Source organism: Photinus pyralis, unplaced genomic scaffold, assembly GCF_008802855.1.
Source record: "Photinus pyralis isolate 1611_PpyrPB1 unplaced genomic scaffold, Ppyr1.3 Ppyr1.4_LG6, whole genome shotgun sequence".
NCBI lineage: Eukaryota > Metazoa > Arthropoda > Insecta > Coleoptera > Lampyridae > Photinus > Photinus pyralis.
In genome coordinates, this window is record NW_022170663.1 from 14,353,784 (window position 1) to 14,484,888 (window position 131,105).

Below are 131,105 nucleotides of genomic sequence, written 5' to 3' on the forward strand. Positions count from 1 at the left end.
CCTGTAGAATCCATAATTTCAAACAGTTCCAAGATTGGCCTACTAGTTCAAAAGTTACAGCCCTTTGAATTTTCTTTCGAAATTGGTTTCTAGTCCATAACTTTTGATTGAGAAGTCTGATCCAAAAAGTACGAATTGTTTTGGATTCTACGCACCAAAATTAATAAGAAAAAGTGTTTTTCGGAGAGAAATTTTGGTGCAGTCGATTTTTGGTAAAAAAAGAAGGTTATACACTGCCTTTTTTTCGTTTTTCAGTCCATGTGCAGTTTACCATTGGGTGGTCGCCATCACCACATTTAGGTTGCCTATAGCAGTAGTTGTTTGTATGTCCAAAGGTTCGGCATTTTGTACACTGGAGCATATTTCTCTTTTTATATGATTGTTCGAATCGAAGGCTTGTATATATTGCAAGTAGGTACTGGATTTTATAAATGTCTTTTGTCGTTCATTTTGTTCAATTAAAGAAGGATGATGTTAGTATTTTTATTTTGGTTATTGCGTTCTTTTCGTGCTGTGTTCTTAGTATATTATTAATTCCAATTTCTTCTGTAATTTCGTATATATCTGTAGTTGAATGTGGTCCCTTTAGCTTTGATTATTATTATATATTCAAAGCCCTTTAATACTACTTTGAAGCTTCTCTTTTCGTTCAACTGATAGTAGGTCTGTTGTGCCTTTTTCTTTAGCTCCATGACTACTACATATTTTTTGTCACTGTTATTTGTATCATTGTATATAACGGGCGATCAAAAATGAGTTGCTGTCGAGTCGCCTTTGGAAGTTCAAGTTAAATATGATTTTCCATGTAAACAAAAATTTCAAAGACGACTCGACAGCAACTCATTTTTGATCGCATTGTACAATGGTTGTATGTTTACTTGGTTATTGCTTAGTACTTTTAGGTGGTAAGTATTGCTGCTTTTGTATCCAGTAGGTTTTTTAGTGGAATTATACTTTTCCCTCCGCTTACAAAAATTGGGGGGAGCTTTGGGTGTTTGAACTTGAACTTGCACAGCAGCAGCATCGAACCATAGTCTTTATGCTTTGAAAATCACGTGCCAATTCCAAAACAAAGATTTAAAAAGCTTCAAATTTGTATATAAGAAATAAATAACAAGTACATAGATACATATACATACATAATTTAAAATAGTCATAATTAAGTAGGTGTACAGTAAAATTCGTGCCACGATAAAAGATAATTAATTAGGCCAATATTCGCATCAAAAAATAATGGCGTGGATAAATATAAATGTAGAAAAATATTGATCGACAGCAAATATAATACAAATTAGTATACTCTCAAAAAATATGGTAACAAACATTATGACTAGCAAAAGTACAAAGTACACAATTACGTCGTAACCAAAAAGTGTAAATAGAAAGTCACGTCGGATGTGAGACCCTTGCAGCTGTCAGCAACATCTCCAAATGATGGTGGCAGCTACAGAGGCCAACGATCAAAGAGGCTTTCTATGTACAAATTTTTAGAGCACAAAACGGTTAGGAGTAACGCGTACTGGGCACAACATTTTGAATAAAAATCGTGAAACGACTTAAGTAGATGGAAATACTGAACAATACTGTTGCATAGCAAACATTTAACGATCTTAAAACTTCTTTAATGTTCAACAATGATTTGGTTTGTGGATTTCACGTTGTCCTGCAGATACTGCCACACCTTCAGCTCCTTCTTCTCCTTCTCTATGTTGCGCTGTTCGAATTTTAGTCGATTTGTAATTATTCTCTCGACAATTTTTTCCGTCGTCATATCATTGCCGGAGTCGAGAATCATAAATTTGCCCAACTGTTTTGGTACCGCAAACGGATCTGCGTCGTTTTCATCGTTGAGTATGGGGGTCTTACCGTGTACGACGAGGTCGACCTTGAAATGATCCATCAGATCGTTGGTAACGTTATAAGGTGCCCCAATAACGACCTCGGACACGTATTTACAGGCAAGGACGCTTAAAACGCGTTCGTGCAAGTTCATGATGGGATAGTTAGAGCCTTGGTAGCGGTTGACTACGGGATCCGTGTGTAAGCCGATGATGAGATAGTCACCTTGTGCTCGGGCCTTTTCGAGGAAATCCAAGTGGCCCACGTGGAATAAGTCGAAGGAACCGGCGGCATAAATAATTCTATCACCCGGTTTGGGTGGTTTGCCGTCGGAAAATTGTATAATCTTCTGGGTTGTCGGTAGGAATTGCGAGCAGCCGGTCCACGGCGATTTCGCCGACGAATCCTGACCCATGGTGGATGAGTGCTCTTTCGCAACATCATATTCGAATTCTCCCCTTCGAAAATGCTGCCGGGTAAGAAGCAGCATCCGTCCCACTAAATCGGTTGTCGACACACCCGCAGTTCTTTGCACTTCCCTATAAATAGAGCAGTCTAAACATCGAAAGGTTATCAGCTGATAACACTTACTTGTAACGTCCCGCCGCTTTTACAATTGAGTAAGTGTCGACACCGTCAGCAGTCATGGTAATATCGTCACCGTGAACACAGAAATCGCAATCGTACTTGTCGAGAATCTCTAAGGTTGTAACGTAAGGCACCGCCTTGACGACTTCGTCCACCCATTTGATACCCGCGACCATTTTGTACCGTTCCTCCTCCGTAAACACGGGGGGCCCCTTGTGTTTTGTGATTTCTTCGTCATTGTGAACCCCGACCACCAACTTATCGCCCAACGCCTTGGCCTGTCGTAACGAATTGGCATGTCCAAAGTGCACCATATCGTAACTGTAACATTCTTTAATGAAGACAACTAAAGACTAAAAAACCAAAAATATTCACCATCCATCGCACCAAACCCGAACTTCTCTTTTATCGCCGTTTTCCATTTTTACGCTGTTGTAATTGTGAAAAAGTTGTTTACAAATTGTGCATTTGTTTAAACCTACTTGATCCGACTGTAGCGAGACGTGCTCAAAACCAAAATTTAAACAAAATCGTCACACATGATAATAGAGTTCTGAGATTGCAACATTGCCACACGTCCCTCCTGCACAACCTTCAACCGGGCGCCCCACTTACAAGTTTTGATAATGGAAATTATCGCCAACTGTTCCCATTTCCACACGTTTTTACGGCCTAAAAAATAGATACGCCACGGCAACTACTGATATTTTCACTATTGACGTTTCGAAAATGGCAACGTTGTAATAAATACGCCCCCATTGAACTGATCACACCACCTCAAGATTTTCCACGTTTTTACTCTTCCCCGCCACTTTCACACGAATTTCATAATAATTTATTGATTACTCACGTCTTTATGTAATAGAGCGCAATTGGTAGGATTCCGGTTTTGCTCGTCAGTGAGCAAATTCCAATGAAATTATCTCACTTACTTAGGTATCAGTTTTTGAGGAAGCGATAACTGCCGCGTCCTGCTACCAAGAATAAACAATCACTTTCATCATTGAATAAAAATTATTCAATGCTTTCATGCAATGATTCTACTTTAAATTCTGAAAGGTGAAGGTGTAGAATCAAACAATAGGGTGATCAGATCATTAGGGCAGAGGGCGAATAAATGGGGGTCTAAGTACCGTCTCTGACCAAAGAGTTTATACTCTGCTCTGCCTCAACAAATGCGATTACATTTAAATAACAAATACCAATAGTAGAATTCTTCAAGCTCAAGGTACCCAGATACTTAGACTACATGTACCATGGCATGGACTAATTTTAGTCTATGTATGTACCTACCTATATATAGGTACCCATATTATTTACATCGTCTCTAGAACAGCGCATTTACGAAGAGATTAGGTACCTAACTCTAAAACAAGTCTTAAGTAAAGTACAGTAAACCTTGGAGGAGTACTCTTGGATTTGTACAACCTTTAACGTACAAAAAATCGTTTTTTTCAAAATAGCTGCAGCAGTTTCATATAGGTAAATAACTTCTGGATATTATTGGAACCAACCAAAGAGTATAGCGATCGCTTCATTTTGCAGCATCTTCAATTGTATTCGATGCTATATACAATGATATTCATGTAGAAGTAGACATAGTTGTCCAGTAAAAGTATTGACCCAGAAATTTGAAAAAACAAGCTGAAAATTGGTATACTTGGTGAGGATGGTGCTAGAACTAAATCTTTAAAAGTCCCAAAAAATCCCGGTTGGGGAACGGACGCCATCTTGAAAAAACTACCCCTAAATTTGATTTTCCGATTTTTGAGCATAGAAATGAACGGATGGTCCAAATTTCGTCGTCAAGGTGTCAAAATGGTTGTTTTGATGTTTGTTTTGAGTGAAATAATTATTTCGTATAATACACGATGCCTTTGCAAATGCGACCTTTAAAAAAAACACCCCCATCATGGGTTTCTCTCTTTTCCGGCTATTAATTGTTAAGTAAAGCTTCGGATAATTAGTAAGTATTGATGTTTCTAATCGTTCTTCTTGACGTTTTCTATCTGAATGTCAAAATTTAAAAAAAAACCTTCAGAGTTCAAAACAAGATTGAGAGTACTAACTAAATGAACACTATTTTATTCATTATATTTTTCATTATTATTTGCAGTCAGGTTAAGTTGCACGTAAAAAATATTTAAATGCATTTTACAATTAATGTAAATAAGCGGAATCCTTTCAACTATTCGCACATATAATTGGGCAATTGGGGTTATTGGGCAATAAAGGCATTTATTATTATTGTTGTCGGTGTTTCTTGTGAGAACTCAGGTCTAAGCCTGGTTAACTAATCGCACGGATTAAAATCAAGTAACGATTAGTGTCTGTATTATTATTATTATTATTATAACTAAAAAAACGGCGTGAAAATAATCAATCCATACACAGGTTTTAAACTTGAAACATTCTGAGACCGAACGACAAATACAATGGCGAAAATCTATACTATGAGTAAAAATCAGACACCGATCTACTCTTACAAAAGTAACCGTTACACCTGAACGCACGGTATCGAAACGTGATATAAATTTGGGTGTTTCGTTACTAAGAAACCGTAGCTTCCAGATTTATTTATTTCTTTTAGGAATTGGAAACATAAGGTGATTTAATTTCTAGCGCCCCTTTAGCTGCCGATGAGGAAACCAGTTTCCGTATTACATAAATGAACACTTTCTAAGATAACCGTTCCTTTTGCTATTTAGGTAGTAAGGTTACACAAGATAATCGTTGCAAGGAAGATATAAAATCCAGGATAGCGCAGGGTAAAAAAGCATTGGAATAAAAGTGGGACCTGCTAAGATCCGAGATAAATATAGGAATTAGGAAAAGATTGCTAAAAACGTACAAATGGAGTGTAGGTCATACAGGTGCGAAACCTGGACGATAGGCAGGCAAAAGTAGGATAGATGAATGAGGATTAGCTGGATGGACAATGTAACAAACGAAGCAGTCTTGGAGCTAGTACAGGAAGTAGGGAAATGTTGAAAACCGTACAGAGAAGACGAGATACAATGATAGCGAACGTGCTAAGACACGGAGGAATAGCACTACTAGCTATAGAAGGTAGGGCAGAGGGCAAGAGAGGGGTAGGACCACAGAGACTTATGGCCGTGTGCACCGACAAATTCAAGCGAAACTTAGCTTAAGCGTAGCTTAAAATCCATGGCAACCATTGTCTCAATAATCGTTGCCATTGATTTTAAGCTACGTTTAAGCTAAGCGTCGCTTAAATTTGTCGGTGCAAACGGGCATTAAACACATAGACCAAATAGTTATTGACGTAGGCAAGAGGGTAGTTATGTAGAACTGAAAAGATTAGCGCAGGATAGGAAAAGGTGGAGGACTTCGTCCAACCAATCCTAGGATTGCGCAAACAAAACAACAAATGCCGAAAACGTGAAAAATCCAGGTTGGGGGTGATTTTCCTAAAAAGTTCGAATTTCCAAGGGCTTCTTTATGTGCCGAATTATGTATTTACTCCAAATACACATTAAAACAAACATTTTGACACCTTAGCAACGAGAATCAGACCATTGGTTCATTAGTTTTGCTCAAAACTCGAGAAATCGAGTTTAGGGGTAGCTTTTTTCAAGATGGCGTCCGTTCCCCAACCGGGATCTTTTGGGACTTTTCGGAAATTGATTCTGGCACTATCCGCCTGTACATGTCCACCAATTTGCAGCTTGTTTTTTCAAATTTCCGGGTTTGGCCCTTATTTTGTCTAATTTGACTGGACTAATAGGGATTTCTTATAGGTATTTCCTATGTCTACTTTTACGTGATAAAGTCTTTTAAAGGACGCCTAGCTTTATGCAGCCAAAATAACTATACAGTTTACAGTTTACTTTCGTATTCTAATTTTCGTTTGTGTGCGATGCATCAACTAAAGAAAAAGTTAATATTTCCAATTGGTATAGTGCCGGTAACAGTTAATTTTTCTGAAGCCAAAGCAACAATATTTAAATCATTATTTGCTTCAAGAAGTTATTTTGGTTGCATAAAATTAGGCGTCTTTCAGAATTCCTATGTCTACTTCAGTCTACTTCTACATGAATATCACTGTATGCAAATGCTATAGTTGTAGTTGCTCTTCTTTAATAAATTACCCGCGCGGTGAATACTTCGGTTGCCATTATTTTTAGCGCATTTTCCAACTCATGTTGGAAGGCGATCTGGCGATATTATGACTACTTTCTCCGTCCGTCTGTCTGTCCGAGGCCTTACCTATTCCGACAGTTTACAGATATACTAAAGGGTTCGAGGACCAAACCTATGAGATATATAGACATATGGTATACCAATATTGTAACGAGAAGACAGACAGGACAATCTTTGATCGTGTATACCTACGCGGAGGAAGCGAACTAGAAATCGCGGAAGGTATAACGTCGAAGAGTGCGCGGCGGTTTTAAATCAGGCGGTCGAAAAACCGCTAGGCGCTGGAACGGCTGTAACGGGACGCCCGAAAAAGGGCTATCCGCAGGGATGCTGTTCATATTCTGTAATGTGGAAATTGCTCTACGAGGGCACCGTCAGAACTAGGCCGCCCGAGGGTGTTGAAATAATATGGATATGCAGACGACACGCTTCTGGGAGTAGGTACGTGCGCGGCAGTACAAGACGCTACAGGCGAGGGCGAACGAGGTTTACGAGGCACTAGACGGACTCCGAGTTTGGGCGCAAGAAGCGAAGGTCCAGTTCTCCACAAAAAAATCTGAGGCGTCCAGTCTTTTTCGGGAAGAAGCTACAGCCGAAAGGACCTACCTTTCGATTCGAAAACGGCTACACCAAATGCAAAGAATACAAGAATTCGGAAACGCTCGAAATCTTTGCGTTTCAGGTCAGTTCTAATTTCAACACCGAAGTCATAAATAGTTCGCGCTGTTATAAATTGTGTAAATGTGAGTGCTAAATAATATATAGCTTCAAATTCGTTGCAAAACTGTTATTAATTTATTGTTAAATAGTTGTACTAAGTAGAGCACGTAATTAAATTTACGTGAAAATACTGTTAATTTAAATCTTTTGAAAAACATATTCTAATTTCTTTTGTTTTTTAGACACTCTTGACTGCTTCGGGTACTAGAGTCTCCACTACAGCGGCGATAGTCTTTGCTTTTTAATTTATTTGTGTTCCTATTGATGGTCTTTCTCTTTCTTGAATCCCTAGCTCTACTAATTTCCTCAGTGTCTTGTCTAACAAGTCTACATTTATATAGTCACCTTAGCCTCTCCTACCAACTAAAAGTTGGGAAAACCAACCAATAATCTCAGTTGAGTTTGAGATCAGCAGAAAAAATACCGTTTCCTATATTAGTTAAATTTTAATTCTCTCCTAGCAGTTTTATGACCGTTTGCTTGGGCAAATTTAAGTGGAGCTTTATAGGTGCAAACGGCCATATTATTCTTACATCCTCAACACAAAAAAAATCAGAGATATTGCAATGTTACAATCCAAAAATTGAACAAATTATATATTCTGTAACTTATAAATCTATTTAACGCACATATAATTTAGGAAATAATTTAAACTTAAAACTACACCGTAAGAAAAAATTTTTTCAGTCAACATCATCAATGCCTCCATTCGTTATAGTAAATAAGACTTCGTTTGAAGCCAAGTACGGACTGTCGTACACTTTAGCCATTCGTCTCTCGTTGACATCTTTATGAAGCGAAATGCGACAGGTGGAGGCATGTGCCAAAATGTTCCCGCCGACAGGTCGTTGAGCGTCGCCTTGCTCTAAATTGGTAAGATCGGACGTTATTTGATTGGTAATAAAAACGGCGATGTTGTACTCCTCGCTGATTTTTTGCAAGCAGGCCATCAGTTGGCCGAGTTTGTGCTGACGGTGGGCCATTTCCTTTCGTCCGTAGTAATCTACGCGGAAATGTGCTATTATGGAATCGACGATTAATAGCTTAAAAACTCCGGCTTCTTTGTGCAACATGCCCGTAACGCTCTTGAGTAAGTCGTACTGGTGATCGCTAGTATAGGCACGTGCGCATAAAATATTTTCTAAAACTGTATTTCCGTCCAAATGAAAACGTTCGGCTATTGAACGTAATCGATCGGTACGACTAAAGTAGTTAAGGATAATAACACTCTAACTAATGTAAACGAAATATGAAAAGGATACAAGGTACGTTCAGTATCGATAAATATCACTTTGCCGCCCATGTACCCGTTGGGCCCGGACATTTGTGCGGTCACACACAGCGTGTGCGACAGCTGAGTCTTCCCACAGCCGGCCTCTCCGAATACCTCGGTTATTGCCATGGACTCGATTCCACCATAGAGTAACTTGCTAAAAATATACGTTAGCAACTTAACAACGAAATTTGCACGTACTCAAACTTCTTGCTTCCCGTGCTTAACTTAAAAATTTGATTGCGTTGGTCCACGTCTAAGGCGGTCGTAAAACCGTTAACGAACGAAAGCTTCGTGCAGGCCTCTTTAATCTTTTCGATCTTCTTAACGTCGAGTCCCTCAATTTCGAGCATCTTCTTCGGAATTACCATTTGTACACCTTTTATGGTGTTAATTCCGGCGTCTTGTAGCCGTCTTACATCTTCGATGCTAACGCCGTGTTCCAGAAGCAGAGCGATATCTTGGAAGAAGCACTCCTCATCTTCTAGATCGCCTAAGTTTCCCTCCGAGCTGGGGGTACTTTTTGCTTGCTCAATTAAGTCGAGAGCTACAGTTTCCATTGTGAAAAACTTAAATAAAACTTTTCTTGGAAAATTTCAAACTATTTTCTTAAACGATAGTGGCGCGCCCTAGTGGTGAAGTGTCAAGAACTTAACAGTGGCGTACTCATAAAATGTAATGGAAGGAGTATATACTTAGATATTATTCACGTATAAATGAAACTATGATTTATCTAATTTTATCATATAAACTAGCACCGACAAATTGAGCTTAGCTTAAATCCAAGACAACCATTGTTACAATAATTGTTGTCGTAGATTTTAAGCTATGTTTAATCTCAGTTGCGTATTTACGGGGGGGGGGGGAGGAAGGGGATATATCCCCCCCCCCCCAGAAGAATTGAGTTATCATCATAGCTATTAGGTATTTAGGTAATACTCCGCTATCCGCTCCGCCCACTTTAAAATAAAGGCAATAATATATAGGTATATATAGAGAGCAATTTTGGTTTTGGTTAAAGTCTAAAGTCACTAAAATCTAAATATTCTGAGTATTCAGTATTCACTATTCAGTGAGTGATCAGTGTTGGCAGTCAACGATTTGGCTATTCGGCATCGATCGGCAATTCGCTACATTGATGCCCAAAATAACAAATAAGTATCAGGTACTTAGTACTGCTACTGAGGTAGGTACCTGCGTCCTGCCTTTCAGGAAATGACGAAAATAAGAATATTAAATTTTAAAAACTGGAATTTTTTTGCCCATAACTTTTGATTGAGACGTCTAATCGAAAAAGTACGAATCGTTTTGGATTCTACGCACCAAAATTAATAAGAAAGAGTTTTTTCCCGAGAAATTTTGGTGCAGTCGATTTTTGGGAAAAAAGGAAGGTTATAACCTGCCTTTTTTTGAAGCCCGAAGAAAAAATTGTCTCAGATCGACCCGGAAAAAATATTTTCTTATAGAATGTGGCCTGTAGAATCCATAATTTCAAACAGTTCCAAGATATCGGGCTACTAGATCAAAAGTTACAGCCCTTTGAATTTTTTGTCGAAATTGGTTTTTTGCCCATAAATATACCTATTATTCAAAGTTTTCGTTGACTAATTAAAGCAAAAGCCTGTCAGCAGTAAGAAATAAAATACCGTTCTAATCTAATCTTTTTCGCCTGTACAATAATAAATAGATAAATGACTACCAGCATCAGCAACCTGCAACCCAATTTCTATTTCTTACCCCCCCCCCCTTCTAGTACGCACTGGGTGACTGTATGTGCCACGAACTTGTTTAATCCCCCCCAGAACACATTTCTACGTACGCCACTACTTAATCGGAGCTCAGCTTAAATTTGTCGGTGCAAATGGCCATTAGAGACCCTTAAACACATTTGGATACTCTTAAATAGCACGTAAAGGGTTTTAACGATTCTGAAAAATTCTTAAAAACCCTACTTTTCTAGACTGTATATTAGAGACTCTAACTGAAAGACTATGGACATCCTTTTTGTGACTCACGAAGATTTAAATATTCGGTTCTCCTAAAAGCATTTAAATTAGCTTAGCCAAATTTGGAAGTGCATGGAAGATGCAACAAAATTGTGTGCAACAAATATAGGCACAATTACTTTAGGGCCGAGATATATACAGGGTTGGATGCTGTCAGATTTTCGCAATCTAAACTTGTGCCGCTAGCTATATGAAGTGTACAATTCGTTGCTAACTTCACAATTTACTTTTTCCTAACCTCACTCTTTTTTAAACGTCATTTTTGATTCACTATCAATCAAAACGGTTGGTTTTGCATGAAAAAATCACTGGGTGACTGTATGTGCCACGAACTTGTTTAATCCCCCCCAGAACACATTTCTACGTACGCCACTACTTAATCGGAGCTCAGCTTAAATTTGTCGGTGCAAATGGCCATTAGAGACCCTTAAACACATTTGGATACTCTTAAATAGCACGTAAAGGGTTTTAACGATTCTGAAAAATTCTTAAAAACCCTACTTTTCGGTGGAGGATCGAAGTGAATTGCAGCCGCACTTGTACGGCATCTCGCATTACGGTGACAACATCGAGGACGAATGGTTCATAGTGTACTTACTCTTTCAGATTACTAAGGAAATTAATGGTATTGTCGCGAGGGTCGTCGACGCGGACGGTGAATTTTTACTAATTGAGGCAGCTAATTATTTACCCAAGTGGGCTAATCCGGATACTTGCGAAAATCGTGTCTATATCTATCAAGGGAACTTGCATATTATTCCACCAGTGAAAAGTGGCAGCGGTGTTTCGGTAAGTGAAGCATTGTCACAACTTTCCCGGTCGCCGCAAACTAGTTACGCCTCTACTAACATTCAGAATTCAATTTTGAATAGAATTAAAGGGTACCCTAACCGTATCGTCGAGAATTTACATTCGACGACATTGTATGTACCACTTGGAGTTGCGGCAATTCTTAAACACAAACCCGGGCTTGTGGCACCTGCTGTGCAGGCATTTTGTAATCGGGATTTGGTGGACAGCAAAGCCTGTCGTGCCATGAAATATTTTCCCCCGGAAAATCGTGTGTATTGCCGAACTACGTTTACAAAGTGTTTGTATGCTATGTTAAACCATAGCAAGTATGTTCCGGATAAACGTACCGGCTGGAATTTGCCAGTGCTTAACAGTCCTCAACACAAATCGCATACTTTAGGCGTGAAACTCGCATGTGGCTTTGAAATTTTAGTCTCCCAAGCGAAACCCAGTGCCGATGTTGAAAACGACAAAGGGTGGCATGCGTACTTAAAAACCTTGAAAGAGAAGGGCTTCTTCAGAGATCTCCTGGAGCACTCACGCGATTATAACGACCTTTTAAATAAAGCCAAAGAATACTACATCAATTATCGTGACTCCATGCAGTCGACACCTGTAATTGGTCAAGAAATCCTCGACCTGACCAAAAACTTAGACTACAATGCAGACGAGTTTCGCAAGGACACCGCTCAACCCGAGGACGACGACGACTCCTGGCTAGACATCGCACCGAAAGACCTAGACGAACTGCTCCAGGCGAACTACGGTCGAAAAGATTTCACACAACTCAACGGAAACGCGGACGCCACCAATTTCACGGAGAAACTCACGACGTTCCTCGACCACATGTCCGACGTTCAAGGCGTCGAGTTCCCCGAGGAGTCGCCCCCCTCGCGTCCTCCGCGCGGTCTCAAAAGGGGTAGCAAAACTAAGGTCTCGTTCTCCAGCGATACGAAGCTCGACGAAAAACCGAACTCGAACAAGGTGAGTTTCGATCCGGCCGCCTTCACGTGTGCCCTGCAGAACATTCTGGATTTCATGATCCCGGACGACGACAATTGGGACTTGGATTCCGATTCGGATATGAGCGCGTACGGCGAAGATCGGGAAGTGAACTTCGAGGGGGACGACGACGGTAAGAATAAGATGAAGGAGTACATGGCGCAAATGGATCTCGAGTTGCAAAAGACGACCATTGGGGAGAGCTTCCACAAGGTGGAGAAAACCGAGGGGTTCGACGATGTTGAAAGTTTTCGGCCGGTCGATATTGATATGAACGCTTTAAAGAATGTGTTGGAAAGCTACCAGTCGCAGATGGGCGAAGCCGGGCCGGCCAGTACCATGTTGGGACCTATGGGTATTCATTTGGAACCTGGTACAAGTCGGGACGGGCTTAAAAAGCCTGCAGTGTAAGTTCATCTGACTTTTTTAAGGTCTTCCACTACAGTGTGTATTTAATTAAATTTGCCACCCAGAGAGGTCGCTGTTATGTATCCAATTGGAAGTTGTCTAGCAGGGTAAAGTTACTAACACCAAGGCGTTAGTTACCGTTTGAGATTACAGTAATTTTAATAGCTATTTATGTAGATGTTCCAATATTCGAGTCCTAAAGAAAGTAGATAGCAGCCTCGCACGCTTTATACTTTTATAAACAACGTTATTAAGTACTGCCAGTTCGTAAAATAGAAGAGTTTAATTATTGTAAGCGAATTTCCTAAGTTTAATTTTCCGGTTTAGTATCGATTAACTGTGATTTGTTCCATAGTTTTGAATTAATTTTTTGTATCGAACATTTTATACATTAAATAAACCTTATATCTATGATACCGAATTTATTAACAACGATTCTCGAGATCGTTTATAATGTTGCACTTCTGTCTGTGTCCGTGTGCATGATAACTTAGTTTAGAACCGTCCGGTCGCTTTGAAAATTGGTACACATGTACTTAAGGATATAAGAAAGTTTGCAATTGTTTTTCAGTTATGTAGACTAACGGGCCAGAAATTACAGCCCAAAAACTGCCCGATTCTTGTTACAAAGAACATATGAATGCCCAGTTTTTTGTGTCGGTAAATATTCCTTAAAACTCAGGTAACTATGCAGATGTAAAAAAAAACTATTGCGCATGCCCATTCCGACTTGTGTCTGCGCAATCAATTTTTTTAAGATATTTAAAAAAAATTTTGTATCTAGGTACCTCGAGCAAAAGTAGGGCGCGTTTAGACATATCAAGTAGCTGGCGCCAGTCTCACTGACCTGGCATCGTGTGATTTGTGAAAATTTTTTCGTGCCAGTCCAGCGCTGGAGCGAATAGAGCGCGTTTTTCAGAGAAGGTGTTTTGCCCACGCTGAACTAATAAAAAAACAACAATATTACTATAGGTAATAAAAAGAGATATCAATAGGTAAGTCATGCTTTGGCGCGGTTCGGGAAACGCCCATTTAAGTGTCACTGCATTGCGCTTTTAAATAGACGTATCACAAGCAGCGCCAAAGCATGACTTACCTATTGATATCTCTTTTTGGTGCATGCATTTCCATTTACAGGGTTCGCAAATGGTCTCTTTCTTAGACATTGGTCTCTTTTTTCAATGCTGGTCTCTAAAAGTCTCTATTTTTCATATTTGGTCTCTAAAGTCTCTAAATTTTGCATGTTAAAAAAGTATAATTCATAATTGATAAACCGCAGAAATTTTACATTTTTAGCGTATTTTTTAAGAATTAAAAAAAATGCGTTTTGTCCGTCCGGACCCACTTCTGCCATTTCGAACTACTTCTAGGAGAATGGTAGGTAATCCTGGAATTCTTTGCCGTAGGTAGCCTATACTTTGAAGGTGTGCCAGACGGCCACCAAATTTCGCTGTCTAAAAGGCCCCCCCCCCTCCACGAATTATTTCCTGAGATGCTGTTTTTGAAAGTAAAACGTGCATAACTTTTACATACGACAACCAATTGATCTCAACGAAAGGAACCGTTTTCTACCAACTACTGCTCTTTTTTCTGTCCTCTTATCAAAGTACGGTGAGGAGGGGAAGGGGGGGGGTGGAACTAGTTTTATCCTTCATGGTACTCTAATGAAAGGTCTCGACGAAAGGAATTAATTTCTACCAACCATAGCCCTCCTCCTCGACCTCTTATCGCGATCGGGTATATTCCCTTATACCTCGAGAACGGATTGTCGGAAGAGGGTACTCACAAAGGGCCATTGGGACGTCTGCAAGGAATATATCCATTGGTGATGTCAAAAAAAAGCTATTTGGGTTAAAAAAATGCGTTTTACCCTCACAAGAGTTGTGCACAATTTATACTTGTTTAGATATATTGCCGTTTATGTATCTCATTTATTACAAAATAAATATTTTTTGCTTAATTTTGTATGGAAATTGGTTCTCGAAGGTCTCTAAATGGTCTCTATTTTTAAATATGTAATTAGAGACATTAGAGTAATTCAGCTTTACTCATTTTACAGACTATATCAGAATTTCCATAACACACTAGATGTAGATCGTACAGGCGCTACTACTCTCTACTCTCTTATTTCTTATGGGCGCCGTATTTGATTTTTACGGAATGAGTACAAAGAAAAGAAAAATGATGACGTGCCACACTTTATATTTTGGCGAGGGACACGGTTGACTCATCGGTAGACCACTTGCCACTGATTGACTCACCAACGCGATAACTCGCCAATGTGCAAATCGCCAACGGACGACTCGCCACTGTTGGCAAAATATTTCTTAAGAGTACTTTTTATGTAGAATCCATTGCGATACACAGCTTGTATACAGGGTGTTTGGTTTTTCTTATACAACCCAAACTGTATATTTTCATATGGACCACCGTATACGGGACGGCAATTTTTTATTTCCGACTTCCCTAATTTTGTTAGAAATAGTCTATTTAGGTTTTTTGTAGGGACAAAAATTACGAATCTCTACATACTATTGTTTCCTATTTTATAAATTCAGAAACAACAAAAAATTAAAAACTGTCGCGTTTGTAAAGTCGCAGTAATGCTATGGAATTACGAAATCAAACAAAAGCGCCTGCATTTGCCATTAGTTTGATCTCAAACTGCCATGGCACCACTGATTTTCTTAAAAACGCCAGTTTTAGTCATCCAATTTCTTGGTTTCAAAGTTCCAAAAATTAAAAGCTATAGTGTGCATGGATTCACAATTTTTTTCTCTACAAAAAACCTTATCTTTATCTCTAAAATTATTAGGGAGGCCAATAATCAGAAATGAAAAAATTACTATTGACATTCCTATGGTGCGTTGTTCAAGTCACCACCCGGTATATTTTGGAGTTCTTGAAAAGAGCGTGAAATTTCCTGAATGTTTATGTATCATTTATTATACTTCATGTTAAATATTATTTGCAATATTGCATTTTATGTTTTTAATGTAGGCATCTAGGTTTCCATGGCGAACAAAAGATGGCAGGATTGTGTAAAAAGACAATTTCTTGATTATTTGGGAATGTTTATTAGTTTCCAAATATTTCTAATTTCAAATAACACTCAAAAAACAAATTCTACCATCTTTTGTTCGCCATGGAAACCTAGATGCCTACCCTCTAGGGCAGGGGTTCCCAAACTTTCTTGATCCTGACCCTGATTTAAAGTTGTAAAAGCCTTCGCGACCCTAAAACATTTTTCGCACAATGTATAAACAAATAACCTGTTTCTATTATTATACAGGGTGGCCCACTGAAACACTCAATTGCCAATTTTGGCCGCTTAACGACAGTTTTCCCAAAAACGCTCGAATAAGTCAATTTTAGTTGTGAGGGAATGAATTTCACCCCAAAAATGTTAAATGCAAGGGCGGGTAAACGTTAGATAATTCGAGTGTTTCTGGCAAAACTGTCGTGAATCGGCCATTTAGCAATTCTCGGGCGAAAGTTTTTAGTCAAGGCACATCGTAAATCATGCTGCGGATCTAATCGATGCCTTGGTTTCGACCACAACTAAGATTGCGAAACCTTGTTCACATAAATATGTTCTTTCACTAAAATGGAATGGTCCATGAAAGCAAAGGAATCACGAATCTCCTCCCGCATCATCCTCCAAATTGCACTTGTCTGTATTATTGCTTATCCGTTCCTATTTATTTAGGTTTTTTTTCTATAATTCAATTTCTATAACCATTAAAAACGCGATCCTAAAAAATCAGCCCACGACCCCGACTTTGGGAACCCCTGCCCTAGGGGGTCAAGCGATTAGAGATAGCTGAATTCTGTTTGTGCCAGTGATTTTCTCTTTAAAATTGGACCTAGGTCCATATTTTCTACCTCTTAGAGTAAAGGGTGTTTCCATATGAAAATGTCCAATTTGGACCACCCTGTACAGTAGGCCTCATTTAATTTTTAAATGGTCATACTATTTCTCACTTAAAAATTAGGCATAAGGGATGTAAGACTGTCAAAAACTTTTTTTTTCATATCTGCTTTAAGATGGGAGGCCGTTCTGTCAAGAATTCGACACCTTGGTTTTTTCATGCTTCATAATTGTTTCCATTGCCTACTACTTTGAACGGCACGAAAATAAAACCAAAGCACTTGTTTCTTTCGTTTCCATTAGAAACACACAATGAAATCTTGATAGGCACTTGGGCACTAGAAAAGGCACATATTATTTACAGTGGGTACTACGTGCCTGGGCCGTTTACTAGCACATTTGCTACTCACTGCTTTGTTTGTAAACAAAAAGAAAATAAAAACCCTAGCTTGGTCTACATAGACCAATACTTACCTTCGCCCCGATGTTACTATAAGTCCTCAGGGCAACTCTTTAGAATTCTGAGAGAGCTGTGTCAATTACCACATCTGGAAATTAATAAATAAACCGTACTACTGGCAAATTGCTTGTGAGTTGGTGTATCCCCCCAAAATTCACTTCAATTCATCTTTAAAATTGCATTTAATAAAAAAAAATGTACAACTTTCACAATTATTTTGGTGGTTTAAACCACTTGGGAAACTTAGCATCCGTGGGACGGCTAACCTTTGGTGGATGACTTTCATACCCGTATTGCCCAGTACTCGTACTAGCTCCGACGTTAACATCATCCGCAGGAAAATCACTCAACGACATCTCGTCATCATTGAAGGTATGCGCAGGTGGCCTCGTCGATTCCTGCCTATAACTACAGTTAAAAATGCACAATCTCACAATAGAAACATTAACCTCGTTCGCGCCGCCGACAAACTCGCGAGCGATGCAGTCGTGCATTTAGTGAGAAACTCCGTCTTCAGGTATCTTCCGGTAGCACACGCGCCTTTGACGCCGAAGTGTAAAACAGCGTTGGGTACGCAATCGATTTCGATCAACTTACTATTTCGATCCAGGATGTTTATCGGCGGAGTTGTGTCTGAAAAATTAAGTCGGGTAATTGGCGTTTTAATTTGCGAGTACGCTTACAAAGATAAAAGTCCAGGTCTCGATTTTCCAAATAATCGCGTACAAAATCGAAAACCATCTGAAGAGTATCCAGGGGCTTAAAGACGCCTTGCAGAATCATCTGGTCGGGGAAGTGGATGCGAATTATCGACTTCTTGTAGCGGTTCATGCGGGTCAACTCGTCCGTGGACTTGAGAAGACTGCGCCAGGTTGACGTTTGCAGTGGAAGATTATCCAATTCCACTCTGCGTTTTTTAAGATCTTTTAGGAGCTTCTTCGCGTCGGTTATTGTCAGTTCAAAGAAGTCGTCGGGTAGATCTTCCGAAGGTACCGCCTCGGCGGTGTCTTGAGAGAAGATCATCGCGTTTCTCGGACCGACCTTTAAACACAAACTGATGGATTGCAATATTGAGGGTTGTCACTTACAAAAATGAAGTCTTCTTCTGCTACAGTTTTCTCCTTGAGTACTGGCACCGTTTGATGAGGAGGATCATCAGCGAGGGTCTTTGGTAATTGTCTCGGTGGTGAAGCTGCTTTAGGTTTATCGACTGCAGGAGGTGGTTGTTGTGGTGGTGGCAACTCCACTTTTTGATACTTGGGCACAGATGGTTTTTCCCTAGGTCTTTCTGGCAATTTTTCTTCGACAGCTCGTGGTGGTAGAGGTGCCGATATGTTAGCTTGCTCACCCAGTTCCTCGGGAGACCTGCAGATGTTGATAATATAACACACCTACACAGTAAAACACAAAATTCTTTTGAGCTTGTAGAAAATGAAGAAAGTGTCGTGCTACTTACTTATGTATAAGTCGCAACATAGCTCTTCCATGCGTAAGACCCAAACTCCTTAACGTGGTCTCTTTAAATGAGGTTTCACCGTAAATCATTCGTCTCATATAAACAACTACTGGGTTTGTTTCTGGATCGACTTGTTCAGGGCACATTTTACACAAAACATCATGGAGATTACAACCGGGGTCGAAATCGCCAGTCAATCTGTCTCCGTTCTCGCATTGTATCCCTAATGTAACAATTCCGTCCGCTCTTTCGGTGACGGCCTCCGACAGCTCAAGTTGTGCGTTATTCGGTAGGCCGGAAAATCGAATGATCGTGCTCGTGTCGAGACATTTATTGTGATGTTTTATGTCGTACTTCTCCGGTTGTAGACCTTGCTTCTTGCATACCTCTTCCAGAATCTATTTTGGAGTTACTTTTAACCGTTCTACTCATGAGTGCCTCACCTGTAACACTGTGGCATTTACATTCACTTTAACCGTTTGTCTTCTACCGTTTGGTGCTAAAACAGTCACTGCCTTTTCCATTTTATTGCAAAAAGTAGAAAAAGTGATATGTCATTATAACCACACTTTTTTCTAACAGCTCAAATGTAAAATCGCGATACAATTCTAAAAATAGTTATGTCTAAATATGTTGTAAACTATTATTTTTAAAATTTTGGAATGAATTTGTAAAACGATACACTTTTTATTTAATTTTTAATTTCCCGCCATAGGGTAGCATTTTCTATACATTCTTAAAAATTGTAAAAAGTAAATTATTTTTATTTCTCAATATAAATAAAACCTGATATAATTTAGTGAAAATCAGTAACATAACTCGATGGGAGAGATAACAACAATTAATAATATAACAAATAGATACAATTGTTAACAGCCCAGAATAACAAATCTGTGTAACAAATGCCATTGGAGTATGTCAAATGCCTTCTCACTATAAGCAAATAGTTCAGTGGCGTGGCCCTATATTTTTCCTATAATCCTAATCTATGCAATAATATTGTACAAGCTCTTCCAATCAGTGCCTTTAGATGATGCTCCTTTCCGCTTGACTGTTGTACTGGTCCCCTTCGTGATTGCCTGGTGTGGAATGTATACCCTGTTTTCCCTTGGATTGGTGACTATATAGTTTCATGGGTGCCAGCTGTAGATAGTTGTCCATACACTTCATATAACTCTAACGACCGCCGTTGCTAGTAGAACTTCTTTTTTCTTTAGAAAATGATACAGATCAATCCGTTTCCCTCCATTATCGACGCGTACAACTTTTGCCATTTAAGCATTTGCTGGTCTTCAACCCTGTATAAATCAGGCTTGAGGAAGTAGAGCTGCTACTGGCAGATGGTGTACAAAACAAATATAGGAATTATTCATTTATAAACAATGATATAAAGTTACAACTTTTGTTATAGATTTTATGTACGTAGGGGGTAAAAACAGTTTATTCATAATCCAAAATTAAAAAAAAATTGTTTGCCAAACTTCAAATGCGAATGTTGGCAACAGTGCAATATCGCATTTGTTTTGTTGGTGCAGTGTTGCAGTTTTTTGAGAATGAAATGCCAAAATAACATTGACAATTGCAATTCTTTAAAAAATGTATAATTGTAGTTTATTATTACACAAATCAATAATAAAGGCTTCGGCCTGTAAATGGCAAGGCCACTGTAAGAGTATCTAATAATAGGAGCTCATTACCGAATCAAAAATGTTTGCTTACAACAATAAAGTTCCAAATTTGCGATGGTTGTGACAAAAACTTCGGAGAACCGATGGCTAAGAAGATACAGAATCTGTTTTTTTATAGGCGTACTAATTCTATCCTTCCAAATATATCTGGCCGTACGTTTCTTTCGGATTAATGTCGACAACGCGGACACCTCCGGCGATTACAACTCGTTCCGTCTATCAAATTTTGAAATAAACGACGTCGAAAACAGCGTAAATTCCGCGAGACGAAGTAAGGATAGCTTTTCAATAGACGACGAGGACATCAGTAATAGCTTTCAAGCGAAACCGAAGCGCGATACCGTAATAAACAAGACGCAGAACAAGAATCAGTTACATCTCCGTCTGGAGGAGTTAGATTTCGTTCCGGCATGCAAGATAACTACGAAAGAAGCAATCTCGGCAATACACAGAGCAAAAACGCAAAAATGCAAGCAGACTATATCAAATATTACGTGCCTTATTTCCGCCGACCTGCTATACCCCAAGGAGTTGCCGAATTACTGTCCGAATGACGGTTTCGTCGCCGGCAAGTCTTTGGGCTGCTTTAAGGACGAGAAGAGTTTTCGATTGCTCAACGGACACTACGGAAATTACAAGAATGCGAATTCGCCCGAATTTTGTATGCACCTGTGCCTTCAGTCCGGATTTCTCTACGCGGGAGTGCAGTACTCGTAAGTCAATGTGCAAAATAACTTTAGTTTCTAAAGATCAGGCTGTTGTAAGTACCACAAAAATGTACTGAAGTAGTAAGTACCACTATTTACAAAAAATAGAAACCAGTATAAAGCAGTTTAAATGTTTCATATTTACAGTATTTGATTAAATAATATCAAAACAATTGTACAGTAAAGGCACCTTTAAGGTACATCCAAGAAATGGCTTATAACACACTAGAAGGCTCTGCAAATCACTTCACTGACAAGTGACAATAGATGGCCTTGAAATAACAACACTTAAGAAGCAACGAAAACCGGAATAGGTCTTTTGGTGCTTTTTGAACACTTAAGTGCTTTCTTACCCTTGCAAAAATTTCTAGGCACTTTGTGTTATTTCGAGAAACTGCAATGTCCACAGGTATCAGACATATTAACACCTCCAAAAAGTGCCACCAAAGAGCCTTTCCAGATTTCCTTAGGAACCCAACCAAACCAGAGAGTTCCATACAGATTTCATAGCTGTTAGGTTCTATTTATAGCCACTCATCAGGGAGTGACTGTTTTTATCTACGAAATTCATTCAAGTGATATGGTATATTAAATAAAAAGTAATTGTTTCATGTTTTTTTGAGTTTTATTTATTGTTGCTGTGTAGTTATTCCAAAATTTAATTTTTGTACGATACAAATGATACGATATTCCCGAATTTCCCAATATAATCAGTGTTGGTGCTTACACCAATTTTTTTAAAGGCTTGTCTTATCTAAACAGTACCCTAAGTGGATACAAGTATATGATACAGAGTACAACCAAATAATGGGTGGTAGAGACGACAAAGTCAACAAATAAACCAAGCCCCAATATTTGTGTTTATCAATTTTTTTTCCAGAAACCATAAAAGATTGAAGGTAACACCCTTGACCCTTTCAAATATTGTAAAACAATCCGAAATTTCTACCGCAAGATTTTGATTTAAGCAAAGTGAAAATAATCCAAACTTAATATTTGAAAATGCTAAAAACAATTACAATAAAAAACAGCTTTTGTCTAGATTTTCTAAAAAAGTGAACGTTTTTTGGTCAGAATCGCCTAAGTAAATAGAATGTAGGATTTGCACCAAAATTAATAAGAAAAAGTGTTTTCCCGAGAAATTTTGGTGTAGTCGATTTTTGGTAAAAAAAAAGGAAGGTTACTGCCTTTTTTTGAACCCCGAAAAAAAATTGTCTCAGATCGACCGGGAAAAAACATTTTCTTATAGACTGTGCCCTGTAGAATCCATAATTTCAAACAGTTTGAAGATTGAGCTACTAGTTCAAAAGTTACAGCCCTTTGAATTTTCTTTCGAAATTGGTTTCTAGTCCATAACTTTTGATTGAGAAGTCTAATCGAAAAAGAAAGTACGAATTGTTTTGGATTCTACGCACCAAAATTAATAAGAAAAAGTGTTTTCCCGAGAAATTTTGGTGTAGTCGATTTTTGGTAAAACAAGGAAGGTTATACACTGCCTTTTTCTGAGGCGCGAAAAAAAAATTGTCTCAGATGGACCCGGAAAAAAATTTTCTTATAGAATGTGCCCTGTAGAATTCATAATTTCAAACAGTTTGAAGATTGGGCTACTAGTTCAAAAGTTACAGCCCTTTGAATTAGTACTGTTTAAAATTCGCTAACTCAAACAATACTAAATCCATATATTTCATGTAGAACAACAAAACTTATGTGACTTAGTACAAAAAAGCAATTTTTGGGGAAAAATGGACAGTTTACCTCTGAGGTACAGAAATATATCACAGACTTCAGAATAAAATTCTCTACCAAATAAGGAAAGAAATTAAATATCAAAGTTGGTACTCACAGTTTGTGAAACACTGGTTGAAAAGAATTTTTTCGTGTCTTGTTTAGAAATTGTTTGCGAATTTAACCGAACTTGTAGCTTTTATAAACGCAGATAGCAATAGTCGACCAAATAAAATGAACACTCTGTATACAAGGCAGAGGTAAAATTTTGAAAGTGTCTACAAGTTTGCCAATAATGCATACAAATATTCTATTAACTTCTATAATACGTATGGTGTCAAATGATTCATTTTAGTTCGGCATTTCAGTACTTTTGGCAATCGGTAACAACAGCACTGATTACAAGTATTCATTTCTACTTGCGCAAAACAACTATTCATAACAATCAAGGCCAGATGTTACTAATCTAAACATCTACTCCTAGGTCTGAGTGTTTCTGTGGGAACGAGGAACCGTCGCCTACCTCCAGATTGCCGGACTCCTCGTGCAACATGAAGTGTCCGGCGGATCCGCATCTGGCGTGCGGAGGTTATTACACCGTAAACGTCTACCAGACGGGAATTGCGAGTGCGTGCGTTCGTGTTATTAATAGAAAACCCGATGTCATTGTAAAATTGCAGAGTTCTCCCCGCAAGTGGCCGAGACGACGGTGTCGCCCAGCGTGAGGCCGGCGCGTATTGTTTTTCTTTTGACACTGAACGGGAGGGCGTTACGGCAAGTGAGGCGACTAATACGTATTTTGTACCATCGGGATCATTACTTTTACATTCACGTTGACGTTGTAAGTATTTAAACTGAACACGCCTTTTGGTCAAGAAATAGGATTTTTTTAATGAAATTTTTTAGGTAATTTACAAAAAATTTAGTAGGTTTCTAAGAAAGCCTTTATAGTACAGTTAATGACACGTGTAGTCCATTTACATTTATTATGTCTTCAACTAATCAAATCGGGCGGGCCGCACGAGTAAAAATAGCATAAAAAAAGCGTACACGCTTTTCAACCGTCGCGAACCAGCGATCCTCATTTTTTTCTTCATTACAATATTTAAAGGAAACACCACTTCTTTCAGAAACATCGTCAACCATAATTAGACGTGATATCGCCAACTTCGAAGGAACACGTCCCCACTGACGCCGAACTAACACGCACATAGTAATATCTGCATCTCCATTATCTCTTCTAACAGCGATAAGAACATGTGCATTAATTAAATCTTAAATTTTAACAAGAAATTTCTCAATTAAATAAACAATTTACAAAAGCGATAAACTTTAAAAAAGAAAATAATACGCAATTACAAACAATTCTAAAAGGAAAATAGACGATGATAACAAACTCGAAATAACTGTGTTTATGCATAACTAGTCCACCAGAGTTACACTTAATAAATTGAAATATTGTCACATACAGGGTGTCTCGTCATTATTTTTGGGGTTTAGATCGCAATAACGTCTACAAGACGTTTACGCAACAATTTCTCCACTTCTCGAAGGATATTGGAAAACTTCTTAAACTTAATACACGCTTTCGCGTAAGTGACATAAAATACACTTTTCTCCATGTAACGTTGCTTAACTCTGCTAGATTTTCTTCTACAAAACTGTATAATAGGCGAACTGTCTTAGAAAAAGCTGCGATATCGGCAAAACCGACTGTTTTGCAACAAATAACGTCCGCCAAACAAAAAGCCTCGATTAAGATCCGATTCGCTTATTTAAAACCTTTCCCTTTCCATTTATATCCTTCCTCCTCCATTTACAAAATAAAGCGCCGTTTTGGAATAAATAATCTGCACCTATGTTTTCTTAAAAACGTCCGCATGGCGTAGTTTACACAACAATATTTTCCTGAAGTTGTTATTTTTGCATATTTCTGTTCTTTTATCTTATTATTTTTCTTTCATGTTATATCTCTCTTCGGTTTGCAGTCCTATATCTATCTAACCTAACTCTTTGTTCTAGTTTTATTCTTCTTTAAGATTTCTTCTTACTCATTTTGTTGGCATTCTGATTGTCCTTAACACTTTTTGATTTCTTTTCCCATCCCGCTCATTAATCTTTTCTTCTCCTTCTATTACCCTCTCTTTTTTTAGTATTGTTTTTCGATTAGCTCTTTTTTGTTACTTTTCTGTCATTGTTATTGTAAATGTTTGATGAACACTTTATTAACGGTCCTTTATTTAACATAAAACGCACTTAAATAAATATAACTCAATTCAAAGATTAAACGTAAAATCGTCTCTCTAATTTTTACATCATCACGTACACCCACGCGCGATTTTCACTCTTCTTTTTTTTTTTCAGCACACTATTCACCTTATATATACAGGGTGTTTTTTTGGGAGCTTTAGTTAAACGTTTCTGGGAAAGTAAAATAGGTAGGTTTTTGAAAGTTTGTAGTTAGGAGTTATTCTGAAGACCGAATCGATGTAAAATATTTCAAAATGGCCACACTTCCGGAAACACCGGAAGTAGATAGTAACTTCGTTATATTAAATGGCAACCCCTATTTTTTATTGCATTTTTGGATGCTACATAAAATTTCAGTTCTTTTGATACCCACATATCCATATCTGCCATTTATGGTTTTTAAGTTATTTTGACTTTATGAAAAAAAATGGCGGATGCAGATGGTACCTTGATAATTGATTACTTGAAAACGGTTATAATCATGGCAACCCATTTTTATCAGTGCATAGAGAATGAATAGGGCTTTCTTTTAGTGTACTTAAAAAATAATTAAGTTACGTACAACCGCACCTATGGAAATCCAAATTTAAGAAAGTCCAAAAACTCAGTTTTTTTAAATGGAATGACCATGTTCTTCCTATTGCATGAGATAGAGAATCGAAATTGGAATATTTTGATATTACATGTTCCTATAGCTATCTTTAACATTTTCTGATTTATTCCCATTTCATTGAATTGATGCCATTTTTTTGCATTTTCATTTTAGTAGTTGGCCGTGATTTTATAACAATCGAATTTTAAACAAATCAAGAAAAGGATTCTTTAATATCATTGATTCTAGTCTAAATAATTCATTAATAAATAAGTCATTTATTAAGGATATAGGACGGAAAATTTTTGAGAAATCTAGTTCAACTGAATTTCTTAAACAACGTACAAGTTTGGAAATTCAGAGAGGTAATGCGATATCTGTTCTAGCAACAATTCCATACAAAAAATGTTTCAACGAAGTTTTTTATATTTTACATTGATTTTATTTTGTTAATCTTGCATTTGCAATTCAATTCATTTTCTTAAATATTCTCTTGTAGAGCTTTGTATCACTTGTGCTTCAACGATTTTAGGGATACAACATTTCCAAAATTCATACAATTTCGTTCCAGTGTTCGAATGAATGTACGGCAAGCATGTGCCGCTATTCTGTCCATTTCACCATAAATAACAATTAAAGTCAAACATAGGTGAAACCCGAGGTGAAACCACTGCTAGTCATTTTTCGATTTTTGAAAAACTTATGTTAACCTATAACAGTGGGTGATGGATTAGTGTCACTAGATTTGTTTAAAATTCAATTGTTATAGAATCATGGCCGACTACTAAAAAGAAAATCCTAAAAAAATAGTGTCAATTCAATAAAATGGGAATAAGTCAGAAACTGTTAAAGATAGCTTTAGGAACATGTATTGTCAAAATATGCCCATTTCGATTCTCTATCTCATGGAATAGTAAGAACATGGTCATTCCATTTAAAAAAACTGAGTTTTTAGTCTTTGAAGTTTCATAAATTTGGATATCCATAGGGGCGGTCGTACGCAACTTAACTTTTTTTTAAGTGCACTAAAAGAAAGCCCTATTCATTCTCTATGCACTGTTAAAAATAGGTTGCCATGACTACAACCGTTTGCAAGTAATCAATTATCAAGGTACCATCTGCATCCGCCATTTTTTTTCTTAAAGTCAAAATAACTTAAAAACCATAAATGGTAGATATCGACATATGGGTATCAAAAGAAGTGAAATTTCACGTAGAATCCAAAAATGCAATAAAAAATAGGGGTTGCCATTTAAAATAACGAAGTTACTATCTATTTCCGGTGTTTCCGGAAGTGCGGCCATTTTGAAAATATTTTACATCGATTCGGCCTTCAGAGTAACTCCTAAGTACAAATTTTCAAAAACCTACCTATTTCACTTTCCCAGAAACTTTTAACTAAAGCTCCCAAAAAAACATCCTGTATATTTTAACAGTCATGTCATCAAGTTCTCCCTTTGTTCTATTTTAGTAGATAAGATCTGCGCATGCGCCAAGTTCAAGGTCATTCGATTGAGTTCTGTTTGTGAAAAGGTTGGTTATTAAACGGACGCAATTCTGTTAACCGTTAATTGCTCTGAACTGGGCCCATGCGCAGATATCAAGGTCAAAGTAGCTTACAGTCTGTATTGCTTATCTACTTATTATGTTCATCCTCTTCTTCATATTGTCATCCAACTTATGGCCGTTTGCACCGACAAATTTAAGCGGAATCCATAGAAACGATTATTGAGACATTGGTTGCCATGGATTTTAAGCTAAGCTCAGGAGATTTGTCGGTGCAAACGGAGAAAGGTCTGACTTGCAAAAGTATCTGTCCTTAGCGTTGGTCTCTCGTCTCTGACAATTGAAATTCATGGAAACATTTGAACTAATTTTGTTCTGCGACTTTACTTTTCAGCACAATTAGAATAATGGCGTCGGGATGTGACGACCCCATCGCCCATTACTTTTTAGTGATGCAATCAGTCAATCATGGCGACGTTTGGTGTACAGTTTAAACTGTAACAAATTCTTGTGGCGGTTCCGTAATAATTAAAAGGGCGCTTCGTCTGAATATTACAACTTCTTTTGTTTTTCAGCGCCAAGACTATCTCTTTCGCGAACTTCTCAGCTTGGAAACACAATTTCCCAACATACGTCTGACGCGCAAGCGTTTCTGCACAATTTGGGGAGGCGCCTCGCTTCTACAAATGTTATTGTCATCGATGCACGAGCTGTTATTATCACGTTGGGAGTGGGACTTCGTCATTAATCTCAGCGAATCGGATTACCCGGTCAAAACTGGGGACAAACTGGTGGAGTTCCTCACGGCGAATAAGGGAAAGAATTTCGTCAAATCGCACGGTCGCGAGGTTCAAAGGTTCATACAGAAGCAAGGGCTTGATAAGACCTTCGTCGAGTGCGACACGCACATGTGGCGGATCGGCGATAGAAAATTGCCGTGGGGCATACAAATTGACGGCGGTAGCGACTGGATCGCGTTATCGCGCGAATTCGTGACGTACGCCGCCAGTGATGAACCGGACGAATTGGTTAAGGGTTTACGGATTGTCTTCAACTACACACTGCTGCCGGCCGAATCGTTTTTCCACACCGTTTTGAAGAACTCCAAATTCTGCAATAGCTACATTGATAATAATTTGCACGTGACGAATTGGAAGCGACGACTGGGCTGCAAGTGTCAATACAAGCACATAGTCGACTGGTGCGGATGCAGCCCGAATGACTTTCTACCAGAGGATTGGCTGCGCATACAGAACACTGAAACGCGCCAGATATTTTTTGCGCGAAAATTTGAACCGGTGATCAATCAGGCGGTCGTCTTGCAACTGGAGCAGTGGCTGTACAACGTCAATTTTAACAAAGACATCCCTAACATAAACTCATACTGGCAGAGCGTCTACCATCACCTAGATCTAACTCCATCACCCGATGATAGTCTGTTGACAGTGGCTCAAAGTATCATTCGCATTAACTCTAAATTAATTTCCGATAAATGTAGGCTAATTCCAGAGAAAATTCTCGAAATGACGTCGTTCCACGCCGACGACATCTACCAGAAGACTCTCATACTATATGTAGCTAATGACACTGGTGCGGCTCAAAAAGTGACCGTCGAAACGAATTTTAAATATAAGACCACGTTCGTACTATTAAAATCCTCGCCGTTTCTTCACAGACTCAAATCGCTAACCGTGAGTACCGAGTACGATCCCAAGGAGCAAACGTTCCGCAATTTCGCGCACATCATGGGACCGTACTCCGAGCCGACGCTCGTCTTCGAATTCAACTCCAGTCCCGAACTCGCCGCCAAATCCACCAATATCACGTTCTTGTGGATCGATCCGGTCGGACGACTGGCAGACGTGCACGACGTTTCGATCGACGACAACTACGCCCTCGGGCACATCAAGCCGGCGCTCAAACAGCCGCTCCTCCCCGGCGCGTGGACGGTCAAGCTAATTCACAAGCAGGTACTGGCCGAAATGAAGTTTCTAATTGCGCCGCTCGAATTCTTTTCGGGAAACGTCGTGACGCAGAAACAGGTCGGCTTCGTTCACTCCGGCTCCGAGATTATAAAGGAATTCGACGTCCAGTGGGGTCGGTTTCTGCCTAACGGTTTCGATCGCGAGACTCTCCTCAGCAAGTCGATCGCCGATTCGAAACGGTTCGGCGCCGACTTGCGCGACTGGATCGACTCGTTAGTTAATAAATTTTTTAGTATAGGGAGTAGTTGCGCGAGTGATCGGAGTACGGTGTGTACGAGGAGTTTCGACGAATGCGGTAAGACTAACTGGAGCAGTTTTGCTCCCGATCCTAAGAGCTCTCTAAACAATCTTTAAAGGTTGGCGATTTTTATTTATTTTTTTTATACACAGTGGCGGCGCCTAGTGACCGAAATCGAAATGAGCCTGATACTAAAACTAGTTTGTAAATCGACCACACGAAGGTGCGTTTGGAATTTTTTCAAAATTGGCAGCTGATTTCGAGTGAACAGGCAGATTGCGACACTTTGTATACCTAGGGACTTTAGTTGACTGATCCACCTGTATAAATTTAAAGTCCATGTTTTTACGGTAGCAGTAATTATTTTATATGGTAAAACTATACTGCATTCATTACACAACAAGATAGTAGATGGCGCTGTCTTTGAAGATAAGCGCACACAGGAAAAATATAAAATGGCATTAACAGCTAATGGCAGTTTGACCGTTTAGTTGGCAACAGAAACAACCAACCACCCTACAAAATTTTTATTTTTCAGCTTAATACTGACTTGTGTTTTAACCAATCTTCACAGTATAGGTCAAAACTTCCCTATGCTTTCTTCCGCTACCTTCTTAAAATGAATAAAGTGTAGTGCGATTTCCCTAATTGCTTACCCCATACCATACATCAAAGGTAGTCTTAGAGTGGAGTTATTTTGTTATCAGCTGGGCGTCTTCGTTTTAATTCCCGACACTTTAGTCGACTGCTCATAACAGAATAATTAAATTCTAAATACTTGTACTTAATGTCGCAGTTTGTGGAGCCGCCTCTGTTTCGTCTTTCACCCAAAGCCAGATATCATACGAATTCCGTTAATCTAATTAACGTATTTTAAGCAATATTCCCCTTCAGTTCGGAACTAAATAACTACTTCTAAGTAAAGAAATAAATGTTTTATCAATAATGTTATTTGTGATAATATCGGTGCTCGTCTTAGATATATCATTTACGTGTCATAAATAAATAATTTTAAGCGTAATGTATTGGAAATAATTAGATAGGTAGGTAATTGTATTTCGCTCTCGTTTAAATAATTACTATTTTTATTAAGAAAATAATGTACTAATATTGTTGAAATTCTACATGTTGTATGTAAATAATTGACAAAAAAAAACCGTTTTGTGTCCTTATGAAGCATTCTATGTACTTTTTGATGTAGTTTTTATATAAGTGTCATCTTACTCTGTATAATTTTACATTTTGTACCTATTACTATGATGTAAACATTCGCAATTTCATTAAATGTTACGAAAGTTTTATTTAATTATATTTGCCCATTATAAAAAGGGCCAACCTTTTTGCGGTGTTCACATCAATTGACTTAAGTAGAAAATCAGGATAACACTTCAATAGCAAATCTAATAATTTTCTATTTATGTAAAGCAGGTGTGCCAATTCAAAAATTACACTAAATTGTTTTGTTTTACAGCAGATGGTCAAATGGGACGCGGACCACGATATAAAATGAAGTTCAGAGCATATGACAATGCTGTTCCTATGGAAACGATCGCGATCGCAGAACCTAAGCTTGCTATTTTTGACGTCTAAATTAAAATTCAGAACTGTCGGAAGGTTTGCAATGATTTCTGCTATTAAATACAGTTTTGGTATGACTATAAAAGGAAACTAACCATCTCACTTAATGGTTAAAATATCCTTATATTTTCTTGTATAATAAATAACTATTACAAAAATCGTTATTGATCCACCGGGTGTTGGAAGCCTACTTTTTATGGCAGCACATTTTTAATATATGGCACCTAACATGCATTTAACAAACGGAGTTCTCTTTGTTTCTTCTATAATTTTTTACATGTGGGGTGATACATCCAGCAGTGTTGAATTCAAATTGCAATTTCCTTCTTTCGGCATTGGCACTATAGACTTGTAACACTAGCATGTGTGTAGTTTTCAACTATTGTTTTCCTCATACACTTTTCAACCCTCTTACTATTTTTGATTCATTTTCAAGTAAAAGTTACAAATTCTACAACTTTGAACGTAATTTAGAAGGCAAGATTTTATTCTTGGCCCTTTAGGCGATAAGAGATGAAAGCAAATATGACGTTTCTCTAGATGCTTTTCGTTTACTACCTAGGTATATTGGCAAATTCATAAAACAACGAAAGTCATGACTATTGCTACTAATAACAGAAATGTTGAAATTTATTTTTAAATTTGCGGGTATACCAAAAGCTTAATAAAACATGTAAAAACAGTTTTGTATGCACCTTTTAGTTCTGAACAACTTTAAACTCTACAGTTTTTTCTGTAAAATGTACAGGAGGGCAGAATATTGCATAAAACTAATTTCCCATGTTAAATCCCTATGTTCCTACTTATCGTGCACCACCCGGTATAGAGATTTACATGTGTTGTTTTTAAATTGAAATATATATTGAAAATATAAGTACATAAATATTTACATATGAGTGAAATACATCATGCCCAAGATGCGTAAGCAAACGCTTGTCTGCACATTGAAATTAAGAAATTAAAGTTGCTGTGGTCTCCGTTATATTAACAAAACTTTAAAGAAAAAATGAATTGCATCTATACAAACAAAAACTATATGTATTATATTAGCAATGACAAAATTTTTCTGAAGGGCGCCTAATTTTATACAACCAAAATAGCTTCTTAAAACAAATGAACGTTTTGCTGTCATATTAATTAATTGGAATATACACGGTGTCCATTTTTCGAGGCCACTATGGGGATCTCGCTTATCTTAAGAGATAGAAATTTAGTTAAATTAGGGCAAAGTTGCACATTTTCGGAATAGTTCTGAAAATATCAAATTTACTGATTTTCGTTTTGAATTTTTCCATAGTAAACTAATGGTACTAGACATTTCTAAATAACACATTATTCAGAGACTTTTTTATGGAACGCCGTTTTACTTTTTATTACGAAAGTTTACAATGTAACATTATAAACAACTTTTAATTTTATTTCCCGATTTATTATGTTTGTTGTTTTTATGTGAAACATTAAATATGTTTGTTTAAAAAACTTCACTTAATTGAAATGATGTATGAATTATATAGCAATATGTATAACGAAAGTTTAACAATACAAATCAACAAACGAATACATAAACGAACAGTAATATAACTAACTAGAACTAATTCAATAAACATAAAAATTTATTCATATTAAATGTGGGATTAAAATTATGAACAAACATTTTAATTCAACAATCATATTAATTCAATTATTGAAGTGTTGTACAAATATTCCCAACAATCATTTTAATTCAACAATCATATTAATTCGTGCTGTTAAAATCGGAAAGCATTATTTAAAATGATTGTTGAATTAAAATGTTTCATGAATTAAAATGTTTGTTGATAATTTTAATTCGTATCTGTGATTGTGCGGAAGTTTCAGGAACTATCCTTTAGTGTATTTGGGTACGTGTATACTAGCGCCTAATTAAAATTATCAACAAACATTTTAATTCATGTAACATTTTAATTCAACAATCATATTAATTCAACAATCATTTTAAAAGATTCTTTTACTACGTCTAACAATAAAAATTTATTTGTTTGTTGAATTAAAGTCATTGTTGAAAATATTCGGCTTCAATTTTCAAATCGTCGAATTTATATGACTGATGAATTAAAATGTTTGTTCAAAATTTTAATTCCACATTTAAAATGAATGAATTTTTATGTTTGTTGGACAAAATCGTTTTATTAATCGAAGTATTTCTTGCAATTCAATTTAATTGTTTGTTATTAATTGTTTGTTGAAATACAGTTTATATACACTCATTCAATATAACAATATAATTCATTTCACATTTTATTAAGTAACATTTTTTAAACAATCATATTTAATAGGTAAGACAATAACAACAAACGTAAAAAGTAGAGGCATACGATTGACTGTTATTTAAAATGGCACATTGTAAAATTTTGGAATAAAATTGTACAAATATTTTCAGAGAACATTTTAATTCAACAATCATATGAATTCATGCTGTTAAAATCGGCAAGAATTATTTAAAGTGATTGTTGAATTAAAATGTTACATTAATTAAAATGATTGTTGATAATTTTAATTCGCATCTCTGATTGTGCGGAAGTTTCAGGAACTACAGTTTAGTCTATTTGACTACGTGTATACTAGCGCCTAATTAAAATTATCAACATTTTAATTCATGTATCATCTTTATTAATCAACATTTTTTTAATCAATCTCTTAATACGTAAGATAAAAACAACAAACGAAAAATTTAGAGACATAAGATTGACTGTTATTTAAAATGATACATGATAAAATGTTGGTATATAAATACTAAAACGGCGTTCCATACTTTTTAATGGAGATTTCGAATCCCGTTTTTAATAACTTTTTAGATGACAGAGAAGCACACGTGGCAACTTTAATTTTTTAATGGGCACCGTTTTGGATTTTGACATTTTGAGATTAGGTCTTTTTTTCTCTTTACAACGATATATCACACATGGTGGTTGAGTATCACATTTTTTCTAAAAATACAATTTTCATTTTCTGCGAAGAGTGCTATGCAAAATCGAAACGTTCTTTTTGTTGTGAACAAAATGTTGACTTATTTCAAGCAGTGTCATTTACGTTTGTGCTAGTTTTATTGCTAAAATATTATTTATTCTTATGTATTTTGTTCTAATTTTAATTAGAATTGTCTTGCAAAACGATGGTTCAATTCTGTTCAGATGAAAGTCGAATTTTCTCAACACAACTAGTTCCCGTCAGCACTGCAACCAGACAAATGGATCAAAATGTCAAACCTTTGTTCACAATAAATGAACGTTTTGTTTTTCCAAAGCACTCTTCCCAAAAAACTAAAAATTGTATTTTTAGCAATAATGTGAACCTCCATTGTGTGATATATCGTTGTAAAGAGAAAAAAACACGTAATCTCAAAATGGCACCCATAAGAAAAACTAAAATTGCCACGTTTTCTCCATCACCTTAAAGGGATGTCATATTCGAAATCTCCATTAAAAAATGTGTTAATTAGAAATGTGTAGTAGGATTAGTTTACCATGAAATTAAAAAGGAAAATCAGAAATAATAAACGGCTTGTACTTGAGTTTCGCATTTTTTTCAAAATAATTCTTTTTTTTATAATATAAAACTTTATTTAAACGAAATGTTTAAGATTGTGTAACAAAGCAAACAATAATTAACTATAACAAATAAATTTCGTCGAACTGTTTTTCAGTTGGGAGAGTGTCCAAGATACATCATGCGCTATTTCCACGTTGGATACCATTAGTCATTGATTTGTTGAATACAGTGATTCAACCTGCAAGGCTGATAAGAAAGTAATTTCTTTTCATATTTAAATTTATTTTGATATTAGTTGGTTGTGCGATTCTAAACGGGATGGAAGTGCGGCCGGGTTGGCATGGAATTCCACCCCTAGGAGGGAATTTGTTCAAAAGCGGTGTCGGGGTAAGCCCAAATAACGTACCTATAGTACTATCGCAAAATCTAGATTGAGTTGTGTACCCTTATTACCTATTTTCGACTTTTACGTTTATGGTTACACGCCAAAAACACAATTGGTTTACAGAGATTCGTATATGTATATTATGAATTAAAACATCCCCATTAGTAATTACGTGCTAATAAAATACAGGGGGTGTTACATAGAAGTATGCAATAAGTGACCAAAAACCAAATTGGGGATAAAAACAAGCATTTTTTCCAAATAAACCGAGGGTCCAACGTGTTTTGTTTGGGAGCTACCCCCAAAAAGTGGTGAAATTTACGTTTCTTTTTTTTCTCAGCAACCATATGAGTTTGAAATACTGCTGATTTTCGGATGCCCTTTACGATTTTGCAAAATTTTACATACTTAATATGTAACACTCTGTATAAATTTACATTCAACGCTCTTAATTTTTTTAAGTGACGTCATTAAAATTATTGACAGTTATCGTACCTTGTTTTCATGACTACCCTGATTTTTTAAACCAAGTACACAAATAATAATTAAACGTGCAACTAGACGTTAATAATTTGCATATCATAAAACGCGGAAAAAAATCTTCTTTCCAATGGTGGAATTATGAACGCTCCAAGTTAATTTGGGGAGCAACAATCTGCGAAAAACTGTTTTCCCATGTTAATTCCCTATGTTGGGTTTGAAAGTATTCACCCGGTATAAATCCCTATGTCTACTTTCCTACTAAATATGTATGTATAACTGTATATGGTCCTGTCCGTTTCATACACTGCTCATGCGCAAGAAAGCGCCATATTTGACTCTTTAGCGAACTCACAATTTAATGTGTCACAATGGCCTAGTGGCTTGGGTACGAAAAAATTTTTTTTTACAAATTCAGTGGAGCCAACTGTCATCATTAGGCTATTTGTAGGTTTGATTTTCTTCCAACATTTTTTTGAAAAGCAAACATACAAAAATGCTTCGGACAAGCTCAGTGTATGCAATAGATAGGACCTTTAGACGATCGTCATTTGTTCGCGCGACTTTATTTCGTTGGCGCACTTTGATGGGCGCTCAATTGTGCTTTATTGGTTATTGAGAAAAAGTCACACAAGTGACCCAGTTTTGAGACCCATCATCATCTTTAAAGTTTTCAGAGCTTTTCGAATTTTTCTCTTCCAGGCTAGTTCAGATCTTGAGTCGTGTAACAAGGAGAAGGCAAAATAGACAAACTTTATTATTTATAATACAGAAATAAAAAAATATTTACTATTTCACAAGTGAAAAATGGAGAAAGTTTCGTAATTGCAGCACTCGCGCGCCGCCATTATGAATACTTTTCCACATATTCACAACAGTCTCTTTCGCTCTGGCATATTTCTCAAAATCCCCCGAGAGCTTTAGTTCTCTTAGACGAACACCATTCCAAAATTCTTCCGTGCAGCATTCCAAATTTTTAACTATATTATCACATCCTGTCAAATTCAAGTGTGTCACTGTCGGACAGCTTTCCAACACGCGCCTCAGGGATGGAGTAGTTAAACTCGCGTTGTAACTCAAATTAATCGAGAAGAGTTGACTCGCGATAGTCAAGTACCTGAAAGAATAAGTCGGTGAATTTTCAAAAAAAAGGTTCTTAACCTTAACAGCTCAAAAATTTCGTTGTCGGTTGCACAAGTCCTCGACAGATTTAACACCTTCAACGGTAGCCCGGTGTTACCGCGCGTTTGCATCCATTCGACGACCGACTTGACCAAACCCTCACCGATTTCGGAACAATCCCCTAAGTTTAACGATTCGATGTTTTGCGGTTTGAGCCAGGAGAGAAACGTCGCGATTTCGTCATTTCCCAATCGGTTGTAGCCGACATCGAAATTGGACACCGAGTCCAAGTTTAAATCGGCTTGCTGCTCGCTCGCGAATAACCCGCCGGTAAAGTCGACGTCCGCCAGGTTTAACGTTTTAAGCTTCAAGTGTCGAGTGATTACGCTCAGAAAGTTGAGGCTTTCGTTTCCGAGCGGATTGTGGCTCAGGTCGAGCTTGGTGAGATTCGCCAAAACTGGGGTGGGCGTTTGCGTGAACACCTCGGTGAGATATCGCAGGCTGACGCACGTCAGCTGGTTCAGGCTTAAATTCAGGTCGCATAAGTTTTCAAGGGTGGGCAACGACGTGCACAGCACTTGAAAGCAGTCGTCGTGTATGAAGTTGCCCGATAAATTTAGCGAGTGCAAGTTTAGCTGTCGATTAATCACCCTGCACAAGGGACTGATCTTTCGGTCGCCCAAGTTTAAGTTGGCCAAACTCAGTGATATCGACACGGTTTCCAAGATCTTCATCAGCTCGTCCGAGGGGGCTAAAATTAAACTGCGTGACCGGTGTGCGAATAATACGACGCATACCGATGGTCTCGACGGCGCAGGCTTCGGCGTATCTCTCCGAAAGGGGCAGTAAGTTCCACTTGGTAATGCGTGCTTCGACTTCTTCGGCGTGTGACAAGCCGGCGGAGAATAAGACGCTTATAAAGTCATCGTCGGCGAGCACTGCTCCATTTTTTGTTTCTAATTCTAGGTCGGGTTTCATGCATTCTTTCCTGCAATGTTTAGAAGGTTGTATTTAGAACAGTCTGTAGCTCCCTCATGTTAACAATTTATACAGTAATGTGAACATCTGAGCCTGTAGGCAAATAACTTTCAGGAACCTAAGCTTATTTTTTAGTGTCATTATTACAAGACGAGGGTCCAAGCTCTACTACAATACTCTAATAAAGTAGGATTTTATGTTATCTTTGTTTTACTTCGTGTATTTGTGACGGCTATGTCAGGGTTTTTGTCCAAAAGAAGGTTTCCCTGACATCGCCTGGTTGTAATATATTTCTCGTCCTTCTTAAACACAAAATTATGAGCTTATTCAATTTCCTTTCTCATTTGTGTATCAAAAGAACCGCCAGTTTTAAAACAGTGACTGCTACCCAGACTCCAAAGTGCCGCGAAACGTCATAATATATGGAGACGTGCGCGCAAACCACGAACTTATAAATTAAGATGGACTGCTGATCAAACAGTTGCATAGAGGTAGAAATGGCCCTAGCATGGGCGCCGGCATGATGTGCACATTCTAGTTATTTTCTATAGGGGAATTTTCCTAGTGCTCAAGTTTTGAAACTATTGCAGCCTTGGAAAATGACATGTGTCACAGTAATTTATTTAGAAAACGTGAGGTTAATGTTGGGTTATTAGTTGATTGTGAACATCTGAGCCTGTAGGCAAATAACTTTCAGGAACCTAAGCTTATTTTTTAGTGTCATTATTACAAGACGAGGGTCCAAGCTCTACTACAATACTCTAATAAAGTAGGATTTTATGTTATCTTTGTTTTGTAAAACGCATAAACGCAACGTGAGTGAAACACCTACCTGTACCCATATCTCTCGTCACAGCGCTCACGGTACTCACCTGCTAAATCTTAAAGAGGCCTCATCCGCCAACCATTTGATTGTTCGTGTGTGAATTTCGGATGCGGGTACCGGTAGCCTTGGAAAATGACATGTGTCACAGTAATTTATTTAGAAAACGTGAGGTTAATGTTGGGTTATTAGTTGATTTGAATTTCGCGCCAAGTGAGTGCACATCATGGCTGCCCCCATGTAGGTGTCATTTGTCAATTCAGCAATAGCAGTCCATCTTAATTTATAAGTTCGTGGCGCTGGCGCTGCTGTGTCGACGAAAGGTGGCGCTCGTAGTTTTACGCTTTTTACTCGTGGATGCCACATCATTTTCCAACCAATTATCATCATCGCCCTCCACGTACACCGACTGTTTGATATTCTCAGTCGACTTTCGTTTCCTATCCCCAGACTTCTCTCTGGTAGGATGCCTCATTTGTTCCATAACCTTTCTATACTCATCCTTGGCGGATGTCGAGCTCTCCGTCGAGTGCCGCTTTTTTCTCGCTCGATCCAAATCCTCGTCACAGCCCACGTTTCTGCGCAAATTGCCAACCTGTGAACAACGCCGATCTCTCAGCTTTCGTTGCGCGGGAACGACCCCTTCCTCTTCGTCGCTACAGTTCGCGACAAACGCGGAGCTTTCGCTCAAATCGACAGACTCCTCCGGCAGCCCCAGCTTTCCGGCCTCGCCCGAAAGCCGTCTCACCAGACCGTTGTATAAGGCCTCTTGGGTATCGTCCAATTGGCGACCGGCTCGCCACGCTTTCAGGACCTGTAAAGGAATTTGTCCGCTGTCGTTCTTCGCAATGGACGACGCGCCACTGTCCAGTAGCAACTGGACCACTTCGAGATGTCCGTTGAGTGCGGCGTCGTGAAGCGGCGATGTTCCTGAACAATTGCCTCATTAGCTCCCCTCAATAGCTCGGGGAATCGTGCTCACCTTCACAGAGAGTACCTCCCCGATCGTTGATCGAGGCGCCGTTGTCAATTAACAACCGCACAATTTCCAGCTGGCCGCAAATGCAGGCCTCGTGAATGGGTAGCCAGCCGCAGTTGTCTCGGATATTCACGGGATGGCGTTGGGTTATCAGTCTCTTTACCAGCTCAAAATTGCCGTGGATGCAAGCGGTGTGCAGTTGAGTTTCGCCCTTATTGTTACGTTTAACCACATAACCTTTTGTTCGCCTTCGGGTGGTGCGGTTTTCTGTGTCGCTATCATCAGATATGTCTGAAAAGTGAATTTATGCTGAACCAAATTTGCTACACATATTCTTAGAAACAACTGAAAAGCGTTTGGGCAGAATCGCGCATGCGCTGGTGATATCTGTGCTAGCCACGGTAAATTTACTTGGTTTAACCGCAATGCAGAATCACATATGAGATACCGTTATGCTATTGTTTGTAATTGTTTACGTTTTTGGTGTAATGCTTGCTTAATTTATGTTTATTGATGTTGATTACTTGTCCCTGAAGTAACATTCATATAAGTTTTGATCATTTTATTTTAATATGTGGAAATCACCGATTCGTTTGATGCCCCATTAATAATGGTCACAGGCTATATCTATGGAACCGTTAATTGCACAGCTTCGGGAAAAAAAATTTGTTAACAAAAGAGGCCAAGAGAAATCGCTGGAAATTATTTTCAAGTTTGTAACTTCGCCGCTAGAGGGCGTACGATTCATGGTTAAGTAGACAAATGACTTTTTTCCTAAAATATACCCATAAAAAATACATGCATAGTAATCTTGTATCAATTTTGCATCATTTTGATGGAGCACAAATTGCTCTAGCAAATAAAATATGAGGAGTGGGGGAAGGGGAACATCTCTTTAACGAATTGATTGTAACTTCGGATTAGGTTAACAGATTTTCACAAAATAGGTCTTGTTGGAAGGAGCTCTCTTCGCGGAATCAGATTTTATTAAATAGAGTCTTTTTAGTAAATGTGATGAGTGGTAGAGGGCGCGATGTGACATTAACATAAACTTTGCAGGTTTTTTTGGTAATTTCAAATGGAATGATATTATCAAATACGGTGAAATAGTGAGAATATCAGTGAAAACCGGATTTTGATATCTGTTTTCTAACCATAGATCTGGCGAAAGTACGAATACATTCACAAATTTTAATTGCAATATTGATGCTCATTCAAGTTGGCTTTGAAACAAAAGAAAACAGAACAAAAGAAAGTTTATCAGTCCTTTCATTAAACGTATTCGTGCGAACTATCACCACGATGGGTGCCCGGCACATTTCTTGGTAAGCGAGAGTCGAGGCGAGAGTGTTTGAATTTGAGTTATCCTGGCAAATGGATAGAAAGAGGAAGTATTTTTTCATGACCAGCTAGGTCACTCGACTTAACTTGCTTAGACTTAAATTTGTTTGAAGGGATAAAAGACGCACAGTCTTTCTAACAAGGCCAACTACAAGAAACGATATGGTGACGAGAATTAGAAATGTAATTCATAGTCACGGCTGAAGTTAAAGCAGCTGTTCTCTCTACACAGCAGAGACTCGTCTTTGTGTCGAAAATAATGGCAGACATTGAACATTTACGTTAATTATAATTATTATTTCTTTTATTATTTACTTAATTCATATTTCTCTGATTTAAAGTTGCAATTAAAATTTGTGAATGTTCGTATTTTCCCCATATCTCTGCTTAGAAAACAGATATCAAAATGCGGTTTTCGCTGATATTCTCACTTTTTCATCTTATTTGATAATATAATATAATAATTATATCGTTCCATTTGAAATTTTTAAAAAAACTTGCAAAGTTTATGTTAATGTCACGTCGCGCCCTCTACCACTCATCACGTTTACTAAATAGACTCTCTTCATGTAAAATCTGATTCCACGAAGAGAGCTCTTTCCAACAAGACCTATTATGTGAAAATCTGTTAACCTAATCCGAAGTTACAATCAATTCCTTAAAGAGATGTTCCCCTTCCCCCACTCCTCATATTTTATGAGGTAGAGCAATTTGCGCTGCATCAAATTGATGCAAAATTGATACAAGATTACTATGCATGTATTTTTTATGCATGTTTGTTGGGTATATTTTAGGAAAAAAGTCATTTGTCTACTTAACCATGAATCGTACGCCCTCTAGCGGCGAAGTTACAAACTTGAAAATAATTTCCAGCGATTTCTCTTCGTCCCTTTTGTTAACAAAATTTTTTCCCCGAAGCTGTGCAATTAACGGTTCCATAGATATGGCCTGTGACCATTATTAATGGGACACCCTGTATATACTGACTTGTTGTTTGTTACTAACCATTTTCTCCGTGAATAAAGCAGTCACTGGGGTGGTAAAGACGGTAGTCAAAATTGAGCTATGACACCTAATTCCGCGATTGTCTTTGACATTCAACTGTAAGCTCGAAACCCGGAAACCAGAGGCGGGTTACCTATCTTGCAGGAGCGGGATTACGCTAATCAAAGCTTTTCAGTATAAAATCTATGTGCGATTCGTAATTTCCACATGTTTTTACGGATAGGCCATGTAATTTTCCATCTTGCTTTTAACAAAACGACTTTATTACACCAAAGATGAGTCACATCCTGTACTCTTAACCCTTTCTCAGAATTTAGGTACCTGCTCCTACCTGACCCATTGTTCAATTGTTCATTGTAATAATCCGAGTAATACCAAAGCTCTCACCGTCAAACTGTTTGAAATATACACATATTTTGAGGTTAAAAAATTTTTGACACATGGTTTTTGAGTGCGACCGCCATCTTGAATTTTTTTAAATGGCAACATAGGCAAGTGATATGTCATTAGAAACCTTATTTTTTCTCTTTCTCACTACCATTAGTCCACGACTTACCCGTGATATCTTTAATTGATATGTCGTCACCTAAGTTGGGTGTTAACACCGCATCTGCGGCTTCGGAATCAGTATCGACATCCGCCCCATTAATCGCGTTGAGATGTTGTTCAATTTTAACAGCATTTTCGTGCATGCGATGCCTCTTTAGGAACGCCGCGTAACTCGCTAACACTTTAAAACTTAGGCGCCCGTCGCCGATTACTCTGCACATGCCGTGCGCCTCATCGTAAACGCCGACAATTTCGTTTGAATCGTATTCTCCCGCGTCCATACAGTCGGCGATACTAAGCAATGTCGCGACTTGCTCCCGCGGAACGTCACTGTTGTTGTAGTCCTCTCGAAAGTACTTGACCGCGTTCTCGTACTGCTTGTCGTCCCGATATGTCTCGGCCAGGCTGATGTAGCACGGGCTAAGCTGTGAGCCCGTGTCTTTATTATTCGTCGCCGCCTCCAACATTTTCTGATAGCAGTCTATGGCGTACGAAAAGTTTTTTAAATGCGAAGCTCCATCGCCTAGCTTTTCGTAGAGATTCTTCTTTGTGACGTAATCGCGATTGTCGGTTGTTAGGAGCGACTCTTCAACCTTGCACATCGCCGCAACTATGACAGAGCAATTATATGTGCGTGAAATTACCCACGGAAAACCTACCAATCTTCAGATTTTGCTCGATCACGCGCCTATCATCTGCATTCGATTGTTCCAGTTTGTAGGCCTTAAGCAGCTGAGTTCGTGCGCCGTAAAAATCCGCCATTTTTATTAGAATATCTGCCTTGGATTGTAATGCAGCGCTGACTAATTGAGCTTTATTTTTCAGTCTTCCTACAAACTTTGCAATTACTGCAGTGTAATAGTGACCACAATTAGAGACTGGATTCCTATGCACTACAGAATACGCCCTAATTTACCATGCAAATTATACTACAACTTTCTAGGTCTGAAAGAGCCTAGAAAGTTCTAAAAAAACCTAGGAAGATTTGATAGGGCATAGAAAACTGTGAAAGCACCTTAATAAAGCTTAGAAAGAGGGGGTGAGATAGACACCCTATTTACTTAGGGCCTCACTACAAAACTGCACTTTAATAATAATAATTTAGATAATAATAATTTAGGCCACAACTGTGTTAAATCCGCCTCTGTATTGACATGAAATGCTTTAAAAACTAAAAATTTTCTGAAAGATTCTTCAAAATATGCGTTTGTATGCACTTTCAAATATGCACATTTTGGCCCAAAAAAAAATTGCATAGAAATCCTGTCCCTAAGCCGTAAAGCTACCTGCAACCTCCATTGCCAAATTATACTGTCGAATCGCCTCATCGTACTGCTTCTTGCGCACGTACAACGTACCCAGGCACGTGTAACCGCGCTGCAACTGCTCGAACAAATCGTGAGTCTTGCAAATATCGATGGATTTTCTCAGCAACTCCTCCGCCTTCTCGTACTTCCCCTCGCACTCGTATACCACGCCCAAATTGGCGAGAAGTCGCGTGATCATGTCCTTGTGCTCGTGCTTTTTCACGTCTGTCAAGCTAAACACGCGTTCAAAAAGGGCAAAGTACGACTGAAATTTCACCTTTCGCAGATGGTCAAGCTTTTCTTAAACGCTTTCGACGCCGAATGTAGAGTGTGTTGGTTGGGATTGTCGACTTCGTTCAAATACCGCGTTAGGTGTATGTGGCCAATGGTGGCGAGTGCACGTTGCTCTTCCAATTTATTACCTTGCTCCTTGGCGATTTCTGAAAATTTGGATTAAAATTAAATCAACCTTTCAAATAAAATTATCTGTATTGGTGATTTTAAGATTGATCTTTTTAAATACAATCATTCACCGTAGTGAAGGTAGCAGCCGAATTAATATGTGGCAACAGTGTGTAGACACTGCAAACAGGCCACTCCCCTGAAAACCACGCCCTATTTTGAATAGAAACTATTAAATCGGCTGCTACTTTTTGGCTGCTAGCTTTACTACATCCCTAAAGTGTAGAAATTCAATTAAATCGGCTGTCAAATTCACTATATTCCTATATATATATATATATATATAGTACCTACAAATTCATACCAAAATGGCGCTAAAGGTACAGGAGCGACTTATTATACGAAAACACCTATTCGAAATTGTAGGACAAATGCGAGGGCTGTTGCCCATGCCCATTGAGAGGGTCCGCATTTTTAGGGTAAATATCTTCACTGTTTAGAACAAATTTGTATAGTGGATTAGGCCTACTGGGGATACCACTTTAAAAAAACGCGCCTAATACTCAACCTCAATGGTGGTGTGGAATAGAGTACAATAGTAATTATTTGTGCGTATAGGTGGGCGTTATAGCGGTAGCGATTTGCTATAATGCTATTAAATCATTATCGTCGAATTATCGAATTTTTTATCGGGCACTATGATTTGTTAGTTCCTCTTGAGAACGCAACGTTCTCGTCAAATAATCAGTTACCGACCTTAGGGTCATTTGAAATCACCTTCCCAACATAGACATTCCAATTTTTTTGTTTTTTCTAAAAGGGCATTACATTATCAAAATTGTGTATCAATTGCATCGCGGAACACTCTCGTTTAAGGCCGTTTTGAGAGCAATTTCGAATAGGTGTTTTCGTATAATAAGTCGCTCCTGTACCTTTAGGGACCTTTAGGAATTTGTAGGTACTATATATATATATATAGGAATATAGTGAATCTGACAGCCGATTTAATTGAATTTCTACACTTTAGGGATGTAGTGAAGCTAGCAGCCAAAAAGTAGCAGCCGATTTAATAGTTTCTATTCAAAATAGGGCATGGTTTTCAGGGGAGTGGCCTGTTTGCAGTGACTACACACTGTTGCCACATATTAATTCGGCTGCTACCTTCACTACGGTAATAATTCTACTGCTTAATTCGATGTCTTTGGATTATAGTGAACTAACTAGAATTACAAAACACTCATCTATACTTTTAATTTTATAAACATTTAACTTGTGGTCTTAATGTGGCAGATCACAATTTCATTACTGCTCTGAAGATTACGCGAAATAAAATCTACAGTCTACATGATATACCCAAATAGGTCTGTTGGTACTCCAAAGCCTTCTCGTAGTCCTGTAAGTTGATGTACGCCTCGCCGATTCCTCTACACACACGTCCGTAGTCCAACAGCTTCCCCATCTCCTTGTAAATGTCGGCGACAATTTGAAATTCGGCGATGGCATCCTCGTATCTCTCTTCCTGATCGTAAAACTCTCCCAAATCTATGCATATCGACGCTAGGGTCGTTTGATGTCCATTCTCTAGCGCTTTGTGTTTACGTCTGATCAGTTCTGCAACATTTTTTGTATGAAACTGGGTAGTCGAAGTGGACGGGTTATACTTTGCTCTTGCGTTTTAACCATCGTTGGATTTGCAAAGGGGCCAATTAGAACCTTTCCTTTTGATGCAAAATATTAAAAAGAAAATACATATAGTTTATTAGAAGGATCATAACTAAAAACAACAAAACTTATAACCAAACAAAATTAAAAAATGGGCGGGCGCGGGACGTCTCATGCAGGCTGTAGTAGCCACAACTTATGTATAGGGTGCTTCAATATTACGTTATCCTGTCACTTGAAAATAATCAAGAATCGATTGATTTGTTTTGCGAATATTTTCTGCAAAAGCCTCCGTATATTATTTATTTGTTATTTATTTTATCACTGTGCTTGGAAGTTGTGATGAATGAAAGAAACAAAAACGACCATTTCTAATCGAAAAATTACAATAATTTATTGTTTACATTCTGCGTGCGCACCACGATTACGTTCATCCCTGATGGCGCCTAAAAGATTCTGATGGCGCGGTGGGGGCGACCGCTAAACTTGACCGGTAGGGTGGTTTTTTCGCGAAGGATCCACTAGACCTTTAAAATTAGAGTTCAACGTATTGCTCCAATCTCTTTCTAGCATCAAACAAGCGCAATAACGTACGTCGAACATTAACTTCAAAGGTACAAATCAAAGGCATCGTGGATCCTTTGTGAAAAAATACATACCTATAATGGTGTGTTTTCCCTCTGGGACACACAGTAGGTATATCTATTATAGTATGTAACCAGTTTTCTGGAGAGGGTGAATAGTCTAAGGGCGAGCCTTCGTGAGCGATTTGTATGAAGCCTTGAGGGCTCGCTCCTTTGACCCTGGGGTACAAATAACTACAAAATAAAGCCTTGGCTATGACCAATCGAAGCAGCGTTTGCAATTTTGACCTGAATTTGATAGATGAAGTTCAGTTGAGCTGAAGGTGTACCTAATGGGCCTTTGTCGCAAAAGGTTTACACGCTGTCTCCCCCATACAATCGAATTCCCTACTTTTGGATTTTGCCTACAAAAATAAGAATTAACGCTCACTTTCACTTTTCTTTCCTCCTGTAACATTATATGAAGCATATTGTGCTAAATACCGTGTATGCAATGGTAGGTATTGCGATTTGCAGATAAAATTTATTATTATTAATCGATTATCAGTTTTTCCAATAGTTATTAATTATTCATGTGACAATTATAAATAAATTTAAATATAATAATACAAAAATTAAGATAAATATATTATTGGGTGAAATGTTACACTATCGTGTTAAAACGTATCGCTCTAGTGGCGCAATTGGTTAGCGCACGGTACTTATAAGACAGTAGTCGTGAGCAATGCCGGGGTTGTGAGTTCGAGCCTCACCTAGAGCATTTTTTTTAGAAGAATCTCATTGCATTCTTATTTTTCAAAATAAATTTATATGCTTTTTGAAAGTTCTGGTACAACCAACTCGTATATTTAAATTGGGAAATGATGGACAGACGGACAGGGACACAAATAACAAAAGACACTATATATTTTGAACATAAAAATATAAACTTAATGTTAACTTAAACGAATTAAATTAAGATCACAAGCAAGAGGAAGTTAAAAAAAATCAATTTCATTAAATTGTATTCACTGTAGATCCCATCGGATTTGTAGTTGGTACTGTTGCTTGCCTCGTCACCATCGCTATTGCATTTTGTAAGACTTGCTGACGGAAGAAATTCGAAGTAACGGTACTCAGACTTTCAGAACCTCCCACCTTACACTTGATATACCCGTGCAAATTTGCACCGTTCAAAATTAGCGCAATTGTAACCAGCAACTAAAAGCCAGCAATTAGCTCAGTCCGACGTTAAAACGCATACGTACCAACCACTTGAGGTTTAGCCGAAACAGTGCAATGAGAAAGAAGACGCACCACAGCAGCGGTATCAGTATTAAGGCGATCCAAAATATTCTAGATTCGCGCTCGTTCACCCGGTTCTGTGACGGACCCTAGAAAAGGGCCCAATGAAATATGAGTAACGATAACGAAAAAAAAAGACAAGATCAAAATAAAAAGCAAAAGTAAACCTTTCTCGCTTCGTACACCCAGTGCGACTTCCCCTCGTCGTCCACATAATTCCACCATCTCAACCCGACCATTAACCGTCCCGTGATGTTTTTCACCGTCCAGAAGTCCATAGATAATAATAAAATTAGTACTACGAAGCTGGTGATGAAACTTTCGCTGAACCACCCGCATAATATATACACCACTACCGAAGACAGTCGAAAGAATAAATGGAAAAATGTAACGTAGGGATGGCTGCAATGAGAAGTAATTGTTGCGGGAATAGGAGACGGTCGGTTGGGCTTACGTTAGTTTTCCTGAAGCACTGCTATGGAGCTCTTCATCGCCGAAGGGTATCGTATCGTCTAGCAATGGTACCTGAAAGTGATAAATGGCTATATGTTGTAATAATTTAAAAAATTTGGCTTACTGTCGCTGATGACATTATAACCTATAATTTGTCAAAACAAATATAACGTCATCAACGTGAAGATAGCTAGGCTACCACCCCAGTGGTGGAGTTCATTTAACATTTATCAGGGGTTAATTGGTAATTTACGATTCGAAATAACAAATTAAAAAATTGGCTATTTTAAATACTATACATAAAACCGGACTCCTTGCCTTTAAGAAACAACCTAAACTTTTCTACGAAGCACTAAGAAAGTGTCTAAAGCGCAATTTGGCACTGAGAATCGTGTTGTACCCGCTTTTCAGAGATTTTTGAGGGGTTTTCAGTGATTAAATGCATTACCAGCGCTTTTTAAATTGTTTCAGAAGCGTTTTCAGTTTTGTCTGAGCCTTTTAAGATCCCCCAGATTATTCCAATCCTTTTAGAGCTGCAAACGACCTCCAAATTACAGGCGATTATTAACTTTTTTTCTAAATTGGTTAGAGCTAAACTAGGTTTCTGTCTCCAGTTTAGCTCTATAGCAAGATTTTTCTACTATTACTTTGCACTCAACTTGTGAAACTACCCCTAACAAGCTTTATAATGCGTTTATCAATTAAGTATCAAGAAATCTTAAAGTTTGGAATTATTTGCCAATCACATATCCACCTTTGAAGCACATTAAATGGCCCTTAACATAACTACTCCGATTACACCATTTTATACATTAGTCTACAAGTAAGTAAAGTCACTCATAAGACATCCACCACCATCTACCAAGCTCATTGGTGCGTTTACGAGCTGAACTGGGCTTCTTTCGCAATTTTGTTGTTGAAAACGCTTAATTAAGGTCCCCTCTAGCCATTTTTATTAATTTCATGATCGTAACTGATGGGGGAGGCTTATTAGCGTCACGTACCCCTTATTATATCTAATTATCTAGCATACCAACTCCCATTTTACCTTCATACACAACGGGAAAGGACAAACAAAGGAACGACCGTCTATTTTCAAAATTTTCTTTATCACTTTTAATTGTTGAAGTAACGAATTTAAATCTCTAATGAAATTACAAAACCTTTTGAATCACCCTATATTTGTTGTGATTCTTAGCCACTAACGACTGGCAATACTGCTTTAGAGACACAGATGTTTATAACCTCAAATTCGCGCGTACGTTTCCAAACGTTTGTTTTGAAATACCACGTGTTTGTAATTTACCTCCGTGAAGCGAAAGCCGAGAGGATACCATGGTAAATTAAATCCATTTACGATTAAATCTGTTAAAGCTTCCTTCATTACAGGCGAACGAAGTTAATCCAAAAGCATATCCTTTGGCCGAGGCCAATTTAACATCTAAGATTCTAAATTTAGTGCAACAAGCTATGAATTACAAACAGCTAAGGAAAGGAGCTAACGAAGTTACGAAAACGCTAAACCGAGGAATAGCTGAGTTCATTGTTATGGCTGCCGATGCTGAACCCATAGAAATTCTGCTTCACTTGCCGTTACTCTGCGAGGACAAGAATGTACCGTACGTTTTTGTGCGTTCCAAGCAAGCTTTAGGTCGTGCATGTGGCGTTTCTCGTCCTATAATCGCGTGTAGTGTTACCATAAATGAAGGGTCACAATTGAAACCGTTAATATTAACGATTCAACAAGAAATCGAACGCTTACTAGTTTAAGAATTTTTTACTGTATATCAAGATACTTATTGATAATTAAAATAAGGTAAAGCTACATTGTCCCAGTTCTGCTTCCATCGAACTGCCTGAAATTTTTCCAACTCTTTTGTGAAGGTTTTACGTTTTGTATCGTCTCTAAACCAGTCAATAAGCTGCCTGCTCAGTTCAGTCGAGTTCTTGAATGTAAATCCATTTTCTCCGTGTCTGACCAGCTCGTTTAAGCTGTAACTAAAAATTTAGAAAGAAGTAGTTTCAGTGGTAAACTGACCAGTTGAAATCGTAAGCGCATACGGGAAGTCCACAGCCGAACATGTCGACAACTTTCATTGGTAAATCTAAGCCGCTGGAGCTTGTGTGTAGGGAGACGCCTAAATCTGCCGAGCCCAACACCTTGGGGTAGTCCTCGCTGTCCAGCCACGGTGTAATTACTTGCACATGCTTCCACTTGCACAATTCAATTTTTTTACAGTAATACTCCTTTAGAGGACCTTTTCCTGTTATAATGCAAATGAGTGGTGACAAACCAGGCTCTGTGTCAACCGTATCCTCGTACTCTACACAAATAGAGAGTATTGTACAAAAATGCTTCGGATGTACTACCTTGTAACGCTTGGAAGAGTATTGAAAAGTCTTCGTCCTCAGTCCAACTAGTGCTCGACAGTAGCAATCCCGGTCGCTTACTTCTCCACTTAATGTTACCGCTTTCGTCACTCGTTGTAAAAACTGTGTTGCCATCCTCACCTAACAACTCTTTGTACGTCGCACCTAGTTTACACCAAATGTCGTGTTTTTCTTCAAGCGAAAGTGTGCGAAATTTTTCAGGTGGTCGATCGTAGAGCGTTACCGCTCTGAAATTAAACAGTAAGTGATCACAAATTAAATTTTGCCGATAGTTACTTAATCGACCAATTTTCGTCGAGATCCTTTCTCATGGCGTTTGTTACACAGAAATTTGTACCGGCACGTTTGCCAATTAAGCGTTCGATTTGTTTAGTCAATTTTACTAGTAAGTTTTGTGGGCCGACACTTAATGCCATTATTGTGTGTGCGTAGTTATGCCAGTCAATTACTAGGCGAGCTTTGGTGAGGCACGCGTACAGCCAGCACACAAGTAGGGACGGTACAGCAGGCGGGTTTTGTACAATGATCGAGTCTGGAGTGTTGTTCATCAATAATACAAACAGTAATGTGAGCGATTGCCAGAGGGTTTTGAAGATATAGTTTAACAGACGAGGAAGCGGGAGTGCAGGGTATGGTATAAGGTAATGGTATCGTATAAGAGGGGTTAGTTTCACAGTTTTCGATGGTTCGCTGTCACCGTAACCGACAATATCAACTTTGCAACCATGTTCGGCCAACGATAGCGCATGGTACTGCATACGTGGACTCCTTCCGATATCACCTAAAACTACCACACAAACATTTTTCGCTGGTTTCATTATGCCTTTTGGTTGTGGTTTGTAAAGAAAATGTTTTGTTTCATTAATTTGTCATGGAATATTTGAGATTTTGGATTTAACCTCAATTTTAATCACATGACTGACATAAGCGGGAGTCAATTGTCATACTCGAGAGAGTTTCTTATACAAATAGTCTGTTCCACGTCCATCAACCACCTGTAAGCTTAGTCGTCTTTCTACAGTTGTGAAATTCGCTCATTGTGTGCAAACCCATGTTCAATCTCCCTTTGGCGGTTTTGTCCACATTGAATCATCTTCACCTCCTTTCCTTCTGGAAACTTGTGTCGAATCGTCTTCTAATATTCACTCTTTTAAGAGTACCTAATACAAAACTTTTATAGTTCCTTTTGTGTATTAAAAGATATTTAACTTTTATTCTTGGTTTTTAAGAACATTTAAAATTTTAGTCTCCAAATGCTTTCTCCCCAATTGATTTCCAATCTTTTAATATTGATTATACTGTGTGTATAATCAATGCTTTTAGGTAATGATATTTATAGCTCTGAAAACTGCCTTTGTGCAACCGGCCCCAAATGAAATAAAGGTTAAAACGAATTATAAATTTAAAAGGTACGTTTCCGTTTGTCTGTTACGCCACTGTATAAACAAAAATAGGTTGGTAATCATTTTTCAATTGCCGTTGTTTGTTTGTTAATTTTTTGTGTAGTGGTAGTCATGTCGGATTGACATTTTATGTTCGTGCGTAATATTTTCGCTGTGTTATGTCGTTTCTGCATGAAAAACTTGATGTTTCCTCAGTTTGTGCAAGATTGTTTAATAAAAACTCGTTTCAGAAATCCATCGTCACTTTCATAAGAACGTAATGCTATATTTACATCGTCGGCATGTGAGATAAGTAATGATATCAAACACAACATCCTACAAGCTTAAGGCTTTAAAAAGCTCCAAGGATTGCCTCAATTTTGATAACCAAAATGAAGATAATTTCGAAAGCGATAGCGTCGACGGGACGTTCCTAAATGAACGCAGACAAACGGTTTATACCTCGCGCGATGGCAGGTACAAGGGCGCGAGGCCGCGCCAGGCCGAATTTCGCCACACCAGGGTGGGCGCAGCCGAACGCCGAGGCTACGGACGAGGTAGGGGAGGGTCGCGTCGAGATGCCGACTCGTACAGCAAGAAGTACAACGATTCTTTAAACAGTCGCGACCCGGGAAGCATGTATTTTCGATCCAAGTGCTACGAGCCCGAAAAGAAGACCGAGGTGAAGTTTAACCTACCCGAAGACACGCGAATTTCCAAACTGCTGAGACGGCTGAGCATGGAGAACGATCAGGAGAATTCGCTTACGATCTCGAAGAAGCTGCTCGAAGTGCTACTCATACCCGACAACGCGAGTTACGTTCGCAAGGCCTTTCACATTTTGGGGGAGTCGATGTTGGATATTTTGCACGGCGCGCCCGGCTTGCCGGCGAAGGAGGAGGCGGCGCGCGCTCTCGGCCGCATGGGTTACATAATGGGACAGGAGAACGACTTTCCGCGTTTCCAAGATTGGATCTTTCACAAGATGCTGAACGTTAAAGACGACACCAAGTACTTGTTTATGAAGTCGCTTAAGGAGACCTTGCGGTTCGACGTTGGCAAGCCGGTGCTGCGGGATCACGCCGAGGGGCTTATGCAGGATTTAGTGTCGATGATCGAAGTGTTAGAGAACGGGGGATTATTTAAGGTGACCTTGGACGTGTTGATCACGCTCGTCGAGATTTATCCCGTGCAGTTTTATTCGCAATTTCGCGACGCTATGGATATATTGTTGGGGTGGCACGTCGATCTCGCCCAGCCGCTGACTACCATCGAGTTCATTTCAAAAAGTCTGCAAAGAATCAGGCATCACTTTCAGACTAACGTCGAGTTTTCGTCGAGTTTAGTTTATAATTTCTTCGAGGATATCGAGGTTTACGCGAAAGATTTGGACGACGGGGCCAAGGACGGCGAGAGCAACTCGTTGGATTACCTGACCGTGTCGATTTTGGCCTTGAACACCGTTCTCAAGTGTCTGGGGGACGATCTGAAGCCGGCGACTAACGAAATAGTGAACGTCAAGTTTATAACCGACTGCATGATTCAGATAATCGTCACGTTATCGAACGCGCTGAAAACCTGCTGCCCGGACAACTTGATCATAGCGACCAATGAGAATATTTCCCTGCTCCTGACTGTTTTAGGCACGAAGTCGAGTTCTCTGTATAACACAATTTTCGGTTTGGTCGACTTGGAGCTGTCGATGGTCGATCGGTTCTCGAATGCAACCGTGATTTCGATGCTGTTTATGACGTCAAAAGTGATCAAGGAGTTGTCGGTGAATCTACCGATCGAGCTCGTCTACAACTTGGTAGGACCGGATTCCACGGTAATTAAATTGCGCAGCTCGCATTTCGTCGAGGTACAAGAAGCGACGATCTGCATGTACCAAGCTCTTCTCAACCTGAAAAACATTCCCCTACTCCAAGAGGCGTACCGATGCGTTTTGGGCGATTTGGAGGTTATGTACCGACAGATTGTGCCGAACATTTCTCCATTGTGCCAAAGTAACCCGTTCACGGAACCTGTAACCAAAGATCCGGAATTGTCGGTTTTGTTTTTGCTCCGCTGCCTCTCGCAGCTGGCCAACTCCAGCAGCTCCATCATCGGCCTGTGGGCGCTCAAACCGAGCATGCTGGATCTCTTCGCGATCCTCCTAATGCCGTACAGTTCCGAGCTCGGCCAGAAGGCACCGACGTTACAGTACAGCCTCCTCTACCTCCTGTACTCGCACTGCAAGAGCTACAACCACTTCATCGCGAGCAGCAGTCTGGTAAGCAACACCCAAGCACTTCTAGGACTAACTGGCGACGTCGCCGGCAAATCCCCCAACTCCGGAAACTTCGCACTGATCCTCGACGTCCTCCACAAAACCCTCGGTAGCGTGATAAACTTCGAAATAACTCTCCTAGTGCTACAATGGCTAGGCGACGTCCTCATGCATTCCGAACCGTACCTCCTCATACTCTACAACTCGCCCGAATTCAGCAAAGTCGCCAAGATCCTGGTGAAATCCGGCTACAGCTACAACAACAGCGTGGTCCAAGCCGTTTGCAACAACCTCCAGAAGCTGCTGAACAAAAAGGAGCTGTCGTGGAACAACCTCTTTCTAAAGTCAGTCAGCGACCTCTGCATCCTCCACATGAACTCCACGAGCAAACCGATCCGGGACATGTACACGACACTCTCCGAAAACCTACCGTGGGACCTGACCTTGACCCACTTCAACAAGCCGTACTCCGTCGAGCAGGCCAAGCTAAAATGCACCGACCTCGCCCGTTACAGTAACAACACAGTAATTCTGGCCCAACATCTGCACCTTTCCGGCGCGGTCTACGGCGAAATGCTACCGTTTCACTTCACCACGTTCATGCGGTACCTGCTGAACGGTGAGGAGCGACCGGGCAATTTACTCGAGGACGTCTTCACGTGCTGCTGGCCGATCGAGACCGAGCCGAACGCGAGCAACGCGAATATGGAGTTTTTTCGCAGTTTGGCGTTGAATTCGAGGGCGGTTCTGAATAATTGGGTCACGTTCGAGGCGGCGCAGCTGTGCGTCAATTCCAAACTGCGTACGCCCTTGGGCAAGCCGAACGAGACGTTCACCAGTTTCGAGGTGGTGCTCAAGCGGCTCGCCAGGGAGGTGATGAGAAGCAAAATTGATGGCGAGGTGAGTTTATCTGTCCCTCCGATTTTTCAATTGAGAAAAAAATTAAAAATTATAAACAATTTTTTTTTTGTTTACAGTAACAATCTTGTTTATTCCTCAAAGATTGCATGGGTTGAGAACCTGCTATTTATAGATAGGAATTGTGATAAGGAGTGCAAAATAATTTTGAACTTGTTGGTTAGATAATTACACTTCCTTGATTAGATACACTGTTTCCATAATAAGTGTGTGTACTGTACTGTACAGACAGTACAGCAAGAAAATGTGACGGCTAGTGCAAGGGTCGGCAACCTGTGCGGCTCTTTTAATATAAATTTGCGGCTCTCCCTAAAGAAATTAGTTCATTTGTTTGAAATTCGCCTTTTTAATTAATCTTCTTTGTTTACGAAATCAGCAGCAAATAATTATCTAATTTTTGACACTTGTTTACTTTCTGCTATTCTTTTGTTTTTTTATTATAGCAGCCTACTCCGATGTATAAACACGTAATTAATTAATGAGTAGGTACTTTTGTGAAAAATATCGAATAACATAAAAACTGAGGGATTTAAGCGCAGGGCACCCCTTATGAACATTGAAGAGAACACAAAAGACAATCGAATAGCGAAATAAAATAACGGTAGTTCCTTTTGAAAGAGAATAGTTATAGCACTTTGAACAAATGGCATTGAAACAAGTAAAAATATGCAGGATGTTCTATTTAAAAAGATCAGTTATTTATTGACATCGTAAAAATGGAACACCCTGTACATTCAAAATAATTTCTGTAGATCCGCAACCACCAATATTTTTACCAGGTATCTATCAGCTATGTAGGAAAAACCGACGCACTGTTGCAGGACCCTGTATATAGCCAAATACTATAATATTGAATCAAAAATTTGTTGTGGCTCTTTAAAAACTGGGAAATTTTGTAAATTGTAATTTTTGGCTCTTCCGTTTCAATAGGTTGCCAACCCCTGCAAAGTTATACAAAAATTAACATAAATGTGCATGACTGGACAGTGCAATAGACACTCCCTAATAAAAATGTGCAGCATAAATGGTTACTGTTAAGTTCTAAAAGATGGCGTTAAAATCCTTAGTTTATTCATCTGTCGTTGACTTTGAGTATTTATAATTTAATACATATGGGTCATTTCGTACCAATTCATCAGTCTACAGCTTGACCCTGACATATTTTGGTGGAATCTAATGAAAATTAGTGTAATTTTTCTGAATAGGTATCAGAGCTTTATAAAATTAATGTAATTTTTTTTAATCTTTGGGCTTAGGAACAGCAAAAGATGTAATACTTCGATCGAGGGGTTATTCACTAATGGTATTTGGTGTACTGTGTGTCCTATTTTGGTTGAGACTGTGATGTATCTCAGCTGTTTTTAATACCACAAACAGAATCAGTCTAGCTACACTTGTTTCTGAGATACAGGGTGAAAACGAAAACTTTGACTTTTTGGGATCTGGGATGTTATTATATCTTACTACCTATGTAAGATAGAAAAAAAGACAAAAACTGTTTCTTTTAGATGTATTTACGTAGAATCCAGTGGCGTAGTCAAAAAAATTTTTGGCCCACTATTTCTGAGATTTGAGTCCTAATTGGTATTTTTATTTATTAACGCGATATCTTATTCTTATACAGGATGTTTTATATCAAAGTTGTATTTTTTTAAATGAAACTCCCTGTATATTATTACATGTTTCTATTCCTTGGTCAATTTTAGTGACTTTATGTATTACACATGATATCTAAAATGAGTTTTTTAGCCGCGATTCGTCGTTTTTTCAAAAAGTAGATGTCCAGTAAAAATTGAATATCGCAATTATCATAAAACTTAGAAGGCCGTGATTTTGCAGTGGCACTAATCATACAAAGTTAAACTTCTTTTGTATATATAGTCTAGGAGATAGAGACTGTAAAATTGGCAAACTGGACATTTTGAGATGGAAAAAAAAAATGGTGGAATATGTTCAGTTGGGTGTCAGAAACATTGTTGAGACATATTAAAAATCCCACCCCCCAGACCCTGTGCTAAAGGCTCCAGCCACCCCACCATCCCCCAAAAACCGTGTTTTCGCTCTTTTTGGCTGATATCTCGCGATCTATGAGGTCTGTATGAAATATTTTTAGCTGAAAATATTTCTCGGGAAATTTTATGCAAGGGAGATACTCAGAAGTTAGCCTAGGTGTGTACCTCTTAGCCTAGGAAATTCATAAAAGCGGCGAAAATCATCAATTTTCGTGGCTTTGGGCAAATATATCGTGACCTTTAGGGCTAGATGAAATATATTTAGCTGAAAATGCTCTTCGTGCAATTTCATACGAGATAGGTAACTGAAGAGTTGGCGTAAAGTCACCTTTCACGTTCAACTTTCTCCTCCCTTATTTCTTTTATCTCTTCTCGATACTCTCGTTGTTCTTTTCTTATTTCTCTTAGTTCGTTTAGAATGTCCTTCATAAATCCCTTTACTTCCATGTCTTGGTTCTCCTTTGTATCGACCCTTTCGGGTTTCCTCGGCGATCGTACAGTTTTCTTACTTCTGTGGAATACCTCTATATTTGGATCTTCTGCTCGTTTACGCTTCAGTAGTATACCCTTCGCCACCGGAACTCATTTTTGAGTTGAGTAGGTTGCGATGTTGTGTGTGGCCTATATGCAGTGCTTACAGAATATAAAATGATAAAATTAAGGGGAAATTTGCCTTCTTTCTTATCAGACCTGCTTGACCTTTATCGGAGATATTTAATTTATATTTATTTACTTACACGTTTTATATTGTTTAATTGTCACTTAGGCATGTGCTTGGGGTTGTTGAAAATCCTTGCTGTCCTCCCTCCGTTTTATCTGCCTCTTCTTATCACTCTATACGTATAAATTCACTCGTCAAGGCCCACAAAATTGAACGTATTTACGGAGCAATTTACACGTCTCACTTTTAAAGAAGGTCAATCTCTATTCTAACTTCTTTTGTGTTAAAAGAAATCACTCCGGCAATTTTCAAAATTTCAATCAAAGGTAACTTGATTTTTAAATGGAACTACTAAATTTTTTTTATTGCATGAAATATAAAATTTTCTTACCTTTCTAACGATATAAGCATGTCGGTATATATCTCTTACCTATTTTTTGTAATTCAACAATTTCTAATAATTCGATTTTCAAAGCCTCTCACTAGTCAGTAGGCCGTTTAAAATTATAAATACCAATCCAAATGATAAAACATTTACCCATTTAACCAGAACAAAACAAAAACTATTGTTTGACGTAGCCTATTTTAAAAGATAAAAATAATATTGAATTTTGCATTTAAACGAATGCGTGAAATTAAATAAATCAATTTGAATAGTAAGCCACGAAAGCCATTTTGGAAAATATTAAAACAAAATAAAATGACATCTGTCAGTTTAGTTCATTGACATTTACAATTCTGTTGTTGATTAGTAGGCCTAGGATTTTAATGACGATAAAAATCAGCGAAAATGAAAAATAAAAACAATTATGACTTAAAAATTTCACAAAAATGACATAAAAATTTAAAAAGATGACATGTTAAATACCAAATAAATTTATTGATGAAACTGAATAAGACCGCAAAATTATTTTAAGAAGCAATTAGGGAAGATAACACAGGAATTTTATTTTTGGTTCATTTCCACCCTCTGCAGGCCAGTGTAGAAAGCAGGTATGTAAGTTACTGACTCACTTATCGTATTCCAAAGAAATTTAATCCGTTAGTGGTCATTCTTTTGCGGATGACTTAAGCACGTTCCAACTATGCATTTAGCTTATAATGGAGGTTTTAGGCTTCATTCCTGAACAGGTAAAAATACCCGCAACTACCCAGAAAAGAAAAATATTGCATTGTGTTCTAGAAATCTAAGACTGCATGAAAAATAATACTTTAAGGTGCCAAAGAATGATTTTCTAAACCCATTGACAAATGTGTGGTCTTGAACATCTATTGAAATAAACATTTTTCTCTTATTTTTATTTAAACTTTTTATTTGCATGGTTAGTGCCGCTGCAAAGCCACGGCCTTCTAAGTTTTATGATAACTGCGATATTCAATTTTTACTGGACATCTACTTTTTGAAAAAACGACGAATTGCGGCTAAACGACTTATTTTAGATATCATGTGTAATACATAAAGTCACACTAAAATTTACCAAAAAAACGAAATATGTAATAATATACAGGGGGGTCCATTTAAAAAATGCAACTTTGATATAAATCACCCTGTATAACAATTGCAATTTTTTTGAAAATATTTTTAAGTTGTAGCCTTAAGGGTTCTTCAATATTCCCCACTATGAATTTTAATAAACCCACAATCTTCCACCCACACACCAATGGACCCTGTATATTATATCATATTTTTCAAAATATTGAAATGACATGTTTGTACTGTTTTATTGATGGGTATCTGTTGCCATGAATACAAATTACAGTTAAAAAAGAAAAACCCTTGATTCCATGGCCTACTATTTAAACACTATAAAAAATAAGATTTTTACTTTTGGTTCATGGCTAAAGTTTAAAAAAATATGTTGTGATACATCAATGTGTTCAAGAAAAAGAATTCAAAAAATTGACGTTAAGATATACAGGGTGTTGAACTTAAAAAAATACCTACTTTGAGTCAAATCTCAGAAAACCATACTGCTGTAAGTACCCTTGTTTTTTCAGGATAGTTAAATGGTATCTTTCAATTCTTTTACGGTTCTGAAAATCTTCGATGATATCGGAAGAATCGATATTAGTCGGTAATTTTCATTAGTACTTTTGTCGATTGGAACAGATAACAGGAGCAGAGTTAGCGCTGTGTTACCTCACACCCACCGCATAAACGGCCCTAACAAGTGTAAAGACTGTACAGTCTCTCAGCACAATAAATCAATCAATCAATCAACTAGCTCACAGTTGGAAAAAAAATACAAGCTCGAGATCTTCCACAGCGGATTTTCGTTCTGGGGCTTACCAATGGGGTTGAACGCCACTCAATTTCTATCTTAACTCTTCCCGTATAAAATTGAGAAGATACGAGGGTAGTAATAAGTTTGATTCGGGAAACAGTGAAATGTATTGATGGATAAAATTGACTCTCCTGCCAGCCACGGTTATTACTTCAGCTATATAAATAAAAATGAATGTTTGTCTGTCTGTATGTCTCTTATTTTTGCCTGAACCGTTTATTCGATTGCAATGAAACTTTGAAGAATGGTTGGGCGTATTCCCGCGAAGTTTTTTTATTGAAATAAAAATTAACTATGTAAAAAATATGTTTAAAAAACCGTTTGCGCATGCGCAGAACAACTTTCCTATATTTGGTCCAGTTTTTTCAGAAATTTTATATGCAAAAGCAACTTTTATTTTATTTTTTCAAATTCTTCTCTGTTTGCAGGAACCAAGCGAAAGTGGAAAGGTCGATCAGAAGCGCGTTCGGATGCTACTACAATTTATGGAACACCTCGAAAAGGCAATCTACAACGCGGCCGAGGGCTGCGCCATAGCCATGCCCCCCGCGCCCAAACCCGTCCGTACCTTTTTCTATACGAACGCGAGCACCTGCAAGGAGTGGCTGTCTCGCATTCGAGTCGTCATCGTTATTGTCGCCCTACACGCGGGCCAATCGACAGTCGCCCTTCGGCACGGGCACGCTCTATTGGCGAATCTGGTCGCCGGTAACAAAACGAACACGGTCGACTTTGAAAGGGCGGTCATGTACGTCACGCTCGCCCTTCTAAATTTGAGAGAAAACGAAGCCATCTACGGTCTGTACACTTGGTGTAAAAAGATCGCCGACCGAAAGCTGGAGTGGGTGAAGTTCGCGTCGGACCAGGCGAATAAAAAATACGAAAGCGCCGTGAAAAATTACAAAACGTTAATTGAACGTAACAAAGACGAGAAGGACACCGACACTCAGGTGCAATACTTTATGTCGAGTCAAATAGTTAATTGCTACAAAGAGTTGAATAGCTGGAGCGAGATTAACGAGTGGAAGAATTACGAGACCAGTTTAGGGCACGGCGATAACGGCTTAAAGCACTTCTTCACGACTGTCAACTATGACTGCATTAACACACTGTCGAATGGAGACACCATACGATGCGCCAACAAGCTGAACCAATGGAACATTGAAGAGACCAACTCGTGGAGTACCTACGAAATCTTGCGCAATACCGAAAGCGACCTCTACAACGTTGCGTCAAACATAAACGCGCCCAAGTGCGCGTACCTACTAGCCAAAACCGACACCAGTCTCGCCACAATACAAGAAATCATGCAAGACAATCTGCTATCTCTACCCTCGGAGTTTCTGCAGACTTTCTTGTTGATGCACTACGTCGCAAACGGCCTGAAGACCATTCTGAACAACTCGCTGGCGAGTAACGTTTTCTTGGTGTCGGAGAATTTCGAAAACGACATCGAAAAAATCGACTCGACCATCCTGACCAAAATCCTCTGGTGGTCGGAGTACTTCTCGCGCGACCAGCAGAACCCGGGCTTCAACACGTTCTGCAGCAGTCTCCGCCTGCACATCATACGCAGGGCGCGCAAGGAGAAGAACTACGAGCTGGCGTGCCTGCACTTAAATCGCTTCATGGCGCAGGAGGGCATGTTCGCGCTGAACGAGCGGCTGCCGCTCGAAGATATCGGGCTGCTGTTGCTGCAGAAGACCGCCGAGTTTAGTACGTGCACGTTCGATTTCGCCAAGTCGATGAAGGAGGCGATCAAGTTGCTTTACGCCACCGAGGAGAATAAGCAGCTCGTTTTCAATTTGTGCGCGAACGCTTCGACAGCTATTTCGAAGAATGCCGATCGACTGGGCAGGCACGATATGAAGCAGATTAGCAGTAAGATTTTGCTCAGGTTGGCCACTTGGCTTCAAGGCACAGAGTCTAATTTGGTAAGTTGCATTTTTCTCTTGAAGCACACTTTTCATACTTTGTTTGAGCGCCCCCCCCTCCCCCCCCTTAATTTCAGTTGTACATTCATACTTAGAAATAGGCCAATTGAAATTTCGTGACACACTGTTAAAATATGAGTTGAAAAAAGGCCTAAGAAAGATTTTGCCAAAATCAATTATCTTTAATAATGAGAAAGTTGAAGGGTTAAGGAAATCTACTAAATATAAGATACGCCCCCTAGCGGCCAAACGATTAGAGATAGCTGAATTATGTTTGCGTCAGTGATTTTATATATATATAATCGAAAATTCCCTTATACCTTTCGGTGTTGGGATTACAGGTTGTTAACATTAACATATTGTCTACTTACTGTTAGGTTAACAATAGGAAACAAAAATAACATATGCTCTAATTCACAAAACTCTTCCATTCACTTCTGTCTTTGGCCACTTCCTTCGCATTTTTGACTGTTTGTCCTCTTCTTATTATTATTTTATTCACCTCATTGCCCCATGTCTCCCTTGGTCTTCCTGGTCCTCTCTTTGTTTTTATGTCAGTGATTTTTTCTTTAAAATTGTGCTGAAAGTGCCCAGTATAGACCACCCTGTATAGTTTTAGTTCAGAATTTCAAAACCCTTTGTTACCAACCTACCAAAAACAAAATTGAGTGAATTGAAGCCCTAATGGCCGCGACCAAATTCGTCAAATTCCAGAAGGATTATGTACGCAAATTTTGTAGACATCCGAAACAAACTTTGGGTACTAATCAACAAAATTAACCGTCATGAATTAAACATGAGACATTTATCTGGGTCGTTAAGGGTTCGAATAAACACACGAGTTACATGACGCAAACAAAATTTAATTCAAACACAAATTAAATTTATCATAAGAGTCCAACAATCAAAACGGAGAATAACAAGGTCCGAAAACGGAAGAGAACAACTTCAATGAAAAACTGCTACACCCAAACTTTTACATACGTCTTTTAAGAACTTTTACTTGAACTTAACGCAGGACGCACGTCTTCTTGGCTTTTAACGAACAGCAACTCGGCCTCGAAATTTGACAAAAGGCCCCTTTCATACGCCAACTCCAGTATTTAATGTATCTTCCCTCTCAAGGGGTTGACCGCTGGGCAAATGTGGTGTACAGTTCCGAGGAAATGATGAGCAAATGTTGGGCAAATGTAGTAAATGTTGAGGAAATGTAGTAAATAGTGTAGCAAATGTTTAAGAAATGTAGTAACTGTTTATTAAATATGACATATCATTGCGAGTATCAATGATTTGTAAATATAAAGATAAATGCATACCTGGCGCTTTCATTTCGTGAAAATTATGCAAAGAAAGTGTTTTAACATTCGTTCATGTCGTGCAATCGTAAATAATGTGCTCGAGCAAGGTCATGATGGTCTATTACACACCAGGAGCAAGGTGGATGCATAACGGTGGCGGCACTCCGACTGTTTTATGCAGGGTCATTCTTGACGAGCGTCAGTTACAAAGATATGGAGAACCTTTGAAAATGACACTAAACTGATAAATCCTTCAAGGGTTTAAGCACATGATGAATTGAACTAACATATTTTCAAGATGGCGCCACTTCCACAAATACCGGAAGTAGCCATCAACTTTGTTATTTTAAATAGGGACACCCTATTTTTTATACATTTTCGGATTCTACGTCGCATTTGGAGTACAACGATACCCTATACCCTTTGCTCTAAGGACTTCGTCGATAATAATAATAATAATCATATTTATTAAAAAAAAAAATGTTTAGAACCTCATGGCATAGATTCAGCAAAACGCCATGACAAAACAGAGAATATTTGTACAGAGCAAAACAGCGAAAGAAAACAAAATTATTTTAGAATAACTACTTACTAAGTATAGTGAAATGATGAATGAACAGATTGAAAGATAAAAGACAATACGAACAGGAATAATCAACAGTAACACGAAATCAAATTAAAGAGTGAAATAAAAGGTCAAACAATTCTCAAATAGTGCTGTTTTATGTTGAGGTATAGTTAGTAGCCCTCTATGGCTAAGGTTTAAATCAAGTTTTTATGTCAAAAATGGAATTTGCAGGGGTAATTTTAAAAATTTATTATTCTAAAACGCTGAGAGATATTAACACGTTTAGCGCGGCAGCGGTCCGTGGGGGCCGCTCGTAACATATCTGATAGGGGCACTGCGGTCCCTAGGGACCACTCGGTAGTTGCAGCAGTTTTATTAAATTTATTATTTTTATTTTTAAATAAACAAATGTACAGTGTGTAAAGCGATGGGGTATACAAGAGGGAATTTTTTTTTAAATATTGATTTATGAAAAAAAATTTTTCCCGATTAAGGCCATTCTTATTGCTACTAAATTATTCAACTTTTTATAAAAATAATCAAAGCGCCCATAAATTAAATCAGAACTGGCACATAAATAATTTAACAAAACGAAGATTTGATAACAAAATCAGCGGTAAGTTGCCCTACATTTAGACAGTCACGTGACGCGCCAGACGTGAGGTTCAAGCGTGGTTTAAACACACGTCATCGTGGTTGTTGTCTAAACTGCAGGTATGTTTAAAAAACCGGACCTGTTAAAAAAACAGGCCCCCTATCTACTGTTAACATAGAAAGCTAGATAGATAGTGCTTTTGTATTATGATATGGTTGAATATTCTCCACATTTTAAAAATATTTGGAATTATACAGGGAGCGCTTACAAAGTAGGGCGCCAAAATGGTACATTTTTTTAAAATAGAACCCCCTGTATTTGAACGCATTTTTGAATTCTACGTGTAATTGTACGTCTTTCTTATTATATGGTTAATATCCGGAAAGCTAGTAGTTTTAAAGATAATTCGATTTTTAAGAAAAATTGGACATTTGCAAGCGTCAGGGTCAGTATACAGGGTAGTGACTTGCGTAACGCATCATAGGGATTTCAATGTAAAATTCATAACATGCGATTATTGGCTCCCCAAATTATTTTAGAGCAACAATGTACTAAGGTTTTTTGTAAAAAAAACGCGGACGATGTTATCTACTCATCCTGTATCACCAAAGCAGATTCGGCGAAAATTCAACGCGTCCAAAATGCCTGCATAAGGTTCGCCTATGGCCTGAGGGGTAGACGTGGCATTACAGAAACTCTACGCAACAATAATATTTTATGCATGGAAGAGAGACGATCTGTTCATTCAGCTGTATTCTACTGGCGAATTTTTGAAATGAAAACGCCAGAGTATCTCGCCACAAAAGTTACCTCCCGTTCTAAAAAACAACTGTGTGGTAGATATCGTCAGTTGCTAGTGATACCCAAGCACCGCAAAGAAATCTTCAAAAGATCATTTAGTTACAATATGGTGAAAACTGTCAACTTTATTTTAACAGATCCAGGCATACTTCAAGGCTCAGTGGCATCACTGAAAAGAACGATAAAAGCGCACATGTTGGCTACACGACGAGTATGAATTACTGTCAACAGTTTCTTTTTTTTTTTTTGTTCTTGTTTCTTTATCTTTACTTTCGAGTGTATTGTTTTTTTTTTTTCGTTTTTTTATTTTTTTTTTTCGTTTGTCAAGGTCAATGGTAGAACGCTTGATGCAGACCTTCCTGCATTTAGGCGAATTGATCTTTTTGACTGAGATTGTTTACTTACACATTATATATACATCTTTTTTTTGTATTCTACATATATTCAGTCAATAAAGTGCAATTATTATTATTATTATTATTTCAATTTTCCGTCTATGTGAAAAAAATTGAAAACGAATACCGCTGATTGGTGTAAAAAACATTTTTCTACAAAAAACCTTAATACATTTTTGCTCTAAAATAATGTGGGGAGCCAATAATCGCATGTTTTGAATTTTACATTGAAATCCCTATGATGCGTTACGCAAGTCACCACCCTGTATATTGTCAAAATTATTACTTAAATTTTGATTCCAGGTTTTATATCTTTTATCCTGAGTTAAGTAAAAGTCAAATAAATACATCTTCTATGAAACATTAAAAAAATAGCTTACAGGGTGTTTTTTTTAGATCCAAAGTTACCAAACTTCATATTAAAAAATCAGACTTTTTAAATGGAACACCCTGTATATTTTTCTGTCGTCTTTTAGCTCTTCCAAAAACCTTCAACTTTTGATAATAATGCCCTATACCTATCTCTGCTATTGTTCAAAATATCTTAGTTTTTCTGGTTTTTATATTCTAATCCTACATAATAACGGGGTGGCCATGCAAAAAAAAAGGCAATCAATAGCATTAAGGCACAGAATCTAATTTGGTAAGTTGTATTCTTCTCTTAAAACACACATTGCATAATAATAATAATAATATATGATTCGTGTTGTTACACATTGTACTTACACATGTCAAGGTTGCTTGAGCCCCCCCCCCCCCCCTTAAATTTCAGTTGTACATTAATACTTGAAAATTGGCCAATTGAAATGTCATGCGGTTAACATATGAGTTGAAAAAAGGCCTAAATCAATCTTTAATAAGAAAGTTGAAGGGTTATGGAAATCTACTAAATCCAAGACACGCCCCCTAGCGGCCAAACGATTTTTTCTATCTCTTAAAATGAAGGGTGTTTTCATTTCCTGCTTTTGAATGTTAAAAATCAATAACATTCAATAATGCGTTTCTTTTAGTTTACAGTAACGGATATGACAAGCCCATTGGTGAAACTTCTACTGGTCTTGCCCGAAATAGGAATAAACGTCGGTACGAACATAATACCGACGAACGAAATGGCAATAGGAAAACTTCTTCAATTCAGCGTCCAGCAGTGTATAACTATGGGCAAAAATTGGTTTGCTTTCGGCACGTGGTGCTATCGATGGGGTCGTAAGATCATCGACCACAACTCCGACATAACGAACTTGCTAACCGAAGAGGATAACATGGCAGTTCGAAGGTGTCTCCCCGTCGACGTGTCCGAGGACGATTTCGCTCGAATTCTGAGTATACTCTCGCAAAGACCCACCACTAACGAGGACGACATTGATTTGAACGAAACCAGCACCGTCGAAGCGATCAGAGAGCAGTTGCTCTCCGTGCCGGTTTTCTACAACGTTCACGAACAGCAGCTCCAGAGTCTCATTCAGATTTGGAAAAATTCCCAGAAGCGAATTTACGGTTATTACGAAATGAGCGTCGACTCCTACTTTAAGTACCTCCATCTGGCGGTTAACGCGGAAAACATCAACCGAAACAACGAGTGCAGCACGATCACGGCAACGCTGCGTTTACTGCGGCTAATCGTGAAGCACGCGCTGGTTTTGCAGAATGTAATCGAAAACGGACTCGCCAATACACCGACTCACCCGTGGAAGGTGATAATACCGCAACTGTTCTCCCGCTTGAATCATCCAGAGGCGTACGTGCGCGAGAGGGTTTCCGAATTTCTCTGTCGAGTCGCCGAGGACGCGCCGCATCTGATCACATTTCCCGCGGTGGTGGGCGCGGTCGAGGGCGGGGTCAAGTTCGACTTCTCCGAAATATCGATGCCCAAAGATTGCTTTTCGCAAAGCAACGAGAACAACGAAGACAACGAGCTCAACGAAATCGAAGACGCCTACGATAGCGACACTGAAGAAACCAAGAACGTCTTGCAATCCTGCTTCAAGTCGATGGTGGAGACCCTTAGCAAGCAGGCACCCGAAACCATTACCCAGGTGCAGATGCTCGTGAAGGAATTGCGCCGCATCACGTTGCTCTGGGACGAGCTCTGGCTGGGTACACTAGTGCAGTACAACAGCGAAATAATTCAACGCCAGCATCAGCTCGAGGTCGAGATAGAAAAAGTAAACGACAACGCCCACCTGGACAAGGACGAGAAGATCTCGTTAATCACCGAAAAGTACAGAATCATAATGAAGCCGATTATATTCATCTTAGAACAGCTGCAGTTGGTGACGAGCGTCGAACCGGAGACGCCCCACGAAAAGCAGTTCCAAGAGCGCTACGCGCCAATTATAAAACAAGTGCTGGAGAAGCTGAAGAACCCCGACCATCCTGAAAAACCGCAAGAGTCTTGGCAACCGTTAAAAATGCTTCAAAGCAAATTCCAACAGAAGGCCCATAAACGGACGGCATACTCCCTCAAAATGCAAGACATCAGTCCTCTGTTAGCCGGATTAAAGGATACAGTGATCGCGATGCCCGGACTGACGACTTCCATCCGAACACAGGTGACGATATCCAACGTGTCGAATCACGTCTCGATTTTACCGACGAAAACCAAACCGAAAAAGTTGGTGTTTTACGGTTCGGACGGTCAAACGTACACCTACCTCTTCAAAGGTTTGGAAGATCTTCACCTGGACGAGCGCATCATGCAATTCCTCAGCATTGCCAATACCATGATGGCTCAGGGCTCGGACGAGAGCTCCCACAATCTTTACCGAGCCCGCCACTATTCCGTCATACCTCTGGGACCTCGAAGCGGATTAATCAGCTGGGTGGATGGTACAACGCCGGTGTTTGCGTTGTACAAGAGATGGCAGCAGCGAGAGGGTGCCAAGTCGAATATCAAAGTGGGACAGGTGAGACTTTTCATCTCTGTCGTAGGTACTGACGATTCGTTTCAGAGCCAGAGAAGCAACTCGAATCCGAACGTCGGCGTACTGCGACCCTCCGAGCTCTTCTACAACAAACTGAACCCGCTACTGCAGGAGCACGGCGTGAAAAATCCCGAAAGTCGCAAGGAGTGGCCGCTCGCCATACTCAAGCAGGTCCTCACCGAGCTAATGGCCGAGACGCCGAACGATCTGCTCGCCAAAGAGCTCTGGTGCCACGCGGTGAGCGCGGGCGAGTGGTGGCAGATGATTCGAAATTACTCGTACTCGGTCGCCGTGATGAGCACGCTCGGGTACATTATCGGACTGGGCGATAGGCATCTGGACAATGTTCTCGTCGATTTGACAAGCGGCGAGGTGGTGCACATCGATTATAATGTGTGCTTCGAGAAGGGGAAGACCCTGAGGGTGCCGGAGAAGGTGCCGTTTAGGCTCACGCCGAATATCGTCGAGGCTCTCGGAGTCACAGGCGTAGAGGTGAGTCAAAATATTATTGAAATCTCGCATTTCGTGTTTTTGAATGAAATAAAAAAGGACGTGGTGCTCATAGCGCCAAAAAATATAATATAATATATGCGTTTATTCTGGCGTGGTTAGGTGAGCTTGGTAAGTCCCTGGTTCAAATGCGAGCTATAGATTTTTCTGCGTGTATGGTGAGTAGGCATGGTAAAGTAAAATAAAAATAAAAGACTGTCGTTCATTTCATGAATTTTTCATTGTTTCAGCAATTTTTTGTTGTCTAGTGCTCTTTTTTACCACATTTTTGAACAAAGGTGGGTGCAACCACTTCCGCTGTCTTCCCGGCCAATCTTCCAATGCCAAAAGTGCACATAGATTGCGCAAAAGATATTTTGTTAGATGTGAATAATTCCGTTTCAATTTTGACACCCTGAAAAATTGACACCTTTTTGTCTAACAAAAGAAGGGTTTGTTCGGCAGTTTAATTTTTAGCCTATTTTTTATAAACAAAAAAATGTATGTTTATTTATTCATACATTATTTTACGTTGAAGGTATACGAGACGGTCTTCAAATTTGTGTTGTACGACCTCCCAAATTATTTTCTGAGATGCTATTGTGATACTTGGTCCGCACATAGGCAAATGCGGATAGTAAATAATAATAATAATCAACTCAATTTACCAACAAATTAAAGGGCAATGCAAAATAAGCTTAGTATGTAAACAAAATGTCAACACTATATCAAGAACACAGTAGTAAGAGGGTGGCCTCGTAAGCCAGATTGTAACGATGAGGAATTAGTACATTTTTATAGATTGAAAAATGAAGTAGTACTCATATTTTAGAATTTATTTACAATTATTAATGAATTTATATCGGTTATTAAATATTGGAACTTCTATTAAACACAATATGCTTATATAGCAAACGAAATGCTAAACAATTTTCGAGTCTGCTTTCATTCTTTATTGCTCCTTAGTAATCCTTTATCAACTTAATGGCGACGTGATGGCGCCTTGATATCGCTTATGAAAATTCGCTACTATAAAATACAATTTAAAAAATCATGTAGATTATTTTATTGCCCAACAATAAAATCTTTGTGATTTACGTTCAGAGTTGTAAAATTTGCAATAAATTTCAAAAGTCATAAATCACAAGCTTCATTAGATCTGCTTCTAGAACGATCTGCAAAACACCTTTTTCCCATGTTAATTCCCTATGCTCAGTTTTAGAATATTCACCCGGTATAAATAAGGCACAATAATTAAAATTGTACTCATTTTCTATTTGTATAATACAAATAAGCGTCGAAATAAATCACAGGACTTACCAGATTTCAAATGTGGCCAGTGTGATTATGGCAACCAATAATAAAAATTCATTTATAAATCATTTGTTGACACATCCTTTCATGAATTTTAAATGTATACAGTGTGATTATGAGACCTACAATAAATGCATTTTTACAAGGTATGTGTTAAAGCACGATCCTTCCAAGGATTTAAAATGTGCTCAGTGTGATTACGCAACCAATAATAAATACTCATTTAAAATATATGTGATGAAGTTCACCATTTCTGGTTCCGTTGAGATTTTGAAGTATTTGAAATATTAAAAAAGAACACAGTCGTGGTTCTTTTTAATATTTCAAATACTTCAAAAACTCATTTAAAAGTTATTTGTTGACACAATCCTAGAGTTGCCACCTTTCCACATCTGAAAACCCGAACATAATCGATCCAAACTAGGAGATACGTGTAACTGATATAACGTACTGGTAGCGGCATGTAAGAAGACGAAAGATGACCCATTCCCACTATTCATATTCTATAAATTGCACCTAGTGTGCCAGTTGACTCCTGCTGTAGACTCGAAATTGATGATCTGCGGATAGCCCGCTCTCGCACTGCACTTAATTATAGTTTTTAGTTTATTGCACTAGAGAGCACCACATACCTACTTACATATTGATTTGTTGAACACTGTCCGTTCGGACGTCCAGAACGCGGTTGATCATCAGTTGACATTTCACAATTTTTAAAGCGGGTGAACCACGTGTAAACATAGCGTCATCTTTGTAAGCGGTCTTCAACATTTGAACGGTTACCGAGGTTTTTTTTCCGGGTAAGAAGCGCTGCTCACAAAACTTCTCCATGAAGTGTTGAACCATGGCTGGACAAAACACCTCTTGTGGGTAGATTCAACCTTCCACATCAATGCCGCTTAGCATCCTGACTGAGAAGGCGCGGCCGAACAAACCACTAGCGGCAGAACCGCGTACTACGAAAACGGCGCGCGCAGCAGCGTCATTCTGGAAACTTTTGGTACCCGTAGTATGCTGAGAACAATTTCACCGCTCAGGTCAACCTCTAGATCTCTAGATTAGTACTTGTCAGATATTCAAGTAATGATTTATCCCTAGGGTTGACGTGAAGCGAGTCTAAAGATGGTCCGCTCAGCACTCACTATACAGGGTAATTCTTGACGAGCGTCAGTTAGAAAGATATGGAAAACGTTTGAAAATTAAGTTAAACTGATAAGTCATTTAAGGGTTTTGGCACAAGATGAATTGAACTAAAATATTTTCAAGATGGCGCCACTTCCGGAAATACCGGAAGTAGCCATCAACTTTGTTATTTTAAATAGGGACCCCATATTTTTTCTATATTTTCGGATTCTTCGTCGAATTTGGAGTACAACGATACCCCATAGTTGACCCTTTACTCCAAGGGCTTCACCGATATTCAAGTTTTTATATCAAAAATTGAATTTGCAGGGGTAATTTTAAAAATTTATTATTCGAAAACGGTGAGAGATATTGCAAAACTATTTTCACTGATTTATTAAAGAAAGATCGAATTTTCTTATGGTATGCGTAACAGTCTAAAAAAGTGAGACTACGTCACTTTTTCAAAGCTCTCAACTTTTAAACATCCGTAACTCCATTTTTTCAAATGGCACCCCCCATTTTGTTCTTCACCCTTGTTTTCCTTTTTCCCAGACCTTTAATTTGATACAAAATGTCAAAAGCTGTTTCAAACGGTTTCCGAGATATTCCATGTTTTACTTACTTCTTGTGGCAAATTGATAAAAAAATTAAGTCGCTTGATGTTATTCTTTTATTTTTATTATGATAATGTTTAAACGTCACTTCTACCGTTTTGAACTACTTCTAGGGGAATGGTACTAAATTTCTGGAATTTTTTGCGGTAGCCTATACCTTGAAGATGTGCCAGACGGCCATCAAATTTCGCCCCCCCCCTCCTACGAATTATTTCCTGAAATGCTGTTTTTGAAAGTAAAACATGCATAGCTTTTACATACGACCACCAATTGGTCTCAGATTTTGCATACGCATGCCTTTAGTGATGCTAAGTTAAACTTTAGAAAATGGGGGGGGGGGGGGTAAACACATGTTTTACCTATCATGGTATTCTAATGAAAGATCTCACCGAAATAAATTGGTTTGTACAAATTATAACTTTCCCGTGCGACTCGTTTTCGACATCAGTGAGCGACGGGGCCTGAGGGGGAGTGGGTGGTTAAAAATTAATTTTATCTTTCATTGTATTCTAATTAAAGGTCTCAACGAAAGGAACCGTTTTCTACCAACTACTGCGCTTCTTTCTGTCCTCTTATCAAAGTACGGGAAGGGGGGTGGAACTAATTTTATCCTTCACTGTACTCTAATGAAAGGTCTCAACGCAAGGAATTAATTTCTATCAACCATAGCCCTCCTCCTTGACCTCTTATCGTGCTCGGGTATATTCCTGTATACCTCAAGAACGGATTGTCGGAAGAGGGTACTCCCAAATGACGATTGAGATCCATTGGTGATGTCAAAACAAAAGCTATTTCGGTTTAAAAAAATGCGCTTTATCTGCACAGGAGTTGTGCACAACTTATACTTGTTTGTTGTGTAATTGCACTGTTCACAATTAAAGACTTTGGAAATATTATGCGTTATACGCAGATTCTTTAACTTATCCTTATTGTTGGTTGCATAATTGCACTGATCACATTTAAAATTCGTGATAGAATGTGAAGGTTTAAACTATCCTTGCTCTTTAAGGTATAATTACATTGATTGCGAGTGTATTTACTTTTGGCCGTTGTAAATAAACAAAATGGCGGCCATATCCCACCAATATTAAGTACAATGTGCTGCCACCAGAGGTCTCAACCTTAATCTGAATCGCGAATAGGAGTGCATTTTAATCTGGGGGTACGGGGTGAATGCTAAAAGTAAGGTAAATCTTCTTTCTAGCTATCCAAACGGACGCGTTTTTGCAATTTTTGGTTTTCTCAAAGTTCTAACTCACGATCACTTCTGTATATTAATTTTCACATATGATTGTGCGATATTACAGAAAATTTAATCACAAGCCACTGAGATAAAGATAAAAAATGCCAAGTACTATGATAAGAGATGAACTGAAAGTGGAGTGCCTATTGAAAATCCTGGATTCGTGATAGCTGAACAGTCGGGACATCTTTAATTGAATGGATAACAACATGATTAAAAAACAACGTTCATATAATTTGTGTAAAAAATTGACTAGACACGCTGTGCTGCTCGCACACAACTATACTTTACATTCTGGTAACGTTTCAATACTTGCACTAACAGTCGCGATACCATCCCTTTCAATTTGCACGCATTGTTCCTCTCTCACAAATCTCACATTGCCCGTTCTCTTTGCCGTCGTATAGTTCGTAATAAAACTGGCGTTGTAATACAGTCCGGTTGGCAGTCGACATCTCAGTAGGCAGGCGAAAATTTGGCGAAAATTCGAATTCTTCCACGCGTATATAATGGGATTTATTCCCGAGTTCGCGATGGCGAGTCGCAGCGTTATTTCGTAGATTAATCTCGATTCGAGTTTCATTATTAAAATTGATATGAAGAAGGGTAACCAGCAGACGGAGAAACAGCCGATAATTAAAAGCACCACCTGGAAAAAGCCGATTAAATTCCTGCTTTGATTATTGCTTGATAAGTTGAAAAATAGCATTGGCATTGAACTTTTGAGATAAGGTATCTGTACATTGTATAAACAAATTGTGTTGTTATTTTTGTATAATACCTGGACAGATTTCGAGTCGTTCCACATTTTCCCGTATTGGTAACTGGTCGAATTTCGCAGTCTTCTCGCGTGCCCGGTCGCCTCCTTCCAAATTCGCGTGTAGACCACGAACATCCCGATCAAAACCATTAAAAACATCGGTATGAGTACAAAATTAATATATTCATTGGGCAGGACTTTATTTATCGAAACACATCTGTCCGTCTCGTTCCACTGATTCCAAAAGCTCGGCAGTAGGGATATCACAATTGAAACGGCCCACCCGGTTATAATAATCGCGACGGCAACTTTCTTAGTCATAAAGCGACCGTAGTGTAACGGGTAAACTATGGCGACGTACCGATCCAACGCAATCCCGATGAGGTTACCGATCGAAGATGCGCAGCCGAGTATCGTCAACACTATTCGAAGCACACAGAAGACGGAGTTTGCATGTAGGCCTCCCTCCATGAAAAACACGAAGTGGTACGGCAGGCTGATCGCCACCATAATGTCGCTCAGCGCCAAACTGAGGATGAACTGATTCGAAAGCACCGCCGATAGTTTTCGACTTAATTTCACCGCACAAATCGTTAAAACATTCCCGCACAAGACGAACAGCATTAGCAGACCGTCGACGACTCCCGCTAAAATTAGTACGTAAAGGGGGAGCGTTGCACTCATCTCCTATTGCAGGTGTCTAGTCGACGCATTGTTTACCTTACACCTGCCCGAATCGGCACTAAACACTTTCGACTGATTAATTGCAGGTGAACTATGTTCGATTTTTATCTCTTCCCCTACTGCCTCGAAATTTGAGTACAATTTGCGAATCCTCCCCCTTTTTAGTCGCGCTAAAGAAATGTTTCGAGCATCATTGGCGGGGCGCCTTTTAAAGCCGACGTGAAATTTTGATACATTTTGTGCGTTCAGATTTTTTAGTGTCCTGGTCATCTGATAGCTTATCTATCAGACAAGTGATATCTCATGGAGTGTTGTACTCGCAATTTGCCGATACGCGTCACCGAATTCTTGGTGTGAACTACTATTTTCCGATAGAACAGCATGGCCCAGATAAGCGTTTGTTTCCCCTATCATTTTGCCAACATATGTAAAACATAACTGCAAGGTTGTATTTGAATAATTCTAATGCGTCCTTTTAGTTACTAGGAGTGAGAAAAGTCCTGGGAATGTGTGAAGTACCGTAAAATTGATTTCATTTTAAATTCAATGGAAAGTGAGAGACAAGACAAAACAATTCAACCTTGACCTTAAACTTTTAATAGCCATTTGGTGTTGGTGTTATGCTGTACTTCTTTGGTCACACCCCTCTTCAAGAAACAAAATTGTCTTTTAATAGACTTCCAAATTTTCAGTTTGTAAGAACAGATGATTCATAATTGTTCTGCCAGTAGTTGGCTGTGGTTTTCGTTTTTCTTTAAAATAGGCAACGGCAGAAATTTCTTCTGACTAAAATTTGAGTATAGGGTGTCTCATTTTTGACACTTCTAGGATTAGTATAAAAAAGTAATATAGGCGTCATGTTCTGTTTTTGGGGTCAAACTTAAAATGGTAAAATCAAATTTAAAAATATTCGCCCGCCTAGGAGATACAGGGAAAATCAAAAAGTTGTCAATTTCACTATATTTTATTAGTTCAAAGAGATACAAAAAATGTTTATTACTTTCTTTATAATGATCATTGAATAAACTGCCGTTTTTGAAACGAGTATGCAAGTATCGGACAGTATATCGGACCTAATCTCAATTTTTTTAATCGAATATCCCGTATATTGTAATCTAAAAAAGGAAAAAAGGTTTTTTTAAAAATTAGAAAAATGCTTTTTGTGTATTTTTTGGAATCTTTTGAATTTTTTTTAATTGTTTCAGGTCTTTTTGAATCTTTTTAATATTCTCCCCAGAATGTGTAGGAAATTAAGAGCCCTGTCAGACCCTGTCACTCGACCCAACGTTCAATCATTGAAGAGGTGGCAACCCTGCTTAGGGGTGTAAATTTTTAAGTAAAACAAAATCGTCCAGTTTTAGCTGTAACCAAAAAACTATTTCTGTACAAGATTCAGTCTGTTTCGTTTTCGTTGTGCCACCCTGTATGTATAGGTCAACTGTGCAAAGTTTGAACTGAATCGGTCCAAGTTATCGGGTTCACAAACAGATGCACATGATCAACTCCCCTAAAAAGCTTACATGGCTTTGCTCCGCCGCTTAATAAAGGAGGCAGTTCTTCATTTGTTTTTTAATGCAAGCATTAAGGCTTTTGGTAAGTTCCATAGTGGTAGTGTTTGTACCCTGATTATATAGCGACAATGGCATTAACCAATCACGTCGTGTCTTAACACCAGGCTGAGATTTAGCTTTCGATATACAGGCTGTCCCATTTTCGACAGTTTTATAGACTATCTCTGTAATTATGTGCTACCAAAAAAGTAGCATAGGCGTCATATGCTGTTTTTGGGTCAAACATAAAATGGTAAATTCAAAATTTGAAAATATTGGCTTGCTTAAAAGATATAGGAGAATATTTAAAAAAACTGTCAATTTAAGAATGACCCTATATTTTCTTAGTTAAAAGAGATACAAAAAATGTTTATCAGTTTCTCTATAATAATCGTTAAATAATCTGTTTTCGAAATAAGTCAGGTCAAGTAAAAAGTATATCGGGCCTAACCTCAATTTTGACTGAAACATCCCATATATTTTAATCAAAAAATGGTAAAAAATTTTTGGATAATTCTTTTTGAAAAGAGAATTTAATATCCTATCTTTTTAGATTAAAAGATTTTTGTGTCTTTTTTGGAAACATTGGACCTATTTTTAATTCTTGTTGAATACCCTTCCCGGTGTTATCTTTTTAAAAAGAGAATTTAATATTCATATGTTTTCAGACTTAAATATATAGGGTGTCCCATTTAAAAAATGTGGCTAAAGGTCCAATAACTTTTTTACCTGACCCCGTATACTTATTTTAAAAACAGCAGATTATTAAACAATCATAAAGAAACTTTTATAATAAACATTTTGCGGCGACGAACTTGGGTAGTTCGCACACCAACGGTTAGCCTTAAAATTAAACGGAAAATTAATAAAAATACCTAGGGATGCTTCTGGTCAAGGTTGGGGTAGGAATGGTAACAGCTAAAAATTACTGGACGTACAAAACGTAGCTTGCGAAAGTGCAAAATGCAGAAAGATCTTTCTTTTCGGTTACACCCAAAAAAAAGATTCACTCTAAAAAACACTACCTAATTTGGCTATTTCATGGAGGGATCGACAGTTTTTCCAGCCTACACAGCGTATTCAACGTCCTAAAAATATGTAATTGGTCTTAACATTTAAATTAATTGGAGCGCTTTTTGAGACCCCACACGACTTAATCGGATGTTGTTTACTGCGACACTTTTATTTAATTAATTGCACTTAATTGACCGGATTGAAATTTTTAAAGTCGATTGTCCAGTAAGGCTCATTGTTAATTGGAATTCCTCAGGCCGGCATAAAGGTCGCTTATCAAAACTGATATCGGCGTAAACCTGTATCACCTTGCTGTTTTAATATAGGAAACAAAACCTGCTAGCTTAACGGAGCTCAAATTCTAAAATATTAATTTGCCCTCGTCTTCTAAGTGAGAAGAGCTTTCGGACGCAACAAATATAATTGAAATATCTTGAGGGGAACGGTTGCAAACGGCGAATTAGTTAGTGAAATATGGCCAACTGAAAATCGGCCGCTATTTTCCCTGATGGCGTTTTCCTCCCTTTTAAATTTTGGTTCGACCCGCTTCTTAGCATCCGAAAATCTAACCACGCCAGGATTGTGGGGTCAGTATCTTGGGTGGAAAAAAAGGTACTTAAAGATGGGTACTTTGGCATTGACTGTACAATAGAAACCATTTTACCTTCTTTAATTATTCAGTTGATCGAAAAGGCGCAAATGTGTACCCCTGCTTATTATTTTTCAATTGATGTGTTTGTCTCATTTCGCACCAAAATCGGTAAAGCTTCAGATTAGATAGTAATTTAAGCAGGTCAGTGTTTCATCTATTTAACTCGCCGAAATTATTTTGTGTATCCTATACCAAAACAAATACATTTCAAGTACCTAGTGTACAAAAACATTCCCCGTTTGATGATCATGTGCACTATCTGTTAACATAATGATAAAAGTACTTCAAAATTGAATTAATTCGCAGGGAATATTTCGTTTGGCCTGCGAGAACGTGCTGAAAACGATGAAGAAGGGTCGCGAGACGCTCCTCACGCTCTTGGAGGCGTTCGTCTACGACCCCTTGGTGGACTGGACCGTCGGAGGGGAAGGTCTGGCGGGGACGGCGTTCAGAGGGGTTGCCGGAAATTCGCTCACTCGTCAAAGTCGCAAGGATTTAGAGCGCGAGGTCACCTTATCCATGTACCGGGTGAGGTGCACCGAAATCAAGATTGACTGGAACGACAACAAGTACGTATTGTGTAATTATTGTTTGTTGGTTCTATTTTTGGCTTGTTATGTTATGTTATAGCACGAACTTATAAATTAAGATGGACTGCTGATCAAACAGTTGCATAGAGGTAGAAATGGCAATGATGTACACGTTTTAGTTATTTTCTAGGGGAATTTTTCTAGTGGTCAAGTTTTGAGACTATTGCAGCCTTGGAAAACGACATGTGTCACAGTAATTTATTTAGAAAACGCGAGGTTAATGTTTTTTTATTAGTTGATTTGAATTTCGCGCCAAGTGAGTGCACATCATGGCTGCCCCCATGTAGGCGTCATTTGTTAATTCAGCATTAGCAGTCCAGCTTAATTTATAAGTTCGTGTGTTATATACACGTTTACATGTAAACCTTTTTTGACAATTGTAAGTGCTTTACACCCTAACATGAATATGAATAAATAAATAAATAAATTAAATTAAAGTGGCTGACAGTTACATTGTCATTTACAGGACTGAGATATTGGACGATATTCCGCAAGTGGAAGAAAAGTTGGCGCTTTGGCTAGAGGAGCAGAAAAACCTGTCGGCAACTGAAGATTTATTGCAGGATTTGCACCAGCAGATGGCGCTAGTAAAGGAGGCCGAGGCGAATGGTTTGAATAAGCATTCATTTTACTCTTTACCGTCGCGTTACGAATCGTACCGCAAACGCCAAGACGCCATCTCTGAGGCACAGGCAGATTTAGAATTATTCATTAACAATGCAAATTTACTGATTGACGCGTATAACGAAGCGAAGATTGTCCTAGAAGGCCACAACTATTCACAGTGGATCGTAGAGCTGAATATTAGCATCGAGCAGGAGTCTTGTCACATTTTCGATCTTGTCAAGAAATTCTTGCAGAACGCCGGAAAATCGAGTTTGGTCGAGCAATGCGAACAATCGGAAGCCGACCTTGAGCAAGTGAAGCACCAGCAAACCGTCATAACAACCAAGTGCCTACACTTGCTGCAAGAGTACAGCATCGTGCTGTCATCCTGTCCTGTATCGTACCAAGAGGGCCATCCCATTTTATGTTTCACAACGTGGAGCAAATACCTGCTCGAGGGCAAAAACAAGAACGCATGCGACGACGTTTACCGCCAATTTCTGATTTTCAACGAAACGAACAAAGGCGCGCACTTCATCAAAGCGGCAGTCGAGTGCGCCTACCACCTGAATTTACAATGTAACGACATCGCGACGATTGTCGCGAAGGTGTACGACGATTTCTCCTCGGCCAAAGAATCGAACAAGCTCGTCGAGAAAATCCACGCCAACGCGAAGTTGGCGCTGTCGACTTTTATACGATGCGAAAACGACGGCGTGAGATCGCTCAAGTACATCATACTCAACGAGCTCTGCAAGCAGAACAAGGACTTTCTTAATCTCGAGACGACCGTGTCGCGAAACGGCAACGTCATTCTCAAACTGCAAAGCCAAAAGGGGGGCGACTGGTTCTTGGACGATCTAATCTGGCACAGCAACAACACTTTGGAGTCCATCGGCTACCTGATCATACAGAACAACTCGTACATCGAAGACTCGCTGCTCGTCCAGGCCGTGAACGGCGTGCAGGCGGTGAATAACGTCTACAAGAGCCTCCAGGAACTCTACTTTAGTTTCCACACCATCATTCTACCCGAAAGTATGAAGAAGATCATGAGCGAGGAGGCCAGCGTTATGCTTATGGTTGGCGAGATTGAGAGCTTGATTCACAGCGTCGGAATGCCGCTCAACGAACTCGTCGCCCAGTTGGAGAAACACTTGACCTGTATCGTTATGGAGATGGAAATTAATGTAAGTAAAGTGCGATTGTAAAGTATCATGGTACAAAAAAGAAGGTAATTCCCTCAAGAGCCACAGCTTGCATGGAGGTAGGTTGAAAATGACTGAATGTTTGGTACTGCTGTGTTCCTCCACGTTGGGCGCCAAAAAAAAAAGACTATCGGTCACTAAAACCACCCACAAGCAGCTCATTTAAACACAGATTTCTGAGGATTCTCTCCTTGATCTGCTGAGGTGCCATTACAGCTTTGCTCAGTTCTTGTGATAGCTGTACCGAGACAACCTCACACCAGCAGATGATGTGTTCTGCTGTCTCTTCGTCCTTGAATCAGAGGCGACATGTGTTATCCTCAGCTACCCTGATTTTGTTAAGGTGATAGTAGACAGAGATAGAGACAATGGATCAGTTCAAGGTCGCTCGCCAGCTTGAGATGACCGGGGTGAAAGTCGCGTGCCAGGCGACGGTGACCTTGGAAAGTAACTCATGACCCCATTTATAATAATAATATTTATTTTTGACAATTCAGTTGACACTGCTTAGTCTCGTCTTTTGTTGTCATATTTCACTTTCAGGGTTACCAAAGGTCTACGACCCCATTTTTGTGGTGGCAATTTTACTCCCAAGGATAATGAGTCCAATTTTGTAATTGTAAATTTATTTTCAAGGTCAAAGGTGGTGGGGGTGGTTCACGTTTGGCCTCACGTTGACGTTTGGGTTCGCGTTCACGTTAAAATTTAGTTCATTTTGAGGTTGCTCGCCCATAGGTGACCTTGAAAGTTAAATGTGACATTACAAAGAATGGGGCCATTGACCTTGAAAATAAAATTGATTAAACGGAGGTCATTGAACAAAATAAAATCGTGGTCATTACAAAAATGAGGTCTTTGATTTAGGTTACTGTCACTCCTCCAGCTAGACTTACCCCACAATAGGGTTCTGGTCCAATTTAGGGATGCCTCCTCATGGCTTGACATCCATACTAACGTAACACGATTGCGCCTGACTATTTCTTCCAGTTTTGTGTGGTATTCCCTGAGCAGCATGGAGATCAGGTCAGAGAACAAACCTTTTTTTTTTCTAGGCCACGACAAAAATCTTGATTTTATTAATTTGAGAAATTCAGTGTAATTGCAATTATAGTATAGGCCTTTTGATGGTGGAAAAACTCCCTTTAAAACTTATAACTTGAAGACCTTAAAGAAACACACACAACTTTACAATCAAACAAGACAGACTGTCTTTTTAAATACGTTCCAATACGCCAATACACCAAAACAATAGGATATGTTTCAACGTCCACCAACAAAAAAGCCCTCATTAACGTCTGGTTCGCTTATTGAAAACCTTGTCACTTTCCTTCCAAATTAATTTATTAATGCGGCGATCACACGTGCTTATCTTGAAACTAACTCAGCAATAAGAAAATTCTTATCTATGACCTGAGATAAACTTACAAAGGTCAAAAATAATTTTAATTAAGGTGGTTACAGGGTGGCTGGACCGGAAACGCTGGTAAAGATAGTTCGAATTACAGGAAAAATAAAACATCGCATGGAAGTTCGAGCTACTAGTGGTGGCCACACCACACGATATGTAAGTATACAGAGTGTCACGAAATTTGCGCCCACGGACAATGGTGGCTTAATTCTAAGGCAAAACTGAATAGAAAACCTTATTACACTTTTGTGACCAGGCAAGATATGAGGTTGCAAAAAAAATAAGAAAGAATTATTTTTAGCGCCACTTTTATAGAGATATATTTTTTTAAATTGTAAACACAGATGCTTTTAGTAAAGGCAAACATATCACATATTTTAAACATCAGGTGTTGCGCATGCGCAGTATGTTTGTATTTATAAGAATATTTGTCTTATTTTCCATTATACACATAGTCTGTTGTATGACCTTTAGGGAAGTATGGATCAATTTATGGAAAATGCACCAAAGAACTTTTTTCATTTTAATTAATCAATAATATCTGTTCAAAATGTCCACCATTTGTTGCTAAACACTAAACACATTCAGCTGGGCGACATAGAATTTTCCGATTGCAGAGGAAAGCTATAAGAACAATTGCCAACATAGGGTATCGCGAAGAATGCAAAGACAGTTTTATAAAATTAAGAATTCTGACATTACCTTGTCAATTTATTTACCAATGTCTAATACATATAAAAAGAAACAGCTCAGTATACAAAACATAAAGATCTACACCATTATGAAACAAGAGACAACAATAATCTCATAACAGATCATTTTAGGTTAAAGTTATCACAAAATGGCCCAAACTATTTGTCTCACAAATTTTATAATAAACTGCCCCCAAAAATACTGTCTTTACCACTACACCAATTTAAACTAGTCATCAAGCAACTGTTGATATCTCACTCCTTTTATTCTTACGATGAGTTTTTAAATTGTAAACTTTAATGTGAATTGTAACCTGTTTTAACTTCACTCCAGTACAACCTTGACATGTGTAAGTACAATATGTATAACAACACGAATTATATATTATTATGGTCAGTGTATCTTGTGTGAACTCAGGTCTAGCCTGGTTAACTAATCGCACGGATTAAAATCAAGTAACGATTAGTGTCTGTGTCTGGTGAAGTTATGTAGGGTCCTAAAAAAAAAAAAAAATTAAAAACACACACTCACATTGGAAAGCTAGAGATAGTATGTAATTCATACTTACCAACATAGCTATTGAGGAAAGAGGAAAACAAAACAAAACAATAAAAAATCATTATAATAATTCCTGCGCTTCGGTTGTATACAAGTGGGTTGTTTCTGAGAAGAAGGAGTTTTGTGTTTTTTAACTGTGCTAGGACGTGTAACTTTATTGGGTGGACCTGTCTTTGTAGTGCAAGTTGCGTTACTTGTATTTATGGTGTTTCTTTGTTCTTGAGGTTGTATTTGTGTTGTTATTTTATTTATTTATTTAATATACTATTATTATTATTATTAAACATGTTTCTGCACATGTTTTGATATGTTGAAAGGTATTTGATTGCAAAAGTGTAATTCGCGATTTCGACTAAGCGCACAATTTCAAGATGGCCGTCGTTTTTGTACAATTTGCGTTCATTGTTAATTATAAGTATTACAATTAAGTTCTTTTTATTACCGCTAGAGGTCTCATACTTAATTGTTACTATAATATATCTGATTTTCTGTATCAATAGCTAGCTTTTTCCAATAATTTAATCGACGTATCTCTTACTTTTGTTTTCGTGTATGAGATCAATAAACGTAAATAAATAAATAAATAAATAATTGGAATTGCGAATAGGATTTTCTATTCAGTTTTGTCTCAGAATTCAGCCCCCCATTGTCCGTGAGCGCGAATTTCGTAACATCCTGTATAAGTGCAAATTACGTAGTTTGTTAAAGAGCACTAAGAACTGTACTACATCAGCTGTCAATAGTCAGTATATCTTTAAAGAGCGTGGAGCTGCACGTGCGGTTTTTAATACCTTCAGCCATCGTTTAACCGCTATCGGCAATTTTGTTGCCTATCCGCGCAAGTCAATTCCGCTGATAATAGGGATAGGGTTGCCACATGGCCGGGATTCTCCAGGAATTAGCTGCACTGTCCCGGATCCCGGTTTTTCATATATAAATCCCGGAAAAAAATAAAGGAACTCCTTGAATAAAAATTCAAAATTTACACCCAAACCCAAATACCTAGTGGCGACACTGCATGAACCAAAAGAAATAGCCACAAACCTCGATCGCGGGATGGTGACATACTGTGTGTGTTGTCTGAGGTTATAGTGAACTAATTCAACCAATCACGTCGCGCTCTCCAGTTATTTGTTTAAAATTTTGGTTTTTGTTCCAAAAAAACATGCTTTTGTTAAATTTGATTGTCACATGTTTTTTTATTTTATTTTGTTTTTTATTAAAATATTTTTCTGTTGGTTCTTTTTATTTTGTGAGTTAAAAACATGTAATTGGATTAATAGGTATAACATTAAAAAAATTAAATATAACAACAATTAAAAAACTAGAAACAAAAAAACAAAAATAATGAAAATGACAATCGAGGTAGTACCTCGGGTAGTACCCATTAAATTTTCGAATGTGGTTTATTTTTACCCGGTCATAATGTTGGCTCACAGAGGGATGGTGTCCCGGAATTCAACGCAATCAATGTGGCAACCCTAAATAGGTAGTTTACTGTATGCGCATGTGCAGATTCTGCAATGGAAACTTTTCTATTAATGCAGATATTCCTTTGGGATATTAACTATTTAACCACAAAAAAGCTTGTGCCCACATAACCTTTCGGGAAGTACTGGCCTGGGCATGGAAAATGCGCCAAGGTTACTCGAATTCGGATGCAAAGTCATTTTTCTTGTTTGTACCATGAACTTGCGCAAAAGCAAAAAATTAGGGGTTGCATTGTAGCCAAATGGCGTCAATTAAAATTTTTCGTACTTATGTTCCAGCCGTCATATAACTTCGCCTTAGAAAAAATGAGAGAACTCCGAACTAGATACTTGCCCCTGGTGCATAACCATTCCGAACACCTCACCCAAGGAAAAATGCTCCTGATGGGATTCAACGGTTTATTCGACAAAGTCAACCTCGAATGCCAAAACTGCATAAACAATCTAAGCCTGTTAGAGATACCGCCGTGTTGGCGCAAAATCGACCAAGTGCAGCAAGCGAGAAGCTTAGCCCCGCCCATTTTTAACTCGAAGTTTAAAGCCGTGCTCGACGACATATTTTTATTGAAACGTTTACAGACGATGCACGACTTCTTCAAGACGTGCTTGGAGATGTGCACCTCGTTTAAGGTACCGACAATGTACGTGATTCATAATGATGAGCATCTCGACAAGCCGATCAAGAGGTTCATATCCGATTTCGTAACCCGGCATTTACTCGGAATCTCCACGGAGACCGTCGCGTATATCACGTGCACTTTGCTGCAAAGTTTAGGACTGAACCTTTCCAGCGAAATTGAGCAGCGCGACATCGGAGCCGAGCACAAGGTGTCACTGGACGAGCTGACGAAGAAAGCCGGCAATCTTTTCGTGAAGGAAGGTATATTTTCGCAGAACGTGCTGGCGCAGGCCTCCAGTCTGCAGTCGAATCTAAAGTCGTCGTGGAACGTAATTCAGGAGATCAAACAAAAGGAGCAACGTCTGGCCTTGTTGCAGTCGTCGTTAGTGAGACTCCAAGGTCAAGCCACTGCGTACGCGTGGATGTACGAGCATTGCTTCGCGCAGAGCGGCGTCTCGATGAATCCGTCGGTAACGCGGGCGAAATTCATCCAAGATTTACGCGCCGAAACGGCGAACCTAAAGGGGGCGCTTTTGAGAATGGACGAAATTAACGAGCAGCAAAAATCCCTAGTGTCTAGCGTCACCTCGCGCCTGAACTGGGCGGCCGGCGTCAATCCCGACGTCACGAAGGTGCTAGAGGCGTTCGAAGACGCCGTCGCCAAGCGAGACGAGCGGCTACAGGTCGAGCACGAAATCGCGCGCGTCGTTTACCAAACTGGCAACAGCGTTTTTAAATACGAAGCGCTGAGATGCGAACTACCCGAGGCGATCAAATTCGAGGAGAAATTCGTAGAAAACTTCTCCAAGTGGCAAAACGCGTGCCACATTTTCACGCTGGATATTGCCGAGGTCACGTCAACCGAAGAGAACATCATGACTTTATATTCACCTCAAATGAAGACCAATCTCAACTGGGTTGCGGACATATCCGAGAAATTATCGGAGGTTATTACGAGCACGCAGAAGAAGCTAAGTGAGCGAAAAGAAAATCTCTTCGTCTGTAGCGATAAGGTACATACAAGCCTGGAGAAATTGCGCTCGTCGTTTAGTAGACACAACAAATTGATGCTCGAAGTGAAAAGCCTCATAAAGTCGATGGCGAAAATCGAGCAGTGTTCCGCCAACGTCCAGGACTTTACTGTGAATTACCGACAGTACACCGAACACATCCTACCGATACTGCATTGCTTTAAGAAGGAGATCAACTTGGACGAGGTGTCCGAGATTTTAAACAAATTGGAATACCTGAAGGAGAATACGGAACCGATGTACGACAGTATGGTCAATTTAGAGTACGAGGAGACGAGAGGCGGTAGACCGTTGCTCGTGAGACAGGAGGGGATATCGTTGAGCCCTTCGAGAATTATGCCGGCGAAACAGGATAGCGTCGCCAAAGGTCAACAACGCAACGCTTACGCGATGGGCGTGTGGCGCAGGGTCCGATTGAAATTGGAGGGCCGAGATCCAGATCCAGGAAGAAAATATACCAACCAAGAGCAGGTTTGTTTTTTACGGTTTTTTTCTCATTACCCTCACCTGATTGTTTCACTAGTTGGGTTTTTTTTGGAACTGTTCCAAAATTCAAAAACCGGGTGGGTTTAAAACATTTCGTAACAAAAACCCGGGTTTTGTAATTTTTGGGGTTAGGGTATTTTTTATTTCCATTAACAAGCACCTCATACAATAGTTATTTACATTTTAAAAAAATGACGCATAGCGGGCGAGGAAATATTGAAGTGCGAGGCCCCTTTGGAGCCAAGTTCTTCCATTACTGAGCTTTGAGGTGTTTGTTCTGTCCTATAACAGATGGCGTTGCGAGATCATAGTCAAAAATTCTGAATTTAAACGCAATTTTTGAATTGGTCAATTAATTAAATTGATCCTTTTTTTTATCTCCCCCCCCTCCTCGCCCAAACCCCTTCTCATAAATCCTCTCTGGAGGGTACTCCATGGCCCGAGATCCCCAATGACGCATTCTGCCCCCAAAATGCTTACAGTCCTCAGTACTTGTAATCATTTAGAGGAGGAGCCATTGAAACTCTTCCTGGAGAATTTGGAATGCTCACCAGGGAAAGGAGATTCGATTGTTTGCTCTAGAAAATGATCACAAGTGTTGATGGTTTTAAATGTTTTGCTCAACGTATTACAGGAGCCGGGGGGATAGTATTAAATTAAGTCCTAATATGTATGTAATGATTAAATACAAATTCAGGCATTATGTACTCCTGGTACTAAAACAGGTCTTAACGAAATTGTATAAGGAGCATACAAAAATGATGAATTTTTTCAGCAAAACCATTGTATATGCTGTTCTAATATAGTAGAATTTTCCTTAACTTGCGCGCACGTCATTGGTGTATAATGACGTCATAATGAAGTATGTTTACATAGCAACATGCAATCAATGGAAGAGAATGCGTATGTAGGCAGCCATACAGACAGTGCTGCATTGTGGGTAGGATACCCATTACATTAGGCATGTCAAACTCGCGGGCCGATGCGGCCCCCCGCTGAAATCTGCGGCCCATCACGATTTTTCTAAATTATAAAATTTAATTGTACTGTGTGTCCTATTTTGGTTGAGACTGCAGTGTATCTCAGCTGTTGGACTTGCAATTCTGTGAAACGTATAATACCACAAACGAAAAATTTCTGAGGTTTGACCCAAAGTTGGTATTTAGTAAATGCAACACTCTGTATATCTTAATGTCAATTTCTTATCATTACTTTTCGTGATTACATTGATGTATCACAACCTATTTTTTTTATTTTAGCGATAAAACAATAAACAATAAAAACCTTTTTTACTTCTTTAAATAGTAGGCCATGGATTCATAGAGATTTTTGTTTTGTTTATTGTCTCCATTGTAACTAAAGCAGTCGATGCCAATCGACAAAAATGGCTGACGGTACATGTCATTTCAAAATGGTGAAAAATGGTAAATAAAGATAGGATAATACATTAATGTAATCACGAAAAAGAATGCAACAAAATTAAAGTCCAATTTTTCATATTCACCCTATATCTCAAACCTCAGAAACAAACGTAGCTGGATTGATTCTGTTTGTGGCATTGTGGCACAGGGTCGCCAAAACCACAAGTCTCTTATCTTTAAAAACAGTTGGAATACACTGCAGTCTCAACCAAAATAATAATAATAATATTTATTATACCGTGTGGGTACACTTACGGTCAAAAGAAAAAAATATTACAAACAAAATACAAAGGTACATGTAGAGACTAATAACAAAGGAGGATAACAGAGTACAATTTTACATATTAAATCGCATAACAGTTTTGCATAAACTCTTTCCTAACAATAAAAAGCATGTTTTGAAAGAAATATTTTGAGCTTAAGAGCTCCAATGGGCAGAGGTCTTATATTATTAGGAAGGCTGTTGTAAAGAAGTTGAGATTGGTGGACTACACTATCCTGTGTTTAGGACACACTGTACATTTTCTTGAGCGCGTACTAATGATTTTATGATTATTTGCGTTTTTTCGTTTTTTTGTATTATTTTGTTAATAATAAAAAATCAAAATTTGTTTTTTTATGATGTGGCCCGCAGCTATAAGTCGAAACTTTAGCCCTTGATGATAAATGAGTTTGACATGCCTGCATTACATCAACGACTTCTATTGATCTATTACTAAAAAAAATGTTTCGGATTTGTGGGGATCTTTTACTAATAATAATAATAATAATAATAATAATGACTTTTATTAGCTACTTACAAATGAATACATGCATACGATACAAAAAAAACAAATTCTGTATGCTAGGTAGCTAATCGGGCGAAGTTCGACTGCAGTATCAACAGAAACTGCATTCGCTCTTCCACTTAACCCATTTCCCAAATATACATATAATGTTTGGAACGAAAGACTATATGGCTTCTAAATAAAACTAACAAGGTGAACATTATTTGGACGTAAAGGAAAAATTTCATGTCATGTCAAAATGCCTGACGTTTTCCGCCACTTTCAAAATTTGGATAACAATCGGTCTTAAAACTGGCGGTATTTTTTATACAAAAATGGGAAAGGGAATTGAATAAAAATACATAATTTTGTGCGTAAGAAAAGCCGAGAACATATAAAATATAATACGCACATAATCGGGCAATGTCGGGGAAACCTTCTTTGGGACAAAAACCCTGCCATAGCCCACGCAAATTAACAAAAAATAAACAAAAGCAAAAGAAAATCGTAAGACATTTCAAATTGTGTAATAATATAATCAGGTGACGAATTTCAAGATTCTCTCTCTCTTATCAATGACCATGACTATTTGTTTAAAAGGAAACAGAGTTCAAAGGCAGTATAGGATGTAATGTGATTGATTAATTGCTTATTTCATTTGTAGGTGGATTACATAATACGCGAGGCGAGTAGCCTAGACAACTTAGCCCTAATGTACGAGGGCTGGACACCATGGGTTTGAGAGGTTATGCGTGGCAGTAATCCTGCCTGGATCTCCCTTCAATAACGGTAGAGAGCTACTGCACGCTAGGGCGGCCGTCCGTCAGCAGCATAGGCGTCATCTCTATCTTTAAATAAAGCTACGAGTCCCAAGTCGCTTAGTTTTATTGCTCTTGCAAGAAAACAAACGCTGTTAGCCTACAAATTCTTAGTTTGTATAAAAAAAAATGAAATTGGTATCAATCGTGTAAAAGGTTTCGGTGAGTAAAAAGCAGCGGCCGAACCAAAAAATAAACACAAGTAGGGAGGCTTAATAGTTTTTGCAATATCAGTAAAACATAGGCAACTGCATCGTGATGTACATGTTGAAGTAAGCGCTGCTGTATTTTAATTGTCGACGGTAATCCTATGTTGTCAGAATTGACATGAGCTGCGTTCGCAGTTAAATTATTGAAAAAAATTATTTCTTATCACTTTGAAGACCAATGGTGTTTGAAAAAAGTTTTTTTTTTCTTAAGCGTACCCAAAAAAATCAGCGGTACCTGCCATTTTTTAAAACGGCCATCTCACGCGTTGCGCCTAAAAATGGTGTAATCAACTAGCTTTATCATTATTGTTAAATTCAAATTTTCGCATATTATGCTCAGATGTCTTTTGTTTTCTCTTAATATTTACTAAAATTTGTAGGTGTGTAATTTACTAACGTAAATGTAGAATAGGATGTTTTCTTGATTAATTTACTCTAGGATATTTTTAAGGGTTATTTTTTGCTGTACTCACTTCAGTGTAGTCCTTTTTGACTTTTGAGGAATAGAAATCAACCTTCATCTTTTAAACTTGACAGGTCAAAATTTTAAATTCTTCAATTTCGTCGAAATTCCAAACTAGAAACTTAGCGACATTTTGCTAGCTCTTGGTCTGATCTACATTTAGACGTACTAACAAGTTTTGTCTGTTTTCTATTCCTCTTCTTGTATAGCATAAATAATAATCATTTCTCTGAAGTATTGTGTTTTATTTACATTTTCCTACTATTATACAGTGTGTAAATTTTAACTTTTATGTTAACAAATTTCATGTTGATTTTTAAATTGTTAATGAACTAACACCAGAAAAAAATGTGCCCTGAATTTTATAGATAACTTAAAAAACGAATTTAAATAAATCTTAGAAAGGGTTTAAAATGTCAGTGTTGTAAAAAAGCGCTTAGAGACGCTTCCAGATTCATAAGTTCCGTTCAAGGTTTGTTTCTCAAGCACCCGGGGTTCGTAAAACTAACACTCTTAAATGTTCTCAAAGTCTCTTGTAAAGAGAATCCCAAGGTCTGTATTTGAATCGTGTTTGGAAACTGTTGACAACACTTAAAACTTGTAAAAAGCCTTCAAGGCAAGTATGAATGTTGAATAGCCTTTAAAGTCAACTGTAGGTTTTCAAAGTCTAGACCTAGAAAATCCTTATGAGATTCTTGAAAACCTTTGGAGATATGTTTGGATAACGGGCGATCAAAAATGAGTTGCCTTTGTAAGTTCAAGTTAAGTACCATTTGCCATGTAAACAAAAATTCTAAAGGTAACTCGACAGCAACTCATTTTTGATCGCCTAGTATTAAATACGCTTACAAAGCTCCTGAGGACTTTTAAACGCTTATTGGGACAGGTTTTAAAGGCTACTAAACGGCTGTTGATAGCATTGGAAATTCTTGGAGGGAGAACATTTGGAAGCTTATGACGGTTCTTAAATAATGCGCTTGAAAGTCAATAAAGGCTCTTAATTACCAACGTGAGAAGGTGCTAGAAGGCATTTTTGAAAGTCCCACGGCTTCTTACATAGGTTTAAGCTCTTATAAACAGGTACCTACTGCTTATTCTTCACCTTAAATTTGAGAATTGTAGTTTTGGGTTTATTAAACAGATGCGAATGTTCCTAAAGTTACTTTGTAGCGTATATGACGACAATAGGAACCTATCCACCATGTTGCATCGAAAATTCAAATTAGAGATAGGCAACACACATTACACGTATGACATGGGTTTGCGTAACATTACAAGACTAAATCACAGATAAAATAATCTGTGACTAAATTATACTTGATGCAACATGGCCGCCGATCTCAACAACCAATCAACAATTAGACGCTATTTTGTCACCACTGTCTCTACATGCCTTTCTAGGCCCTCTCGTTCAAATAGGTAGATAGCTCTTTCTAGTCTGCTGTGCATATCAGATTTTTAGATTTGAACCACATGGACAACTCAATTCTTTGCCCTTAACATCTGTATTAGGACTGTTTTGATATTTTTTTAAGGTACACAGATATAGGTAGTGAAGAAGTGAGTTCAAAACCGTAGAAAGTAAAGTGGTTTTCCAACAAATCAAAATGATATAAACGGCTTGTACTTGAGTTTTTTCAAAATAATTCTTATTTAAGACACGGCAGGAAGCATTTTGGAACATTTTAATTAATTGCACAACGTCAATACCTAATACCTACTCATCCACTTTTAGAAGGTCAACCAATAAGCATTGATTTGAATACAGTGATTCAACCTGCAAGTCTGATAAGAAAGTAATTTCTTTTCATATTTAAATTTATTTTGATATTAGTTGGTTGTGCGATTCTAAACGGGATGGTACGTAGTGCGGGTTGGCATGGAATTCCACCCCTAAGAGGGAATTTGTTCAAAAGCGGTGTCGGGGTAAGCCCAAACAACGTATACCTATAGTAGTATCGCAAAATCTAGATTGACTTGTGTACCCTTATTACCTATTTTCGACTTTTACGTTTATGGTTACACGCAAAAACACAATTGAAATCCGTTTTCATAAACCTCCCCACGAATTGGGTGGGTTTACAGAGGTAGACTTGTAACAAGCATGTGTGTTTTCAAGTATGGTTTTCCTCATACACTCTTCAACCCTCTTACTATTTTTGATTTATTTTCAAGTAAAAGCAAAGAGTATACGTTATATACTCTTTGGTAAAAGTGACAAATTCTACAACTTTGAACGTAATTTAGAAGGCAAGATTTTATTCTTGGCCCTCTAGGCGATAAGGGATGAAAGCGAAGAGGTATGACATTTACTTTCCAGAAAGTATTCTTTGCTACCTATATTGGCAAATTCATAAAACTATTGCTACTAATAACAGAAATGTTGAAATTTATTTTTAAATTTGCGGGTATGGTATACCAAAAGCTTAATAAAACATGTAAAAACAGTTTTGTATGCACCTTTTAATTCTAAACAACTTTACACTACAGATTTTTCTGTAAAATGTACAGGAGGGCAGGATATTGCATAAAACTAATTTCCCATGTTAAATCCCTGTTCCTACTTATACCGTGCACCACCCGGTATAGGGATTTACATGTGTTGTTTTTAAATAACAACATTCTTCTGAAGGGCGCCTAATTTTATACAACCAAAATAGCTTCTTAAAACAAATGAACATTTTGCTGTCATATTAATTAACTGGAATATACACGGTGTCCATTTTTCGAGTGCCACTATGGGGATCTCGATCTTAAGAGATAGAAATTTAGTTAAATTAGGGCAAAGTTGCACATTTTCGCAATAGTTTTGAAAATATATATCACAAAAAAAAACGAAAATTTTTGATTTTCGTTTTGAATTTTTTCATGGTAAACTAATCGTACTAGACATTTCTAAATAACACATTATTCAGAGACTTTTTAATGGAGATTTCGAATATGGCATTCCGTTTTTAATAACTTTTAAGATGACGGAGAAGCACGTGCAACTTTAGTTTTTCTTATGGGCGCCTCTTGGATTTTGACATTTTGAGATTACCTTTTTTCTCTTTACAACGGTATATCACACATGGTGGTTCAGTACCCATCACATTTTTCCTAAAGATACAATTTTCATTTTCTGCGAAGAGTGCTTTGCAAAAACAAAACGTTCCCTTGTTGTGAACAAAAGGTTGACTGATTTCAAGTAGTGTCATTAACGTTTGTGCTAGTTTTATTGCGCAAATAGTATTTATACTTATGCATTTTGTTCTAATTTGAATTATAATTGCAAAACGATGGTTCAATTCTGTTCAGATGAAAATCGAATTTTCTCAACACAACTAGTTCCCTGTCAGCACTGCAACCAGACAAATGGATCAAACTGTCAAACCTTTGTTCACAATAAATGAACGTTTTGTTTTTCCAAAGCACTCTTCCCAAAAAACTAAAAATTGTATTTTTAGCAAAAATGTGATACTGAACCACCATTGTGTGATATATCGTTGTAAAGAGAAAAAAAACGTAATGTCAAAATGGCTCCCATAAGAAAAACTAAAGTTGCCACGTTTTCTCACCTTAAGGGATGTCATATTCGAAATCTCCATTAAAAAGTGTCTGAATAATGTGTTAATTAGAAATGTCTAGTAGGAGTATGAAAAAATTAAAAAGGAAAATCAGAAATAATCAAATATAAACGGCTTGTACTTGAGTTTCGCATTTTTTTCAAAATAATTCTTTTTTTTTGATAATATAAAACTTTATTCAAACGAAATGTTTAAGATTGTGTAACAAAGAAAACAATAATTAACTATAACAAATAAATTTCGTTGAACTGTTTTTCAATTGGGAGAGTGTCCAGGATACATGCGCTATTTCCACGTTGGATAGCCAAGGATATCCTTGGGAACAAAAAAAAATTGCAGGAAGCATTTTGGAACATTTTAATTTATTGTACAATCTCGATACCTAATACCTACTCGTCCACTTTTAGAAGGTCAACCAATAAGTCATTGATTTGAATACAGTGATTCAACCTGTTGCAAGTCTGATAAGATAGTTATTTACGTTATAAGTCCGGTAGGTTACTTGTAACAGTACGAGTTAGACATTATGGACGAGGCGACGTCAGGAGCCGAGTCAAGAATGTCTTAAACGAGTACTGTTACAAGTACTACCGGACGTATATCGTAACGTATTTTATTTCATACTGTAAGTCTGTTTTGTATCATTATTTCATTTCAAAGATTACAAAATTTCATCATATTGTAAAAATCGCATTACCTTTTTTTCTGTGGCAACGGCCGTTGCTATAGTTTGTAGTTTGTTGACAATTGAATTTTTTTCACTGAAAAATTGACGTTATAAACGTTGTGGGATGTTCCACTGTTCCCGATACAATCCTGTCGAAATCTCATGAAGCAACCGAAAAGTTGGTTCCTAAGAAGTCGGCCGCAAGGTATGAAAAAGAGTACTAAGTGTTTTGCCAATTGAGGAACGAACATGGGGCGAAACAAGTAGAGGAAAAAGTCATGTTGGCATACTTTTTGGACGCAGTAAGTTTTTGAATTGAGATTTTTTTGCCTGGGTTTCGGTGTTAAAGCGTCATGGAGCATGGAAAAGCTCATCGACGGCAGAAAAATACATCGAAGGCTCGGTAGAAGGAAAAGTTAAGATTGCCCGTATGATACAACTGATACAAGGCGGCGAAAATTTCATTGAAGTTCTACAGCAGAAGGAATCAAACATTACTAACTCGACATACAGTAATAACCCAGGCGTAGTGTTAAGGGCAATACAAATTGTTTCATTACAATCAATGTTAATGTTTGAAATAAAGAATTACAGCCAAATTTATGTTGGGGTTTTTAATTAATTGTGTGAAGATGTCAAATTTGATGTATACAAATAACAGTCCGGTAAGTGTTGCTTAGCGACACTTACCGGCTCTGATGCTGTAATAACTCACCTACCGGACTCAAAATGATAGTGTAATCGAACATCTACCGGACAGTATGAAATAAAAGTAATTTCATTTCATATTTAAATTTATTTTGATATTAGTTGGTTGTGCGATTCTAAACGGGATGGTAGTGCGGCCGGGTTGGCATGGAATTCCACCCCTAGGAGGGAATTTGTTCAAAAGCGGTGTCGGGGTAAGCCCAATTATAACATACCTAGTAGTCATGACTGAGTGTACCCCATTGAGATAATTCAATGGTGTAAGTATAGCTACCCTTATTAACTATTTTCGATTTTTACGTGTATGGTTATATACTCCAAAATGTAACACAATTTGAAATCCGTTTGCATAAACCTCCCCATGAATTGGGTTTACAGAGATTCGTATGTATATTATGAATTCCCCTTCCCCGTTAGTAATTACGTGTTGATAAATACAGTGTTACATATATAAGTAGGTATGTAAAAACCAAACTGGGTGATAGAGGGGATCAAAGCAAGCATTTTTGCAAATAAACCGATTTCTTCTTTAATTTTTTCTCAGCAACCATAAGAGTTACAAAGATGGGTGGCACGTCTTTGAATAGGTTTGCGGGTATGCCCTTTCCGATTTTGCAAAATTTTACATACTTAAACACTCTGCATAAAATCTACATTCAACGCTCTAATTTTTTTTAAGTGACGTCATTGAATTTGTAACTATAAATAGGTAAATTCAATGATGACGTGCCTGTTACCCATTGAATTCTGTTACCACAGATTTAAATCTGTGCTGTTACGCAAAGTTCGCGCGTCCTTTATTCAATTTTTTTAATATAGGTCTCTAATGGATGCGGGTGAAATATCTGACTGTTTTTTTATTCTTCTTAGATTGTTTGGCGCTAGGCTATTTTACTTATCAATAATAAGGGATAATTAGGTAGGTACTGAATTTTCATTACCCACTCTTCCCCCTCAAGAACAAAAGGTGACTCCACCCTACCGCGCAGACCTTGAAAAATGTGAAAGAGCATTAGAATTGCAACAATTTTTAGATGTACTTTTAGCATACTTTGTATTTTTCAACTGAGATTTTGTGAGGTAAACGTAAAATAAGGTGAGCAGGGGCAGATTACACTTTTAGTATTTTCTCATCCCTGTATGTAGATGCAGGAAGAATAACATCTACTGCAGGCAAAGCATATTTATTTATTGTTGTTTCTAATTGGCCTATACTTTCGTAAGTAGCTTTATTTAATAATTTAAATTTGCTTATTTATTATTACTAGTTACATATTGTTCACTAAAATCAATTTAATTACCTGGCCAGCAGGGCTATTTTTTGAGTTTAGCTAGGAATTGGTTCTTTTACTATTGTAGGAGTGGAGTAAGAATTATTCTGCTACTAAGTTTGAATTTTTCCAAATGTATGGGTATGAAATTTTAATTATTAATGAAAAATTATCAATGATGGAAAAATCAATCGAATTCTTTCCTATTCTTATTCCCGTTTTTATCTGAACTGGTATGAGAAGTAAAGTACAAAGGGCAAGTACTAAACACGAAGGGAGAAAGGGAGACGAAGTTTACATCAAACCACACCACGAATTTGAGAAATGAGAGGGACCATGACAAATTGTGGCCCAACAGTGAGGCTTTAAAGTAGGGCACCCATCACATATGTTTCCAAAAGTTGTATTTCTTTTTTACCAACAATAGAAGGATAGAACTAATAACGTCACCTAGACCTTTGGGACCTTAGTTTTATTTGCAAAAAACATCTTGTATAATATTTTAAAATGATTTACTAAGTAATAGTTTGTATTTCGCGCGTTTCTTTGATTCAAAAAGTCCCACGAAGTGACGTTAGTTCCTTCCAGTGCATTTTACACATATTTTGCCAAGGGAACATCACAAAGTTGAGGGTCTGAACCTTGAAGGTTTTTAAAATTCCAATGAACTCCAAAAAAAAACCCTAACATACTGACTCTTGGGGAAACCTATATTAATATGGTATTTTGGAATTGCATAAATCTCCGGGGCGGTTTTTTAAAGTTCTTAAACACTTTTGTAAGGACATATAAACGGTTTTAAATAGCTTGCTTACAGGGGGGGACTATCAAAGAAAAACTTCGACTTCTATATAAAAGCTCTTTAAGACTCACACGTTTAAACACTGTAGGCGACTCTTACTCATATGTCTATGCTCTTATTAGTAGCGCTTAAAAGTTGTTAAGAAAAACTTTAGGTGACGAAGAACTCCATAATATGTGTGAGTAAGTAATTATATATAACTTTTGAACTAGTAGCCCAATCTTGGAACTGTTTGAAATTATGGATTCTACAGGCCATATTCTATAAGAAAAATTTTTTTCCGGGTCGATCTGAGACAATTTTTTTGGAGGGCCTCAAAAAAAGGCAGTGTATAACCTTCCTTTTTTACCAAAAATCGACTGCACCAAAATTTCTCGTGAAAACACTTTTTCTTATTATTTTTGGTGCGTAGAATCCAAAACAATTCGTACTTTTTCGATCAGACTTCTCAATCAAAAGTTATAGACTAGAAACCAATTTCGAAAGAAAATTCAAAGGGCTATTATAGACGTAATAAAAAGAAGAAAATTGACACTCAAAATGTTTTTATACCACAATAAAAACATTTTGAGATTCCATTTTTTTTTCTTTACGTCTATTTGTTAAGAAAAAATCTGAAGGACCTATAAGATTTTTAAAAACCTTGAGTACTCTTTAAGTCTTTGCTACTTTTAAGGGCTCATAAAAAACATTTTAAAAGCTTTTTAAGACATGTCTCTTACGCATTCTTAAAGCCCTTAGGGGCCTAAAGCCTCTAGATCTATTATAAAATGGCGGATGTGAAAAAATACGCGGAAGGAAGTGGAAGTAGGTCTGTTGCACCACTAAGCTTAATTATTCATTCCACTTTTCCGTTTATTAATAGAAGTATGTACAAATTGTGAACGGTCTTCATCTTTTTGCGGTAGGATATTAAAATAATAACAATAAATAAACAATAAAAGTTTATGCAGAAGTTATAAAATCAACAAATAGCCCTACATCTACAGATTGACCCTATACATTAGACGTGAAATAATTTTATACAGCAATAACGTTCAATATATCACAGCAGAAAGGTTTTTATATACAGCACTCTACCAATTGTTTGAAGTACTTCGGCGTTACCAATAAAATCATTAACTGGCGCTATTCTTTTGTTGCTCGAGTAGTTCGTCTAACTGCGCCTTGTACAATTCTTTAACGTCTAACAAATCCAATTTTAACTCCTCCGTTTCCTCCACCTTCTCGCCGTACAATTGGCACAGTGTATCGTACTGCTGTTGCACCTCGACGAATTCGGTCTTGAGATGCTCGTACTTGCCGGACATCTCCTCCAATTGCTCGACGCGTCCCAGCACCTTGCTCAACTCGCCGCTTAACAAATTCTTCTCCTGCTCTCGCCTGTTCAGTTCCCACTGCAGTTGCTGGACCTCGCCCTCCTTTTGCTTCAGATTTGTCTGGAGCATTTGGAGCTCGAACATGTTCGTGAATCGGGGGGCGGGCGATAGATCGGGAAGATCCTCCTGTGAAGACTTTGTTTAATGATCGGGCACTGCGCGCGACTTTCGCTTACCCCTGGCCAGACGACGCTGCCTAACGATTCCGAGAGCGATAGACGACCGACGCTCATCGTAGGCGAGGTGTTCCGCGTTGTGTTAGGTGATGATTTGCTGTAACCGGGCGACGGTTCTGGTCGATCACGCAGTTGATCCTGAAAAAATATGTTAAATTGTAGTAGGCAGTGCCTTAACTGGGTAGTTTTATGGGTACAAAAAATTATTGGGTAAATCGGTTATGAAGAATCGCTGAAATATTTTCAAGTTCTAAAAATGACCACCAGAGGGCGTAACTACCATCAAAAATCAAAAAATTTGTTTTGCGCATGCGCAATCCGATTTTTTTTATTTGTGAAGATATTTAAATGAAATTTTGTAAGTAGGCACCTCGAATGAAGGTAAAATTAATGCCAAATTAAATAAATTTGTTCTGCGCATGCGCAACCCGTTCCGACTAAAAATACGCAAAACAATTATGGCGCATGCGCATCACACTTTGCGCACGCCCAGAAGAAAAACCAACAATAAATTCACACCTGTAAACTCATATTTTTTCGTTTCTCAGCCTCGTTCGCCGCCCGTTCTATCGACAGCTGTTGCTCTAACCCCGTAACTTCCTTTCGCAATGACTCGATCGCAGTCATCCCTTCGGTTACTCGTTCCTGTAACGCGCTCACTTGCCCCCTATAATCCTGCTCGAGCATCATTTTCACCGTCCTCTCCTGCTCGACGTCAATCTTCAACATCTCGCTCTGCCGCACGACCGCGTTAAGTTGGGTCTCGAGACTCGACAGCTTCGATCGCGTATTCAAACACTCCTCGCGCGCCGCCCGCTCCGCGTCTGCAGTCGACTGAAGCTTGCTCTGCATTTCATCTGCAACGCTCAGTGAGTCAAATCGAAAGTGAACACGAAACTTACTGATTTTTAAACAGAGCGACTGTTCCACTTTCTCGAAGGCCATCAGCTTGGAATTGTGAGTCGCCTGCAGCGCCTCCAACTGCCGAATGATCGGTTTCGTAACGTCCAAGCCCGAGTGGGTTAGTTCCTCGTTGCGCCTTTCGGCGTCTTCGAGCCGGCGGAGGAGTTCGCCGTTTTCCCGCCTCAAAACCTGCTCCTTCTTCAGGTACTCATCGTCGGCTTGTCTGAGTTTGCCCCGCAAGTCCTCCAGTTGATTAATAATCTGAAATGTCGAGTAAGGGTCTGTGCTCAAGATTGCTCAAGCTCACCTCTTCGTTTTGCGATTCGGTCATGCGCTTCTCGTTCTCCAAACTCTGAAGCATCTGCTCGCGCGCGTACAGCTCGGAGGTCGCCTTATTCTTATCGATTAGCTCCTTTTTCGCGGCGTCCAGCGATGTCTTGACCGTGTCGAACTTTTGCGAGATGTCGTCGTGCTGACCTTGGAGTTGGGCGACCTCGTACTCCAACTTCTTGTTCTTGGAGGTGAGCTGATGGACCGCCTCAATTTGCGAACGTTCCACCTCCTCCTTCGCGACGAGCGAGCGCTTCAGCCGATCGGTTTCCGACGTTAAATCCTCCACATTGTCCCTAGCATTACAATTTAGCAGCATAGATCTATCTCAACCGAAAACCCGTACTACCTTAAATTCTTGATCGTCGTTTCCTGCTCCTTTTCTTTGGCTCTTAGCTTCTTAATAATATTGGAGTGGTGCAGCTGTTGCTTGGATAACTTCTCCCCTTCCCCTCGCAGCTCTTTGATTACCTCGTCTTTGTCGAGCAGTAACGATTCCAGCTCGGCCTTGCTCATTCGCGTGGCCGCTTCCTGTTTGCTCTCCTCCAATTGCTTCCTCAGGATATCCTTGTCTCTAATCGCCTGCTGGAATTTCTTTTCAAGCGCGGACAGTCTCTGAGTATACTCTTCCGTTACTTGCGAAATGTCGACGGAATCTACTTGCTTGGTCAAAATTATGTCTAATTGATGTTGCAGGTCGTTATTAATCTCTTGCAGTTCCGCGTTTCGTCTGAAATATAAACACTTTCAATTTCAAATTAATTTTTCAAAGAATACTATTTTATGACAAAAAAGTGGTAATTGTGAAAAACTCAATAGAGTTCACAGAAAACAGTAAATAAAAAGCAAGGCTGCACGTTTAAAGGTGAGCTATGACTTTGTGTATCCTGCTAGGAGTCCCATTTTACGGATGTCAATGAACAAGATTGGGGCCAATAGCGTGGTCCAAAGTAAATATTGTTTTATTTGGGTTTTTTGCGGTGATATGCCTAATTCGAGTTCGAGTTTTTGCTAAACCGAGAATTTTAAGTGTCCTTGGAGTGAAAGTCGCGTTTTACAGGCCGTCAGTTTTACGCTTTTAAAGATTTAGAAAGAACCAATACCAATAGACAGTGACGACAATAGGCGCCCAGCCGCCATGTTGCATCGAAAATTTAAATTAGAAGTAGGCAACACACAATACACGTATGACATATGTTGCGTACACTACAATACAATATTATATAGTGATATTTATGAATTTCCTATGTATACTTTTAAATGATAAAAAGTCTTCTGAAAGACACCAATCTTTATGCAACCAAAATAACTACCTACAACAAATGAAGACCTGCGTGTCATATTAATTAATTTGAATATTATCGCTTTGACTTTTATATTCTAATTTTCATTCGTGTGCGATGTATTCAACTAAAGAAAAAGTTGATCTTTCCAATTCGTATAGTGCTGGTAACAGTTAAAGGAGCTTAAGAGATTTATTTTCTGTGAAGCCAAAGCAACAATATTCAAATTAACAATTAATATGACAGCCAGATCTCTATTTGTTTCAAGAAGTTATTTTGGTTGCATAAAATTAGGCGTCCTGCAGAAGACTTTTTATGATTTGAAAGTGGACCTAGAAAATCCCTACGTCTACTTCTACATTTATTAAGCAGTAGACATAGGGATTTACGCATATTGTTTTTGTCTATGTCTACTTTTAAATGACAAAATACTTCTGAGGGGCGCCCAATTTTACGCAAGCAAAATAAGTTCTTAAAACAAATAAAGATAAAGATAAAGATGCAACATGGCCGCCGATCTCAACAACCAATCAAAAAATTAGTCCCTCAATTGTTGCCACCTAGGTTGCCACTGTTTTTGTTTCGGCTGATTGTTTTTTGATGGAAAAAACAAGCGTCAACCGTGGCAACTGTCGTCGCCTCCAGACAAATAGCAGGGAAGGAGACAAAGAGGCTATGCTTAACCTCGGTTTGAGATACTGGCCATCCAGAGGATAACATTCGGTTCATCTGCTGCAAGACATCCAAAATATAAGTATGTCATTGAAGATTTGCCATTTAAGATTTGCGTACATATCTGTCAGTTTTTGACATATGTCAATTTTTCTCTAAACATTTGGAGATTCAAAGGGCCATTTAAAAATTCATATCTCTTAAACTGTTCAATATAAAAGAGTGATCTTTTTTATAACCGAATCCTTAAGGTCTAAGGAATTTTTTGTGTGACCCTGAAAGAAAACGTTTCTAGGACTGCTGTGATTTTTCAGAATTAACAATAAAAAAATGTCAAAAACTTTGGTTTTTAAAAATACAACATTTTTACTATACAGTGGCCTTTTTCATAGTATACAGGGAGATTCATTAGAAGTTTTTAAACTTGCAATTGAAACAGAAATACTTTAAATTTGATTTACAGCCATAATCGGACATTGTGAATTGAATTAAAATAATTTCAAGATTGCGCCGCTTCCGTAAAAACAGGAAGCTGGCGCCTGCATCCCATTTTCTATTGCTAAATGCGCCATTTTATTCTGAATTCGACGCATAGAAGATTTCTCTTTTTTATAATCAAATCCTTAAAGTATAAGGAATTTTTGAGTGGCCCCGAAAGTCTTGAAACAGTATCCAGGACTTCTAAACTATTCGTGGTTACTATACAGGGTACCCGTTTTTCGAGCTCCAACATCGGCAACTCGGTTATTTGAAGAGATGCAAGGTAGTTTAAATTGGGGCAAATTTGCGTATTTTGATACCCAATACTACGCCATTACGAAAATTTGGATGTCTTCATAGGTTGCCGAGATTTTTGAAAAAAGACCGAAATTTTCAATTTTCAAATTTCCTCTTATTTCGAAAACGACAAAAAGTGGACGTTTTAAACGAAAACATTATTAAAGCACTTGTTTAGGAGGAATTCAAATATGTTATCGAAAAATTCAAGGCACTCTAGACTCTCGTCTAGACTGTAAACAACTTTTTTATTTCTTATGGCTGCCATATTGGATTTTAGAATTTTTAAATAAAGCTCGTTTTTCTGATTACAATAATGTATCCACTTTAAGATTCCGTTAAAATATAGAAAAACCTTTTTTAGAAAGAACATACTTTCTTTTGTTTAACAAAGAACACATCTTCGGCAGTTCGTTAAAAATTCAGTAGTTGTTGTTTTTCTAGACTATTTATTACAAGTTACTCGATAAAATGCCGTTTTCAAATGAAGAAAAACGAGATTTGTTACTGAAATGGCATATTAATAATAATAAATTTCCTGTTATTGCATACTAGCACTTACACTCGTCATAAAAATCTATCTAAAATCCTACCATACAGCTATATGATATTTTTACACTATAATGTATTTAAATTAATAGAGTCAAATCCTTCACGTACACAGTCCTGCATTGAGTAGGTAATATGCTTTTCGTGTCAAGTAGTTTTACTGCACTTAGCGGTATCCTGCTCAAAATTATTTTTTATCTTTACATAGAAATGTGGGCGAGTTTGGTTTCTTTCGTCAGCCACTTTTTGTCCTTCCCAAAATGAAAATCAAAAATTGAAAATTTCGGTATTTTTTCAAAAATCTCGTCAATCTCTGAAGACGTAACGGCATATTATTGGGCACCAAAATACGCAAATTTGCCTCAATTTAAACTGCATTGCATCTCTTCAAATAACGGAGATCCCCATGTTGGAGTTTGAAAAACGGACACCCCGTACGGATAGATTATCTCTATCTCCTTATCAATATGTGGTTGTATGTCTGTGCTCGCAATTGCGCAATATATTGCACAACCTTCAATATCGCGTCCATACGGTACAATTTTTTTGCACAAACCAAAATATTGTACCGGGTGACCCAATAAGACTGTTCCTCGGCCATATTTCGAGAACCGTTCGTCATATGACTTAGGGGTAAAAAAATTATTGGGTAAATCGGTCATGCAGATTCACTGGAAAATATTTTCAAGTTCCAAAAATGACCAACAGAGGGCGTAACTGTTATCTTCAATTTTAAAATTGCATTTTCTTTAAACTTTTAGAACTTGAAAATATTTTCCAGTGATTCTTCATAACCGATTTACCTAATAATTTTTTTACCCCTAAGTCATATGACGAATGGCTCCCGAGATATGGCCGAGGAACAGTCTTATTGGGTCACCCAGTACAATATTATTGACCTCCATATTGACCGTCTAGGGGACGCCCAAATTGCACAATAATTTTGAACATCTAGGAACCGCTTTAGAGCCCCTTCTCATGAGGCGTTACGGAGTGGCGCGGCGAAGTAGGAGGGTACACGATTGTGTGAAGGGGTCCATTCTGTAATGCTTCATGAACGCCTCGTGAGAAGGGGCTCTAAGATAACACTGTTTGACATTTCAAGTGAAACAATTGCTTCCAAAACAGCACACCTTATGAAACAATAGGAATATTCTTTGAACAAATTCCAATGCTCTTGCATCTCCAAATTTTTACTTTTTTGACTATGATAGATACGTATGCAAATCTTAAATGCGTATTTAGAAAATAATAGAAATTAGTATATTATGCTACGAGCATTTAATTATGGCTATTAAAACACTAGGATGAGATATGAGACTCTTAATAGCCATTAAATGTGAATTTCATACACTATTTGTTCTAAGACGATGATGAGCTATGCTATAAAAGAGCTGGCTTCAAAAATTTCAGATTTTTATTGTGTGCAGATAGTGAAGTCAAAGCATGTGCAGTCATGGTAACGCGTTTCAGAGGAGTGTCACTCTCAAATTTATTCAAGATGACTGCCGATTAGAATCTTATTAATACGTTTGTATGGGAAATGAGAGGAAACACCAATTCGCTATGCTCAACAGTTGTCAAAATAATAAATTTTAGATCTGTCATTGTTATGGCAACTTTGATTTTAATAAATTATGCGTCGCCATTCCGTGATGCTGCATTTCTATTGGTTGTAAAATTGTACCTTAATGAAAATCTGTATCGAAATGACTACCATTGCAGTACAGGTAGCAAATGTTTCACATATCAATATATAGGAGTAGAAAAATGTTGAATTTCAAAAAACCAAGATGGCGCCAACTTCCGGTATTTACGGAAGCGCCATTGTTTTAAAAAGCGACCCCTAGAATATACCAACCTGTTAAAATCGATCAATTTCGCCTCTCGCAATTCCAAAATTTCGGTCATCTCCGAAATCCGTTTGATCAACCTGTCGATCTCTGACGAATGCGAATCATCGCTAACGCTCGACGCCTCCGATAACTCTCGATTGTGCCCCTTAATCTTTTTATACGTCATTTTCCCGAGCAGAACGTCGACGTTGGCGTCGCCCATTTTGTGTCGGACCGATGACAGTTTGGCGGGACTGTGTCTGCTCTGCGTGCTGCTCGAGTCGCCGTTCGGACTGGAAATGATCTCGATGTCCGAAGATGTGGTCGTTTCGTTCTCGTCGCCGGAAGTGTGGCCGGATGCCTGATCTGAGCCGATCTTGACAAGGTCGGATCTGCTTTCGGAACTCAACGGGGAATTCTCGCGGGGAAGCGCTTCGGGTTGGGGAACCGGAATCTCTTCGGGTTTGATGGTGGGATCGGGTATTTTTTCGGTCATCGCGTCGGCCAACATATTTTTTAGGTAGAAGGAGTTTGCGTTACCCTCCGTTGTACTGGTATCGCTACTGCTTTCCATGACATTGTCGCTCGCAATTATGGTTCGGTCCGATTGTGAGCCTTCGTCATCTGCCGGTATCTCGTATAACACCCGATCTTGAGGAATATCGATGATGTTAGAGCTTTCGACTGCCGGTTGCGTGTCAATTAATTGCGAATTAATCTGCACCAATGAGAGGTGCATCGCGCTCCTACTCGGTCCTCTCGTTATCGGCTCATTTAATACTTTCGGTAATTTGACACTTAAAGCTGAAGGCTCTAGTAAAGTATTCGAGGTACTCTCTGAGAAAGACGCGTACGAAATCGAGTCCTCGGCTAGGCTATTATCGTCTACATCCGGAATAACTTCGACGCTATCCGGTGTTAATTTATTGTCGCCGATCGGCGATGCTAGAGGCGACACGAATTCGTCCGTATAATTAAACTCGCTCTCCGTAGGAATAACCTCCACGGAGCTTGGACTAGTCAAACTGTCCCCGATCACCTCGACCGAATCGGAAAATTTTAACCCGGAACTCGATGCCGAAACTGACTTGCCTACCGACTGCAAATCGGACTCGGGCGATGTCGTACAGCCGGTCCCCCCGCTCACAATTTCGACACTTTCGGAACTGGTCTTGCCACTCTCGCTTATGAACGACAGCCGATTGGAAGGTTGTACTTTCGACCCCACGGAAGCTCGTCGCTCATCCGATACGGCACCTAATAAACACAGTCATACGTCAATATGGGCATTAATTACTTTAATCCATACTTAGCTCGACCAATATTCCGGTTTTCGTTTCATCGTGCGAATAACCGCCCCCCTCGCCATCGTCGCTGTGTTGCACGACCAATTTACTTTGACTGAAACCGTCGTTGCTGTAATCCGCCAGGTCGTCCAGACTCTCGACCGATCCGTACAGTTTACTCTCCCTCCCTTGATCGAAGAACGATCCGGTAAACGACCCCCAAATACTGCTTCCCACCTTCGATTTGCTAGGACTCTTAGTTACAATCTCCGCGTCCTCCTCCTTCTCCTGAATGTTCCCCGACTGTGATATGCCCCACGATGTAAAAAAGTCGTCCGAATTGGTGTCTACGGGCGTATTTAACGGTGCCGTCGTAACCGCATCGTCCCTAATGTCCAAGGCTTTGTCGATGTGACGCTGAGCCCCCTTCAAGGCAGACTTCGCAATGCTAGCGAAACCAGTTGCATCGAACCAACTCATTTTATTTACACATTAATAAATACCGCCGGTAAATACTGTGATTATTCTGGTTAAATATTCCTGTCTTTTTTGGGTATTTACAGAAATTATTAATAATTAGAGCATCTTATTTACAATTTTTGACGTTTCAGGAGGTCAAATGGACCATGACAAGTGAACTATAATTTGTACACTTGAACTACCAAGTAGTCAATTGCGTGTATAAACAATTCAATAAAGTATAAATAAAACCATTCTTGTGTAGATAAAATGGTGCAGTATTTATTAGTTACAGGGCGGTGCAAAAGGGAATCGCTAAATCTATGTACTTGAAATACGCATTTAAAATAAAAAAAGGCATCTTGTGATTTATGTATGTACCTATAATGTTCTTTAGAGTACGATGTCTGGGTTTCTAGCGACTTCCCCCAGCTTATTCTATTTCTAGACTCTATAGAGCCTTGGGCGCATCTAGTTCTAAGAAGGGCATATGAGGTTCTATCAAGGATTTAAAGCTCTTCTAACCATCGAAAGCTCTCCAGTCTTCTAGAGCATTTATCTTCGGATCCAAAGATCCTTGTAAATCTTGTTAATTTTACTAAGCTCGTCAAGCTCTTAAGAATTTTCTAGAATGAACTTGGGTATTTTCACAGTAGAGCTTTGCCCTAAATAGATGCTTGTATATTTTCAGATGGCACCGGCCAAGTAGTATGCCTACTTGATGTAGCATGGAAAGTACGTACATTAACTCCCCCCCTCCCAAAGGGCATTCTTATTCACATGGCGGGTGCAAAATACGTTAATAGCTTTCAGTTGAGAAACTATAAAGTAAGTACGTCGCTAGCTCTGAATCGCCAAAAGCAACTAAACGTGAGTGCGTTTATTTTTTATTATTTTGGGGAGAATCGCGCATGTGTGTCAAGGTCTCATTTCCGGCTAAACGGATTTGCTACACATATTCTTAGATATAAAAGGGCAGAATCGCGCATGCGCAGGTGGTACCTGTGCTAGCCACAGCGAATTTTTTGAAAAATTTTTGTGTTGCTATTTATTCCAGTTCGGATTGAATAGGTATTCATAGCTAAGAAAGAGGACAACGCCCGTCAGGTCAGCTAGTAATTTATACAAACACTATAGAGGTTTAGGATTAAAAAAGAACTTCCAAATCAATGGTAAAAAAAAGGGAATTTATAATTTAAAAAATACGAAAATCAATCTTTTACAAAAATTCAAAAATGTACTCTTGTCGTGAACGTTTGCATTTAATATTCTTCAGCTCCTTCTCCTTCTCCCTCGCCGGAATCCATACCAACTTCTTCGTAATCCTTCTCCAAAGCGGCAAGATCCTCACGGGCCTCTGAGAATTCACCTTCTTCCATACCCTCACCCACATACCAGTGAACGAAGGCACGCTTGGCGTACATAAGATCGAACTTATGATCCAAACGAGCCCAGGCTTCTGCGATGGCAGTTGTGTTGGACAACATGCAGACCGCACGTTGAACCTTGGCCAAGTCACCGCCGGGCACGACGGTCGGTGGTTGGTAGTTGATGCCGACCTTGAAACCGGTGGGACACCAGTCGACGAATTGGATGGTACGTTTCGTCTTGATGGTGGCAATTGCGGCGTTGACATCCTTGGGGACGACGTCACCACGGTACAACATGCAGCAGGCCATGTACTTGCCGTGACGAGGATCGCATTTGACCATCTGGTTAGCGGGCTCGAAGCAGGCGTTGGTGATTTCGGCAACGGAGAGCTGTTCATGGTAGGCCTTTTCTGCGGAGATGACCGGTGCGTAGGTGACGAGCGGGAAGTGGATACGCGGGTATGGTACCAAGTTGGTTTGGAATTCAGTCAGATCGACATTGAGAGCGCCGTCAAACCGGAGGGAGGCAGTGATGGAGGAGACAATTTGGCCGATGAGTCTGTTCAGGTTGGTGTAGGTGGGGCGTTCGATGTCCAAGTTACGTCTGCAGATGTCGTAGATGGCTTCGTTGTCGACCATGAACGCGCAGTCGGAATGTTCCAAGGTGGTGTGGGTGGTCAGAATGGAGTTGTAAGGTTCGACTACTGCCGTTGAAACTTGGGGTGCTGGGTAGATGGCGAATTCCAATTTTGATTTTTTGCCGTAGTCAACTGAGAGACGTTCCATTAAGAGAGAGGTGAAGCCAGAGCCGGTACCGCCGCCGAAAGAGTGGAAGATTAAGAAGCCTTGTAGTCCTGTGCATTGGTCGGCTAATTTACGAATGCGATCGAGAACCAGGTCGACGATTTCCTTGCCAATAGTGTAATGTCCGCGAGCGTAGTTGTTTGCTGCATCTTCTTTGCCGGTGATCAACTGTTCGGGGTGGAAAAGCTGTCTGTAGGTGCCCGTGCGTACTTCATCGACTACTGTTGGTTCCAAATCGACGAAAACTGCCCTGGGTACGTGTTTGCCGGCGCCGGTCTCGCTGAAGAAGGTGTTGAAGCTGTCATCTCCACCTCCAACGGTCTTGTCGGATGGCATTTGCCCATCGGGCTGAATGCCATGTTCCAAGCAGTACAGCTCCCAGCAGGCGTTACCAATTTGTACGCCGGCTTGGCCAACATGGACTGAGATACATTCACGCTAAACCAAAAAAAGAGTTAGTAAATTCTGGTAAATTCGCATAAAAAGAACAAATGCCGGTAAAAATTGCAAATGGCGTCACGGCCAACGCGATGATGAGTCATTACAATACACTCATTTTTTAAGAAATCAACTCTATCAGCGCATTAACGCCCGTTATTTCAATAACTACTTGAACAGGACTTACCATTTTGTATGATTTGTAAAAGAATTACAACAATTTGAGAACAATCGATAATAAGTAGTTTAGAATAGTTAGCTAAGCAACTTTCCAAACGAACTGCTGAATTTTCTGCGGCAAACTGTATTTATAGCTTCGCTGACGTCAGAACCAACGCCTAAGCGTCTCGAACGTGATTGGTCCGCATGATGTCATTTTCCGTTATTCTTCAAATTAATCATTAAAAAGGCCGTTATTTTACGCTAACATCTTATCGTGAAACTATTAAATTTGCTTTCCGCTTAGCGATTTTGTACAAATTCGCACTAATTTAACAAATCCCTATTGGAGAAATTGTGTAAATGATTTGCAGGTGTGCACTCGGGGGAATCTGTTTTTTTTTACCTTTTTTTGAAATGGGAATTAGCCCCCTGAACTCGAATGTGACCTGCCCTATTAATATTTGATAAAAGTGTGGTATTTCTGCTTAAATTTATCATGTGGATTGAACTTGACAGTGGCGTACTCGGGGCAATAACCCTGCATGCCGCATTCAATAGACCGTTTAAAATTAAAGAGGATAGCATATCTAAAATCCGCTTTATTTAATTTTTGAAAATTCCGCCATCGGTACCTAGATTGCAAACGAAAATGAAAAATCTGGCACAAGGAGAGCCGGCCGGTTTGCTTCCTTTTATGGATGAATGCCATGTGGTTGTCGGGGTGACGTAAGAATCTATTTAGGAATATTATGGTAATTTTATGAATTAATTCATCAAACTTGTTTAGGTGTTATACTTATTGATGGTTACATAAATGGCCAGATTAAAGGTAAATTGGGAAATGTGTCATATCTACTTTTAAAAAGTCATATTCTCATTTGCTTTTACTTTGAATGGAAATTTCAAATTAATTATATTAACGAAAAGTGTGTCGCGAAGAGCATTCCGAGAGAAAATTACAAATACTTTCTTTGACTGTTAGCAGATGTTCCATTTTACAGGTAAGGAAGTAGGGTGACTCACTTTACTTTTACAATGTACAGTACATCCTCTCGCATATGGTCAACATAGGAGGTATCGTAAGGTAATCCGCGGCGAAATGACGTAAATTGTTGAGTGTAGGAGCATTAAGGTAATCCGCGGCGAAATGACGTAAATTGTTGAGTGTAGGAGCATTAATTACCTACTTATATGGAAAGGGGCACGCACTCCTCATCCTGGTCCATTGTGGTAGGTCCTACACATTACCAGAAGCGTCACCTATAGTTAAACAACCGCCAAAAGTGGATCTTTTTAAGGGAATGTTTCTTTTATATGATGGCTTAGTCCGTCTGTCCATCTGTTCCTCGTCTAACTCGAGAACGTAAAGAGACAGCGATGTCAAAACCGTCGTCAATCGATTTCTGTGAGTTCAAGGAACAGTGCAATTGAATTATGAGCCGGATTAAAAGTCACATTTGGGCATGCTACGCCACTGCCACTGCCCTTGTCTCTTTCACATTGAAACGCATTTTCGGTAGCTACTGATCTGGATTTGAATTGGCCACGTACCTTTTACTTACCTACCCAATTGAACAGTATCTATAGTCCTAGTCCATAAACGAGGTATAAATTTGTGTGTTTCATGTACCCATTGTTTTATTGATTAGTCTATTTTTGTCCATTTTTCTAGCGCCACTTGAATTCGTATCACGTTCAATCAATACTTTGTAAATAGTTAGTGGCTGGAACGGGTAGGAACAATAATTATGAACGAAAAACAATCACGCATCCTATATAGCTTTTGGGAATGCTTCAGAAAATGCCGTTTCCTGTCTGTATGTGTATTTTTAGTAACATGTCAAGAAACTGTATATATTTAGTCTGGGGGTAACTACTTTTACAATGCAAAGACAAGGAAACCTATATATAGATCGGTATGCGCCACGTATCTATGACAACACATCGATTCTTCTGATTTTATCAACAATTGTTTGCAGCTGGAAAATAAACCACCCTCACGTTAGCTTTCTAATTCTTCGTTCTTTCATCTGTGTTTTTTGTGCATTAGTCTGGACAGTTCCCCATCAGTCTTAAAACTTTCCGTAATGGAGTTTTATGGCAAACATTATAATATCAAAAATTAAGAGGGGCTTTTGTATTGCAAGTGTTAAAGGGATCGGGCCATCAAAAATGAGTGACTGTCGAGTCACCTTTGGAAGCTATAAAGTACGTTTTCCCATGTAAACAAAAATTCCAAAGGTGACTCGACGGTCACTCATTTTTGATCGCTATGTATGTTCGGGGCTGTTTTTGGCTAGAATATTTGAGTCCAACAAGATTCGTCACAATTTCCCTAATAAGGTTTTGGCTGGAAACGAATAAAACTGTATAGAGTTCTGGTGGTCCTGGGGCTTCAATAGGTCTGAAACTTTTCTTAATCTTTCATTTTTTTATGCATATGTCACAGAGGCAGAAGTATTTTCAGAAGACGTAGCAATGTTTGACTGCTGAGCATCCCATTGAGGGAGTTGAATGCAATTCTGGCAAGGACCACGGCGTTTGGATGCTTCCTCCTCTGGGAGTGGCGAGATATATTCGGGACCTCGAGATTTCTTTGAACTTCGATAAATAGGTTTGTTTGTAAAAATTAATAACTAAAAAAAGAATCGAAAATTCATTGTGAATTGGACATCCTAAAAATTGTGTGCTGCCTATTCAAACTGAAACGAAGTGCATTTCTGGAATTCTTTACTTTTTTAATTAATAATTAATAAAATTGTGACGACCGTGTAAACAATTCCATTTGGCCAAAGCGTGTGTTGACAGAGCTTTGTCTTTTCACGATTCACTAACGATGGCTAACTTCAGTTGGCACTATAACGAAAAGCTAGGTTAAGTTTTAGTGCAAGTTTGATTTAAACAACAGCAAACGTAGTTTATTTATTAATAGAAGTAATAGAATGCCTTTACCTATCCAGAACTATCTATACGAGGTAAATAATCTCAATTTAATGTACCTACCCCTTGCACTTTTTGCCCCTGACGAGTTTTTCAAATTTCTCCGCCACTGTCAGTTGTCATTTGCATTTTATTTGTTGATTTTCAATACGAAAAATGATTGTATAAATTTGCTCGCGATGCGTTACTTACAGAATGCTGTTGAACCAATGCAAGTCGATGCGCCTCCCGAAGACAACGAGAATAACGAAGAGGAGAGTTATGTAGTCGAGAACCCCACTTTAGATTTAGAATCGTATGCGAATAGCTACTCGGGTTTGGCCAAGTTATATCGGCTAATCTACATCGTCGATCATTGCCCTTCTCTACGCTTGGAGGCCCTGAAGACCGCAATCTCGTATGTTATGACGACGTACAACGTAAATTTATACCAGGTACTGGTCGTAGTGGAGTTGAGAGATTATAATGTGACATTTTAACAGGTGCTGCATCAGAAGTTAGCCGAGGTTGTGACCGTCCCTCTTCTACCAGATGTAGCCGCTCAGTCGACAAATCAAGACGTACCCACCATCGATAGCTCATGGATGGAAACTAGATCTAAAAAGGCCGCCTTAAAATTGGAAAAACTAGATAATGACTTAAAGAATTACAAATCAAACGCGATTAAGGAGAGTGTGAGAAGGGGACACGATGATCTTGGTGATCACTACTTGGATTGTGGGGATCTGTCGAACGCCCTGAAATGCTATTCGAGAGCTAGAGACTACTGCACTAGCAGCAAGCACGTCGTTAATATGTGTCTAAACGTTATAAAAGTATCCGTTTATCTTCAGAATTGGTCTCATGTGCTTAGTTACGTTTCGAAAGCCGAAAGTACTCCCGATCACTCAGAATCATCGACCAAAGACTCTTTCCAAGTGATATTAACTAAACTTAAGTGTGCGGCGGGATTAGCAGAACTGGCCACGAAGAAATATAAATCGGCCGCCAAACATTTCCTACAGGCAAACTTGGACCACTGTGACTTTCCCGAGCTGCTCTCCCCCAGCAACGTCGCGATGTACGGCGGTCTTTGCGCTTTGGCGACGTTCGACCGGCATGAACTCCAAAAGAACGTCATCTTCAGTAGTTCCTTTAAGCTATTCCTAGAGCTTGAACCGCAATTACGCGACATCATCTTTAAATTTTACGAGTCGAAATACGCATCCTGCTTAAAGTTATTGGACGAAATTAAAGACAATCTCCTGCTGGATATGTACATCGCACCTCACGTCAACACCCTTTACACCCAGATTCGGAATAGGGCCTTAATTCAATACTTTAGCCCTTACTTATCGGCCGACATGCACAAGATGGCTGCCGCGTTTAATCGGACCGTTATCGCCTTGGAAGACGAACTAATGCAACTGATACTCGAGGGGCAGATTCAGGCAAGAATCGATTCGCACAATAAGATCTTATTTGCGAAGGACGTCGATCAACGGAGCACGACTTTCGAAAAGAGTCTACAGATGGGTAAGGAGTATCAGAGGAGAACGCGTATGCTGATACTACGTGCTGCGGTTTTAAAGAATAAAATTCACGTTAAGGTTGTCATAAATCGCTTTTGTTTTACAGATTTAATTGCGTTTTATTGCAGAGTCCTCAAAGGGAAACGTCGGGGCAGAGCGGTGAGGTAACTGTTGCGCCCGGTACGAGCACTGTGCTCACGGCTCGCAATTGAATGTAAATGCTAGCAATTAAGATCACTTTATCTATAAATAATCTGATCCCTTTGTTATTAAATACACATTTTTGATTTGAATGCGAGATTTGTGTTGTCAATATTTATACTAATACATAAGAATGCCTGCCAATGTTTATGCAATTTTATTGTTTATTAATGCATTTAAATTGCAAAAGGGATCTGATCAATGGCAAATTAAAATGCCTCCTGAGAATATGAAAGCCAATAAATTATTATTATTATAAAAATGTTCTAATAAGAAATATACAGGGTGACACATCACATAGGTTTTTGTCACTGTGTGTTTGGGCAACACACGCGTCAGTTGTTACTTTTTGCCACAGAGTTGTATATAGTAAATAGAGAAGGGGACTAAACCATGGCATTTCACTGAAATTTACATTGCGCGTATGTATACGTAACTAACAAATTTCTAAGACGCCATTGAGCTTTCTGGCAAGTCTTCGGATGACGTGCTTATTATACAATTTCAGGTATCTTTTCCAGACGACTCTATCCCTTGTTTTGAAATCCTACTGTCTACTTTCTCTATAAAGCCGCTGTATAAACGAGGACTTCGATCAAGTTACGGCAAAGGCGAAATACGTTGCTAATCGAATCGGCGCCGCGGCTAAACTGGCCTGGGGCATACGGTCGGCACTCGTCACCATCGGCTAAACAACAATATTTGGAATTGATGTTACACCAAAATAAGTATCACACTGTACATGATGTAATGGAATGTAGCCAGTGAATAGGTTATGTCACCTTACGTAAGTGTAATGTATTGAACACAGCCTAATCGTATTCCCAGTGTTTCTTTCAGATTATTTATTATTAAAAAGCCCCTTTCTCGTTAATTTCGAGAGTGCTCCAATCTAACAATGACCTCCAATTTAACAAAGGCGTCCCTAATAAAGACACTTGCCGTAAGTGATTTTGAACTAACCAAATTTGGCCTATTATGTAAACCTTTCAAGGTACGAGGACTCGCAAACGCCTGCGCTAGTCAAGCGGCTCCCGTTGGTGGCTATTCGGACTATCAAGTGGATACCACCGTACTTCCGAACAAGGTGGTAGTAGCGTCTGGCGAGAACGAATCGTTAATTTCGCGTGTCTCTATTGTATTCCGGTTCGTATAATTTTCCCACTGCGTTTAGCTGATCGTTCGATTCATAGAGCCGGTTCCCGATATGAGACTAGCGACAGTTTGGGGGCTGCGCACGTTTTACGCATTTCCGCCGGCTTAAGCACGAAAAACGCGTCGCAATTTGCCATAATCCGTAATGTGCAAGAAGTCGGTGCTAGCCTAACGTGTTCGGTGGATCGTGAGACGATCTCGTATACATTAGAGGGTACCAGGTCCGCGGTGGAAGCTACTCTACCAATTTTGAAAAGCGTCGCACTTGAACAGTGCTTTAAACCTTGGGAGGTCGCAGACAATGTGCCGAGGCTTCGTTTGGAGTTGGCGACTCGCCCGCCGCAAGTATGATTTGTTAAAATTGGCGATCGCGATAATTAAATTTCCGACAGTTACGCGCCATCGATCTTCTACACAAGGCAGCCTATCACAGTCGCGGGTTGGGACATTCGATTTACATCGCCAAATACAATTTGGGGAAGATTTCGCCTGAAACTTTGCAGTATCACGTGCAGGAGAACTTTGTCGCCGGCCGCTGTGCGGTTGTAGGTCTCGGTGTGAATCACAAGGATCTGGTAGGTTTCGCGGACTGTTTACATTTGAGCGGAACAGGAGGGGCCGACAAAGCTTCACAGTACAAGGGGGGTGAAATCAGGTGGGTTTTTTAAAGGTGTTAAGAGGAAATTCACAATTAAAGTGATACTGATTACAGGTCAGACAAGGGAGGCCATTTTGCCCACATTGCCATTGCGGGCGAAGGAGGTTCCATGAAGACCCTAAAGGAGGCGCTCGCCTTCTCCGTCTTGCAGAGGGCGCTAGGTGCAGGAACTTACATCAAGTACGCGAACGAAAACAACTCTCCATTCGCTAAATTGCTTCCAAACTCGATTGCCGCGAACACGATCAATGCTTTTAATGTTAGCTACTCCGACTCAGGCTTATTTGGCGCTCTAATTTCCGCAGAAAGTAATAAAGCAGGAGCGCTTGCTGAAGGAGTTATAAAAATCCTCAAGGGAGGGCAGGTGTCCAATGAGGACTTTGAGAGAGGTTTGGATTTTGAATTTTTGTATGTTATAACTCACGTTTGCCTATTGCAGGTAAGCGGCAAACAAAGACTGCCATCACCTTAGCGTACGAAAGTGGTTGCAATGGAATTGTCGAGTTGGGTAACAGTGCCGTTTTGGCAGGATGTCCGACTAATCTTTGCGAATTATTAAAGGTTTTAGATGGCATCACTCAGAGTGATGTTTCTTCCGTAAGTTTCACTTCATTTTATTTTGCATGTAATATCAATTTGTTTTTAGGCTGCCACAAAGGTCGCTAAAAGCAAGCTTTCGATTGCCTCAGTAGGAAATTTGTCCTGTGTACCCTTCTTAGATGAAGTTTCTTGTTAATATTTTTATCATGTGTAATATTTATAGGTGATTTCATGTCTATTATGAAAATTAATAATGTATAACACTGTTTCTCTAACTTCCCATCTCTTTTCTGGCTTTGTTTTATAAGGACACATTCTTGCATGAAAAATGTTTGTATTAAAAAACACTAATTTTCCCTTCTTAAAAAATTCCCCCCCCCCCCCCTTTTATGTCTAAGAATATGTTGACCAAATTTGGTTCCAAGTGGAGGGTCATTTTTTACCCCAATGCAACACCTCCCTTATTGCTAACGTGGCTGGTGGTGATGGCTTTAGGTTTTGGGTAAAAGCATTGTTTTGGTAAAAGATAATGTTGTTTTGAGCAATGAGGGTGCACCACGTTTTAGTTTGCTGCCGGATATGCAAGCGGCGCCACAGTTACCATGGATTTAAGCCAAGCTTAAATTTGTTGTTGCAAAGGCAATGAGAGATTCTTCCCTTCCTTTGAAAGCCTATAAGAGCTTCATTGATCTTGAAAAGTCTTAAAGGGTCTTGAAGACATTCTTTAAAGACTAAGTCTTACCCCATTTTGAGTTTCATCACACCATATCCCATTCATCTACTACTTAAGTCCAATTAATAACGTTACTAAGCAACTAACTAATTTCGACCAACAACTCGTCTCTGTATCTTAAGCCTTACTTAAGTTTTAAATAAATATTAGAGAAACCGGGGATTATTCTTTAGAAACGCGTTTTGAAGTAATAGTTCTAATCTAAATTCGTAGTTCACCTTAATCACTTGGTAGTTCTACAACGACACTCAGGGTAGTTCAAAAATAATGAGGCGTAGTTCTTCCGCTAATACAGTAGTTCATATGTAATTTTGTTATTCTTTTTATTATTTAATTAATTAACATTACAGTAAGTAGTCATGGCACTATTAAACTTTGGGGGCGATCCCTGGTAATAAACAAATTACTTTGAACGATTATAAACAATTGTAATGCAGGTTGCACGAGCATGATTCATGTGAAAAGTTGCGTAGAGACATTATGGAGCAACTGTCCTTACGACAGCAAGAGCCAAGAACGACCGAGAAGTACGCCCGCATATCTAGCGGGATTAGATTTCGTTTAAGACAGTACGCCGACGAAGTGAACCAGCTTAGGGAAAAGACTAATCAGGCGTCCAGATCGAGATCGATGTATTTCTGAAAATTGTCCACCCTTTGTTAATTACGTTGTTTCAGTACTCTTGATGAAACTGAAAGGCGACTAAGACAAATAGAATTGCTACAATCCGAAGGTGTACAAATGCAAAAGATGTTCGACGACCATAACTTAAATATTGACAGAGATCGCTCACGTTTACTAGGCGCGACATCCGGTTGGGAGTCTGACGACGAACAGCCTTTGGACACGGGCACACAGTACACTGTGCAGGAACTAAAATCACAACAGCAACAAATGCTGGAAGGTATGACACCCCTCACATGCTCGCTCACCGTTCACATTGTCATTATAGACCAAGACAAAGGCTTAGAAAATCTATTAAAGATCGTATCAAAGCAGAAGAACATTAGTCAAAATATTGCCACAGAAGTTGACTTACACAACGGTACCGAAATACTCTGGGTAGCCAGCAAAGGTATTTAATCTTACTCCTGTTGTAGAAATCATAGACGATTTAGGCGATCACATTGACAGAACGGATACCAGAGTTGCAAATGAGACAACTTCAATATCAACCATTATGAGGAAGGACAAAACGACAATATATTGGGTTATTATTGTATTATTATTTATAGCAATACTTTGCTTAGCGACAATTTAGTTCAACAAGGCTTTTTATATTTACAAAATTAATTGTTATTAATATAAGTTTATTTTTATTCATAATATTTTTATTAAATAAACTAATGTACAAAGTTTTACAAGGAAAAATCTGTGCACTAATGCACTGTATTTTATTTATTTTTGTTGAACAAATTGATATCATGTTTAATTCAGTACCAAATATTTCATAGATTGATATAAACACAATTAGTGATTTGTGTGGGTTTTGTGAAGCTAGTGCTCTAAGGTCTGAGGCCTTCCAAGGTAGTTATTAATTAAACAGCTGGGGAGTTAAATGTCCTGACAAAGTGTAGAGTGGACTGGGCGTTAAAAGACGCATCGTTTGAAACTCCATAACAGGGTTGTTTCAACCTCTGCACAAATGTTTATTGTGCCATCTATTCACAGAGGGGTCGAGTCCGTCCATGCAGGACTTAGGCACACCAAAGGCCCCCTTTCTTTCGAAACCAGGTACAGAACCCATTCGTCTCAATAAAACCCCTGTTTAGACTTTCACCCTCTCTGGTTCCAGATAACTGCCTTTGATTGAGGCGTTTCAGTGACAGACCTCTGGTAGACAGAATCTGTACGTGGGTTCTCCTACAAGCCCATAATATTGTGCAGATGATAGTTGGCCATTTAGTGTCCTGTATAAGAACATCAGGTGATTATCCTAATAATTTATAGCTTCTATTCAGTTTTAGAAGATCCAAATTTGCTAAGAGGCTCTGGATTGTTTAAGTCTGGTTTCTTGTTGCCACTGAGCTTGGAATTGACTGGTCACCCAGTCTTTAATCGTGACCCTGACAAAGAGGGGGAGTAATGCTGGCATCTAGATCAAGTTTACTCTATTAGACTCGCCTGCAATCAAGCGCCTTAGCCTGACTGCTGACAGGGTTCTCAGCGCGGCCGCCTGACTGTCACTGCACCTCTACGGATGTTCTCCTGTCACAGGTCATGATGGCTATGCTGACCAAGGGAGAAAAACTGATGTCAGCTCTTTGATCAATTACCCATTTTATTTTATGCTTTTGCGCCGAATATTTCAGTAATAAATCCGTTATATAGAAGCGATACTAACTGGAAATTTGCATCATTTATTTAGTTGGTTGTATTATAATAATACATAACATTGAAATTGAATGATATGGCAACGTTGGAATTTTAAAGAGATAAGAAACCTAATAAGTGGGTAACTAATTTCAAATCTGTAGTTCATTTTCCCCCATTACAGAGGGACGAGAGAATCCTGGGTAGCTAAAGTGCTTATTCAATGATGAGACAGTAAATTACTAAGATCAAGATACGCCACTGTTAGATACGCCACTGGCTTATATCTGACAAATTTAATATTGACATATAAAGTGCGCATGCGCTTTGCATTGTGATTAACAAGTATGGTAGATCTGTTCGTAATATTATTATCAGTTTTCGCATAGAAAAAAGCCCTAGATAAGGGTCAAAGCGATTCAAAATGCACGCGGAATCTGGTTAATTATAGTGCTTCTTCACGTCAAAGTGTTAGGCTCCGTAAAGTTAATTGAAGTTTGCTAACTGGTGATTTTTGGATACCTGGAAAAGGTAAGTGACATATGCTGACATCCTTGGGCAAGTGGCCTTTAAAAAAAACGCCACTTTTAAATTTATATCATCGCCGACCTTGATTTCATGTGTTTATTTTGGTCATTGAGTTCTGCTTTTAAAGGGATGACTTCCTTGTCATCGACACCGCTGGCGTTGACCGCCGCCAGTATGATTGGAAATGCGACTACGAATATCGCAAGCGACGCAGTGTCACCGGTCAAGACCGCCACCGATTCCGATCCGATCTTCTTGCAGACGACGCTGGCCAAGGCGATCGCGGGGACCTTCGTGTGGGCCGCGCTCTTCCTTACGTGCCAGCAGGTTCGTGATTGATATCTAGGCAATGTTGTGTTTAAGGTTTAACGACGTCAATTGATACCAATTCATTAAGTTAACTGTGTTAATTGTTTCATTTCTATTTTGGGAGTATCATTCCAATGTCTCTCTAATTACATTGTTTATAATACTTAATGAGGCTTGAGATAGGTAGAGGCCCATCCGTCACTTACTGCTTTAAAGGTGAAATATTGTGAAACATCTTGTACATTAAGTATTGGTTGTATTCCGTTTAACTGCCAATTAACGGAATTAAAAATATATATTTATTGGTTTGTGGAGTTTTTGCCAGGGCAATATAATATTTGAAAATACAGGGTGATCGACAACCAAAGTACAATTCAATACAACCATCTTCACAAGCACAAGAATTTGTGGCATTTTTTCCTCTATTGTATTTTTTCAATCGCCCTGTATACTTCCTAAAATTACAGTAGATTCATTTTTGCGTCTTACGATTAATGATAAAGATGCTAATGTCAAGTAGGTACGTATCTTAAGTACATGTATTATCTAATATAAAATAATGCAAGATAAGGAGGAGCTTGACTGATATGGAAAGCACGTGGTTAATCACTAACCAATCACATCCTTGGTTCCACATTTGGAGATGACATCTTTTCAATTTATTTCTTCTCTCACTCCTGTACATTGAACTATGTTACATGGAGTGAAACAGCATGTAAAAAAATGAAAAGGCGGAAACAATTGTTTTTTTCATACTTATTTACATAAGTCAGGAAGATGACACATTAATAATAATAATAATAATATATATTTGATCTTTTAGCCATTTACATGGATAAGATAAGTCACAGTGTATACATATAACAAACAAACAATAAGATTAACGACAAACAAGTAATGATAAAATTATCACAGTAAGTATATGTATAAATTTTTTTTTTTTTATTTGACACAATTTGGATAAGTATTCACTAATTTCATAAAAATGTCCAGGAAGAAGATACCTTTTTAATTTTTGCAATAGAGAATGTTATAGGGTTTTATATTTCAAATGGAAATTGTTTAATATTTTTACTCCAAGAATGCAGACATTGCTTTTATTTATGTTTATTCTGCCGAAAGGTATTCTATATTGTTCACATATTCTAGTCTGATGATGGTGAATGTTGCTATTTTTGACTAGATTTATTTTATTTTGGTAAATGAACTTCAAAATTTCAAAAATGTAGACGCAGGCTAAAGGTAATATAGACAGACGATGAGGTTTCCAGCTTAGGGCTTCATCTACTGGCGAAGGAGGTCAAGTACTGTAATTTCCCTCAAGATTTTAGAAGTACCTACAACATAATTTTTTGAACCAAAGGTCTCTAATTCTCAAGATCTAAAGAAATGATCTACAGAAATAGAAAGCTTGAGAAATTGTTACTAGAGAGCAAAAGGTTAGGAATTTCACGTGCGTACGAATTTTTTGGAGCGCGCAAAGTTATCTCGCTTATGTAAATTGCTAACGCGTAATTAGTCGACCTGATTAATTAATGTGCCGAATGAAACGAATTGCAGATCTATCATCACCTGCGATGGTACACGAACCCCGCGGAGCAACGCTGGATCGTTCGAATTCTGTTCATCGTCCCCATATACGCCACCTACTCCTGGGTCAGCCTGTTGTTTTTCAATTCGGAAAGCTACTACGTCTATTTTTTTACGGTCCGCGATTGCTACGAAGGTAAGTGAGACGGATTCTCGATCGAACGCCGGCTAATCTCAGAAGTTTTTAGCGTTTGTAATTTATAACTTCCTGTCGCTCTGCTACGAGTACTTGGGAGGCGAGGGGAACATCATGTCGGAGATTCGCGGCAAGCCGATCAGGTCGAGTTGCATGTACGGCACGTGCTGTCTGAACGGGAAGACCTACACTATTGGATTTTTGCGGTTTTGCAAGCAGGCCACCCTCCAGTTTTGCTTTGTGAAGCCGCTTATGGCTTTTATTACCATCTTTTTGCAAGCTTTCGATCACTATCGTGATGGCGATTGGAGGTAAGTTATTCGCGTGGTGGCAGCACTAAGCGTTTTTTGTTGGTTTTTCAATTTGCAAAAAGGAAAATTAAAAAATTTAGATTTTTGCAAATTTTTAAAGTTTAAAGACACTTGTAAAGCTTTCTAAAAAATTATTCTAAGAAGTTGCCTGGAATTGTTTTGGTTGAGATTTTTGAAGAAATTTGTTTTTTTGAGAATTTTGAGAATGCAAAATGGAAAATGAAAAAATTAGATTTTTGAAAATGAAAATTTCAAGGTATTAAAGATTCCTAAAAAGCTTTCCTTAAAAATATTTTTAAACGTTCTTACGGTTCTAAGAAATTTTTTGCAAAATTGAGGACTAAATTCCTTGAGCTTTTTAGGAAGAATTTTAAGATTTTAAATAAGACTCTAAAAGGATACCTTTCGGAGTTTTGAAAATTTATGAAATAGAATATTAATAAAATTTCGATTTTTGAAAATGAAAAATCCCTAAAATGCTTTACTAGAAAATAGTTTCAAATTATTTGTTTTTGAAGAGATTTCTAAGTTGTTTTTTAAGATTTCTACGGTTTCTAAGAAATCTTTAAAAATTCCAGACCAAATTCAATAATTTTTTTAGGAAGAATTTTGGAAAGATTTTTAAGATAAAAATTTCACCCTGTATACAATAATTTTGACCTGACACCATTTCTGTTACAGCCCAGACCGCGGATACCTGTACATAACGATCATTTACAACATCTCCATATCTCTTGCCTTATACGGTTTATTCCTATTTTACTTTGCAACTCGCGATTTGCTGACCCCATTCGAGCCGGTCCTTAAATTCTGCACCGTCAAGTCTGTGATTTTCCTGTCATTTTGGCAAGGTAAACGACTCGCAAGACGAAACGCCAACTGATCGAGTGTACTTGCAGGTGTCGCTTTGGCCATCCTGGAGAAGGCCGACATAATATCGCCGATTATCGACAGTAACGGTACGAGGACGTCGACCGGAACGGTATCGGCCGGCTACCAGAACTTCTTAATCTGCATCGAGATGTTTTGCGCGGCGATCGCGTTGCGCTACGCGTTTCCGCATCGCGTCTACGCGCAGGGCTGCGTGACGGACTCGCGCGGCCGTTCTGTCACCATGCAGAGCATTTCGAGCAGCCTGAAGGTAAGCGAGCGGTCGACCGTCGCGGCGATTAACAAAGTTTGTCGCTTTCAGGAGACCATGAATCCTAAAGATATCATGACGGATGCGATTCACAATTTCCATCCGCAGTACCAACAGTATACGCAGTACAGCTCAGGTAAGAACATGTGACTGCACTGTTTATACGTTGCAAAGTGGTAATCAGTAGAATTGGGCAAAGATGATGAATTATACAGCGCTTGGTAATGTTTAGGTGAATGAGTAGAGCTATTTAATTTGTGAACTTGGGGGGGGAGGAGATATTTATTTAGGAGCAAAGGTAAGTCCAGTTGCAAGGAAGTTGTCTCGTTTATCACCCTATAAATTATTTAATTTCATGTATTCATCCCGTCTTCTCTTGAGCAAAAAGGACATTATTATGTGATATTTTTGCTCCAAAATTGAGTGATAGACCGATACCAAGGTCACATTTTGTTTTTGATTTTACGCAATATAACAATTTGCGAAATTCACAAATTTTCTCATTAACACCTGACATACCTACTTTTTGGGCATGAAAAGAAATATCTGACATGAAATTATCCGGGTTGAACAATGGATTCGAATAGACACACAATTAATTGATTTACAATGACAAAAAATTTATTCCGAAACACAACAAACAAATTTAATTAAAATCCCTGAAAGAAAGAAAAGCTCACAAAGCTTGTTTGGACATATTACCCCGCACGCAGGCGATCGACAATTAAAATAAGAAAAAATTAAAACGGAAAATTACGCGTCCAACAAATTTCTGAGAGGAAAGACCAACACTAAGGTACAAATTCAAGTAAAATAAACCAACGTTGTGTTTATTCGTAAATAATCCCCCAGATTTACTCAATAAATCGAAATAATTCTCATATACAGGATGTCTCCTTATTATTTTTAGTTTTTATTCTGAAAAAACGTCTACATGACGGTTACACACTAATACATACATAATGTTGTTTTCGTTCCATTTTGTAATCATCATTTTCAGTAATACGACACTTATCGGGGGCGCGGAGTCCATATCTGCCCTCGAAATTGACAGAGGATGCCCAGCGGCGGCGCTACGGGGGTGCAGTAAAAAATTAACCGTGCCGAGAATCCCCGTTACTCGGGGCAATTAATATTTTTTTACTGAAAAGTCACCCCCGCCTCCCATGATCGCTACCCCTGAGCATACCCGGGGAATTTCGAGAGTAGCTCTGGACTCTGCGCCCACGAAAACTTCCAAGTAATAATTTCTAAGCGATTTTTCCGGCTTTTCAAATGCAATCATATTCATTTACAAGTAGACATAGGGATTTCCGATGTCTAGTTTTAAATGTCCAAAACTCTTCTGAAGGATGCCTAATTTTATGCAACCAAAATAACTTCTTAAAACAAATGAAGATTTTGGAATAGTATTGCTTGGGCAATTTGTGCAGTGGCGACCTCTATTGGTCCTCATGAATGGTATGCCCTCCTTAATTTTGATCGATCAATCAATTTTCGTAAGTATGGGGTCGTATAATTGTCGCATCAGCATTTTTCTACTTGTGCGTAGGAGCCCCATCTTGGTGAAAGTTTAAATTTTCTTCGTCCACTTGACTGACAACCAGAAATCTACCACTTCTTCCAATAGATTCTGATATGATTCCAATGTTATCCCAGTACCTAGAATTGTATGTGTTCCCAAAGACATTCTTCGCTAAAGCAGATGTTTTTGGAAAAATGACGGTACGGGGTGCAAGCGAACATCACCCACCCGAAAAATCGAAAACTATGTATAGGTTAACTAAGAATCCCAAAAATTCGCAGAGTCAAACTTCCTTGCTATACATTACCAAGCGTTTTAAACTAACAAAACGAGGGTATTCTGCATGGCGAAATCATCTTTGCAATTAAGACAACTTTTTCGATGTGCTGCATGTAATTAGGACGCTTTTTGCAGATGTAACCTCGACTCTTCCGTATGAGAAGTTGTGATGCAGTTAGTGCCTTCTTGCATGCTTTGCATGCACTTGCTATGGGTGGTGGTCGCGTGCACCACTTATACGCATTTGTATGGATGATGCATATTTACGTGTATTTTTTTATTAATTTATTTTTAGTATTAACACATTAGGTGTAGAAATTCTACATTTGACCGTTGTCAAAAAAAAAGGATTAGTTTTTATTGTAATGAACGATCAAATCTTTGTATTTTTGAGATTTCTTAAATGTAGCTAAACGATGTACCTTAAAAGCTACACTTTATATTGTATATATAACACACTTTAGATGATAATCGCTTAACATTTTTTGTATTATTTTAATGTACTTAATTTTTTCTTAATAAATGGCTTGGTATGTATGTGTTCTGATAACGAAAATAGCCTGCATGCGCGCGCTTGCAATATTAAAATTGACGATGTTTAAGGTGGGAAGAACGGACGAGGTATGAGGATCTCTTCGTATGATCCCGACGATCCGATGAGTCCCAGCGGTGGCACGGTTACTCAATCGTATAATAGTGTAGAAAACGCATCTAGATCTCAAAGTGTAGGGAGAGTATCGACTATTTCTCAAAATTATACCGAGAAGACTATGTTACTTAGTTCCGATGATGAAAATTAACAATAAACGTAAATTAGCATCAATATTAACTCGATTATTTATATTGTACAATTTGTTTCTTCTGTTTTAGAAATTACTATATTTTTTTATAGTTCAAAGTAAAGGTGGATTTTTTTATTTCATTCCAATATACGGGCAATGATTATTATCCAATTGATTGTTTTTGCTATCTTTGTTTTGGCAATTTGCAATGGTACAGTGTGAGTGAAACTACACTTACGATTGCAAAAATCTGACCACTTTCCCGTGGGTTTAATTATGAGAAATTTATTTTTCCTATATTAAAAATTGTGTTCTTAAAGAGAAAAAGGTATATATTTTACTTAAGTTGGATTAAATTACTACCTATACTTAACGGAAATCCTCTTGGATGTACAACCCAAACGAAAATTATAAATATAGATACTATTTTTATGATAATCAAAATTACAACAATATTCAGTGATTCTATCGTGCAATGTTTAGTGTAGCTATATAATCTAATTGATGTTGATTTATCACAATAATCTTTATGTATATCATTTACATTTACACTAATCTAGTATGTCTACTTATTTTTGGTTCTTGTCGGAAATCTCAGTTTCCCGATGAATGTTTGTTTGACCTATTTAGATTGAAGTCGGATGTCCATTTTGTATTTGTGATAATAAGTACCTGCTTACAAGTATTCCGTAGCTAATTCGTTTACAGGCAAGCTAAGTGACAATTATGTGATTTTCTACCTTCTAGGTTAGTGTATTAAGTTCAGTTCTGTTACATTTAATATATTTATTTTGATATTGTTAACTTAAAAAATATGAATGTATGATTGCAAGGGTTTGAGTTTTTTTCAAACAGTTTATTGTCTCATTTATGACCATAGCTTTGTAGAGGTGAAATACAGGGCACCCCATCTCCTGTGCTTTCTAAACCCAAAATTGGTCCCTAACCTTTACCAAGCAAGGTCAAGGTTTCATTCGGAAACCATTACAAGGTTCGGAAACTTCTAGATCTAGATATTCGAACCAATGGCGAAGTACATCTTATGCAGAGCTGGGTTGAGCGTTCTAAAAAACCGCTCGTGAGTGAAAAAAGTACTCGGGAGCGGAAAAAAACACTCGCGAGCGGCGTTTAATCCTATAGCGCTTGAGGGCGAGCGAGCGAAAAAAAACGCCCAGGAGCGAAAAAACCGCTCGCGGAGAGAAAAAAGCACTCGAGCGCCGAGCACTTTAAGTAAACGAAGCGGCCGCTCAGAAAAGTGAAATGCTTTTTCCGCTTGGAGCGCTTTTTCAAGCAGAAAGGCATTTTGGAGAAGTAAAAAAGTACGAATTGTTTTGGATTCTACGCACCAAAATTAAAGAAAAGTGTTTTCCCGAGAAATTTTGGTGTAGTCGATTTTTGGTAAAAAAAGGAAGGTATAACACTGCCTTTTTTTTGCCCCGAAAAAAAATTGTCTCAGATCGACCCGGAAAACAATTTTTCTAATAGAATGTGACCTGTAGAATCCATAATTTCAAACAGTTCCAAGATTGGGCTACTAGTTCAAAAGTTACAGCCCTTTGAATTTTATTTCGAAATTGGTTTCTAGTCTATAACTTTTGATTGAGAAGTCTGAATAAATGGCAGTTCAAAATGTACGGAGTGCAAGATCTGTAGAGCAATAGTTTAAAGGCCCGGTACTAGTGCGCCATCTCCATGGCAATCGCAAGATCTGTAGAGCAATTTTGTAGTTTAAAGGCCCGGTTTTTGAATAGATTGATTAAATACAATAAGTACTAGTGCGCCATCTCCATGGCAATCGATACACTTTCTATCAATTATAGTTGTAGAAGTCTAGTTGAGATGTCGCCACGTACGCAACTTCCTTTAAAATTTCATTTGAATTTATGCGATTAATAGCAACGTCGCACTTATTATTCCTTAAATGCAGTGCCGTTTTTAAGTTTTTCGGGGCCCTGGGCCATTCGTTCGTGGAGGCCCTCCTTACTCTCAATAAAAACAGATTGGGGAGATTCAAGCAAATCCCTAATTTGAATATGGGCACTCGATATTTGTGTAGCCTGGTTTGTAGGCAACACATCATGCTTAATGAACAGAAAACATTTATTTTTGCAATTCGTAACTTCTTATGCATAGGAGTTTATTTAAAGCCCTTGGAAGAACAATTTCAATAACAGGTACATTAAACTGAACCGTTTTACAACAACTTTCACACAAAGATCGCACAAACAACACATTTTTTCGTGATTGCAAACTGCGTAACACTTTTGCCTTATTTCGCTGCCAATTTCACTACCGTTTCTATAACCGTAGTTCTATCAAATAAACTCTAGGCTCAATTCTTTAAAGAATAGCTTCGCACCATCGCCAGCTGCTGCAATCATGTAATCGTTCCGATTTTAACCTTGAGAAATTTGAATTGCATTAGAATGGGTTTTCTGCGAGTTCTCCACGGTGTCCTCCTGTTTTGGTTACAAAGCATTTCCCTTTTCAATTTGTGTTGTCTGAATTCAATGCTAACGTTTCTCATCCATCGAGAACTACATGTCTTCGATTGCACGACCCAGAGCGAACAGTATCATATTCCGCAAAGGTTGAGTCTGCCGCTTTCCTGTCACTCCCAGTAGCCAGTTCCCTAATTTAAACCTGTAAGCGAGAAAGGAATGATAACAAAGTTTAATTTTTGACTATAAAATAAACAAACATTAATTATGCATTTGAGGTTAAAACTTCATATATCTATGGTTTTTACAAACAGCGCTCCGACATCTAACGTTAGTTTCATAAAGTACATTACAAAATTAGTGTGGCGACATCTTTGAGGTGTAAGTTCCAACTAAAATAATGGTGGTAATAAAGTGTCCTGCATTTAGCGATAAAATGTTAGTCCCCAATAATAAAGACAGATGTCAGCACAATGTATTCTGCTTTGATTATTTTAAAATTCAAGCAAGGCTATAAACATTTTGGGATTTGTGCCTTTCGCTGTCAAAGGAGTAAACCACGAAACTCGGAAATTAAACATTTCGCTCCTGTATTATAATACTATTGCCAAAGGACAGGGCGGGTAAACGGACGGCCGTCCGTATATCTCTTTGGTATACCTATACCTAGATTTTTGACTATCTGTTCGCAATACACGAGTTAAATCGCCATAAGAGTACGCCGCAATAAATAAGAATTTTAAATCGGTGATCATTTTAAAGACTTGAGAGTTAAGTTTCATGTGAGTTAGGTTAGATACAAGATTTGTAAAAATTTAAAACGCCCAAACTAATCTGACCTAACCTAACTACGACTCTAACCTAACCTCACTAAAATTTTATTTTAACCTTCGATCTCCTCGCACATTATATTCTCCTGATACCAGACTTCCGAGCTAACCTAACTAGCACGCTAATCTAACCTCACTTAAATTTTATTTTAACCTTCGATCTCCTCGCACATTATATTCTCCTGATACCAGAGTTCTGAGCTAACCTAACTAGCACGCTAACCTAACCTCACTTAAATTTTATTTTAACCTTCGATCTCCTCGCACATTATATTCTCCTGATACCAGATTCCTGAGCTAACCTAACTAGCACGCTAACCTAACCTCACTTAAATTTTATTTTAACCTTCGATCTCCTCGCACATTATATTCTCCTGATACCAGATTTCTAAGCTAACCTAACTAGCACGCTAACCTAACCTCACTTAAATTTTATTTTAACCTTCGATCTCCTCGCACATTATATTAACCTTCGATCTCCTCGCACATTATATTCTCCTGATACCAGATCTCTGAGCTAACCTAACTAGCACGCTAACCTAACCTCACTTAAATTTTATTTTAAACCTTCGATCTCCTCGCACATTATATTCTCCTGATACCAGATTTCTGAGCTAACCTAACTAGCACGCTAACCTAACCTCACTTAAATTTTATTTTAACCTTCGATCTCCTCGCACATTATATTCTCCTGATACCAGATTTCTGAGCTAACCTAACTAGCACGCTAACCTAACCTCACTTAAATTTTATTTTAACCTTCGATCTCCTCGCACATTATATTCTCCTGATACCAGATTTCTGAGCTAACCTAACTAGCACGCTAACCTAACCTCACTTAAATTTTATTTTAACCTTCGATCTCCTCGCACATTATATTCTCCTGATACCAGATTTCTGAGCTAACCTAACTAGCACGCTAACCTAACCTCACTTAAATTTTATTTTAACCTTCGATCTCCTCGCACATTATATTCTCCTGATACCAGAGTTCTGAGCTAACCTAACTAGCACGCTAACCTAACCTCACTAACATTTTATTTTAACCTTCGGTCTCCTCGCACATTATATTCCCCTGATACCAGATTTCTGAGCTAACCATGGGCTGCATTGACTCTCAAGATTCACTCGGAACAGAATATGCGTTTATTTTGTTTGTACAGTTTTCAATATAAAAATTATTTACAGAAGTTGTACTTTATTTTCCTCCCCAATAACAAAACTGAAGATTACAGTACAATAAGCACGTACCTGGTCCTTCGCACTTTGCCGAAAACACTTTCAAATTTGGTAGGTAGGTATCAGGAAGATATAACGTGAAAGGAGGTCTTTCAGTCCCAAATACACCTGTTCTTTGTAGACAAACTTACGTAAAAGGTTTCTTGCTACTAGGAGAACAGAATTCACGAAGAGGTCTTTTTCTATCACTATGAGAGTTATTTCAAAGCTTAATTTCGATTTAAAAATTTGCCAATTCTGTATCAGGATCATAGGAGTGCGAGGAGGTGTTTCTTCTCCTAATACTACACCTGTTACTTGTCGACAAACTTATGGAAAAGGTTACAAAAGTTACAGCCCTTTGAATTTTCTTTCGAAATTGGTTTCTAGTCTATAACTTTTTTTTGAGAAGTCTGTTCGAAAAAGGACGAATTGTTTTGGATTCTACGCACCAAAATTAATAAGAAAAAGTGTTTTTCCGAGAAATTTTGGTGTAGTCGATTTTTGGTAAAAAAGGAAGGTATAACACTGCCTTTTTTTGAGGCTCGAAGA

General features: G+C 38.6%; 17 protein-coding genes and 1 non-coding gene across 23 annotated transcripts; 9 read left to right on the top strand and 9 right to left on the bottom strand.

Moving 5' to 3' along the window:
- Window positions 1–1,265: 1,265 nt before the first annotated feature.
- LOC116173421 (ethanolamine-phosphate cytidylyltransferase) lies at window positions 1,266–3,337 on the bottom strand. The gene is made up of 3 exons (XM_031490889.1): window positions 2,803–3,337; window positions 2,431–2,748; window positions 1,266–2,378 (listed from the first exon to the last, which is right to left on the bottom strand). Exons 1-3 carry the CDS (start codon window positions 2,847–2,849, stop codon window positions 1,622–1,624), a joined length of 1,122 nt encoding a protein of 373 aa, XP_031346749.1. The 5' UTR covers window positions 2,850–3,337; the 3' UTR covers window positions 1,266–1,621.
- A 4,400-nt stretch (window positions 3,338–7,737) lies between these two features.
- LOC116173422 (meiotic recombination protein DMC1/LIM15 homolog) lies at window positions 7,738–9,193 on the bottom strand. Its single transcript, XM_031490890.1, has 3 exons — window positions 8,786–9,193; window positions 8,574–8,741; window positions 7,738–8,514 (listed from the first exon to the last, which is right to left on the bottom strand). The coding sequence occupies exons 1-3, from the start codon at window positions 9,142–9,144 to the stop codon at window positions 7,995–7,997; spliced, it is 1,047 nt and encodes a 348-aa protein (XP_031346750.1). The 5' UTR covers window positions 9,145–9,193; the 3' UTR covers window positions 7,738–7,994.
- A 1,889-nt stretch (window positions 9,194–11,082) lies between these two features.
- Window positions 11,083–13,206, top strand: LOC116174491 (protein ecdysoneless; the record flags this gene model as incomplete). Its single annotated transcript, XM_031492427.1, has 1 exon — window positions 11,083–13,206. A coding segment is annotated over one exon (1,713 nt), but the record flags the coding sequence as incomplete, so codon positions are not given.
- A 4,080-nt stretch (window positions 13,207–17,286) lies between these two features.
- Window positions 17,287–19,322, bottom strand: LOC116173154 (tether containing UBX domain for GLUT4). Its single transcript, XM_031490453.1, has 6 exons — window positions 19,023–19,322; window positions 18,580–18,977; window positions 18,212–18,488; window positions 17,807–18,164; window positions 17,573–17,756; window positions 17,287–17,525 (listed from the first exon to the last, which is right to left on the bottom strand). The coding sequence occupies exons 1-6, from the start codon at window positions 19,101–19,103 to the stop codon at window positions 17,336–17,338; spliced, it is 1,488 nt and encodes a 495-aa protein (XP_031346313.1). The 5' UTR covers window positions 19,104–19,322; the 3' UTR covers window positions 17,287–17,335.
- Window positions 19,323–20,068: 746 nt separating this feature from the next.
- Window positions 20,069–30,160, top strand: LOC116173153 (xylosyltransferase oxt). 2 transcript variants are annotated; one of them, XM_031490451.1, is made up of 5 exons: window positions 20,069–20,980; window positions 23,184–23,326; window positions 23,380–23,540; window positions 27,623–28,502; window positions 28,557–30,160. In XM_031490451.1, exons 1-5 carry the CDS (start codon window positions 20,322–20,324, stop codon window positions 29,384–29,386), a joined length of 2,673 nt encoding a protein of 890 aa, XP_031346311.1. In that variant the 5' UTR covers window positions 20,069–20,321; the 3' UTR covers window positions 29,387–30,160. The 2 variants fall into 2 exon arrangements, with proteins under 2 accessions (XP_031346311.1, XP_031346310.1); XM_031490450.1 differs by having other exon boundaries at window positions 20,074–20,980; window positions 27,623–30,160.
- Window positions 30,161–35,977: 5,817 nt separating this feature from the next.
- LOC116174492 (tonsoku-like protein) lies at window positions 35,978–45,587 on the bottom strand. The gene is made up of 12 exons (XM_031492428.1): window positions 45,409–45,587; window positions 45,101–45,358; window positions 43,623–43,785; window positions 43,325–43,578; window positions 42,698–42,868; window positions 42,046–42,648; window positions 39,147–39,434; window positions 38,452–39,094; window positions 38,214–38,291; window positions 37,161–37,351; window positions 36,403–37,114; window positions 35,978–36,358 (listed from the first exon to the last, which is right to left on the bottom strand). The coding sequence occupies exons 1-12, from the start codon at window positions 45,428–45,430 to the stop codon at window positions 36,031–36,033; spliced, it is 3,711 nt and encodes a 1,236-aa protein (XP_031348288.1). The 5' UTR covers window positions 45,431–45,587; the 3' UTR covers window positions 35,978–36,030.
- Window positions 45,588–46,661: 1,074 nt separating this feature from the next.
- On the top strand, window positions 46,662–46,753 carry Trnai-uau. Its single transcript is given in 2 exon segments — window positions 46,662–46,699; window positions 46,718–46,753. It is a non-coding gene; the product is annotated as a tRNA-Ile (tRNA).
- Window positions 46,754–46,881: 128 nt separating this feature from the next.
- On the bottom strand, window positions 46,882–47,926 carry LOC116173660 (uncharacterized Golgi apparatus membrane protein-like protein CG5021). 2 transcript variants are annotated; one of them, XM_031491289.1, is made up of 5 exons: window positions 47,855–47,926; window positions 47,732–47,802; window positions 47,445–47,679; window positions 47,241–47,354; window positions 46,882–47,193 (listed from the first exon to the last, which is right to left on the bottom strand). In XM_031491289.1, the coding sequence occupies exons 1-5, from the start codon at window positions 47,867–47,869 to the stop codon at window positions 46,990–46,992; spliced, it is 639 nt and encodes a 212-aa protein (XP_031347149.1). In that variant the 5' UTR covers window positions 47,870–47,926; the 3' UTR covers window positions 46,882–46,989. The 2 variants fall into 2 exon arrangements, with proteins under 2 accessions (XP_031347149.1, XP_031347148.1); XM_031491288.1 differs by having other exon boundaries at window positions 47,241–47,366.
- Window positions 47,927–48,912: 986 nt separating this feature from the next.
- On the top strand, window positions 48,913–49,557 carry LOC116173661 (NHP2-like protein 1). The gene is made up of 2 exons (XM_031491291.1): window positions 48,913–49,068; window positions 49,120–49,557. The coding sequence occupies exons 1-2, from the start codon at window positions 49,066–49,068 to the stop codon at window positions 49,498–49,500; spliced, it is 384 nt and encodes a 127-aa protein (XP_031347151.1). The 5' UTR covers window positions 48,913–49,065; the 3' UTR covers window positions 49,501–49,557.
- LOC116173657 (chitobiosyldiphosphodolichol beta-mannosyltransferase) lies at window positions 49,493–51,057 on the bottom strand. The gene is made up of 4 exons (XM_031491286.1): window positions 50,398–51,057; window positions 50,101–50,348; window positions 49,769–50,054; window positions 49,493–49,722 (listed from the first exon to the last, which is right to left on the bottom strand). Exons 1-4 carry the CDS (start codon window positions 50,937–50,939, stop codon window positions 49,527–49,529), a joined length of 1,272 nt encoding a protein of 423 aa, XP_031347146.1. The 5' UTR covers window positions 50,940–51,057; the 3' UTR covers window positions 49,493–49,526.
- A 565-nt stretch (window positions 51,058–51,622) lies between these two features.
- LOC116173656 (serine/threonine-protein kinase SMG1) lies at window positions 51,623–90,209 on the top strand. Its single transcript, XM_031491285.1, has 8 exons — window positions 51,623–54,672; window positions 60,077–61,582; window positions 66,250–68,145; window positions 68,191–68,655; window positions 77,915–78,177; window positions 78,665–79,994; window positions 84,441–86,282; window positions 89,150–90,209. The coding sequence occupies exons 1-8, from the start codon at window positions 51,820–51,822 to the stop codon at window positions 89,225–89,227; spliced, it is 10,233 nt and encodes a 3,410-aa protein (XP_031347145.1). The 5' UTR covers window positions 51,623–51,819; the 3' UTR covers window positions 89,228–90,209.
- LOC116173659 (histamine H2 receptor) lies at window positions 73,162–74,776 on the bottom strand. Its single transcript, XM_031491287.1, has 2 exons — window positions 73,730–74,776; window positions 73,162–73,597 (listed from the first exon to the last, which is right to left on the bottom strand). The coding sequence occupies exons 1-2, from the start codon at window positions 74,390–74,392 to the stop codon at window positions 73,229–73,231; spliced, it is 1,032 nt and encodes a 343-aa protein (XP_031347147.1). The 5' UTR covers window positions 74,393–74,776; the 3' UTR covers window positions 73,162–73,228.
- Window positions 90,210–95,018: 4,809 nt separating the features above from the next.
- On the top strand, window positions 95,019–114,161 carry LOC116174308 (COP9 signalosome complex subunit 1). Of its 2 annotated transcripts, none has more exons than XM_031492204.1 (4): window positions 95,019–95,110; window positions 112,547–112,786; window positions 112,835–113,941; window positions 113,992–114,161. In XM_031492204.1, exons 1-4 carry the CDS (start codon window positions 95,042–95,044, stop codon window positions 114,073–114,075), a joined length of 1,500 nt encoding a protein of 499 aa, XP_031348064.1. In that variant the 5' UTR covers window positions 95,019–95,041; the 3' UTR covers window positions 114,076–114,161. The 2 variants fall into 2 exon arrangements, with proteins under 2 accessions (XP_031348064.1, XP_031348065.1); XM_031492205.1 differs by lacking the exon at window positions 95,019–95,110 and adding an exon at window positions 112,233–112,387.
- Window positions 97,921–106,802, bottom strand: LOC116174306 (TATA element modulatory factor). The gene is made up of 8 exons (XM_031492203.1): window positions 106,203–106,802; window positions 104,920–106,150; window positions 100,127–100,507; window positions 99,755–100,073; window positions 99,447–99,708; window positions 99,064–99,401; window positions 98,545–98,682; window positions 97,921–98,494 (listed from the first exon to the last, which is right to left on the bottom strand). The coding sequence occupies exons 1-8, from the start codon at window positions 106,657–106,659 to the stop codon at window positions 98,108–98,110; spliced, it is 3,513 nt and encodes a 1,170-aa protein (XP_031348063.1). The 5' UTR covers window positions 106,660–106,802; the 3' UTR covers window positions 97,921–98,107.
- LOC116174309 (tubulin alpha-1 chain) lies at window positions 107,805–109,594 on the bottom strand. The gene is made up of 2 exons (XM_031492206.1): window positions 109,438–109,594; window positions 107,805–109,250 (listed from the first exon to the last, which is right to left on the bottom strand). Exons 1-2 carry the CDS (start codon window positions 109,438–109,440, stop codon window positions 107,901–107,903), a joined length of 1,353 nt encoding a protein of 450 aa, XP_031348066.1. The 5' UTR covers window positions 109,441–109,594; the 3' UTR covers window positions 107,805–107,900.
- Window positions 114,162–114,306: 145 nt separating the features above from the next.
- Window positions 114,307–116,692, top strand: LOC116174310 (cytochrome b-c1 complex subunit 2, mitochondrial-like). 2 transcript variants are annotated; one of them, XM_031492208.1, is made up of 8 exons: window positions 114,307–114,851; window positions 114,893–115,007; window positions 115,059–115,210; window positions 115,258–115,564; window positions 115,612–115,874; window positions 115,932–116,266; window positions 116,317–116,474; window positions 116,524–116,692. In XM_031492208.1, exons 2-8 carry the CDS (start codon window positions 114,963–114,965, stop codon window positions 116,611–116,613), a joined length of 1,350 nt encoding a protein of 449 aa, XP_031348068.1. In that variant the 5' UTR covers window positions 114,307–114,851; window positions 114,893–114,962; the 3' UTR covers window positions 116,614–116,692. The 2 variants fall into 2 exon arrangements, with proteins under 2 accessions (XP_031348068.1, XP_031348067.1); XM_031492207.1 differs by lacking the exon at window positions 114,307–114,851 and having other exon boundaries at window positions 114,858–115,007.
- A 688-nt stretch (window positions 116,693–117,380) lies between these two features.
- Window positions 117,381–118,508, top strand: LOC116174311 (syntaxin-8). The gene is made up of 5 exons (XM_031492209.1): window positions 117,381–117,541; window positions 117,588–117,782; window positions 117,828–118,054; window positions 118,103–118,195; window positions 118,251–118,508. The coding sequence occupies exons 1-5, from the start codon at window positions 117,510–117,512 to the stop codon at window positions 118,409–118,411; spliced, it is 708 nt and encodes a 235-aa protein (XP_031348069.1). The 5' UTR covers window positions 117,381–117,509; the 3' UTR covers window positions 118,412–118,508.
- Window positions 118,509–119,789: 1,281 nt separating this feature from the next.
- Window positions 119,790–126,663, top strand: LOC116173759 (transmembrane protein 184B). Of its 2 annotated transcripts, none has more exons than XM_031491435.1 (8): window positions 119,790–119,994; window positions 120,119–120,318; window positions 121,861–122,026; window positions 122,079–122,337; window positions 123,019–123,188; window positions 123,237–123,478; window positions 123,530–123,614; window positions 125,886–126,663. In XM_031491435.1, exons 2-8 carry the CDS (start codon window positions 120,121–120,123, stop codon window positions 126,080–126,082), a joined length of 1,317 nt encoding a protein of 438 aa, XP_031347295.1. In that variant the 5' UTR covers window positions 119,790–119,994; window positions 120,119–120,120; the 3' UTR covers window positions 126,083–126,663. The 2 variants fall into 2 exon arrangements, with proteins under 2 accessions (XP_031347295.1, XP_031347296.1); XM_031491436.1 differs by lacking the exon at window positions 125,886–126,663 and adding an exon at window positions 125,418–125,819.
- The last annotated feature ends 4,442 nt before the right edge of the window (window positions 126,664–131,105 follow it).

Bases quoted from the DNA above. Each gene is read 5' to 3' on its own strand.
- LOC116173660 (XM_031491288.1), bottom strand. The intron at 47,680-47,731 runs GTAAGCCCAACC...TTCTCATTGCAG, and splicing joins AGTGCTTCAGGAAAACTAAC to CCATCCCTACGTTACATTTT. The intron at 47,367-47,444 runs GTTTACTTTTGC...GCCCTTTTCTAG, and splicing joins GGGTGTACGAAGCGAGAAAG to GGTCCGTCACAGAACCGGGT.
- LOC116173421 (XM_031490889.1), bottom strand. From the start codon at position 2,849: ATGGAAAACGGCGATAAAAGAGAAGTTCGGGTTTGGTGCGATGGATG. The intron at 2,749-2,802 runs GTGAATATTTTT...AGAATGTTACAG, and splicing joins CGGGTTTGGTGCGATGGATG to TTACGATATGGTGCACTTTG. The intron at 2,379-2,430 runs GTAAGTGTTATC...CTCTATTTATAG, and splicing joins AAAGCGGCGGGACGTTACAA to GGAAGTGCAAAGAACTGCGG.
- LOC116173659 (XM_031491287.1), bottom strand. From the start codon at position 74,392: ATGAGTGCAACGCTCCCCCTTTACGTACTAATTTTAGCGGGAGTCGTC. The intron at 73,598-73,729 runs GTATTATACAAA...GGCTTTTTCCAG, and splicing joins ACGACTCGAAATCTGTCCAG to GTGGTGCTTTTAATTATCGG.
- LOC116173154 (XM_031490453.1), bottom strand. From the start codon at position 19,103: ATGGAAAAGGCAGTGACTGTTTTAGCACCAAACGGTAGAAGACAAACG. The intron at 18,165-18,211 runs GTAAGTGACAAC...TTGTGTTTAAAG, and splicing joins CAGAAGAAGACTTCATTTTT to GTCGGTCCGAGAAACGCGAT. The intron at 17,757-17,806 runs GTAAGCGTACTC...TTAATTTTTCAG, and splicing joins AGACCTGGACTTTTATCTTT to ACACAACTCCGCCGATAAAC.
- LOC116173656 (XM_031491285.1), top strand. From the start codon at position 51,820: ATGATATCAAACACAACATCCTACAAGCTTAAGGCTTTAAAAAGCTCC. The intron at 68,146-68,190 runs GTGAGACTTTTC...GATTCGTTTCAG, and splicing joins CGAATATCAAAGTGGGACAG to AGCCAGAGAAGCAACTCGAA. The intron at 78,178-78,664 runs GTACGTATTGTG...TGTCATTTACAG, and splicing joins ATTGACTGGAACGACAACAA to GACTGAGATATTGGACGATA.
- LOC116174311 (XM_031492209.1), top strand. From the start codon at position 117,510: ATGGCACTATTAAACTTTGGGGGCGATCCCTG. The intron at 118,055-118,102 runs GTATGACACCCC...TTGTCATTATAG, and splicing joins ACAGCAACAAATGCTGGAAG to ACCAAGACAAAGGCTTAGAA. The intron at 118,196-118,250 runs GTACCGAAATAC...CTCCTGTTGTAG, and splicing joins AGAAGTTGACTTACACAACG to AAATCATAGACGATTTAGGC.
- LOC116174492 (XM_031492428.1), bottom strand. From the start codon at position 45,430: ATGGTTAAAACGCAAGAGCAAA. The intron at 39,435-42,045 runs GTAAGTCGTGGA...TTCACTTTTCAG, and splicing joins ATCAATTAAAGATATCACGG to ACATATCTGATGATAGCGAC. The intron at 38,292-38,451 runs ATAAATTAAGAT...TCATTTTCCAAG, and splicing joins AGCGCCAGCGCCACGAACTT to GCTACCGGTACCCGCATCCG.
- LOC116173153 (XM_031490450.1), top strand. From the start codon at position 20,322: ATGGTTGTGACAAAAACTTCGGAGAACCGATGGCTAAGAAGATACAGA. The intron at 20,981-23,183 runs GTAAGTCAATGT...ATCTACTCCTAG, and splicing joins TACGCGGGAGTGCAGTACTC to GTCTGAGTGTTTCTGTGGGA. The intron at 23,541-27,622 runs GTAAGTATTTAA...TTTGTTTTTCAG, and splicing joins TTTACATTCACGTTGACGTT to CGCCAAGACTATCTCTTTCG.
- LOC116173422 (XM_031490890.1), bottom strand. From the start codon at position 9,144: ATGGAAACTGTAGCTCTCGACTTAATTGAGCAAGCAAAAAGTACCCCC. The intron at 8,742-8,785 runs GTACGTGCAAAT...GTATATTTTTAG, and splicing joins ACGGGAAGCAAGAAGTTTGA to CAAGTTACTCTATGGTGGAA. The intron at 8,515-8,573 runs GTATCCTTTTCA...TAACTACTTTAG, and splicing joins ATCGATACTGAACGTACCTT to TCGTACCGATCGATTACGTT.
- LOC116173657 (XM_031491286.1), bottom strand. From the start codon at position 50,939: ATGAAACCAGCGAAAAATGTTTGTGTGGTAGTTTTAGGTGATATCGGA. The intron at 50,349-50,397 runs GTAACTATCGGC...GTTTAATTTCAG, and splicing joins GACGAAAATTGGTCGATTAA to AGCGGTAACGCTCTACGATC. The intron at 50,055-50,100 runs GTAGTACATCCG...CTATTTGTGTAG, and splicing joins ACTCTTCCAAGCGTTACAAG to AGTACGAGGATACGGTTGAC.
- LOC116173759 (XM_031491435.1), top strand. From the start codon at position 120,121: ATGACTTCCTTGTCATCGACACCGCTGGCGTTGACCGCCGCCAGTATG. The intron at 123,189-123,236 runs GTAAACGACTCG...GTGTACTTGCAG, and splicing joins TTTCCTGTCATTTTGGCAAG to GTGTCGCTTTGGCCATCCTG. The intron at 123,615-125,885 runs GTAAGAACATGT...ACGATGTTTAAG, and splicing joins GTATACGCAGTACAGCTCAG to GTGGGAAGAACGGACGAGGT.
- LOC116174308 (XM_031492204.1), top strand. From the start codon at position 95,042: ATGGTAGTGCGGCCGGGTTGGCATGGAATTCCACCCCTAGGAGGGAAT. The intron at 95,111-112,546 runs GTAAGCCCAATT...CGTTACTTACAG, and splicing joins TGTTCAAAAGCGGTGTCGGG to AATGCTGTTGAACCAATGCA. The intron at 112,787-112,834 runs GTACTGGTCGTA...ACATTTTAACAG, and splicing joins ACAACGTAAATTTATACCAG to GTGCTGCATCAGAAGTTAGC.
- LOC116174310 (XM_031492208.1), top strand. From the start codon at position 114,963: ATGACCTCCAATTTAACAAAGGCGTCCCTAATAAAGACACTTGCC. The intron at 115,008-115,058 runs GTAAGTGATTTT...AAACCTTTCAAG, and splicing joins CCCTAATAAAGACACTTGCC to GTACGAGGACTCGCAAACGC. The intron at 115,565-115,611 runs GTATGATTTGTT...AATTTCCGACAG, and splicing joins TGGCGACTCGCCCGCCGCAA to TTACGCGCCATCGATCTTCT.
- LOC116174306 (XM_031492203.1), bottom strand. From the start codon at position 106,659: ATGAGTTGGTTCGATGCAACTGGTTTCGCTAGCATTGCGAAGTCTGCC. The intron at 100,074-100,126 runs GTAGTACGGGTT...TTGTAATGCTAG, and splicing joins ACGACGATCAAGAATTTAAG to GGACAATGTGGAGGATTTAA. The intron at 98,495-98,544 runs GTAAGCGAAAGT...AAGTCTTCACAG, and splicing joins GCAGCGTCGTCTGGCCAGGG to GAGGATCTTCCCGATCTATC.